The sequence below is a fragment of the Lycorma delicatula genome, chromosome 5 (assembly GCF_047948215.1).
Source record: "Lycorma delicatula isolate Av1 chromosome 5, ASM4794821v1, whole genome shotgun sequence".
NCBI lineage: Eukaryota > Metazoa > Arthropoda > Insecta > Hemiptera > Fulgoridae > Lycorma > Lycorma delicatula.
Genome location: NC_134459.1, coordinates 33633797 through 33759355, shown reverse-complemented (window position 1 = coordinate 33759355; position 125559 = coordinate 33633797). Strand labels below are relative to the sequence as shown.

At 31.0% G+C, this 125559-nt stretch overlaps 1 protein-coding gene across 3 annotated transcripts; it reads left to right on the top strand.

The window, feature by feature from the left end:
* Window positions 1–18525: 18525 nt before the first annotated feature.
* LOC142325852 (dipeptidyl peptidase 9) lies at window positions 18526–111357 on the top strand. Of its 3 annotated transcripts, none has more exons than XM_075367875.1 (17): window positions 18526–18633; window positions 32449–32679; window positions 36998–37204; window positions 39497–39632; window positions 45198–45338; window positions 52006–52111; window positions 58637–58816; window positions 65717–65897; window positions 69376–69517; window positions 78947–79170; window positions 88048–88183; window positions 95767–95939; window positions 100426–100545; window positions 103355–103507; window positions 106591–106733; window positions 107856–107967; window positions 111101–111357. In XM_075367875.1, exons 2-17 carry the CDS (start codon window positions 32455–32457, stop codon window positions 111191–111193), a joined length of 2472 nt encoding a protein of 823 aa, XP_075223990.1. In that variant the 5' UTR covers window positions 18526–18633; window positions 32449–32454; the 3' UTR covers window positions 111194–111357. The 3 variants fall into 3 exon arrangements, with proteins under 3 accessions (XP_075223990.1, XP_075223988.1, XP_075223989.1); XM_075367873.1 differs by having other exon boundaries at window positions 88048–88195; XM_075367874.1 differs by having other exon boundaries at window positions 18562–18741; window positions 88048–88195.
* Window positions 111358–125559: the final 14202 nt, after the last annotated feature.

Below are 125559 nucleotides of genomic sequence, written 5' to 3'. Positions count from 1 at the left end.
GATTATATACATAGAATAGATTCTGCAATCTATTTCTGAACATATGTATACATAGAAATGTAATTTAGATTTTTGAAAAGATATATTGTCACTAGATATTTAACAGGAATAAAATTCCCCCCATTACTGCTGTATCCTAATTTCAATCATTGACAATGTTTTTCTTTGTAAAATGTGGTTGATAGATTTTTATTTTCAGAGGAAGCTTTGATTCATTTGAATGTTATTAGTTATTATTATAGATGATTGTGATCACTTAAGATTTGTAAGTCGTCTGAATGATAAAAAAAAAGTCTTAAGGCATAAACCAAAAGTATGGTTGTACTTTATTTACATAAGTCATACTGTAGACCTTATATTCTTTGAAAAGATTACTAATACTTTTTCTGTAACTCTAATCAATTTCTTCAGCTATCTCACAGAAATAGATCAATAATGATGCAACAAAATGGTGCTACACCATTTTTTTATCTACAGGACATCACAAACATTCTTGCATGACATCTTTAAAGTCGAATCATTGTGAAGGATCTTTTGCACAGGCGATTTACTACATTAGTGATTCCCTGATATAGGAATCGGTAAAACAAAAGGTGTTGCAGGCTCAAACAAATAAAACCTGAGGTAACTGTCTAGAAACAAATCCTACCATGTAATCGACTCATTAAATTATTTTGAAATAGAATCAATTTAGATACAATTCTGAGGAGATTATTTTCACATGTTCTTTTGTCAGATCAAAACCAATATTATTAGTAATGTGTAAATGGCCACCAAATAAAATCAAGCATACAGTGAACTTTCTGAATGCACTAGTATACCAGAAATAAAGAAATTTAAAACTTATTGTGAAGGTTTTAGTAATCCTGATTTACAAGTATTTTATATAAAAATGTAACATATCTTACGTGATTTGATGAATGTGTATCGTGTATCTCAACATGTAGTTTGGCTGAATTAAAATCCTGAGTGAACTGGCAGCCTAGCAATTAAAAGAAAGGATACTGCACCAGAATAACAATATTTTTAATAAAATTGAGTAAGTTAAGTAAATATTTTACTCAGATATATTAAAAATTCTGTTCATTTAATATTATTCAATGATGTACTTTCTACATGACTTAAAAATTTCATTAAATATTTTACTTAAATATTTAACTGAAAATTTCATCATATTCACCCAAAAGTTGCTGAAATGTTTCATGCTTTTATTTTTCCCTCATAACTTTTTAATATTTGAGAGTATTTGCTTGAAAATTTCTTCATTGATCACCTACTACTTTGACCTGTTGGTCAAGCATGATTTGCCAGTATCAGCAGCTGTATGGTAATGTAAAATATAAGATAATATCCATGTTGAAGGATAACTACATAAATACAACAGTATGTGAGAGGTAAACAGATATAAATAATTTTTAACCCTTTGACATATTTAGATGTACTGAATCTAATTAAATCTTAATCACACACTGTAAATTTATCTTAGTTTTCAGTAATATTTTATATCACATGTTCACACCATCTTTCAGGGAACATTTATTGATATTAGCAAACCATTTGTAAGTGGTATTGTTATAAAATATGAGGGTACAGTGAAAAGTTCCAGGCCTGGATAAGAAAACAACATTTTTCTGGGTACATTTTGATGTTTTTTTCAACATCTCATCATTAAGATCTATGCAATTAGCCCATTGTTTCACAAGAGCACATATATAAAGTAGATCGATCTACCCAACTCCTTAAAGTAGCCATCTACATCCCAACCCTGTAGGAGAAGACACCCGCCTAGTGACATTCCAGTCGACACATCTGCCTCCCTGTTCATAACCGTGATGGGCTTTAACGGAAAAAGTAACCATCTACAGTGGCAATAACTTCATTATTGGTTGAAAATCCCTTTCCTCCAAACCATTTTTTTTTAGGTTAGGAAACAAGAGATAGTCACTGGGAGCCAGATCAGGTAAATATGGAGGGGTGTTGGAACCATTCAAACTGCAATTCGTTGAATTTTGCCACTGCAATGACTGAAATGTGAGCTGGAGCATTGCCTTAATGGAAAACCTTTTCTTTTTTTGCCAAATGTGGCTGTTTTTCCTTACTTTGCTGAGATGCTGTAATAGGGTCATATAAATTTGCTGTTAGTTTTTTCACCCTTTTTAAGATAATCAATGAAAATTATACACATGCGTGCCAAAATAAAGTTGCCATAACTTTTTTGCAAGAAAAGTCGTTTTTGTCTTTTTTTGAAGCATGTTCACCTTCTTCAACCTTGTTTTTTGATTGCTGTTTTATATTGGTAGTGAAGTGATGAACCTAAGTCTCATCAGCCATTGTAATGTACGATAATCACAGCCTCTGTGCAGTACTTAAGTTATGTTAATTATACTACATTATTAATTGCCGGTGATTCAAAAATTGAATAAATGTGCCTCTTGTTCATTTTAGATATCATATAATCTTTATTAATTTTTAATAATATTTATATTATTTCAGTTTAGTTTGAGTTTATATTAAAATTAATATTATGTGTTCAACTATTTAATCTAGCTAGTCATGTTTATGTGTACTGATTATTATTAACAAAGATAAAAAAAAGTGAACAATATATTTAAATTAATTAGAATAACATATAACATCATCAGGTCTAATAAGCCAATACAATATACGATTATTATTTAACGAATAAGAGGAACATGACAGTTGTTTATTTACATTGAATAAAGGAAAGAAGAAGAGAAATAAATCTTAACATAAGCTGCCCATAAAAGAAAACAACAATTTTTTTTTAATAATGCATAAGAACATTAATAACAGTTAAATTATAACGCAATAAATTATATAAATGTTATAATAGTTGACAGTATGAATAGTGAATGATATAAATAATATAAACCAATACAACAAACATAGTTTAATTATGCATAACGGTTTTAATAAAATAATTGAATATTTGATACATTTATTTTTGATATAATATTAACACTGGCAAGGTGTATCCAGTGACCAGAGCAATCATGATGCCATTGGCAAATTATGTGTAAATAGTAATCTCAATAATAAATGTGGTATCTCATCGCATCGTAATTCAAAATCAGCAATCAATAATATCTGGTGTCTCATTGCACCTTAATACAAAATCAAAAATGAATAACATCTTTATGTGTTTGTTTATTCTGTATATATGTATTGTTTGCATATATGTGCCTGTGTGTTGTATGTATGTACATGTGAATGCAGTATAGTATAGTAATAAGTTGGTAAAGAATTGGTAAGTGTAGGAGCCATATGAATGTGATATCATAAATACATTGATATAAATATGCAGTATTAGGTTATAGTAATAATATACAACACTTATGAATATACTAAAAATCACATTTGAGAAGCACATTAATAAATTGCAATAATAAAATACAATATCAAACCAATGAAACTATTATTTAAAAAATATTATCATTTAGTTATGTTATGAATTTTTTTTTTTAATTTTAATAAATAATATTCAGTACTTCAGATAATGGCAGCAAACATAATTTATGGATAGGTCTTCTTTTTTTTTTATTGTGTTTGTTTGTTCTCCTCCTCCCCTGGGCCGGCTCAACAATCAAGTATTATTCAGCCCAGAGGAGTATCCTTGCGACTGTAGTGAGCCTTCCCATCTACCGGCAGTACATCCAGCATCGCAGCTCAGCTCACCTGCATGGACAGTCTTCTTCTTAATGACCATTAATTTTTTTATATGTAATTGGCAACCGTTGCTAGGTTGTCAGAAACCCGTTAAATTTGGGTACCATTTCTTTATTTCCATATGGAAATAAAATACACTAAGATTAGAAGAAGGAAAACACAATTTATTGTGTTGTAAATAATATTGATAATCCTTAGACCATCGTGTCCGTATTGAATGAATCAATCTTTGAAATAGTTTTTGCCAACATACAAAGCAAACAATTTCAACCTTCTGGTATTGGGTTCAAAGACATGAGTAGTAATAGAAATAAAAACTCAAATAAATTAGAAAACTGATCATCAATCAATTCTACAGAATTAATTTCAGCCAAGTATACACTTCCATCAGTGAATCTTGATTCAACAACAATGCAGAATCTATGATTTGAACATCAAATGAATCTAGCAAATATGTAGGTAAACTAGATCTGTAGATCAATCTTGATGTCAGATCTTTAATTATACATTTCATTAATGCATTCAATAACCTTCCAGTGACAGAATCAAATACTGTCCTTAGTTCATAATCAACATCACTTGTTCTGACATTTTCTGTTATTTCATCAAGTGTATGGATTAATGCTTGACTTCTAACTTTAACTGGAGCTGGTTTTAATAGAAAGTAATAAATTAACTGCCTTGAATAATATTCATAGATTTTATATTATTTTTTTATTACCTAAATTCATTGTATATATATGTCGTGAATGATTTGTTAATATTTTTATCAATTACTTCATTTACTAATTTTTTGTTGTTTTATTATATAACTGATTATATGTAACTGACGTTCAAATGTATTAATACCATTAGTAATCATAGAAGTAGCTATATTTAAATATCATTACTGTTATTATTATGAATAGCATAACTGCAATAAAAGTAATATTTTCTTAGTACAAGAAAACATAGTTTCTGTTATTGATATACTTTCTATTACATTTAAATGTTGTTATTGTATATGTGAATTCTAATTTCTCTCTTTTTACATTAGAGGCTAATTAAGTAAATTATCTGTTTTGGAATGACACTGCATATGCTTACTAAGTTGATCTTTACAAAGAAATGCTGCAGGACATAACTAACACTAATTGAAAAATAGTTCAACTAAATTTATGCTATTAATTCCAATTTCAGAAATAATTTTTGTGTAAACATAGTTCATGATTTAATAATTTATAAGAATGTTTCTACTTGTGTAAAGAAATTGCATTTTTATTTTTGAAACATAGTAGCGTATTTGGCATATATGCTGCTGTCAACCAGATTGTTTGTGGATGTTTATGGATACACATTGCTAACTTCATCCACAAATACAAGTGGACTATTCATCAGTCATGGTAATCATAGTTTCATTAATCCTTTCTTCTCTATAAGTCATTTTTCTATCTTATCTTATTATTATTATTGTTATTATTCACTAGGTAATCTGATCTTATAGAGTCATTTTTAATGCCTTACTAGAATATCGAAATCAGTATCCTTTATCGAATGATTTACTAATTGATTCATCAATTATTTCATCGATTTATTCAACATGTTTATCCTCGTACATCAGGTCGTGATCATCATCATTCATGATGATTAACATTACCCAAAGTTTCAGAATTATTTTCAGTTGTTACTAAATGATTCAGATGGCATTGTTGCGTGTGTTTACTCTAAAATATATAATAAGATTTGTTTTTTACATTTTTCTTCATCATTCATTACATTAACTTGACTGAATGAAAGCAAAGTTAAATTAACTTCTGATTCCTTTACAAGCACTTGATATTCATTGAAACTATTCTTTTCATTAAATTATTTAAATTGTATTCATCGGTTATTTTCTTTTTAGAATTGTTTAAAGAATGTTCACATTTTTATTATTAGTGTAATTTTTTATTTTATATGAATTTTCATTATTACTGTAAACAGAATTTCTAATTATTATTAAATCTTCAATTTTTATTTCTCACATTGATTTTTCAATATTTTTAATTTTTCATGTACATTAAATAATGTATTAGTAATATTTTTATCTGGAGAGTACACTGGACTTTGCCTGTGTGAAATGTTTCATCTTTTCAAGAAGCTTTCCAATTTAATAATTTTGAACAATCGAAATATGTACCTTGACCATATATTTAGCCTACTATGGGTAAATTGTTGATATCAAATTTGGAGACCGCTTGCAGTATTTGAGCTTAAATTTAAAAGTTGTCAGACTTCATAATTAACTTGATAACAATTATATAGACTTTCATTAATAAGTATTCGCATGCAATAATTGGTATTATTGAAGTCACACAGATTACAATCAGAATTAATCGAAGATTTAGTTAATAAACATATTAAGATTATCCTTAATATACCACATTCAATGTAATTATTAAACATATTACTATTATTTTTTCTGATTCATTTAAGTTTGTTTATCTCATTAGGTTTCTCTATAGATGTTTTTCTTTATCCAATGACTGTGAATTTTTAGAAACATGTGGTTGAGGTAGTGGATTAGAAGTAACAGGATTGTTTAATAATTGATGGTTTGTGTTATAAGACTAATACCACAAATAAATGAAAGAATTGTAAGTTAATATTATGTAAAACTAGAGATTAAGTTTCAAATTTAATAGATTTTTGAAATACAGCAGAATATTCAGTTATTTTTACTTTCTTGTACAAAGTAAAGGAAGTATTGTGATCACAAAAAATTTCTGTTTTCAGATTTCAATGGAAATATACATTTTGACCATGCCTGAATCCATTTTGACTATTTTCGGCATCTGTACATCTCACATAACTAAACAAAAATGATTAGCCACAGAATGTTGAATTTTTGGATTTAGGACTGTTTGACCTTCCCTTTTGATTGCAGTCGACTAAACCAAAAGTGTCCAAAAAAGCCCAAAATCCAAAAAAATTTGATTTTGGACTTTTTCTTAAATGCAGTAATAAGCCTTCATTGAGAGCTTTTCAACGATATATCGTAAATGGTACTTATTTTCAACAGTTCCAGAGTTATAGCCAAATTAAATTTTAATTAATGAAATATTTGGATGTAACAAGGCACATTGGTTCGAATCTGACTTCATATGCATTTATTAAAAAAAAATTTTTTTTATTTATGTATACTGATTTATTATAATAATTATTAATTTCTGATTATTAAAAAAAAATTTACAATTAAATAATAATTCAATAATAACAATAAATAAAAAAAAATATGAAAAAAGTCAGAAGTTATTAGTGAAATTAAATTTTATTTACTTTTCATTTTAATTGAAAAGATTTTATAGAGGTCCACCAGACACCACAAAAAATGTGATACAATGTGGTGTCCACCACAATGAAATAGTGTAACAGTCCACTTTTAAAAAAATTGGAGAATCGTATCTCATTTTCAAATGAAATAAGTTTAAATAAAGTGAAGAAAAAAATGTGTATATGTAATTTAATTAGCGTACAAGGAAGTCATATGGTGTCCACATCAGATTTTTTTCTTCAGTAAATTGAACAGCAGTTTTATAAACATTATTCATAGGGTCATCATGATTTTTATTCAATACATTAAATGAAGATGCAGGTGATGTTAAATCTACCACACAATTCTCTAGACTTATCAACTTGTCATAGAACCTAATGCTAACAATTCTTTTTTTTATGAATATATTTAAAAATCCTTTATATCATTATAATTACAGCCACTAACATTATTATCTACATAATCATTGTTATGTGATTTATACGTTGTATTTTGTGTACCCTTTTTGATAAACTGACATTTATTGCTGATAATTACAATTAATTTCATATCTTTACCGTCAATGTGTTTAACAAAGATGGCATACCGATTTAAAATACGAAAAAAAAAGGTCGATAGATGGGTGGAATATATTGAAGAGTTACATGGAGGAGATGAATTAAAAACTGGTCTTATAGAGGAAGAAGAGGAAGTCAAAAGGATGAAAAGGGAGAAACAATACTGAGATCTGAATTTAAGAGAGCATTAAAAGATTTGAATGGCAGAAAGACACCTGGAATAGACAGAATACCTGCAAAATTACTGTGCAGTGCAGGTAAGGAAGCGATTGATAGATTATACAAACTGGTGTGTAATATTTACGAAAAAGGGGAATTTCCATCAGACTTCAAAAAGCGTGTTATAGTCATGATATCAAAGAAAGCAGGAGCAGATAAATGTGAAGAATGCAGAACAATTAGCTTAACTAGTCATGCATAAAAAATCTTAACTAGAATTCTTTACAGAAGAATTGAGAGGAGAGTGAAAGAAGTGTTAGAAAACCAATTTGGTTTCAGGAAAAGTATAGGGACAAGTGAAGCAATTTTAGTGCTCAGATTAATAGTAGAAGGAAGATTAAAGAAAAACAAACCAACATACTTGGCATTTATAGGCCTAGAAAAGGCATTCGATAACGTAGACCGGAATAAAATTTTTAGCATTTAAATAAAGTTAGGGTTCAAATACAGAGATAGAAGAAAGATTGCTAACATTTACAGAAACCAAACGGCAACAGTAATAATTGAAGAACATAAGAAAGAAGCCGTAATAAAAAAGGGAGTTCGACAAGGATATTCCCTATCCCGGTTACTTTTTAATCTTTACATAGAACTAGCAGTAAATGATGTTAAAGAACAGTTTAGATCTGGAGTAATAGTACAAGATGAAAAGATAAAGATCCTACAATTTTCTGATGTAGTAATTCTAGCTGAGATTAAAAAAGATTTAGAAGAAACAATGAACGGCATGCATGAAGTCCTATACAAGAACTACATGAAAATAAACAAGAAAAAAATGAAAGTAATGAAATATAGTAGAAATAATGTAGATGAACCACAGAATATAAAAATAGGAAGAGAAAAGATTACGGAGATAGAAGAATTTTGTTATTTGGGAAATAGAATTACTAAAGATGGACGAAGCAAGAGTGATTAAAATGCCGCACAACACAGGTGAAGTGAGCTTTCAGTCAAAAATATAATTTGCTTATATTTAAAATTAATTTAAACATCAGGAAAACATTTTGGAAAGTATATGTTTGTAGCTTTATATGGAAGTGATACTTGGACGATTGGAGTACCTGAGAAGAAAAGATTAGAAGCTTTTGAAATGTGGTGCTACAGGAGAATGTTAAAAATGAGATGAGTGGATAAAGTGACAAATGAAGAGGTATTGCAGCAAATTGATGAAGAGAGAATATTTGGAAAAATATAGTTAAAAGAAGATACAAACTTATAGGCTACATTAAGGCATCATGGAATAGTTGCTTTAATATTGAAGGGACATGTAGATGGGAAAAATTGTGCAGGTAGGCAACATTTGGAATATATAAAACAAATTGTTAGGGATGTAAGATGTAGGGGGTATACCGAAATGAAATGACTGTCACTATATAGGGAATCTTAGAGAGCTGCATCAAACAATCAAGTAACTGAAGACAAAAATAAATCTTTATAATTGTTATAGTGACACAAAACACTTGTGTCATGACAATTATTCCTTATCTATAGTATACAAAAGCCTAAATTAATAATATGCATCAATAACAATCCAGATACAATAGATTGCATAAAATAACCAATAAATCACCTAAATCAAAACAGTAGTAATTAAATATAAAATTAATTGAAATGATATTACTTTCATGATGTGAAGATATCCATTGTTGCGAACCCAAGTCCTATTGTATATATAATATTCATAGCTTAAATAATTCCTTTTTTGAATTAGTCACGTTTTAAATATTGAAGAATTATAACTTTACGAATATATAGTTTGAAGAATAACACAACCTTCATATCCGGCCTGGAGGACCAAACTGTAATGTGTGATAATCACAGTTTCGGTGAAGTCTTTTTTTTTTTGTTTAACCTCCGCCTCCGCGAACACCATTAGGTATTGTTTCCCCAAGCATAAGATGAATGATTTGTAGTGTGTGTGAAATTGCTATACCTGGCTGGGATTCAAACCCAGGACATCTGGATGAAAGGCCAAGACGCATGCTATCACTTGAACACCATGCATGCTGGCTCGGTGCAGTACTTAAGTTATGTTAACTATGCTACATTATTAATTGCCAGTGATTCAAACGTTCAATAAAAGTACACTTCTTGTTCTCTCTAAATATCATATAATCTTCATTAATTTTAATTATATTTATTTATATTATTTCAGTTTAGTTTGAAGTTAGATTTATATTAATTATTATATGTTTAACAATTTGATCTGGCTAGTCATGTTTCTGTGTATCTGATTACTAACAAAGATAAAAGAAACAAATTAATTAGAATAACATGTTCCATCAACATAATAATAATTCCAACGTAATAATAATTCTTTATTTAGTGAATAAGAGGAATGTGACAGTTGTTTATTTACAGTGAATAAAGAAAAGAAAGAAAATGAATCTTAACAGCCATCACAAAACAATGTAAGAAAAATTCCTCCAGTTTGCACTGAAATGTTTTATTTTCGGCACAGTTTTTTGGTTAGACATGAGCAAACATGGCACCCATCTAGTCTACAGCTTGTTCATGCCCAAATGTTTCTGCAAAATATTGTGTGCACATTCTCTTGACATGTCAACAGATTCTGCTAACTCTTTCACTTGTAAATATATCAAAATAATTATCATTTTTGGCATAGCCACTTCAGAAGGGTGCAGTGCACGTTTAACCCATTTTAAACTCTGTAACCCAGTGTTTAACTGTTGTATTTGATGAAGAAGAATCAATCTCCCAGTGTTGTATCAAGCTCTTCTTTTATTTACTTTGCACTTAAGCCTTACAAAAGAATGTATTTAATCACTTAATGGATTTCCAGATTTTTTCCATTTTCCAATAAAAAACATTCTAATTCTGTATTTTGATGGACTGTAAATACTATACTATGTGATGGTGCGACTTGATATTTATGTAGTGAACTAAAGAAGAATGGAATCATGCAATGCCATCAAGAAATTAAGCGCACAAATGCAATTTCTGTGTGAGGCCTGGAACTTTTCACCCTGAGGGAGTGTATCCTCGTACACTCATACAGTATATATGCTTGTGTATTTATATCTTTCTTTTGATATTGAAGGATACACTTTAGAATTAGTGTAGTAAAAATATGTATTTAATAGTAAATGCAAGAATTTTTTATTCAACAGTTTTGCAGTTACATCAAGCTTCTTAAGAAACTGCTGCTGGAATGTTAAATTTATTCCACACTTAGGAATGATGCTGGTTTTGATTAAATTTTAAAAGGATCATTTTTATATTATTTGTATGAAAAATATGTGTGGTTAAAAATTGTGTTCGTTCATTTAAATTTTATTTATTTTGAGGTGCTCAAGAGTCTAGTGTCTAGTTTACATGTAATCTCTTCATATTAGTATTGATGTCATTGAAACATGCAAAACAACATGAAACTGTTACACTAAATAACATTGTACATAAACACACTTGAGCCAACTCAAAAAATATAAACACATTTTAAATTATGCGTACTACTGATTATAATATTACAAACTACAAAGATCTTGCTGAACCTAATTCAAATGATAGTACCACATCTCAATTGGCACAATATCAACAATCTCTCCCAGCTGTGTGCATCTGAAGAAGTTTTTTTTTACAAAATTAATTACTAATAAATTACAAAAAAATAATCATATTGTTTGAAATTTAGGTGTTATTAAAAGAAAAATTTGAAATTGTTTTTAAATATTTCATTTTAAAGTTACAATTATTTTAAAACCATTTTTTTTTTTCTTTAAAAGTTACTCCCCAGTCTCTTTTTGAGAAAAAGTATTTTCACTATGTGAACAAGTATTATACTTACTATCATTAATTTTACTTAAATGAACTGTTGTAAGAAAAAGATGAAACAACCATTAACAAGTAAGATTTGTTAATAATGTAGAGTTAATAATGTTATTTGTTAAAAATATAAGGAAAATAAAAGTATTAATGTAATGTACGTGTATTGATTATCAAAATAAAAATGTAAAAGTTTATTTTCATTTTTCTACTTTTTTTATAGTTCTTTTTACCATACCCTGGCAGCTCATCACTGATGGGTGAGTCAGATGTATAATTCAAATAACAGCTAATTCCATAGATTTTTTATTCAATCATTTGTCTTATTTGATAATTTTTTCCAATCCTTTCTGTTTTGTACTAATCTTTTAAACTCATTGTAATTACTACATCCTACATTTTTAGTAATTTGTTTTATATACTTTATTTTTTATCTCTTACACACACCTCTAATACCAAATTAACTAAAATTGGATATCGTAATGTGTATGATCAACCAACTTATTTTATCTCTATAAGATTCTGCCAAAAATTTCTCTCCTTATCTATTTATCTTAAGCTTTTTTTACAGTTTTTTCAACCCATGCAATTTTCAATTTACTCCTACTATACCACGTTTCAAAGGCCTGTATTCTTTTTTTATAGTCTGTGTTTCACCGTCATCATAAAGCACTTTATTATACATAAAATGTTTTAAGAATAGCTCATTTTAGTTCTAAATCTACATTTGAAATTACTAGAACTCTCTTTTGGGTAAAAGCTTTCTTTGCTAGTGCCAGTTTCCTTTTGATATGTACCCCACCTCATCTACCCTTTGTAATTTTAGTGTCTTAATAAAAAAATTATGTAAATTGTGGTATATTATGTTTGCCAGTCTTTTTTTTACTCAAAAAATCTCATCTGATAACTTTCACCTCAGTAAACTTCCCCATATATATCTGCTACTTCATGCTCTTGTTTCTCTTACCATCAGTGTAATATATCTAATAGTAATATCCACACATTCAGTAGTAATATCTTTTGGCTACATTTTCCCAAAGATAAAGATTTCTTTAATTTTTCTATTTACAACATTTACTTGAACGGAAGTCACAATTTTATTTATTTCACAAATAGACTGATGCACATGTGTACATCAATTGGCAATTGTTAATTTTCTGTTCAAAATTCCCCACTTGCCTAAATTGTTGCCATATTTTAAATGTATAAATTCATTTTCAACTGAATCTTTTGCAATTTTTAGGCCGTTTGATGATTTGTTCAAATTTTAATTTCATATTATTCTCATTTAGTGTGCCTTGTACCATTTCTTTGTTGGGATTTTTTCTTTGGTATCTTTAACTTCAAATTATGTTTCATCACAACCGAATTGTGGTCAGAATCAATATTCTTGGATGTGTTTAATTATCTATAATTGGTTTCAAAAACTCTACTGATATTATCTTGATACTTTTATATATTTTCTAGTTTTGCTCATGTGTATCTTTTTTTATTGTTTTTATAACTGATGTTTGTTATTTCTACTTTTTTTTTTTACGGCCCGGAAGGACCAATTAGTCATTTATGTTTAGTCTTTCTTATCTTCCAATAATCTTTTATTTTCCTGTTAAAATCCCTTTTCCGTTCCTCAGTCCAAACCGTCCCCGTTCTCTTTTTAGGCTTTTCTGCAATTTTAACACCGGGCAAGTTGTTATAATTTCCAGATCCTGTTCTGAGATCTGGCAGTGCAATGCCTGCTTCTTTGATGTCTTGAAGCACCTCAGTGAGACACACTGGTTGTGTTTTTAGCTTTAGCAATCTTTCCAAGAGTTGTTTACTTTTCCTTGATTCCTCCAAATGCAAGAGGTAGCCAAAGAATTTTATTCTCTTCTTTCTTATTTCTTCTGTAATTGGTGTAACGACCTCATAGATTTTATGGTTTGGGAGTAATCCCCACTTTCCTTCCACCAAGTTTATCCCGCCAATGCAGGTCCTTACGATCCTTCTTTCTATTTTGGCTAATTTTCCAGTTCTCGATGATATCTTGATTTGACCCAGTGTTTCACTCCCATACATTACTACCGGTTTGATCACCGTATTATAGTGTCTACTTTATATTTAACTGCTGCTATATATTAAAAGCTCAATTCTTTCATTTCTCATTATCTAGTTGACTAAAATTGTACCCTTCTATCTTGCTACTATGTCATTCCAATCTTCATTTATTATCAAATTTTCATTTTTTTATATACTGATTTCCTACACGCTTTCTATCTTCATTTTCTGCTGAAGAAGTTTACATATAAACTTATCCTATTATTGAAGACTTTGGCTTAAAAACTATTCTGAGTAAAATAATTATGTCACTGTGCTGTTTAGTATAACATACTCTATTCTACATTCTTGTTCATCATTATTCCTACTCTGGTAATTCCATTTTTAGACAGTAATTTTGGGTCAAAAACTTTTTTTTAACTCTCCATCTTACCTCACTTTTTTCTATCATATGTACTCTTTTTTTTTTAATTATCAACTTTTTAAAAAAAATCCCTTATTACTTTTGTTAATTCTCTGAAAATTTAATGCTCAGATTCAAAAAATCTGATAAGAAAACATTTTTCTTATATTACCTTATGATCTGAGCAGTCGTCACCCAGAAAGTTAGGGAAATATTACCAAAAAGAATGTAGTCATTTTGATTTTTTCATTTAGAAAAATAGGAATTTATTGAAAAATACAGCTGGAAATTTGCAATAAACATTGTTTTCCATTACTTAAAATTTTAATTATGTTAGCTTGAAGTTTATTATTGAGATCATATCAACAATCAATTAGTTGGAGCCCTTAACAGGGCCCATGGCCCAAGGCAGTCCTTAAAAGGCAGGTAAGGTATGGCTATTTTACAAAGTATGTAAAAAAGCAAAGATTTGAAAAGATTTATGTTGGCATATTTAAAAGTGACCAGTAGTACTAATCTGAAGCACCATATTCTTATCAATTTTGAGGCAGTTTTAGGTGTACTATCTCCCTGTAGATTCCTCATCACACCATAAATACTGCCAATATGTGTTATGGTGGTTTTTAGGTGTGTTATGCCTTCCTTTGACAATACCCCACCACACCTCATATCCTAGTCCCTAGCTACTTATTTAAATTGACCCTTATTCATATCCAAAGACAATATTAATTGTCTTTTTCCTGACTGCAATCTAAGTAGGAATATGTCCTTTTACACACAGCTAGGCTTTTAGTTCAAATGGTAGATTCTAAATTTAAACTACCTAATGGTCAACCCTTTTCAGGGTTGGTTTATTTTTAGAAAATTGCCAAGCCATTTTATATAGATAATAAGATATCTTTAATAAATTATATGGAGTTTATTTACATGTAGGTGATCACAAATACTAGTATATTTCAAACTCAAATAATTTTGAAGGGATAAGGACATCTAAAGCCTTTCATGCTTATTTCTGTTAAGACACTGTTTTTAGTATATGCATGTGAAAATCCGTAGCAGTAGTGTCTTGGGTTTGGTGAATACAGTGAATCAAAGTTCATTTTTACTCGACAAGGAAGGTGCACAGCTTTGTTTAAGACAAAAAAAGATAACTAAATTTTGATATAAAATTTTAAAAAAATATCACATATGACACTGATGAAATTATGACCAAATATGTATGCAAGATCACATCTACATTAATACATGAAGAAATTTATCTGCTCATTGGCAGATAAAAGTGTTCTTAAAAACAATATTACAATATTGATTTAAATGGGCCCACATTTGTTTCCATATATTAACCCGGGATCACTCTGTTAGATGAAATCTAACATTTTGGATAGTTTCTGTAATAAAACATTTATTACATTAAGTATGACTCTGAAACTTTGTCATTGCCTCAGCAGGACATTTTTACGCAAGTGTTGATGTTGAACATTGAGATGTGGGACTTTTGGGTGGGGTCCCAAAGGTCAGGAATGTGGTGTGCATGGTCTGTTAGTTGGAATTTAACACGCAAGTGATCGCACCAGTCTAGTTAGAAAATATCTAATGCGCTAGTGATTACGTACAAGTTTTCTGGTAATTTTATCATTTGTGTCACAGTTTTATTTAGTATTTGTTATATATTTATTTTATTTTATTCAGTATTTTGGCATCTGATGGTACGGTTTTCACATAAGAATAATGGAACAGGAAAATGGCTTTTGTATTCTGGCATAGTTGGAAGAGGACAAGTCCACACAAGGTGAGACTGATGACAAAGCAGAAGTTGCTGTTGAGTTCAAGCAGAAGTTTTTCTGACATGGATGCTGAGCTCGAACATCAGGAAGAAAACATAGATTCAAAATAGTCAGATGAAGAAAATAATCTGCAGCTTGCCAAAGTCTTGTCACATCAACAAGCAGCAGGTGCACTTTCAAATCAAGAGTGAATAGTGGCACCAGTGGTTCGATCTACTATGGTAAGGATGGCATAAGTATTTGGTATGTGCACAGTCCAGCATCGTCATGACCTACCTGAACCGCTAGAGAAAATATAGTTACTAGATTGCCAAGCATAAAAAATGTGGCTAAAGAAAAAGATACAATTATGGATTGTTGGAGTTTTTATTTTGCAAATGATTCTTTCGGTTCCACCTGGCAGCTGATGAGCTGTGTGTTTGCGGGGAGGTCCAGTCAAACGAACACATGATGTTAAACTGCCCAGCTCTTGGGGGGGCCAGAACTCAGACCACCCTGGAAGTATGAGGTCAAGGGGAAAATTGGCCAGTCAATGTGGCGAGAGCCGCATTGTCAGATCGTGTGGGAGTTCCTTGATGCGGTTGCTTCATTCAACTGATATCAGTAGTTTACTTAAGGAAAAAGATTCCTACCGCGCTTCTGTAGGAAGCTAACCAAGAGATATGGCTGGCTACCAGCCAGATTAAGGCTACAAGCGTTTTAATGATGGACAGGTATTTACTGGCATTCAGTGGGCTAGGCGTGGCAATGAATTGCTGTCTTTGATGAGATAAATTTAATTATTGATAGTGATATATGTTGATGGGGTACGCCTACCCATTTTAGTGATATGTGACAAGTGGGCGGTGGGACACACAAGCGAGTGGTGTATGGTACCACACTTTTAGGTTAACAGCTAAATAAATAATATATGGTCGCTTAACTGTTTCAAGGCTCACAATAGTTGTTTGTGGCACAGACATTCGATCTTATGCTTTAGGGTGACCGAATGGGGTGGTGGTAGGAGAAATGCCAAGCAAATCAACTTCCAGATGATATTGTTCGCTGTACGAACCATCACCAAACAGCAAAAACGCTCTCCTACTTTGAACGATGATGTCATTGATGTAACTTCGGGAGACCTGAAACCAAAAGTTATAACATTTTATAACTCCACAAAGGGGAGTGTGGACATCATGGATTGCTTGAAAAGTGAGTTTGATGTTTCTAAAATCTAAAATCAACAATCGATAGCATCTAACTTTGTTCTTCTCCCTGTTGAACATTGGTGCTATAAACTCTTCAGATAGTGTTTGGATCAAACACACAACAAAGCCATGTCAAGAAGTTACCTCACCCAGCTGGAAAAATTCCTGATGTAGCCACACCTCGTGAGAAAGGCAGCCATCCTTAACGTTTATGCGAGCTTCAAGCAAAAAATACAAAAGTAGCCCAACTTACCCCACCAAACCCTCAGCCACTACATGAGGGGCCACGCTGTGTCTACTGCCCCGTGCGCAAAAATTAGCAGTATCAATGTGGCAGCTGCTCCTCCTCTATATGTGAAGCGCACACAGCAAAGACAGTTTTGACTAGTTCCCAATGTAATGACCACATAAAAAAGGAACAGTCAAAATAAATTCATACGTTGCAATATTGATTCAGCCAGTGAACTGGATAATTAAATATTTTATTATAGTTTCAGTTTTTAGATGCCATAAAATGTTAGTAATCATTTTGTTTTCAAGATTATAAAAACATAATTACATTATATTAAAGTTTAAAATTTAGAAAATTGTTTAGTATACTGTTTCATTTATATTTATAAATAGTACTGTTAAGATATAGCCAATTTATAATTTTTTAAAACGATAAAAAATCTGTTGCCATTAAAAATTGTTTTGGGAAAAAATCTAGTTTTATTCAGGTATACACCAATGTTAGATTAAATCTAACGCGCGAGCAACCACGTGATTTTCAGACACGAGAGTGATTCAGAGTTAAAGTATAACCTGTTATTTTATAAATTTCCATATGCTTATATGTAAATTTTTTCCATATTTCTGTCCTGGCTTAAGAGTCAAATATCTTACTTGAAATGTTCTATCCTTAAAACTTTGGCCAACATTTCAAGATTCTTAACTTCTACACTGTGGTTTTTTTTTAATAAAGTATACTATAGCGGTTGGTCATAATAGTAAATATAATTAACGTTTTTGGCACAGAGAGCGAGTTATGTGACAGCTACAGTCTGCAGTAATGTTTAACATTTATCATTATAACATTTACGGAGTTCATTAACGCTTACACTAAAAACAAATACACAATGTAATAACTGAATTTGATTTACTAGTTTATCGAGATTTGTTATCTTAGAATTACATCGGTCTAACCACAATAACTAAGGATAATGAATCAGGTTAGTAAAAACGAAGCAAACCTGCAGAGCGATACCTTGCTCGTATGCTACGATAAGGTCTACCACAACAAACTAATCTTTTAGTCAAAAAACCTGTCTCATTTCAATATTTTGTATGTAATATATTATTCTTATTTTTTTTACCAAACAGCGAAAATAATACTATTTGTAGAAAACATCCAATTGGAAGATGTAAAATAACTAAGCGTGAGAGCTTTTCATTTGTATAATATAAATACTTTTTGTTAAAAATTATTTTTAACGTTTGAAGTGTTTCTTAAATGCATTAATGGCAAAATAACTATGTAATTTAGAACAATATTATCAATGTTGGTAACCTGCCTATCAGTTGTGCAGCAGTATGTCAGAGGGCATTGAACGTTGGACGCTTGTAGGTGGATTCCGGTAGAGTAGTGTACCGTCGTGTGTTGGTCGCCCTAAATAGGCTGGTTTTGTTGATAAACATTGTTATTGAAGTAAGATGATCATTAAAAGTGCATGTTCTTTACAAATTACAATATCACGTGAAATATAAAAATTTATGATTTTAAATTCGCTTTTTACAGATTAACATTTTTGTACAGGTACTATGTGTAGCTTGAAGAGGAAGTATAACCTGGTTACTTTGTTATATATTTTGCATTAGATGTTCTGTTTATGTATATATATATATATATATATGGAAGAAATGTATTTTTTAAATTAGTATTAATATTCTGATATTCTTTACGTTGTTCTAATTATTTTATGTTGATTACAGTGTTTACTAAATAATGACTTGGTTTGTGCCATAATTTATATAGGTACTATTTGAATAATATTTTCCTGAGTTAGTGTTCATTTTATCCTCGGATAGTAGCAGAAATAAACATTTCGTTTTACCACAGAAAGTTAGATTTAAAATTTTTTTAATTGAGTTTTAAAGTATTTACTTTGTTTTTAAGCTGTTAAATAGTAGCAGTTTTCTACAACAACTTTGAACAGTGTTTACATTTAATAGTATATGAACATCCGGTCAGTAATGTAGTTGTGATGAACTAGCTCCGTTGTTTACATTTTACCATTTCATAGTTAAAAAAAAAAGTATAAAATTAGCCTTTAAAGTGATACTAATGATACTTCCAGAAATTGATTAATTTATCTGAAAAGTTTAAATTGTTACAATTTTTTTTCCTTTCATTCATCCGAAAATATTACATCATTTCCTGAAACATTGCACAAACATAGTTTACGTTAAAAATCTATTTTCGTTAATTGTTGTACCTTGATGTCTTTACTTAAATTTATCTGTACTGTCACAGAAAAAATTGCTTCTATCAGTTGAATGTGCAAAGGAATCCCAAATAAAATTAAATAAAAATATATTCCATTTTCATGGTAGTGAAAATTTAATTATCAGCAGTCTATAGTCTAATTATATACACATCTGTCATCCATTGAATTAAGTATTCATAAAACAGCAGTCACTGAATCGAGGAACTTTTCAATCCTGCCAACTGCCATTAACAATAATTGTATTTTATTGGTAATAGTTATGTTATTGAGTGACAACACTGTGAGTGGAGTTGTCTGTTTCAAGAGGGTTGTATGTAATAATGGCTCATTACGGAGTTGCATACTTGTGTTTATATTAGCAATTAGTTTCTATTTTAAAAAAAACACTAAGTCTCCTGATTTTGTATTCTTCTTATTAAAGCCTAAACTCGGTACCAGTTAATTATCATCTCGCAAAATTGAAGGCTTCCTGTTGCTTTGAGACTAGTAGGAGGTGTGGTAATAAAACTGGTTTAGTACCTTAGTAGTGAATTCTTTGATGTCAGTAAACGTTGGTATTGCAGTACAATAAGTGCATGAATGTTGGTTTTCATTATGTAGAGAAATAAATATTGTTTATATAAACTAAAATATTTTTCCCCAGCCAGTCAGAAATCAACTTTGGAAGAGTCTTTGTTTAATGTGCTAATTAATCTTATTTTATGGTTCAGTTTGAGAAAACTTTATTTTTTAGTGAAAATAAATTGCGGACTTACAATTTTTAAACTACATGAAGAAGGTATTTGGATTATTGAGAAAATATGTTAGAGAACCACATTAAGACATTCAAATAAGCTGAATGTAAATGCTGATAGTTTCTTATGTCTATTGCAGAGTGTATTATATATGTAAAAAAACATAATTAATTACACACTAACAAAATAGTTGGCAAAATAATTAATTAAAAATTACTTTAATATAATCTTTTCATAAAGATTGTGGTCAAATTATTAATTAGATAAAAATTACAGTCTATGTGGAAATTATATAGACTGTGTCTGTATGTCCAGTCTATATGGAATCTTGATCTAGATCAAAATTCCATGTAGACTGGTCATAAATTCACCCAAGGATGCATACAAGGAACACATATTGGCTCTATAACAACTACAGAATCATTTTTTTTGTAAGTGCCAGGTATGGATACATAAAACACAACATTCAGATTTTACATATAGTATATAAAACACCAAAATCTGGACACACTTGAATAATACAAAATTTTCAAACCTACTGCATTTGATAAATCATTACAAATAAACACATCAGGCAAATATATAACTTTATACTGAAGGGATTTCCTTACCATTTAGGTTTCGTTTTTAAGAACAGTGCTACTAGTGAAATGTCACTGAAAAGGAGGTGATTAATTCTGAAAAATTCTTTGTAAGAACTATTTCTGGCTAATTTTATAGCTACTTGTTAAAACTTTTTGATTGAAAACAAAGGCAGGGGTAGATAATAAATGTAATAATATATCAGTTATATACTATTAAAAAAATGATTGTATTTTAATAATTACTTCATACTCAGATATTTGATTAGTTTATATGCATTCTAAAAGTAGTTTTTGTGTGTTAATAGTGGCAGAAAGTAAGTATTTTGAAACTACTCCCTCAGAACAGATCAACCCAAATCAATTAGTTAATTGTAGTATCCAAATCTAGACTATGTTAACTAAAATAAATATACATTTTTAAAAAAATTAAAGATAATAGTAAGTATTCAATTCTTTTTTAAATTTTGACTTTTTGAAGTTGATTAAGAATTTAAAAACAATTTACATACTCATAATTGGAGGAAGTTAGGAAATATCCAGCTCCTAAATATCTAACTGAAATATTTAATTATATCTTTACATTAAAATATTAAAACTTTGTACAAAAATTGTATTGAAAGGAATCCTGTTCTATACGTCTTCATTCCTCAGTTTATCTGCCACCTTACTTTTTCCATATCTACATTTCAGAAGCCTCAATCCAGCCCTCTCCCTCTTCTGCATTGTCTGTGCTTCATTTCCATACAAGACACTCCATATATAATGTTTGTCTAACCTCTAAGTCTAAATCCAGGATTTTACTCATAATACTATTTCCTCTTCTAACTGAAGATTTCCTTTGCCATTTTCACCTAAATTTTTTTTCCATTATTCTCTATTAATCCTCTTGTTACCATAGTCCTCAAATATCTATAGTACATTTTCTGTATAAATCCAACCAATTTGATTCAGGCTTCAAAAAGTCATTTAAACAAAAATACAAATGTGTGTATGTGTGTGTGATCAAACTAAGAATAGCATTCATAATCATGAACTAATGAAAGCGTTTTCATAATAATACTTTGAATATCATAATGACTGAAGGGATATATAATTGTAACTAGTCACTATAGGATTACTTGAACAGTTTAAAAAGCGTATATATAATTAATTCAAATCTGTGCATTTTGTCTGTAATAAGGTTTGGATATTGATTTAAAAAAATAACTTAAATATTAGATTGAGAGTTTTCTTTTCTTTTTGAAGTCTTTGTAAAGGAAGGTTATTTTAATTTTTAAAGTCAAATATCCCCTGCATTTTTGGCAGACTTGGCATGCTGTTTTACAGCTGTATACAATGTGGGGTCAGAAAGTTCCTGGGAGAAGTTTATTTTTAAAAAATGCTGCATGAAAAAACTTTAGAATATATCTGCTTTAAATTAGTTTTCTTCAGCAGCCACACACTTTTTCCATCTATAAATTTGTTGGAATCATTTCCTGGAATCTATTTTGAGGTATCATCTTTAGTTGCTTCTCCACATTGACCTTCCATGTCAGAAGCATCCTTGGGGTCTTTTCTGTTTCTCCCCCACAATGGCCTTTATAAGAATAACTATTTAAACTGATTAAGAAAATAATAATTGTTACTTTTTAGTAACTTACCTACATATTGACATTAAAAAGTAGATGTAATAACGTTTTAACAAAGCTTATTAAATATAATAATATAAGAAATAATATTATAAATATAATCTAACCAAACGTAACCTACACTTGCTAATCTTGACTAGCAAGCATATGTTTAGTTTGGTTAGATTATATTTATAATTTCTCTGGAAGGTAACATTTTTACCATCTGTAAAAATTTAAATAGTTATTCTTAAAAAAAAAAAAACTATTGTGGGGAGAAACAGAAAAGACCCTACACTTGTATCTTTTACCTTCATATCATTTTAAAGTATATAAACTCGTCAGCTGGTGTCAAATCTGAAGAGTGTGGTGAATGCTCCAGAGGTGTTAACATTGTTTCATGATGGGTACTCAATTAGCATAGATTGATGTGCTGGTCCACTATCATGCAAAAGAATTCACTGCAGTGTTTCACATTTTTCAGGATCTTTTATTCTTACTGAATCCCATAAACAGTAAAAGGATATTGACATTCATTGTCTGCTCATATGTGAATTCATACTGAACAATACTCTGCAAATAAAAAAAAACCCTCAACAAAAACACAACTTTTCCATTACTTCTATCCAAATGAAATTTCTATAACCATAGAGATGATGATTTCCATTCTGATGACTGGCGTTTTGTCTCTGGATCATACATAAAACATAATTTTGTTTATGAATTTACTAAGAATTAATTGAATTAATATTATTTTGCGTAGAATTTCTAAGAATTTTGCTAACAAACTTTTGATTTTGATCAGCAATAATAATGAGATCTGCAAGCTTCTTTCTGATCTGTAAGCAACATCTTTGGAACAATGTCTTGATAAATACAATGCATGTTTAGATCATTATGAAGAATACTTAACAACTATTAACTTACCATCTACTTCCTTAACAATTTTTTTTCTACCATTTCGCATTACAGTTTTAACACACTTGATATTTCTTTTATTTGTCGAGGTATACAGGTGCTCAACATAGATGTCATCTTCAACACTAACGTAACCATTATTAAAATTCTTATGTCATAAACTGCTGTTTTTTCATTGTCAATTTTTCATATACTTTTTCAAGCAGCAGTCTTTGATGGGATTTTTTTAAGTTAAACACAAAATTTGATACTTATGCACGTTTGATAGCTAATATTATTTACATTATACAAAACAAAGTTTTTATATTGTAATATGCCATACAGGAAAAATGTGATGCTGCTATATCATAACATCATGACTGCTGCTATATAAAATCCAAAAATTTCCTTATTACAATTGCTATTTTAAGTCATTTTCAGGAGTTGTTTAAACCTATTTTGTATTGACTGTAAAAAACATTTTGAAAGACTTTTCTGTTTACTTTCTATAGTATGCCTGGTATGGAAGTTGTCATTCTTTAGTTGCTATGTTATTGTAAGTACTGATTTGTGACCAAGTTAGCTAGTCTATTACAATTATGGCACTTGAGTGTTGTATACATCTGTCTGTTAACATCTACAACTAGTCTTTTGATTAAAGTTTGAATCTGGATCCTGCAGTATCACAAAGTAGCTGATAGTTTTTATAATCATTTGTCAGCTATCATTATAACCACCGAGTTGGTCTAGTGGTGAACTCGTCATCCCAAATCAGCTGATTTTTGAAGTCTAGAGTTCTAAGGTTCAAATCCTAGTGAAGGTAGTTAGTTAATTTTATAAGAATCTGAATACTCAGTTTTGTGATATTTCACTTTCTATATATGAAAAATTGTCCATATCTCTAAGAAACGTTTTTTGCAATATTTTTTTATTCATTCTTATGGTAGTTTTTTTTTGGAATATATCTTCATCTCCTCACATCTAAATGCTTCTGCAACTCTTTTTATTCCTCTCCAAATCACTCCATTATTATTTTTTTTATCTTCTGTTGCATTCCCCCTTGTTCTTATTCATTACGTTTTAAACATGCTAGAAACATGTTCTATCTCTTTTTTTTCTCAACTGCAAATATTTGAAATCTTCATATTAAAAATTTCATTGCATTTCTTGATGCAACAGAATTTTTTTCTTGTAATTTGTATCTCTTTGTCTTATTAAATATTTTTAGATATTTCTTTGTTTTTCTTATCAGTTTAATTTTACCAAGACTGTAATAAACAGAAAACATTTCATTCTGTCTGATTTGCCAAGCTATTTAGTGCTTTTTGATTTTTTTTATTTGCTCTTGATTTGTTTATAAGAGATAAAATTAAATTATTACTAATGTTGTTAAACTCTGATAAACATTTATATCAACAGATAAATAATTACCAATAAAAATAAGGCTTAATAAAAAAAATTGTTACAAGCTAATAATAATTTTCATTAATAGTTTTATTATTTAATTTTAAAGTTGTGTAGTTTTGTTTTATTGTATTTTTATTAATGTTAAATATTCTTTAATGTACGACAATTTTTGTTAATATTTATAATTTTTGAATTGTTTCTGCTGTTACTTATTAATTAGCTTAAAAAAGTAAATAAATAAAAAGTGTTTATTGTTTTTATTTTATCAGTGAATTTTTTAAGTGTTTTTATACTAATGAATGAATCATTATGCATAGAGTAAATAGGTAATGCTTCTCTGAATATGTGGACAATATTTTGTTTCTGGAAGGTTTGTTGTGTTAATATTTAAACATATTTTTTTTATAAATTATATAAGGAAATATTTGCATTCATATACAGTTAATTAGTTTAATTTATAAATTAATAGCTGTGATGCATTCCCTTGTAGCAATCTATTCTGAATACATCTGGTTGGGCATGTACAGTCAGTTGAAATTTGTTTGTTATAAATCTTGGTTCATCTGTTTAGTTTAAATCTTCAACTAAAGATTAAGCCATGAAATTTAAAATTAATAAAATGAAAAAAGAAGTGAATATTAACGCAAAAAAATATTAATTAGTGTCAGTTAATAGTAATGAAAATGTATTTAGATAATAAAAAATCAGTACGGAATAAAACAAAGTTTGTTGAAAAGTGTATTGAAATATGTATGTGTATGTTTAAAATGTTTTTGGCTGGACTGGTTCTCTTTGACATTTCTTTTTGAGTATTGCTGTCATCAGTAAATCTTTCTTTATAGTAGTTACCAACTGCAGTAAACACTTAATGAAAATTTAAGTAATTTACTATGATTTTATATGTTTCAGTTTGATACACATGGTCTTGTAGTAAATGAAAAGTTGGTATTTTGTTCCGCTTGGACCATGTGAATTAGTTAGATGCAGATGTTTGCTATGAATGTTTTTTAGTTCCCTAGTTGACTAAATCATAAAACTATTACATTTATTATTCTGTTGAATTAATCACATAATACATCTAATGAGAGCTACTAATAACATCTAATCTGATTTATTAAACATAAAAAAAGTTAAAAGAGAAAAAAATCTTGTGCAATTCTGTGCAAGAAGACCGGATTTTTGTATATATTTTTTTCTACATTCCAACTTGTAGATTTTTTTACGTTAAATTGAGCTTAACTCAAGAACAACTCAAGCAATCTTCAAAAAATGTTCACATGCATAACCAGATACACTGCTACATCCATATATTTAAATTTCAATGAAATTGATGTAGTTATGGAAATTTTCAAGCCACAGAATTTTATTCACAGACCTATAAATAAATAAGTAAATAATATATGGAAATCACAATTTAACTGAATGGCATTTTCAAACAAAATACCTCAAAATATGAAGAAAATTCGTTTTCATCTTCCACACCCACCATGCGATCAAAAGTAATTCTGTACTTTTCTTCAAAAAGTCAGTAAAAAAGGAAAGGAAAAAGAGATCTTTGGGAGTTTTAGGTTAGTTTAAAAAGTTATTTTACATGGTATTATTCTATTACAATTATCATCATTAATTTATATATTTTGCTTACTATCATCTATACTTAATATTATTTTAGGCTGGAATATTATTTATTTTCTTTATTCATTCTTAAATTGTTTTATTTTCCATAAATATTAACTTTTTGACCCCCTTTCAATTAACATTATTTTTATCCTTAAACTCAACATAATTTATGTCTTCCTTCACTGTTCGAACTTAAATCACTAGAATTAATAGTTTCATTATTCTATTTGAATCATTGTTACCAAGAAAATTTATAATTGCTTCAGGATTCATACAGAAGTAAATAGAATAAATGCCTATAATATGTAACCTGTAACTTGATGCCCAGCTGACATTTGCTGAAGAGAAGTGGCTATATTTACCTTAGTTATAGTAGTGGGCTGTAAAATTTTTATGGACCGTTATATTATAGATCACTGTGGACTATGACTATATAAAGAACCTTTGTTTTAAATAGTACATGTTGCTTTACATTGATACATATATAGTAGCATGCAAATTCATCTGGACACAGAGAATTTTTTGTTTACTTCTATGTTGTGGCTACACTGCTTGACCACATCCATTCCTTAACTAATCTGTGTAATGTGAGGTTATTATTCTTTGATTATTTATCAATTTGCATGTTATAAACAGCATTTTGTAAAAATTTATTTCATTTTTTTATTGTAAAATCATATTTTTTATTTTTTGTTCTCTGCATCTTGAATATATAATATTGGACATAACTCCATGAAAGTATTCAAAAATGTTTTCTCTTTCTGAACATACCAGTATGACACAACAAATAGCATCAGAGTGTTGTAGTATTGGATTAGGGACAATGAATGCTATTTTAAACAATATAAAGAATCTGGTTTCTTTTCACCTCAAAGGAAAGGCAAATTTGTCCATAAAAGAAAAATATTCCCACACACGATCAGTTATTAGTGAGAAAAAATAAACTTGATCCAAAACTATCTGCTGTGGTCTTAAATCGAGAATTAGTAGCAAGTAAAACAGATTTACACATGACAACTGTTCTTCCAACCAACTTCTTGCAGCTGGTTGGAAAGCTTGGCCGGCTAAAAAGCAGTTTTTAACACAGAAGTGTGTTTCTTGTGGACAAAACGTATACTAAATGGACCAGAAAAACTGGAAAAATGTTATTTTTCAGATGTGTCAAATTTTTATGATCAGGGGCAGTAAAGGGTTCCATATGTTAGAAAAACATCAAATGAAAATACATCACTGGCTCATATCCAACAATCAGTCAATTATCTTTCAAAAAAACTTTTTGAAGTTATTTCACACTGAAGGCCCTTTGTTCATTACTTCCAGTAAATGGTATGTTGAAAAGTGATGGATATATCACGATTCTAAAGGAAGTTGTCACAACTTCAAAACAAATTCCCTCAAAGCAATGGAGTGTTCCAGCAAGATTTGGCGCCATGCTATATTGCCAAAAAAATGAAAAATATTTTTAAAAAATGAACATTAAGTGCTCCCGTGGCCAGGCAATCTACTCCCCAGATTTAAACTGAATTAAAAATCTTTGTACAGTAGTCAAAAAATACTCAAAAATTAATTGTACTGTAAAAGTTCATTAAAGCAATAATACTAGTATGGTTTCATAATGAAGAAATAAAACAAAAATATATAGTACTATGGTCACCAATCGTCCTCCTTTAGAGAGGACAGCCCTTCTTTTGTAAGTTCTGTCCTCCCTCAAAATGTTTCCTCCTGCATGCCCTTTTTGATATTTGAAGACTAAGCTATAAATCTCTATATTTTATCAATGCTGAACCAATCCATTGCGTGTGATGTAATGTATTTGTTTTGTTAGATCACTTTTATTTAAAGAATATATTGTGTATATATATTTTATATATAATTATATATTCTTAGAAGATGATACATTGAAAAAAAAATATTTATTTTCAGTGAAAAAGTACTCATTTAAATAATAATTAATTGGCATGTAAGCATAATTACTCGTACAGCATAAAATGCTACAAATGTTTTTATTATGCATTTATCATGTTATAGTGTATTCTGTATTAATGTTTCAAAGAATAAAATGTCTCTTTTGTTTATGATATTTTTTCTTCAATTTATTTGTGTCCTTTTCATTGTAAAAATGTTGGTCACCTTAATAGTACACTTATTGAAATAGATGCTGAATCATGTATTTGTAGTGATTAAGAATAAAGGAGGACATATTAATTACTAGATATTCACAAATTGTGCAGATATGATCTTTTTTCTAAATAAAGTTACTTTTTATTAAATAACATCTGTGTTCGGATTAATTTGCATGCTGCTGTATGTAAAAAAAAAAACAAATTTTTAGGGATGTAGGATGTAGGGGGTATACCAAAATGAAATGACTTGCACTAGATAGGGAATCTTGGAGAGCTGCATCAAACCAGTCAAATGACTGAAGACAAAAAAAATACATTAAACGTAGCTATTTATGTATCAGGTATAAGTGATCTGAGAGAAAAAGCCAACTGTCATTTTGTTTCAAAAATTTAATGTTAAGTACACTATAATGAAGATAGTAAGAATTCAGTTTTATTTAAATTAGTATTATTTTAAAATTAATTAATAGAATAACAGAAGACAGCTTGTTTATTGAAACCCACCGGGTTGGTCTAGTGGTGAACGCGTCTTCCCAAATCAACTGATTTGGAAGCCGAGAGTTCCAGCGTTCAAGTCCTAGTAAAGCCAGTTATTTTTACACGGATTTGAATAATAGATCGTGGATACCGGTGTTCTTTGGTGGTTGGGTTTCAATTAACCACACATCTCAGGAATGGTCGAACTGAGAATGTACAAGACTACACTTCATTTACACTCATACATATCATCCTCATTCATCCTCTGAAGAATTATCTAAACGGTAGTTACCGGAGGCTAAACAGGAAAAAGAAAGGAAAAGGAAAAGCTTGTTTATTGAAAACAGCAATAGATCCATGATGGCTATTTTCACAGTATAAGCTCTGAAAACCATTTACCATTTTTTCCCGATTTAGAACTGTATATTTAAAAAAAACAAATTGAACTGAATTTTATAAATAAAATGTTTTTAATAACATACTTCAAAATATTTTCAACCATCCTTTACAATCTTTGATTATTGTCTTGAGTTTCTGAAGATAAGTCTTAAGATGATGAGATGAGGGTAACTAAAATTGTTTCGAAGCAAGTTATTTACAAAGTTTTGTTCTCATTATTGTTTCAGAAGTTGATTAATTTTCATTGCTAAAATCTAGTACTGAAGGTTATTTTTGTTTAGTAGATGAACACCATTCATAAAACAGATAAATGTTTGGAAATGTTCAAAAAGATAGTTTGGTAAGTGTTGTTCTAAATCATTCGGTCTCAAAGTGGGCAGTAAGGCAGTAACACCTCCTTGTGGGTGCTGAGGCCTTCAGGGAGGGGGTGGTAGAAGGTCCACAGAAAATTGGTAGCATTCAGGCGATTTAGAAAGGTGTAGCTGATTAAAAGAAAGGCAAGAATTATGTTTTCCTGACATTTTTTAAGAGCATATCTTAAAAACAGCAGTTGCAATTATTATTTTTAACAGATGGTAAGTTTAAAAATTTTTGGGCGCTAGAAAAGTTTTGATTCTCAATATGGTTGTGGGCAAAAAAGTTTGAGAATCAATGCTCTAAATGATTCATATTTACTGTTTCCAGAAAATTATCCAACTGACCACTTTTTTTTTAGTCTTGAAAAGTTCTGATTTTGTAAGGATCCCAAAATATCATATTTTCATAATTCTAAAGAACTTGTGTATGGAATTAGGTAATGATGGAAATTTTTTAGTTTGTGAAAAATGCTAATCCTGACTGGACTCAAACAATCTGAAACCTTCCAGATGGAGGGCTGAAATGCTGTCATCTCCATTGTAGAGTTTGTAGTTGTAGTAATTAATTTGGTAGTACATAAATTTATAGTAATCATATAATTTATAGTATTCATTATATTTGTATGTGTTTTTAAGATAGGGCCATTTCATTATTTCTAAATATTTAACATTTTTATGTTTATGATAGTATGTTTCTTAACTAAGAATTTTACTATATTTAATAATTTTGCAATTACTATTATTTAATACATGCGTGTTCCCACAAAATATTTTAAATTGTATATTTTTTGAGTATATATATATATATATATAGTTATGGGTGATTTTTACAGAGATCATAATTGCTTATACAGTTTATTTTATTTATAATATGGAATGTAGGTGTAAATGCTAGAAATAAATTATTTATATTTAGAGTTTATTTTTAATTATTTTTTCAGTGATTGTATATATGAGTTTAATATATATGTATGTATATTATGTTAATGTAAATTTATTTATCTTTATGTACATTTGTTAAGTTACAGTAATTTATCATTATTTTCATTTGCATATTTTTTTATGTTATTGATGAAATCAGTATTATAATCATTTTGTTTTGTGTTAAACTTATAAAATTTAGTTATCTATTTAATCTGTGTTCACTTGCTTGTATTAATGTGACATCTCTTTCTGTCTGTTAGATAACAGTTAACATTTTTTAAGTAGTTCATGAGGGGAAGGTTAAAAATTAGATGATTTTTAAAATATACAATACATATTAATGAATTTAATTTGTTAGTAATTATTTAAAACTTAATTTTTGGAATAACAAACAAAAAAAAAGTTATAAATTGAACGCTTTTATAACTAAGAAGTTTTCAGCAGTGGCATTTACACTGCTATTCTTACCATAGTACAAGGGCTATTCAGAAAGTAAGGAACGTTTCCACCTGACGCCGCCAGGCACACGCCAATCGCACTGCCCGTATTTTATATACAAATTTGAAATGTGTGCTGCAATCGAAAATCCCGCCAGTTGTGAGGTGCGGTCTGTGATTCGTTTTTGTTGGAAAAAAACTTAAAACCAATAGAAATTCATCAGGAACTGTGTGAATTGTACGGGAACAATGTAATGAATGAAAGTTCTGTCAGGAAGTGGTGCATTCAGTGTAAAAATGGCCGAACAAACGTTCATGATAAAGAGAAGAGTGGACGTCCGAGCATTATGACTGACGATCTGGTCTCCAAAGTTGACGAAAAGATTCATGAAAACCGCCGTTTCACAATAGCTGAGCTTTCCCACAAGTTTCACGGACTTTATTGTTTGAAATTGTTTCACAGAAGCTAGGCTACTACAAAGATGGGTGCGTCACTGAGTGGTTGAGATCACAGGTGGCAGAATTCTATGATACAGGAATTTCAAAGCTTGTCCACCGCTATGATAAGTGCCTGAATTTGTATGGTGATTATGTTGAAAAGTAGTATTTTAGTCCCTCTTTCACATGTATATTATAAAAAGTTTTTCTTGTAATTGGTTTTTTAAAATTACAAAACGTTCCTTACTTTCTGAATAGCCCTCGTATTAACCTATGCTGTTACTTTTTTTTTAAACAGACAATGTTTAAAATGCGATGCGGTAGAAAAGTGTACATTATTAGGAGTGTGTTAAAATATTGTTCTTTGTGCATGTGTGTGTAGAATATCAAAGTTGTTCAGTGTTGGTGGATTTGTGATTTGTATCTATGAGATGGTTACAAAGTATTGATTATTTTTCTATGAGGAGGGCTTTCAAAGTCATAGTATTTTGTTTAAAGCTGTTAGTGGTTATAACATTTTGATACATCACTTGCACTACATTGCATTTATTCAAATTCGTATTATTCAATCATTTCCTGGTGCTTTTTGAATGCAGTACCATCTCTCTGCTGATATGTGTGTGTGTGTGTGCCTGTTTGTGCACATGTACACATGCATGAACTTGAATGTATATTTTTAGTCTATGAGATGTAAAATTAGTATTTATCTAAAAATGTAATATAACAATTGTCTTATTTTTTATTCTAATTCTTTGAATACAGAATTATTAAACCATGATTTTATAACACCTGTGTCACTTGTTGCTTTGATCATTGGAGTTCAGTAAATACCACTATGTAGATTAGTCACCCCAGCTGTTAAGGCAAGACCTTGTATTGAGTTTTAACTTGTCTTAGAATCTGTTTAAGTTATTAATTGTAAATAACAGTGTGATAAGTTTTATTTAATATATCTAATAAGTATTTAAATCCTCAAAACATTTAAAAACATTTTTAAAATTATTTCTTTGTTGCAGTCTGTGATGGAGGACAGAGGGCCAAAAAATAGAAAAAAAACTTGGACTGAATTGAAAGCAATTGTTTGTGAACTTAGACAACAATTGTCATCCTTATCAACTGTTGTACCAACTTTCATACAGTTTCGTACACTCGGTGATGGTCGCACACGTATATTTTTCCTTAGTACACCATTAAGTAGTTGTGAAACAACACTTCTTTATGCTGATGTATCTGGTGAAGATGCAAAGGTCCATATAATTTGTTATTTCATTAATTTTACTGTTTTTATGGTGTGGTATTCCAATCCCACTTATTGGAAACACTAAATGTTAAAAAATTTCAGACATGTAAGACGTTTCAGAGAATTGGAATCCATCAGCCCTCTAACTAATATTAAAATATGCAGTACTTGTCAGTTAGCGTCCCACCTTATTTATTTTTTAATATGGGCACTGATAAAAAAAAAAATGAAACTAAAACGTTTGAAAACTTATTATTTCTCCCAAGTGCTGTAAATAATTTGTATATTTAATGTTAATTAGATGAGGTTGACTAGTTAATTAAGCATTAGGTTATGTTGATACCTAACTAATGACTCAATAAATTGAAGTTTGTATGTTGTCAACATAACTAACCAAACATTACCTATTGCCTGCTAATCTCTTCTAATTAACATTAAATAATTATAAAAATTGAAGTTTTTTTAGGTTATTTAAGTTTGTAATGGCAGTTTTGACAAAAAAAGGGGGAAAAGGGTAAAAAATGGTGGCTTCCAGCTAACTGAGGAATAAATTAGAAAGATGCTGATCGACAAGTGCCAAATATGCATGCTTTGTTAATTCAAATTATGAATTTAATGTGTTTTGCTATTAAATGCTTTATCAGACAGACATTCCTGTAACAGGTGGTAATAATGTATATAAAATTTTATTATGGTGTAAATAGCTTATACTGTACTTTATCATCTACAAAATTTAACTAAAATGGTACATTACTTATTTCATTCTTCCTTAATATTTGGTAATCTCAATATAGAAGAATTTTTAAAATTAACCTCATATACTTTAATTTAAGATGAAAATTTAGAAATTTCACCTGACTGACCTACCTTTTGCTCTAAATGAAAATTTTTCAGAGACGTGAGTGTATTTATGCGTTTGAGTATGTGATGCAGCTTATTTGAGATTTACAACTTGGCTGCTGTAATCTTAAACTTCCACAAAAAACTTCTCTTCAAAAAATTTAGACTTTGAAACCAGTTCCAAACAGTACTGTTTCTATACAGTTATATGAAAATACTAAGCTCTCCCAGCAACAGATTCTTATAGTTTCTGAAGATGCTTAATTAAAAGCAAAAAACTAGTTCAAACTCAGCTAAAGTTTTTTTCTTCAAAGTGCCCCGAGGAGATTTTTTATTAGTTTTATAATTATAAATACTTTCCATTGTGGATAACAAAATTCAAACAGTTATTTCACTATTATATCTTTCAATACCTTTTCATCTTTTCCAGGGGAATATTTGTAAATTCTTATTTACAGAGGTAGTAACATAATTTATAATTTGAAAGTGAATCCTTCATCTTTTAAATCACCAGAACTTTTGTTTATGTATATAATCAAAATTATATATATAAATTATATATTTCTTTTTTTCAGTACTTTATACCATGGTTTTCTTCAGTATATTTGATGATTATTTCCTCATCGGGTTGCTCTGTTTTTCCTACCACGTTTAGTCTGATATTTCTCTTGTGCTGTAATCTTTCCATCCAACCTTTTTTGATGACTGTCAGGTCTTTTGCATGATTCTTTCTTTTTATCTTTATGGTTCACACTTCGTTTGATGTATTTATAATAAATTTATATGCATTGCTTCTCTTTTGCTCTTCTTTCAAATTGTGACCTATGTCTTTCTAAAAAAATATGGATTGAGTTCCCAGATATCAGTCATTTGACTTGTTTGATGAATCTGTATGCCTTTTCATTCTTTGTTGATTTCTTTCATTATCTATTGTTACACCTTCAATTGTTTATTTTCATATTCTAATCTTTGTTGTACAGGTTTTATTCTCACATTTTTTTCTACACCCAAATTAATCAAATCATGATACTGGGCTCACAAACCTAACTTTTTTTTGTAATATTGAACTCCAATTTTTACTTTATCTTGTTTGTGTAAAACCTTTCAGTTCTGTACATTAACTATTTATAAAAAGTTGCCAAAGGGTCCTGTAAAAATGAGGATACATATGATTTGATTTTTATGTGAAGGAAGGGTTTGTTCCACCTTTTTCTAACTCTAGGCAAGCTGCAGATTCAAATGAATAGTGGACAGATGCAGACCTGATTTACAGGGTTTGGAATGAAATCATTTTCAGATAAGGAATCTGCTATATTACACAGGGTGATGATGCTGAACATTTGTTTATTTTACATTTGATTGAGCTTGAAAATTTACTGTACTTAAAACATATATATATATGTATATAACACATATATATATATATATATATATATATATATATATATATAACTGCTCAGTCATGAGTTGTGCTGTAATAAGTGAACACGTGTTTGTGTCTCTCGTCACAGAAATGAAACCGCATCTTGTGTTGTTTGAAAATGGTGTCCCTTGTCCGCCATTTTGACTCTTGGAAATAGAAAAGAGGCACGGAACGATATCTGGTGAATAAGGTGGCTGTGATAGTACTGAAATTTGTTTTGAGCTTAAAAATTGCTGTACTGACAGAGCAATATGGGATGGCGCATTATCGTAATGCAGAATCCAATTATCAGCAATGTTGGCACGGACACGAAGAACTCGTTTACGAAGTCTTTCTAAAATTTCTTTGTAGAATTATTGGTTAACTGTTTGTCCAGGAGGCACCCACTCTTTATGAACAATTCCCTTGGAATCGAAGAAGCACACAAGCAAGCATTTCACTTTTTACTTTGACATGCAAGCTTTTTTTGGTCTGGGTGATCCCTTTGAGTACCATTGCGAACTTTGGCGTTTTGTCTCTGGATTGTATTGAAAAAACCAACCTTCATCACCAGTGATAATACGGCTCAACAAATCTGGATTGATTTCCGTTTGCTCTAACAGATCGGCTGCCACATTTTTCCGTGTTTCTCGCTGTTGTGTGAGATTTTTGGGGATAATTTTTGCACAAATCTTTCTCATACCAAGATCTTCAGTTATTATTAGACGAACTGTTTCTCGATTGAAGTGTAGTTCTTCTACAATCATTTTCACGGATAATCTTCAATCAGATCGTACGATTTCACGCACTTTAGTCAAGTTGACATCTGTCCATGAAGTTGATGGTCGTCCACTGCAGTCTTCATCTTCAGCATTCGTTCTGCCTTCACTAAAAATTTTATGTCACCGAAAAACTTGAGCTTTTGACATAACCTCCTCTCCAAAAGCCTTCTGAAGCTTACCATAAGTTGTTGTCATGTTTTCACCCAATTTAACGCAAAAAGAAATGGCATACTGTTGCGCAATATTTTGTGGTTTCATTTCTGTGAGGAGAGACACAAACACATGCTCTCTTATTACAGCACAACTCATGACTGAGCAGTTGCATCAATGTGCCGCTTGGACTTGAAGTAGCTTATAGACCAAGGTCAAAGATTGTGCCTACGCAAGCTGCAGGGTTGCCACATCTTGCAAAGAAAAATCAGTCTCATTACTTTATTGTTGCACCTCATATATATGTAAAAGTTATATATATATATATATATATATATATATACTTTACTTTTACAGTAATTAAATATTACTTTTGTTTAATTTATATGCCTTTTTATAGAGATGAAAGATTGAAGCTAACTGAAATTAATTTTTTTTTTATTTTTATAGTTCTTAAGAAACTTTATTAAAGGTGTTTCTATACTTTATACTGTTAAGATGTTAATCTTATTAGATTACTTAATGGATTGCTTTTGTGTGGTTTTTATTTTTTAAAGCATCTTAAAAATTTCGAATATTTAAAAAAAAAATTAAGTGTCTAAAATTTGAAATTTTTTTTTAATATTTATTATTAAATAAATAATAATAATTGAAATGAAATGATATATAGCCTGATGTTATTCTAATAATAAAAGAATTTTAATGTAAAATAAATAAAAAATAGTTGAAAACTTCAGGTGAAACAAAAGAATGTACAGTATAATATTGGATTCCAAAGATCTTAGCTTTTGTACTGCAGCATTCTTGTATGTTTTTTGTGAGTCCTTTTTTTATTTTATTTTTATCAAAAGCATGTTTTCCTCCTTGCTTTCATAAAATTCCCTTTTATTTAGATTTCTACTTATTTTAAACAAAGCTAAATTTAAAAGATATAAAATAACCTTTTTAAAAATAAGCTCATTTAAAAAAATACATAAGTAAAAAGTAATGGTTTTTAAAAATGTATGTTCTTTTCAAATTAATGTAGTTAGTGACAGATTAAGAGTTCATAAGTTAATTGTACTTGTTTTCATTTGGTTTTAAATTACATTTTTTAATATAATTATTAAAACCAGATAATGAATTGTACATTATTTTATTTTGTTTTTCAGACAGATAGGATACAGTGGCATCCAGTTATTGAAGCTAATTTTCACTTCAATCTTGGTAGCAGATACTCTCGTGAAGAACAGCTTATATTGGAGCGTAAAAGACTTGCAACGTGGGGTATCACCTCTTATGAGCTACATGGTCCATCTGGTAAACTAGTTTTTCCTGCTGCTAGCACATTATTTCAGTGTGTTGATACAAGTCACATGGTAAGTATTTATTTATAGTTTGGTATAAGTAATGTATTACTTGATATAAGTTAATGAGATTTGATAATTCCTAAAAAAAAATTACAGTTTTTTTGAAGTATAGTAATGTATATTATACATATATTTGATGTAATTCAAATTTATAATGTACCTTCCTTCATTCATTGGCAAACCACAGATACCGTTACATTGAACTTTTTTTATGTTTAGAGTGTTAGTTAGTGTTAAGTAATTTAATTAACTTAATGATCAACCAATTACGAGATCAAGTGAAATTTATTTATTTATTTTAACTGTAGTTACATGCAGTATGACAGAATTGACCAATAGATCTGTGAAGTAGATTTATGTATCATATAAGGCATAAATAAAGTACGATACATAATATAGCATGCATCAGAGATGAGCCCACATTTTAAATGAAAAAACATGAGGATGTGCCCAGAGAGGTTTGTAATGATTGATGACAGTATGCAAAGCCAGGTTCATGTATTCCATCCTTTTATTATTACTGAAATCTTCTTAACTTCTTGAAATTTTATGTTCTATACTGTATGAAATAGTGACATCATTTGGATTATTGAAATATGTATGTATATTGGGTTCTGTGGCAGTTTCAAGTCGGCTAAACCAGGGAGATTGGTCTTTACAACACGGATTATAAAATCATTTGCTGCACTTTAGTGTGCTTCATTAAGGGTCAAATTTGATAAAAATATAGATTTTAGATAACTCATATATGTTTTACCCATTTATTGAGCAAATTTTAAATGTATGATATCTTTGTGAGTAGTAAAAAAAATTAAATAAAGTTACTTTTTTTAAAGGGTAATATATTTTTCCTTTGTTGTTTTTATTCATTCATTGGAATTAGAAATAAGAAGAACATTATTTCATAAAGTTTTTTTTTATATTTAAAAGTATTGAGTAAGATGCTGTTTAATACAATTAAACAAAGGAGTTGATTAAAAAAGTCATTAAAAAAATCATTAATTTATGATTGCATGAAGAATAAGGGGCAGTTTTTATGGTTCATTAGTATCATTAATGTTATTAAATTTTTACATATTTTTTGGTGAGAGTTTGGTCCCATTTTTGGATGATCATAATCAAAATTTGAGTAATAGTTCTATTGTATCTTTTATTTTATTTTGATAATGTTTTTAAAATATTAATACCCAATAAAATTTAGCTTGAGAAAAATAGAGTTCAGTTATATATAGTAAAAAAAAATACATATGTAGATACGTAAACAGTTCAGTCAATTTTGTTTCAAAATTTGGGTTTTTGTGCACATTTTAAAAATTTTTGTATTTTTTAACTTAAAGCACAACATTGTTAAGCACAGTGTTTAAATGTTTCCTTTTGATAATCCATAAAAATAAAAGTTGTGTTCAAATTATCAAACTAATCAGTATATTAATGTCAGCACATTACTCACACTACTGCTGTGAATGTGGATGTAGTATTTCATTTCAGGATTTATTGATTACAACATATGCGATTTATTTTATTAACTTGATGTATGTTTGAGTCAATCATAATGGTTGTACATAACCTGACACAAGATAAAATCATTTCCACAAATGTCATAGCTATTTTCATGCATAAAAAGAAAACTATGTCAGGCTTGTGTATGAGAAGTTAGTAGTGAAGCAGGTTTATATTTTTTCTGCACTGTGTCATATCATAACAACACTACCAAATTACAGGCGATATTCAGTCCATTTAAGTGACATCTTCACTCTGTTTACCACAGCAAAAGCTTATGTAGTAAAGAACATAATTATTCTTAGCCCAGTGTTGTCTTTGTACCTTAGGTTTATTGCATGCATCATAGACAGAACAGTTAATGTAAAGCAGCAAATTAGTGTATCCTGTTTTTGGTGTTCCTGTTCTCTATATAGAGAACTTCAATTTAGGAGAGGAAACTAAGATGGTGATTATATATTTTAAAACTGCATATTTGTAACAAGTATGAACTTCATTTATAATCGAATTTTACAAATAATTTTGACTAAGTTAATTATTAAAATTTTCAGATATTCTATTTAAAACATGGCCTGTTTAACAGATTTGACATTGGTGAATAAGAGAAAATGTACTAGATTCAAATAAGGTTTTAATGGCTAGTTAATTTATCTCATTAGATATCATTTTTCTTTCTCACTTATCGTACAAGACGAATTAACAGGATGGAAGAAACATTGTAGCATTTGTTTATTTCAAGTGTATTTTGTATTTCAAGTGTTCTAGCTATTAGCTTACTGATGACTGAATTTGTTATTCTAGAATGGCCCCTTGTTTCCTGCTGAATTAAGAACGAATTCCAATGGACCAAAATTGCTAGCTGAAATATGCCCATCCAATCCTGACCTGGTGGCATATGTATGTAATGCTGATATTTGGGTTACACATACATTAACTGGTAAGTAGTAGGCAGTTTTTTTCTGCTGTCATAATATCTTAGCTTATTTATAAATATATATTATGGAATTTTTTCTAATTTTAATCCCTAGCTAATTTAAGCAAATTGCAATGATGACATTTTTATTTGCCAAGTATTATGAAGTAGAGCCTAAACATTCAAAAAGTCTTTTAAATATAATATTGATAATGTGTTTAATTAATTATTTTAATGAACGTTTTGGTGATTGTGTAGCAATAGAAGATTCTAGTCAGAGTAAAAAAGTTTTACTTTTACTTTATCATGCTTATACCAAATAATAGTGTATGTATGTGTACATATTGTATTTTGTTATCATAAGTTCAATTTAACCATTTTGTTGCAAACTGTCAACATGTTGATTGAGACTCGGCATGCAGTTCACTATATCACGATACATCATTTCTGATCTTCATCTTACCATTACAAATAACCAACCTACATAGAATGTGCTTTAATTTTTTTACCTCATAATTTCCACATAGAACAAGCTTTAATATATGTTGCAAAAAACAAATAAATAAAAATTTAATTGGTTAATTGACAGTAAAAGTAATGGACAGCATAATTTACATTAGTATTAACTTTATAAAAGAACTGCATCTCTTTAGTTCTTCATACCTCTGGTATTTATCAACTTGTAAGTATGAACATAATTTTTAGGAAACAAAAAAAATATTATTCATAATTACAGGTTGATAAATACCAGAGGTATAAAGTAGTAAATTTTATTGGATAAATTCTCTGCTTATAGAACTTCTTACCATCAATATTTGTTTTCATCTATCCCCTCATTGATTTGTATGATATATTGTACTTCCTTTCTCTTCATGAATTTAGAAAATTTGGATGCAGAGTAACTTCCAAGAAATAAATCAATACTCACCAAACTCTTTCATCAGACACAATATGTCATAAATGTTTGTAAACTAAGCTGTTTGGAGGGTATTGAGTTTTTTGTTTGACAAACAGGATACAGCTTCAAATAAAGACACAATGATTATGTAAAAGTATTCCAAAAAACATTGTTAACATTTCGCTATCATTTCATTGAAACAAATTATATTATTATTATATTTTTTATTTTATTTTAATTTTATGAACATTATTCAGTGGAATGTTAGGGTTGTACGGTCCCGCATTGAAGATATTGGAATACTGGCGCAGGTGCAAGATGAACGTAGAAAATATAAGAATGCTAGTGATGAAGAAAGTAAAAGGAACTATCGGCAATTAAGAAATGCTATAAACAGGAAGTGCAAACTGGCGAAAGAAGAGTGGATTTAAGAAAAGTGTTCAGAAGTGGAAAGAGAAATGAACATTGGTGAAATAGACGGAGCATACAGGAAAGTTAAGGAAAATTTTGGGGTACATAAATTAAAATCTAATAATGTGTTAAACAAAGATGGTACACCAATATATAATACGAAAGGTAAAGTCGATAGATGGGTGGAATATATTGAAGAGTTATACGGAGGAAATGAATTAGAAAATGGTGTTATAGAGGAAGAAGAGGAAGTTGAGGAGGAAGAAATGGGAGAAACAATACTGAGATCTGAATTTAAGAGAGCATTAAAAGATTTAAATGGCAGAAAGGCTCCTGGAATAGACGGAATACCTGTAGAATTACTGCGCACTGCAGGTGAGGAAGCGATTGATAGATTATACAAACTGGTGTGTAATATTTATGAAAAAGGGTAATTTCCATCAGACTTCAAAATAAGTGTTATAGTCATGATATCAAAGAAAGCAGGAGCAGATAAATGTGAAGAATGCAGAACAATTAGCTTAACTAGTCATGCATAAAAAATCTTAACTTGATTTCTATACAGAAGAATTGAGAGGAGAGTGAAATAAGTGTTAGAAAACCAATTTGGTTTCAGGAAAAGTATAGGGACAAGTGAAGCAATTTTAGTGCTCAGATTAATGTAGAAGGAAGATTAAAGAAAAACAAACCAACATACTTGGCGTTTATAGACCTAGTAAAGGCATTCAATAACGTAGACTGGAATAAAATGTTCAGCATTTAAAAAAAATTAGGGTTCAAATACAGAGATAGAAGAACAATTGCTAACATGTACAGGAACCAAACAGCAACAGTAACAATTGAAGAACATAAGAAAGAAGCCGTAATAAGAAAGGGAGTCTGACAAAGATGTTCCCTATCTCCGTTACTTTTTAATCTTTACATGGAACTAGCAGTTAATGATGTTAAAGAACAATTTAGATTCGGAGTAACAGTACAAGGTGAAAAGATAAAGATGCTACGATTTGCTGATGATATAGTAATTCTAGCTGAGAGTAAAAAGGATTTAGAAGAAACAATGAACGGCATAGATGAAGTCCTACGCAAGAACTATCGCATGAAAATAAACAAGAACAAAACAAAAGTAATGAAATGTAGTAGAAATAACAAATATGGACCACTGAATGTGAAAATAGGAGGAGAAAAGATTATGGAGGTAGAAGAATTTTGTTATTTGGGAAGTAGAATTACTAAAGATGGACGAAGCAGGAGCGATATAAAATGCCGAATAGCACAAGCTAAACAAGCCTTCAGTAAGAAATATAATTTGTTTACATCAAAAATTAATTTAAATGTCAGGAAAAGATTTTTGAAAGTGTATGTTTGGAGTGTCGCTTTATATGGAAGTGAAACTTGGACAATCGGAGTATCTGAGAAGAAAAGATTAGAAGCTTTTGAAATGTGGTGCTATAGGAGAATGTTAAAAATCAGATGGGTAGATAAAGTGACAAATGAAGAGGTATTGCGGCAAATAGATGAAGAATGAAGCATTTGGAAAAATATAGTTAAAAGAAGAGACAGACTTATAGGTCACATACTAAGGCATCCTGGAATAGTCGCTTTAATATTGGAAGGACTGGTAGAAGGAAAAAATTGTGTAGGCAGGCCACATTTGGAATATGTAAAACAAATTATTAGGGATGTAGGATGTACAGGATATACTGAAATGAAACGACTAGCACTAGATAGGGAATCTTGGAGAGCTGCATCAAACCAGTCAAATGACTGAAGACAAAAAAAAAAAAAAAATTTATCATCTCTGTGGTATTAGTTTTGAGGTTTATTTTGCCTTCTTGGCTTGTTTTAGTACATTTTTATTATATGATTAGTATTACGTTTACATCTTGTGTAGTTTATTATTTCGGAGTTATTTTACCCTTTTAATAATAGCTACCAGGCGATGATAACGCCCAGGCGTTTTTTGCCCACAAACAACAAAAAAAAAACTAATGCACCTATGTTATTAAGAATGAATCTAAATATTTATGCTTTTACATAAAAATAACTTTTAGGAAAGTATGTAAATAAATAACCCTAAGTGTACGAGTGTGTTAAAAAAGTAACGAGAATTTTGAAATTTCGCATGTTATATTAGTCTGATTCTCAGGATTTTTTTATTTTGTATTTGTAAACATGCCTGAAAAGTATCTGTTCATTTTTAGCCGTATTGGTTATTTAGTCTGTTGTCAACTGTCAAAAGGATAACACGTGTTTTGGTACGACCGATGATTTATTATTTTTATAAATAATGGATCAGAGAATTTGTATTAAATTCTGCTTTAAGAATGAATTAAATTGTAATGATTTAAAAATGTAAATTATCGCTTTTGATGAGTTTGCTATGAGTAAAGTAAGAATTTATGAGTGGTGTAAGTGTTTCCAAAAAGGTCATGAAGACGTTGAAGATGAGCGCCCCGGACACCCCAGCACATCAACAACCGATGAAAACGTGGAAAAAGTGAAAGAAATGATAATGAATGATTGTCGAATCACAATTAGAGAAGTCGTTCTGATTGTTAGGATATCAATTGGCCATGCCATGAAATTTTTTCAGATGTTTTGGGTATGAAACGTGTGACAGCAAAATTTGTTCCAAAATCAATCAATCATTTGTTCTCGTCTCATCAAGCTCTTTAAAATGATATATCAAATGATCATTGGTCCCATTTGAAATTTTTGGTTTGCCCCTCACCAATTGCTGCCTGGAAATCAAAAAGTGTGAAATATACATTCATTGAAGTAGCACCTTGCAACAAGGAGGAATGCCCCAAACTGCATACAGTTATTTCAATTATAAAAAAAAATTATGGGTTTGTAAGTTACTTTTCAGCCATCTAGTATATATATATATATATATATACACGAGGTGCTACCCGAAAGTTCTGGGAATTTTACCATAAAAATAAAATAGCATACTATAACTTATAATTTCCACTGTCTCCTTCAAAGTAATCCCCTTGGGCTTCGATACAGTGATCCCAGCATTTTTCCCATGATTCCATGCATCCCTGGAAGTCTGCAGGTGTAAGTGTTCGAAGCACGTTCTGCATTTCTTCCTGAATCTCCTCAATTGTGTTAAGACGACGGCCTTTCAATTGAAATTTTATTTTCGGAAAGAGAAAAAAGTCCCATGGGGCAAGGTCAGGCGAATAGGGTGGGTGGGGAATCACTACCGTCTTTTTGGAAGCCAAGAAATTCCAAACGGCTAGCGATATGTATGCGGGCGCGTTGTTGTGGTGCAGAACCCAGCTGTTGTTACCCCACAGATCTGAAAGTTTGCGCCTAATGTTTTCACATAACCGCTTCAAAACTTCACAATAGAACATCCCATTGACAGTTTGACTAAGAGGAACAAATTCCTTATGGATAATACCTTTGATGTCGAAAAAAACAATCATCATGGACTTCATGTTGCTGTGAACTTGGCATGCTTTTTTTGGCTGCGATGAACTTGGCAACTTCTACTGCGACGACTGCTGCTTCGTTTCAGGGTCATATCCGTACACCCACGTCGCATCACCGGTTATGATGTTGGAGATGAAGTTATGATCATCTCTTGCTGAATTTTTCAATTCACAACAGACAGCTACCCGATTTTGTATCTGGTTGCTGTTCAACAGTCTCTGTATGAATTTTGCAGCGACGTGTCTCATGTTCAAATTGTCCGACAAGATGTGTAGCATGGACCCATATGACATTTGTACGATTGCACAAATATCATGGATTTTTTGCTTATGATTGCAACAATAGCCTCTTGCACTTTCGCAATGTTTTCCGGTGTTGCGCTTGTTGATGGTCTTCCTGAACACTCATCGTCATCGACTATCGTTCGTCCATCTTTGGATCATTTGTACCACAAAAAAGTTTTACTTTTACTCATAGCACTATCACCAAATGCTTCCACAAGCATGCGATGGGTTTCTGCAGCAGTTTTTTTAAGCGTGAAGCAAAATTTTATGCAGGTTCTTTGTTCTTTAAAATCTGCCATTTAGAACTTCGTCGAAGCAGTAAAACACAACGTTACATGACCGCACGAAAGTCAACAATGCAGCCTCTCATGATTCACTAAGAGTACTGTTAGCCATATCTAGCGGCAGCAGGTCGTACCAGCAATGGTACATGCGCGAAATTAAAATTCCCCGAACTTTTGGGTAGCACCTTGTGAATATATATATATATTTTTTTTTGTAATAATGTGTTTTTAGAAATAGTAATTTTATTTTTTGTTGCTGATAATCCAGGAAGCACTGAAAGGTTAACGTATGCCCACAAAGGAGGAAGGAATTTAGCTGATGATCCATTAACAGCGGGTGTTCCATCATATGTAATCCAAGAAGAATTTAATCGTTATCAGGGTTATTGGTGGCAGCCTTGTTGTCTAGGTAAATGTATTATAAATTTTCTTTTAATAAGTTGTTTTATTTTTATTTTAATCTGACTACTCTAGTAATAATTCACCATGATTCAGATTATTGCTATACATTTCAATCTTTATTTTTTTTCTAGATTAATCTGATTATTGTTTTATTCTATAAATTAAAAAAACAGTCTGTTAAACGTGTTGTACAAGGAGCAGCAGAGATGCAATATACACTGAATTGTAACAGGAGAATAAATTATTGCACAAAGCCACACATACTGCCATCTTGTAGTTTTATTTTCCTACTACTAACATTCTTAATCATTGATCCATACTCTCTCATTTTCTTATCAGTTGCCATTGATATGGAGTCGAGTATGCCTGGTATATCACCATCCGTAAAGCAATATACATTGATTTCTATCAGCTGATAAAGTGAACACTAGTGACATTTATCACCATCTAAAAACTAGTTTTAGTGATGAAACTGTTAATCAAAGTCTGTGAACCAAATATTGAAGATGAACCTCGCAGTGATTAACAAGTTTCTTTAATGATGAAAAGCACCTAAAGAAGATGGATGAAGTGATTCAAAATGATTATAGGATCCCCACTCAGATAAGCATATCAAAGGAACAAGAATACATTATTGCACAACTAAGCTACTATAAAATCTGTTTGGCATGAGTACCACAGAAATTCACAGAATAGAACAAACAACAAAAGGAATATTTTGAACAGCTTCTGAAATATTATCATGATGAGAGAGATATTCTTTTCTATATTGTGATAGAAGGTCACATTATTATGACCCAGAAGAAAAACTGCAGAGCATGGAATACCAGCTTTATGATTTCCTGCAATCAAAAAAATTAGAAACATCTTTAACAAAACACTTTTCTTGATAGTTTTCTTTGATTCCAAATAGATGTACTTGGCTGATTATCTGATATCCAGAACAGATGCAAACTCTGTGCGATACATAGATACATTTAAACACTTAGGAGACATTTATGTCATGTTTGATATCCACTCAACTGATAATTCTGCAACACGATAATGCTTGGCCACACACATAGCATGCAAAATGGCAAGGCTCTTGTGAATTTGGAATTTGTACCTAAACTACAGCCGCCATATTCACCAAAAGAAGGATATTAAGGGTTAGATACGTTACATTTGTAACGTATTTAATGCTTGATTCTATCGTGTGGTTAAGGAACTTTTCTTACCTTTTATTCTTTAATCTTTGTAAAGATATCAGCCCTCTGTGGAGCTAGGCTGTTGTGGTTGATAGCTTGATAAGGAGAGAAAAGAAAGAAAACATGCAAACACTGCTGGAATGATAGAAGAAGCGTGTTGGAAGATAAGATCTTCTTGACTAAAGTCAGAAGTTAAAAGTAAGATTGTTGTCATAACAACTCAGTTTATTACAGTATTCTTCCCTCTGGTTCCAATTGGAAGAAAACTGGAATAGAAAAAATAAATGATGGAGGAAACCTGGAAGTAGTAGAAAGCATTTGCTAATTATAAAGTGAAATAATGACACATATAATAAATTGTTCAAGAATACCTCCTCTGAAGGACAATTTTTGCTTTAAATTGCATATGCTACGCAGTTCCATAGGTAATGTTTTTAATAAAATGTATTAACAGTTGGGAACTTTTATTTACAGCTGTAAATTTTCTAAACAGCTTTTATACACTATTTTGTATATGAAAAAAATTCAAGATAGAACAAGCTTTATAACAAGATAATGTATAGAATTTTCATGAACTTCCACTGGTGAGTTACGAGCTTCTAAAACCAGGCTTCATTATTTTATAGTATGTACTATACAACTGAAATACGAGGGTTATTTTTTTCAAGGTCCGATTGGTCACGAAATTAAAACCACAATGAAAATAAAATAACATACATTTTAGCGAAACAAGCGAAACATAGTTTCGCTATTTCTCTACATAGTCGCCACTTTGATTTAGACATTTGTCGTAGCGTGGTACCAACTTTCCAATACCCTCATCATAGAACGGAGCCGCCTGTGTTTACAGCCATGTTTCTACGCTGGTCTGCAGCTCGATGTCTGTGCCAAAATGTTGTCCTCCTAGCCAGCGTTTCATGTGAACAAAGAGGTGAAAATCGGATGGAGCCAAGTCCGGGCTGTATGGTGGGTGATCAAACACTTCCTAACGAAAATGGTGCAGGAGCTTCTTTGTTACAGCTGCAGTGTACGGCCGAGCATTGTCATGGAGGAAGACAATGCCTGATGATAACATTCCTCTCCGCTTATTCTGAATTGCCCTTCGTAGACATGGAAGAGTCATGCAGTAAGTGGCTGCAGTGATGGTCGTTCCACATTCCATGAATACCACCAAGAGAACTCCATTCCGGTCCCAGAACACAGTAGCCAAACACTTTCTGTTAGAGAAGGTTCGCTTGAACTTTTTTGGTTTACTGGAGGAGTGAGAATGCATCTGCTGTTTGGATTGTTCTTTTGTTTCTTCAGTTTTGAAATGGACCCATGTCTCGTCCCCTGTGACAATTTTGTTCAAAAAATCTTCTCCTTCATTGTGGCCGCGCTGGAGAAACGTTAGGGAGGCGTCCATTCTCATTGTTTTGTGATGGTCGGACAGCATCTTGGGAACCCATCTTGCATACATCTTGCGGTACTGAAGTCTCTGACTCACAATGGTGTAGAGAGCTGACCTTGAAATTTCAGGAAACGAATCACTCAATACAGAAATTGTGAACCGACAATTTTCTCGAATTGCCTCATCAACTCGCTCAACGAGATCATCGGTTGACACTCGCTTCCTTCCCTGACCATCATGAACATCTGTACGTGCTGCTTTAAAGTTCCTACACCATTGTCACACTTTGTCACACTTTGCTGTCACTCACTGAAGTTACACCGTACACATTACTTACTCATCTATGAATTTCAGCTGCATTACACCCCTCAGCCTGAAGAAGTGAATTACCGCACGCACTTCACACTTGGCTGGAGATGCTATTGTTGTAGACATGTTTACATGCTAGCTGCCTGTTCAGAACTAAACGAAGTGACGCAGTGAGATTGAAGGCCAACTAGAGACGCTGTGCAACACATATGCGCTAAGATTCATCCCATTTTTGCATGGGCTTTTATTTCGTGACCGATCAGACGTTGAAAAAAAATAACCCTTGTATTTAAGATTCAGGTTTAAGATTCAGATTTTTTTGTTTTAATATTATGTTATTATTTCTCAAAATATTCTCTGAAATTATAAAATACAGAATTTATATATATATATATATATATATATATATATATATATATATATATATGTACGTGTAAAGACTGTGTATTAGATTTTTTTATTAAAAAAATAAAGAAATTTTTATTTTATTCATGTATTGAGCACTTTGTCTAGATTATTAATAATTTAGATAAAATTTTATTTAATATAATTTTTATTATTTATTAATTTAGATTTTTTTGTCTTCAGTCATTTGACTGGTTTGATGCAGCTCTCCAAGATTTCTTGTCTAGTGCTAGTCATTTCATTTCGGTATACCCCCTATATCCTACATCCCTAACAATTTGTTTTACATATTCCAAACGTTGCCTGCCTACACAATTTTTTCCTTCTACCTGTGCCTCCAATATTAAAGCAACTATTACAGGATGCCTCAATATATGGCCTATAAGTCTGTCTCTTCTTTTAGCTATATTTATCCAAATGCTTCTTTCTTCATCTATTTGCCGCAATACCTCTTGATTTGTCACTTTATCCACCAATCTGATTTTTAACATTCTCCTATAGCACCACATTTTAAAAGCTTCTAATCTTTTCTTCTCAGATACTTCGATTGTCCAAGTTTACCTTCCATATAAAGCGACACTCCAAACATATACTTTCAAAAATCTTTTCCTGACATTTAAATTAATTTTTGATGTAAACAAATTATATTTCTTACTGAAGGCTTGTTTAGCTTGTGCTATTCGGCATTTTATATCGCTCCTGCTTCGTCCATCTTTAGTAATTCTACTTCCCAAATAATAAAATTCTTCTACTTCCATATTTTTTCTCCTCCTATTTTCACATTCAGTGGTCCATCTTTGTTATTTCTACTACATTTCATTACTTTTGTTTTGTTCTTGTTTATTTTCATGCGATAGTTCTTGCGTAGGATTTCATCTATGCCGTTCATTGTTTCTTCTAAATCCTTTTTACTCTCGGCTAGAATTACTATATCATCAGCAAATCAGAGCATCTTTATCTTTTCACTTTGTACTGTTACTCCGAATCTAAATTGTTCTTTAACATCATTAACTGTTAGTTCCATGTAAAGATTAAAAAGTAACGGGGATAGGGAACATCATTTCTGGACTCCCTTTCTTATTACGGCTTCTTTCTTATGTTCTTCAATTATTACTGTTGCTGTTTGGTTCCTGTACATGTTAGCAATTGTTCTTCTATCTCTGTATTTGAACCCTAATTTTTTTTAAATGCTGAACATTTTATTCCAGTCTACGTTATTGAATGCCTTTACTAGGTCTATAAATGCCAAGTATGTTGGTTTGTTTTTCTTTAATCTTCCTTCTACTATTAATCTGAAAATTTTCCTTAGCATTCCTGTATGCTCCGTCTATTTTACCAATGTTCATTTCTCTTTCCACTTCTGAACACTTTTCTTTAATCCACTCTTCTTTCGCCAGTTTGCACTTCCTGTTTATAGCATTTCTTAATTGTCGTTTGTTCCTTTTATTTTCTTCATCACTAGCATTCTTATATTTTCTACGTTCATCCATCAGCTGCAATATATCATCTGAAACCGAAGGTTTTCTACCAGTTCTCTTTATTCCGCCTAAGTTTGCTTCTGGTGATTTAAGAATTTCCTTTTTAACATTCTCCCCTTCTTCTTCTACATTTTCTACCTTATCTTTTTTACTCACACCTCTTGCGATGTCCTCCTCAAAAATCTTCTTTACCTCCTCTTCCTCAAGCTTCTCTAAATTCCACCGATTCATCTGACACCTTTTCTTCAGGCTTTTAAACCCCAATCTACATTTCATTATCACTAAATTATGGTCGCTATCAATGTCTGCTCCAGGGTAAGTTTTGCAGTCAACGAGTTGATTTCTAAATCTTTGCTTAACCATGATATAATCTGTCTGATACCTTGCAGTATTGCCTGGCTTTTTCCAAGTGTATATTCTTCTATTATGGTTTTTAAACTGGGTGTTGGGAATTACTAAATTATACTTCGTGCAAAACTCTATAACTTGGTCTCATCTTTCATTCCTTTTGCCCAGCTCGTAATTCACCCCTATATTTCCTTCCTTGCCCTTTTCAATGCTTACACTCCAATCTCCAACTATTATTATTAAATTTTCATCTCCTTTTATGTGTTTAATTGCTTTGTCAATTTCTTTGTATACACACTCTACCTCATCATCATCATCATGGGCGCTTGTAGACATATAGACGTTAACAATCGTTGTCGGTTTAGGTTTTGATTTTATCCTTATTACAATGATTCTATCGCTATGCATTTTGAAATACTCTACTCACTTCCCTATCTTCTTGTTCATTACGAAACCTACTCCTGCCTGCCCATTATTTGAAGCTGAGTTAATTATTCTAAAATCACCTAGCTAAAAGTCATTTTCCTCTTCCCACCAAACCTCACTAATTCCTACTACATCAACATTTATCCTATACTTTTCCCTCTTTAAATTTTCTAACCTACCAACCTTTTTTAAACTTCTAACATTCCATGCTCCGACTCGTAGAATGTTATTTTTTAATTTTCTGGTGACCCCTTCCTTAGTAGTCCCCACCCGGAGATCCGAACAGGGGACTAGTTTACCTCCGGAATATTTTACCAAGGAAGGCGTCTCCATCATTGCTATATGAAAATGCAGAGAGCTGCATCTTCTGGGGAAAAAAAGCAGCTGTAGTTTTCCATTGCTTTCAGTTGCGCAGTACTCAGAGGACTGAGTGATGATATGGTCATTTAAGTCGTCCTGACCTGTGCCGTTAAAAACTATTAGTCTGGCTCTCAACAGATACCTCTCCAATATGGTTGCACCTTCAGTCCAGCTACTCTGTATCACTGAGCACTCAAGCCCCCTCACCAACGGCAAGGTCTCATGATTCATAGAGGGAGTAATTTAGATTATAATATTAAATTATTTTACTAAATTAATTCTTTTAAGATTCATATTATTCTTCTTTACCGTTAAATAATATTTAAATTCTATTAAATAAACCAGTTAGTACAGAATATTGAGATAAGAATGAAAATATTTCTTAAGTAATGAAAATTGTGTACACGATTTTCATTTGGTATTTTTATATTACTTTTATTATGCAATAACAGAATTATTTCAATCATCGCTGAAGATGTAAGACCCCACAAAATTACTTTCATGAAAAATTAAGGTAAGATATGTCTTATCTCAATATTCTGTGTATATACCTAGTATATATACTAGTATATATATATATATATATATATATATATATATATATATATATATATATAAATAATTTATTGCTAGTATTCCCTGTATAGTAGAAAGGGATTGGTTTAATTATTTCTAGTTTACATGAGTTTTAAATGATTCAGGTTTTTTGGTTAAACAAGATATATTTATAGTATATGTAATATGCTTTTGTTTCTCTTTTATTATTTACAGATGGTATTTATAGAATATTATATGAAGAAACAGATGAAAGTGAAGTTAAATTGTATAGTTTTCCATCAACAAATGCTCATGTAAATGGTGAATTAGAACAATACAGGTGTGTTAATTTTGTTATTTTGATATTTCAATTTATATATATATTTTCACGTGTTTGTGGCTCAATCAGCATATTGAGAGATTGACAATTGAAAATATTTATATAATTACAATTTATTAGTTAAAGAACTTAAGTAAAACAAGATAAATCAATAATAATGACAATACTAATAATAATAATGTGACAATAATAAACAACAACTCACAATAATAATTAGAATAATGACAATAGTAAATAAATGAACAATGATCATAGTAATCACAACAACAACAACAACAATAATAATAATAAACAGTGATTACATACGAAACAGAATTTAAAGTAATCACTAGAATTCAGTTCCATTGACAAAAGACATAGCATGACTGCTAGTCTTAACACTTTTAACCACTATTCTTGCATTAACAACAATAGTACAATAGAAAAAGACAAGTATAAAGTTCTTTCATTCAAATACCTGTGCTGTTGATAAATTAAACTACCCTGACAGTTTATGAATGAAATTTAGTTCATTAACTCTTTCATTTACAGTCCTACAGTAACTCACCAAGCCATTTCTTGTTTTCATGTTCTGGAAATACTTGTGACATTACCTTAATAGCGCTGAGAACTTAATTCACTAGAAATTTGCTTCTTCACTGACCTCCTCACAGAATAGTCTTGCAGACTGAAAATGTAATGTCTCGCCTAGACTGATTTTGTAAAACTCACATCTCGCAGACTGACATCATAACAACTCACTTCACAGAACTGACTTATAACCAGTCTTCCCCGGAGTATTTATACTCCTATTCTTTTTATCTGCTGGACTGGACCCAACTCAAAGTGAGACTGATCATCCGCCCTCACATTTTCCCATGAAATTCCAGACCTTGGTCTGGTAACTCTTCTAACGGAACGAACATCTGTTTAGGTGTGTCAGTGGGCAGTATTACAAAAGATGATTGATAATCATAGGTCTTATTCATAAATAGGTCTTTTACCCCTTTCTGGATTCCTCCCGTTATTATATTTTCTACTACTTTCTTTATTGGTAGGAATCCATTACTCAGGTCCATTATACCAGTCTTGTTACAATACGGTTGATAGGAACAATAAGGTTGATAGGAATCAACCTTATCATATCTTTTTCCTAGATAACACCACTCAGTTTGAGAATCTTTTATTTTCACAGATATTTTATTATATAGATGTCATTATTTAATTACTTTTATCTTATTTGGCATGGTTGAAAGCTCCTTTCTGTATCTATAAAACATAAAACTTATTTGTTTCCCTCTTGTTACATCTATGTGCTAATCATTCACATCTATGTGCTTCATAGTATATTTTTTTGGGTACTCCATATTACTTTTTATCATTTAGCCCTATAAATTTTTTGGTTTTAACTTTTTGTGTTTATTTCTTCTTAAAATCGTGTGAGATCATTTTGCACACTGTTGTTTGAAAACTCCCTGAGGAAAGAATTTAGTGATGTGAGATCTAGGGACTTGGAGAATTGTAATCCTTTGAGAATTAGATGGTCGTCAAAATGTTTGTGGTTTTAGCTGCTGTGGGTATTATGACATTGCTTTGTCTGTAATGTCTTCAGGCTCTAAGAAATAAATAAACTTAGTTTGGATTCTTGTAGACTTGTTTATTTATAGTATTTTTAAAAACTCAGTTCAATGAAATAGTCCATTAATGCCAATTTTTCATGATATAAAGGTGATTCTTAGTATGCATGGATTTACGTTGTATGTATGGATTTACTTGCTTTAAATGTTAAAAATTCAGTTTGGTTAAAGATTAGAGCTATCAAAAGATGTTATGTAAAATGTAGACAGAACTGAGGTGTGAACCCACCACCGGGTTGGTCTAGTGGTGAACGCGTCTTCCCAAATCAGCTGATTTGGAAGTCGAGAGTTCCAGCGTTCAAGTCCTAGTACAGTTATTTTAACACAGATTTGAATACTAGATCCTGGATACCGGTGTTCTTTGGTGGTTGGGTTTCAATTAACCACACATCTCAGGAATGATTGAACTGAGACTGTACAAGACTACACTTCATTTACACGCATACATCTCATCCTCTGAAGTATTATCTGAAAGTTAGTTACCGGAGGCTAAACAGAAAAAAAAGGAAAAAAAAGAACTGAGGTGTGAACTAGATTAAGTTATAAGATAACAATTTGTTATTTTCAGTACTGAACAAAGTTGGGATGCTCATTGCACTGCCCAACTATGTGTTAACAAAATTTATGTAATTTATTATGAATCGATTGACAATTACTAATAAGCAGAAGTAATGAACCAAGATGTTAACATTTTGTAAGTAATATACTTTAATTTAATAATTACAGTAATCATCTGTATGAACTTTTAATATGGTATCTACTTAGTTTTAATGCATTTTGGAACTCTGTTCCTTTCCCAAAAATTACTCACTGGAGGTCATCACATCAAGATAAAATGAAAAACAAAAAACAAACATACACATACATACACAAAATCATAACACAATCAACAAAACCATACATAAACAAAACATGTGCATACCATCGTCCACATAGAGCAACTGAGAAACTCGTGCAGTGCAGCCACTGCTATTGCCTGCTGCCATCCTCTAATTTTATTGCCATATCATAAATCAAATTAGGCTGGAAATTTAAACGATCGCATTCAATACATGAATTGAACTATTTTTTGTGCTTTATAAATCTCATATTCCTAGAGCACATATATGCAGTAGTAGAAAATTGGTTTCGAAATCAGAGTACATATTAGACTATGATGTTTAATGTGGGACACATAGTTAGATTTATTAGAAATACAATTATGGTTAAGTAATTGTTCTTTGAAACATTTAATAAAATGTCTTCTTGTCTGGCCTGTATAAAAATATTTGCAGTCATTGCGTTTAATCTTATAAATTCCTGATTTTAACTGTATAAGTTTTTTGTCTAGGTTTCAGCATTTTCTTTAAATTGTTAATGGTACAGAAAGAGATACTTATATTTAATTTCTTAAATACATTAGTTTGGATGCCAGTAGAACATCACCATTTTCTGTTAATTTGAATGTTTCTTTAATTTTCACTTTTGGTGGTTTTATCCAGTTTTTCTTATGCTTCCTGAAAATCCTGTCTATAAAGAAGTATTATAACCATTCACTATAGCTAAAAGCTTAATTGTATCCAGCTCATTCTAATAATTGATCTCATTGAGTGGAACTGTTGCAAGTCTTTGAATAAAGCTTTTGTACACTTTCTTTTTGAGAGAATGGGTGGAGGGAATCTGTGGATCATAGCATCAGTTTGGGCTTTCTGTAGATTTTGTATTGTAACTCGTTCAGTCTAATCACTGTGAAGTCTAGAAAATTTAATGTCCTGTCTGATTCCATTTCAAGAGTGAATTGAATTTGATTATTAATGTTCATATAAGTTTTTAAATTTTCTATTTGCCAAATTGTTCCATTAAATATGATAAAGTATTGTCTAGGTAACAAGAGTAACTTATGTTCTTGTGTGATTTATTTTCTTCAGTTAACAGGTGTTTATTTTCAAATTCATTTAAATAAATATCCATCAGTAATCCTGTCTTACAATCCCATTGTCAGTCCTTTCTCCTTGATGGAAAAATTGTTATCAAATGTAAAATAGTTCAAACTGAGTAAAATATCTAGTACAGTATCAATTCATTAATGGCATGGGGCCCCAATATTTTAGCTTAGACAAGTCGATTCTGCAGGTTAGCTATGGTTTCTTTGGCAGGAACATAAGAAGGGTTACCTACATTGAAAGACATGATCTTGTAGGCATGCTGCACTTTAATGTTTTTACTATATTAATGAAATCATCACTACAATTTATTCTTTAAACTATGTTTGTGTTCGAGAACAATGCTACTCTTATGGTGGTTGTCAGGGTTTTAGCTTTTTTGTATCTCAGAGTCATCATGAGATTTACAAGGGGTCTAATAATTATTTCTTTTTTATGGTTCTCTGGAAGACCCATAAACTGAAGCACATGAACATTAATAGGCTTTAATCTGTCTTGTGCTATCACAAAATAGATGAGTGCAAGTGTTGATGATCTTATCCAGGGCTTCACACATATTAGTGGGATCTGTATGTAACATTTTTATGTTACTATCAATGATAAAATTGTCAACCTTCAATTTATATTCATTCATAATCATTATAACTAGGGTATTACCTTTATTGGCTTTGGTTATGATGACATTGTTACCATTGATCTTATATTTGAATTGTTTTAAGATCTTTATTTCTTTCATCCCATTTGAAATAAGTGGGATGATTGAACTAGTAAAAATAATCATTTTTACTAGTTTTATTGAGATAATATTAACTCTGTTTGTCATCAATAGTCTAAAAATGGTGTCCTTCCATCAGTGACTTTAATTTCAGAAGTATGAAAAAAATTACAAGGAACCAGGTCTGGCTGAGGAAGGACAGTTATTTGATTTTTGGCACAAAGATGAGTGTACAATCACATTGTTGTGTTGAAGGAACCATGAATTGTTTCACTACAACTCTGATCACTTTTTCAGATTTTTTTCACGTAACCATTGTAAAAATGCCTTGATAGTACGCACAGTTCACTGTTTCACCTTGAAGCAAGAATTCAAAATGCACAATTCCATTAAAATCAAAAAAACAGAGAGTATCACTTTGACATTGGATTGTGACTGACATGCTTTCTTGGGGCGTGGAGATCCTTTGCCAGTCTCCACTTTGATGATTTAACCTTTGTCTCATTGTCATAGCCATAAACCCAGCTTTCGTTTCCCTTATGATCCTTTGCATGAATATTTCTTTGTCATCAGCTTGTTTAAGAAGTTGCTGACAAACATCCACTTGATGTTCTTTCTGTTCAGTCAGCAAATGAGGAACAAACTTTGCTGCAACTCGATGCATGTTCAATATTTCAATCAAAAAGTCACGGCATGATCCAGTTGAGATGCTAACTTCTTCTGCAAGTTCTCTGACAGTCAATCGGTGACTCGTATGTACCAGATTGTTGATTTTCTGAACACGTGTAACATTAATTGAAGTCAAAGGCCTTCCAGGTCAAGAGTCATCTTCAATTGACTGACAACCACTTTTAAATCGTGGAAACCATTCGTAATATTGCATATGACCCAGAGCATCATCTCTGTAAGCTTGTTACAAAAGTTGAAATGTTACTGTGAAAATTTTCCCCAGTTTCATGCAAAATTTTATGTTGTATCTTGCTCCCAAAATCGCACATTACAAGAATCGCTACTAACACTTAAACATATTGCACTCAAATAACAGCATGAAAACTAAATGATTTAAGAATACGTGATTACAGAGAAAATTATGCAGAACACAATGCTGCCAACTGTACATCTTCATTGGCACATTATTAAAACTGTTTGGTTATTTTCTGAACAGACCTCATATATCATTTTGTTATGTGAATTTAGGTCGTGACATTATAACTGTTTTTGCATTAACTACTTCTTTAAAATTACTTATTCCTTTTTCATTAGGAAATTTAAGTTAAACCTTTACCTTAATTAAAAAAATTTAGGTTAAAAAAAGTTTTAAATTAAATTCTAAAGTGATTTAAACCTTTATTATGAAGTTTCAATTCGTTAATGCCCAATTTTATAGATGTTAAATTAAAAACTCTTTCATAAAGGTTATGTTGAAAATTAACCTTATCAACCAACTGTTGTTTATTTTTAAGATTACGAATTTTATTATCTTGTGTATTGTGGATATGTTGTAGGACTCCAGCAATGTTTGCATTGACATGCTGTACTATGTTGTATATCATGGATGGATGTATTCCATTAAGTAATAACATATGGGCCTTGTAAAATGCTTCATTAATTTAGGGGTTTTTTTTAATAGAATCTTATTTCCTCTTATCCAAATTATTTATGCTTGTTCTTGAGTAATTTTTGTACCTTCAATGTATTGATGACTTTAATTTAACGTACTTTGGTATTGTTTTATTTAACAAGCAATTCTTGTTAAACTTAATATATAAGTTTACCATAAACAATCTTAATATTTTGGTATTTAAATACAATCTGTATTTGGCCAGCTCTACACAGAGATGCCAGAAGATGGTGGCAGGCAGTAGCAGTGGCTGCACTGCATGAGTTCGTCAGTCACTCTATCTGGTGAACTGTGTGCAGACGTTGCATTTGTGTGTTGCTTTGTTGTTTTAGTTGATTGCATTATGACTGTGTATGTTAGTTCTTCATTTTTCATTTTATCTTGATGTGATGATCTCCAGTGAGTGATTTTCTGAAGATGGAACAGAGTTCTGAAATGCATTAAAAGTAAGTGGACATCGTATTAAAAGTTCACATAGACGGATATAATTATAATTATTAAATTAATTATCAATTATGACTTGGATACATTCAGGTCAATTTACACTGATTTTTTTTTATTATTAGGTATAATTGTAGGTTATGGTTTATATCTTATCTATATTAAATGTATACTTCTACTAATTACACATAATTTATTGTTGTGATTCAGGTTTCCATGTGCAGGATCGCCTAATGCTCGATCAAATCTTAAACTTTTACAATTTCAGTTGAATGAAAATTTTCAAATTACTAATGTACAAACACTTGTTTTACACCCAAGGCCACTTTTTTCTATTTTCTGTGAATTAGAGTATCTTGTTAGAGTCGGCTGGATGCCTGATGGAGAAAAGTAAGTTAATATTTTTATATTTAATGTATAAATTTATCCGAATTCTTATACTTAAATTTTTTGCATTATTAATAAGTTTTATCACATTACAGTTTTTTTTTGCACTGGCAACCAGTACAAAAAAAAACACCAAGTACAATGTACTTAGAATTAACACCAGTGCATGTTTGAAAAATTGTTTTTAAAACTTAAGTTTTTAAAAAATAATTTGTGAGTGAGCCATATTTTTAGAATCATGGCCCTATAAAAGATTTACTTCTTTCTGACAGTTTATAAATAATTATCAAATCACTTTCATAAATGGAGAATTAAATGTACAGGTTAAGTGTAGAAATTGGATAAAACAAAAGATTTGCACTAAAGTAGCATCAAGACAACCATTTAATAAAGCAGTTTAAAACAGTTGTTTGACTGGGTTTAGCAAGGGTTAACCAACTTTCTTGCAGCTGATAGTTTTATTAAACAGTTGTGTTTTGTTTTATAGTTTTATAAAGACAACATCTGCTGATTGTTGGGAAACAGCATTAAACAAACTATCTTGTATATATACTCATGACATGATAAGACCATAAAATTACTAACATTGAATGCTGTTCATAGGGTGGTGCTGTTGTAAATTTAAGGTGAAGATCATGGAATTGTATTACTGTTGTTTAAAAAATTTACTTTTTGTCATTTAAAGATGGGTTTTTGGTAACTAATAATATAAGTTACATGATTGGTTACCTTATTAAAGGCAGTTACATCTTACTGTGATGCAATTGTAACTCTCCATTTTGAAAAAAGGGTTTCCCTGCCTCATTTATTTTTGCTGTGGCTGTTACTCCACACCAAATAAACACATGTGTATTGTCAAACATTTGGTATTTAACCCTGTTATTGATAGTATCATCTAGAATTTGTAAATTCTTTAAGGTTATGCAGTGTCTCTTTAAAAAAATCACGTAACTCAGTTCTCATCTTACTTTTTTTTTTTGTCTTCAGTCATTTGACTGGTTTGATGCAGCTCTCCAAGATTCCCTATCTAGTGCTAGTCGTTTCATTTCAGTATACCCTCTACATCCTACATCCCTAACAATTTGTTTTAGATATTCCAAACGTGGCCTGCCTACACAATTTTTTCCTTCTACCTGTCTTTCCAATATTAAAGCGACTATTCCAGGATGCCTTAGTATGTGGCCTATAAGTCTGTCTCTTCTTTTAACTATATTTTTCCAAATGCTTCTTCCTTCATCTATTTGCCGCAATACCTCTTCATTTGTCACTTTATCCACCCATCTGATTTTTAACATTTTCCTATAGCACCACATTTTAAAAGCTTGTAATCTTTTCTTCTCAGATACTTCGATTGTCCAAGTTTAACTTCCATATAAAGCGACACTCCAAACATATACTTTCAAAAATCTTTTCCTGACATTTAAATTAATTTTTGATGTAAACAAATTATATTTCTTACTGAAGGCTCGTTTGGCTTGTGCTATTCAGCATTTTATATCGCTCCTGCTTCGTCCATCTTTAATAATTCTACTTCCCAAATAATAAAATTCTTCTACTTCCATATTTTTTCTCCTCCTATTTTCACATTCAGTGGTCCATCTTTGTTATTCTACTACATTTCATTACTTTTGTTTTGTTCTTGTTTATTTTCATGCGATAGTTCTTGCGTAGGATTTCATCTATGCCGTTCATTGTTTCTTTTAAATCCTTTTTACTCTCGGCTAGAATTACTATATCATCAGCAAATCGGAGCATCTTTATCTTTTCACCTTGTACTGTTACTCCGAATCTAACTTGTTCTTTAACATCATTAACTGTTAGTTCCATGTAAAGATAAAAAGGAACAGGGATAGGGAACATCATTTCTGGCCTCCCTTTCTTATTACGGCTTCTTTCTTATGTTCTTCAATTATTACTGTTGCTGTTTGGTTCCTGTAAATGTTAGCAATTGTTCTTCTATCTCTGTATTTGAACCCTAATTTTTTTTAAATGCTTAAGATTTTATTCCAGTCTACATTATCGAATGCCTTTTCTAGGTCTATAAATGCCAAGTATGTTGGTTTGTTTTCCTTTAATCTTCCTTCTACTATTAATCTGAAAATTTTCCTTAGCATTCCTGTATGCTCCGTCTATTTTACCAATGTTCATTTCTCTTTCCACTTCTGAACACTTTTCTTTAATCCACTCTTCTTTCGCCAGTTTGCACTTCCTGTTTATAGCATTTCTTAATTGTCGTTTGTTCCTTTTACTTTCTTCATCACTAGCATTCTTATATTTTCTACGTTCATCCATCAGCTGCAATATATCATCTGAAACCGAAGGTTTTCTACCAGTTCTCTTTATTCCGCCTAAGTTTGCTTCTGCTGATTTAAGAATTTCCTTTTTAACATTCTCCCATTCTTCTTCTACATTTTCTACCTTATCTTTTTTACTCACACCTCTTGCGATGTCCTCCTCAAAAATCTTCTTTACCTCCTCTTCCTCAAGCTTCTCTAAATTCCACCGATTCATCTGACACCTTTTCTTCAGGCTTTTAAACCCCAATCTACATTTCATTATCACTAAATTATGGTCGCTATCAATGTCTGCTCCAGGGTAAGTTTTGCAGTCAACGAGTTGATTTCTAAATCTTTGCTTAACCATGATATAATCTATCTGATACCTTGCAGTATCGCCTAGTGTATATTCTTCTATTATGATTTTTAAATTGGGTGTTGGCAATTACTAAATTATACTTTTTGCAAAACTCTATAAGTCGGTCCCCTCTTTCATTCCTTTTGCCCAGCCCGTATTCACCCACTATATTTCCTTCCTTGCCTTTTCCAATGCTAGCATTCCAATCTCCAACTATTATTAAATTTTCATCTCCTTTTACGTGTTTAATTGCTTCATCAATTTCTTCGTATACACACTCTACCTCATCATCATCATGGGCGCTTGTAGGCATATAGACGTTAACAATCGTTGTCGGTTTAGGTTTTGATTTTATCCTTATTACAATGATTCTATCGCTATGCGTCTTGAAATACTCTACTCTCTTCCCTATCTTCTTGTTCATTATGAAACCTACTCCTGCCTGCCCATTATTTGAAGCTGAGTTAATTATTCTAAAATCACCTGACCAAAAGTCGCCTTCCTCTGCCCACCGAACCTCACTAATTCCTACTACATCCACATTTATCCTATCCATTTCCCTTTCTAAATTTTCTAGCCTACCAACCTTTTTTAAACTTCTAACATTCCACGCTCCGACTCGTAGAATGTTATTTTTTAATTTTCTGGTGACCCCTTCCTTAGTAGTCCCCACCCGGTGATCTGAACGGGAGACTAGTTTACCTCCAGAATATTTTACCAAGGAAGGCGCCTCCATCATTGCTATATGAAAATGCAGAGAGCCACATTTTCTTGGAAAAAAGCAGCTGTAGTTTTCCATTGCTTTCAGCTGCGCAGTACTCAGAGGACTGAGTGATGTTGATATGGCTGTTTAAGCCATTCTGACTCACGCCCCTAACAACTACTGAAAGAGCTGCAGCCCTTTTCAGGAATCATTCCTTAGTCTGGCTCTCAACAGATACCTCTCCGATATGGTTGCACCTTCGGTCCAGCTACTCTGTATCCCTGAGCGCTCAAGCCCCATCACCAATGGCAAGGTCTCATGATTCATAGAGGAGATTCATCTTACATATATGTATAAAAATTAGAATAAAATTTTAAAATTCAGTAGGGCCTGCACTGTACTTAAAAACAGAATTCCTTACGCTCTGGTGGTGGTTCTTAAATATTCTCACAGATTACAATTAATTCAAACCAGTTAGTGTTATTCACTAACACTGATTTTATTATAAATAAATTGTCACTTATATTATTTAGATTATTGTAACAAAAAGATTTTCTTGCATGGGGAAAAAGTAGAGATAATTTGTGTTGCACACATGTTGGCTAATTTTTCTGGTTATCATTGACTGAGTGATTTTTATTTATAATATTGTTACACTTGTCTAAAAAAATTAATAAATAAAATATTAAATTGTTTGTAGAATTTACTACATTTGTAACTTGCTAAAATGAACTCTAAAGAAAATTAATAAACATCAAATGCACACCAGGGAAGATAATGTAATCACAAAATGCCAGTTTATCAATTTGTCATTTTCAAAGATATAGGAAGAGGTTTTTTTTTTAAAAGAAAACCAAATTCAAATGTGTTTTGTTATATGGAAATAAGTCCTTAATATTCACTGATAAAAGCTAGAGAATATTAAGAATAAAAAAGCAATATTGAGTCAAGTTTTGCAATTAACTTTATAACTGCAAGCAGTGTAACTTTGTAGCCACTAACATTGCAACTGAAAAATTTGGCAACTGCAGGATGAACTTAAATTTGTATTTCTTCTAATTTCTTGTTGTTATTCTTCTTATACATTTTTTAAAAGTATTTTGAACATTTTATTGAGTAATTACAATTGTAAATTATATCTTAAAATAATAAAATGTAGTACAACTGTTTTTCTGCATAATTTGAGTATATGAAATATACCCTGTAAGTGTAATAGCCATTAACACTATGAGTAATGTAATTAGTAAAATTGCGGTCATACGAATGGATTGTGATGTAAAGCTGATTCATTTGTGTTTTTCAGTTAATAACAAATATGACTTATGATAACTGCTTTTTAAACGAACTTCATCTACATTAAACTTTAAAGAAATTAAAAATAAAAACATAATAAACTTGAGCTTGCATAAAAATTTAAAAATATTTTGCATGAATGTAAACATTAATTCAACTAGTGACGGAAAATAAATAGTATGCAGTTAAAAAGAATTTAATAATTTTGAGAAAAAAATCACTGATTCTTTTATTTAGTTTATAAAAAATAATGTATCAGCTGCACCGTCTTGTAAATATATAATAACAATTAAATCCAACACTAGTATCTGCTCATTGTTCTAAGTGAGATAACATTTATCCATCATCTCGGCCGATTGCATATGGTTGATATTTTCAGTTTTACATTCGGAGTTGTTATTACTTAAGGTTTCATTCTCAACATAGCCTGTAGAAGATTCAGTCACAGTTATTAGCAGATTACAAAGAATTTTGAAATCACTACTGAGCCTGTTTGTATAATAAATATGGATGTATAAGATTTTTCGTCTGCTATACCAGAAGCAAATCTTAACTGATTTTGATGAAAGTTGGTGGGGGTGATGTAAACCTATTAGAAATAGAGACGTATTGATTTTCAAGCGAATTGGTTTTACAGGAACCGGAGTTAGAGGTAAAAACGTTTTTGGGCTTGTTTTCAAGGTTAACTGAAACTGGAAATCCATCCTTCGACCCAATTACTGCGAGAGAGTTTTTTTAAAAATTTTGTTAATATTTGATGCCTATTATTTATCCTCTGCTGATGCCAAGAATCAATATTACTGCTTCATTCACTACAGAGTAATTATCCATTTTATGAGACATTTTGAAAAGTAATGGTCTGCAGGCCAATTCTGTTTCTTTGTGTTAAATGATCAATTTTTTTAAGACTTTTCTCCAGGATCTGTTGAATATCAGTCTTTTTACTTTATCTCAGGAAGTCCAACCATGTAAATGACATCATTAATGTTGATAAATTTTAAAAACTCTATAAAGCCTTTTCTCTTTTTTATTTGCTTTCTTAGTCTTCTAGCCCAGGAGTATTTGTAAGAAATTCTTTAATAATTTTTTCTAGTACTCTGATTTGTAGGTTGTAAATAAACTATACTCTTATGGAAAACAAAACTGACATGGGAAAAATAATTTTTTGTTAGACCTAATAACATTGTAGCTAATTATATTTATGATAGACTTATAACATTTTGGTTTGAAAAATCTGTTATTAATTATAAACTTAATGTTAATTTCTACAAATTTTACTCTTCATTGTGTAAATTAACTGTACAATTTTGTTTAATGCTATGCATAGGATCGCAAATAATACTTAAGCATCCAGTATTTTAAAATAGTTATGGTAAATTGCAATATGATAAACTGTATTGAATTTTTTATCATTAGCTAAATATATCGTAAACGAGAATATTTTAGTAGCTTATTTTGTCAAAAAACAAATAAACTTTACATTACCTGTAATTTTTTTTAATATGAAAAAAATTGTTTCCCAATCATAAAAAAATTTGATTCAGACATCCGATGATTGGGATCTGTATAAATGGGATTTTACTCCATCCAAAATAGAGTTTTAAATAATATCTAGAAAATAAAAATAAATAATATCTAGAATATTTAAAGAAGTAATATTTCTTTAAATATTCTTATAATTTGATATGTTTTTGTGATTAGAAATTTTTCACAATATATATAAGTAGTAGTATTGGAAAGTCTTGGACTGATTTAATAGTTTATTGTATATTACTTCACCCAATAAATAAAATGTGTGGTTATTTTTATCAGAAAAGACTACTTGAAATGTGTGGATTAACTTTTATAAATGTGCATAAGTAATTATGTAAGCAAATATTATTTTATTTGTGGTTTTATTTTTTTTATGGAATTTTTTGTGCATGTGGTGAGGTCAAATGTGTTTCACAATATGAGAATGATTTGACAGTTTGTTTTTTTCTTCTAACCACTGGCCTATTGGCTGCTGTTTTGTTGCTTAGGTGTATTTTAATTTTTATTTGTTTTTGTTATTCTGAACCATAAGTTAGATAACAATGTTGTGAATTATTACTATTTGTGCTCTTTAATAAATATGATAAGCATGAAATTTAAAAGTTTTGTTCTGTTAAAGTAGTATTATTATTGTTGATTTTTATTAAATAAAAACAGAAACATTAACAATTTAAAAAAAAAATTACTTTTTTAAAATAAATCGGCAAAATAATTCAGATATTTGTGTTTTGTTTATTTAGTATTTGGCTACAGATGGTTGACAGAAAGCAACAAAGATTAGAAGTCATTATACTATCAATTAAAAATTTTGTAGAACCTCCACGTAATGTTTGGAGTCCATCACCTCACAGTAACTCTGTTAGCGTCTCTACACCCCCAATCAAAAACGTATTTACACAAGAATCTGATGTTTGGATTAATGTAAGTAATTATTTTTTTTTTTAGTATTGTAGAAATATTGATTTGTACTGTTGATTAATTTTTTTCATATTTATAATTAGTTTTTAGGAGATCAGGTCTTGTTTAAACATAAATCTCTCAATTGTTCACTACCTTTATCATCATTATGCTTTGGTCTTTTATCTTCTAATCAACTATTCTTGTCCTTCTGGTTTTTTATTTGTATTCTGATGAGTGCTTTCTTCACCATTCTCTTTCCATACTAAATCATTTAATTTTTAATTTCTCTGTTCTGCCTTACAAAATATCTTTTATGACCTCTTACTAATTTCATTCTTCATTTTGTCCGTCATTATCATTCCATTTTAACTTATTGTAAATTTAATTTCATTATACTCTACTTATATTTCTTCCCTTCTGCCCCCAAGTTTACATTCCATATAACAGTATTAGAATATTAATGTTTGATATACATATAAACATATACTTAAACTACATCTATTCTCTTGTTTTAGAGAACTTATGATATTTTTCAAGAACATCTTTGTTTATTAAGTTTTGAAACATGACTTTTAGACTTTGTTTTTAGATGACAATTGTGATACTCTTATAAAACAGATGACTTATGACTTTAAAATTAAAAATTGACGATCAATTGTTATGTATTTAATCTTATTATATGAATTTTACATTTTTATATATTTTAATTATAAAATTCCTCCTGAAGATGGCAGAATAGCTGAAAGACCTTTTAAGAAGTCAAATGGAATTTTCGTAAGCTGTTCTTAAAATTATGTATAATCCATGCTTATATCTTATTTTCTTTATCCTTTGTCCCTGTTTTTTCATTATTTATATAAACTATCCAGTTACAAAAAAATTTCTCTTCTTAAAATCTTACCGTATTAAAATTATACCAGTTGTGGTTTTTTCTTTCTCTAATTGTGATCACAGCCTCAGGTTTCTTTTTGTTAAATGTAACATCATACTATTTCACCATTTATCACATGCATAGTAGTGCTTCTGAAATGTTTCCTTTTTACCTCATAACATCAGGTCAACAGGTTAGATCATATCTTTTTTATTCTGCTCCCTTCCAAGTTTCTTTATTATTTCATCTACCACTGCTGTTAAAAGGGTTGGTGAAAATATTCTTTCTTACGTCATCCCAGTTTTTACTCCTTCCATAACTCCTAACCTTTCTGTTCTTTCTCTTTATTATTTTGTCTACCATTACTTTAAAAAGTACTGTCTCTGGTTATCATATGTTCACCCTGATTTTTTTTCTTCCATACTTTGATTTAGAACATGATCTTGTGCCTTAATTCAAGTTGCATATTGACATTTCAAGTAACTATCATCTAAGAAAACATTTGCGTATGATATAGTCTCAAGTTTCCTATGTTTTTGTTCATGACTCTCAGCAATAATAATAATAATAATTTAAAAATAAATTTTTTTTAACAAATAGAGCAAATTTTATAATAAAATGTTTTTTTTTTAAAAACAATAAGTTTAAAGGATCACTGAAAATGTTTTGAATTAAGTTGTTAAACATGTTTATTGCAAAATTTAGTTCAGTTTATTGTTTCAATAATTTATTTTTAAGCATATAAAAATTTGGTTTTCTGACATTGAATGTATGACAGTGTTTAAAGTATCACATGTTTATTTTTAATTCTTTCCAAATAAAAGTGAAGACTCCAGATGAATAATACAGTAAGAAATTATGTTTTAATAGTGCTGTATTTTATAACAGTGAGCAGTTAATGAGGTTAGTAAAAGCAGTGAATCGTTTTTTGAGAAAATTGACAATAAAAAATTATGATTTTGCAGTGGTGTATTATTTATTTAACAATGGAATAATATACACTTCATAAAAGTAGTGAGTATTTATGTATGACTCAATATTTGCAGTATAGATATACAATTTGCATGGAGGTGGGATCTTGTTCTTTACATACCTTGTTGATTTTTGTCAGGTGGATGTGCACAAAATCATGTTTTTTTTGTTGGAAATTTGATAAAAGTGAGCATTCTTCTTCATTAAGCTGTAGAAGGGTTAAATTTACTATGTAATTGTCTTTGTTAACATTAATTGTTTATCTCTTAAAACTAAATATATCAGAGATGTTTTAACTATATAATGAAGGTGAGATTGATTTCTCCTTCTCATAAAGTCAAAAACCTCCAGTTTTGCATGTTATATAATGTTGTTCACTTAGCATGGTAGTAGATAAACAGTGGATAATTGTTACATCATTGTAGCTAGTGTAGTGAATTTATTCCATGCTGATACAACATTGAATAACGTATTTGACTATCTATATAACTGTTAGCAGTTGTTAATAAAATGTACTTTATAATTAGGATATATAACAATTTAATATATTACTTAGATTATTATTCGACTGCAAGTACTTTGTCTTACTACTGTATTTAGAAGAAAACCATCGTAACTGTGAACTGTTGGTTTTGATAATCATTTCAGGCTTTTATGAAAGAGGAATAATACCTTTGTAAATATTCATTAATTTTTTCTCCATCTGCAGAATCTAATTGATTGACATCAACATTTATTAGAGTATTATTATTAGCAGTATCTGTTACTTATTTCCCTCTTAGTAATTTTTTTCTTTTTACTTTTTTTATAGGGTTCACATAATTGTTTTTAATATAAAGAAATCATATGTTTTTGAACTTACTTGGGAAATGTTTTTAGTACATGTGTTATGTTTTGCCTATTGCACTTTGCAATATGACATTTCACTAGTATGAGGTATTTTCAGTTCGATCCAGTTCAGGATAATAATGTGATTATTTAAAAAATTGAGTAGCCATTATATTGAAAATTTCACTTATTTTATTTGTTTTATCATTGGTTTGGTTTGTTGTTTTAATATGTCTTAAAGTTTCAATTTTAACATGGTAATAACAATTTCTGTTTTTTTAACCAGTTGAAGATTTTTGCATTTGTTAAATTTGAATGTACTAGTTTGTTATGAGATAAATTATTATTATACATGGCATTGACAAGAAAGATAAATTAAGGTAGTAATTTAAAAATGTATAATTATAATGAAAATACAAAATACAATGTTTAGTACCAGAATATTTTTGTGCTTTTAAATATTATTTTATTTATACCTTCATTCATTACATTATCTTAAAAAAAATCAAAACAATTTTATTAATATTTTGTATATTCTAATAAACACCTCAACAGAATTTTATTCAGATAGAATTAATAGTAAGAAGCGACTTCAAGCTCTTGTTGAAAATTTAATGAAGCAAAGAGAATTTTTGTTACTTAATAATATTACTTGCTACCTTACTATCTGAATACTACTATACTTAGCATTTTCCTTACACTTTTTATTTTATTTTTCTATTCAACCAAAAAATAATCTAAAATGTTTTTACATTAAATTAAATTTTGAAGTATATCTTTCAAATATCTGTGAATTTATTAAAAATGTATATATCTTTTTTTACGTAGGTACATGATTTGCTTTACATTTTTCCAACAACTGAAAATGATAAGATCACATTAATATGGGCAAGTGAAGAAACTGGATACCGTCATTTGTACTTAATAACTGTTTCATATGCGCCACATTCTGTTGATGATTCCCTTGATTGTAGGTATTATCAGTTTTAATTTATATTTAAAACAAAAGATATTTTAAATTGGTTTTAACTTGTAATAATTTTTTATGGATGTCAAGTTGCTCTGTAATTAATTCACTGTGATTATTGTCCATCAGAGATAGTTAATATAAATAATGTAACATATTTTCCTGAGATGGGATTCAGCATTGCATTATAAAATTTGATGATTGTCCAATTAATGACAAACTAGATTATTTCTAAATTTTATATTTTTCTTTATTCTGGTAAGATATATAAGTGTTGTGTACTAGGTAGAGTGGTGAAACTATTGACAATGTATCGCTATTGAAAAAATAATTTTTAAAAATAATATATTCTGTAATGTATGAACAACCCCATACCTGCTTGGTATTATGCCAAAACATGATTGTGAGGTTTTTGTCCTCGTTTATCTGTTGGAGAATGTTTGCTGAATGACGAAAATGAACCTTTTCAACAAAAAATATGATTGAACAATAATGGCCAAGTGCTATAACACAATTTATTAGAATTTTTATGTAGGTGATTTTTAAATCAATAGAATGTTTTTCTTTTGATTTGATAAAATCTTTTAGAGCATTTAGCTCCCAGAAGTCTTGTCAAAGAACAAATTCTATTAATATGAAAATAATTTATTTTTAATTTTTAAAACATAGGTTTGGATTGTCCCTAGAAAGAAGAAAGAATGCAGTGATATAATTTATAATTTTTTTAAATGATAGTAAGATGAATTACTGCTTTAAAATTTTACTAGAGATAATTAAACAAAAAAAATATCGTTGTAAGAAATTACAATAGCATTTATTTATTAAAAGTAAAGCACGGACTATCATGATATATTACAATGCTTCATTGCAGGCAGTATTTAGATTTAGAATTTAATGTCTTTGCCTTTGTTACTTTTCATCGGCATGTATCAAGTTCTTTCATAAATATTAAATTAATTTTAAAAACTTATAATTTTTTGAAACCTTTCTGTTAAAAATTTATGTAGTGTGTGTCCCAATTCCTCATCTTTGTGGCAAAATCTAATGTCAGTACATCCCAACTTCTGTAGGGGAAGCATCCACCTTGTGACGATTCTGGTCGCCCTCCCTTGTTCCTAGCCCTGATGGGCTTTAACAGAGGTCAGGTCGTCTTTTGACTTTCTAACTGATTATATATCACATTCATCAGTCAGGCCTCAGTTGGGGTGCCGCCAATATAAATGCCGTGGTAGACATTTACGTAGTGAATTTTGACTCAGTCTTTGCTTTTGCTGTAGATTTCTTTTGGACATCTCTCCTATATCATTGCCCTCTGAACTAGCTAACCAAGTTTGCGGAAGCACAAACCCTACACCTAGTTCAGTATTTTAAACAAGCTGTGAGTGACTGCAAATCTCTTTTAAATATGGAATCTATTTCAGTAATAATAATGCTCACCACAAAAAATTTTAATCACAACAACAAAATTTAGACTTAGTTCCCTTAGTGATCTCAACATGATCAATTTCAAGCCTTAAACTTAAATTGCAACCGCGGACTCTGATCTGGTCTACCAGGGAGTAGAGGGCAGACCTCTTTCTCTCACTCAGCTCCATTACAGAGTCCTGCATGATATTTACTTCGTCACATAATAAACTACCATCATCAAGATGGTGCTACACCTCTCTCTCGGCTGCATGGATAACCATGCCCTCGACAGTGCAGTCACCATCCTGCCAATAGCGATACTGCTACTCATTTGTAAACCGCCCTTGTCAAAATGGTGCTACACCTCTCTGCTACATGAATTAACATGCCTTCTGTAGTGCAGTTGCTGTCCCACTGGCAACAATTCTGCTACTTTACTTCCAAACATACTTCAAACTAACCAAGGCTCAATGCCAATGCGCCTACCTTCAGCCAGGCGGATCCTAGCCACCTGGAGTACTACTCTACTTAAACCCTGTTAGCAGATCTGCACAGTGCGAGGAAACTGAGGAAGCCAGCCACTATGGTCCATTCTCTGCAAGTCTTCCAATTGAGCCGTAGATCTAGAAAGGAATTTATTCTCTCAGGCTCCCTAACAACTTTGAAACATTCAGCCTTGTACCAGGGACAGACATAAAGAACATGGTCCACAGTATCATTGAGCCTTTAGTCTAGACAGAGGCCCAAATCAGCCAAACCAAACGTTACCAAACTTTTCCTAAAGGCACCATGTCCCGAGCGAAATATGTGTTATATACCAATTCGGGGAAACTCACCTAATCACTTGCAGATCTCTAACATCTGAGATTATACCATCCGTATATCAACCAGTAGAAGATTTATTCCACCTAACTTGCCAAGATTCTAAACCTGGTCTTAAATCTCTCACATATGCCCAGGAGTAAGAAGGCCCTTTTTACTCCTTGGTCAGGACCTACTATATTCCATAGCTAGGATATCAGTTGGTTTTGTGCCAGTACACAAATTACAGAGACTACCTCTCATAAGACAGTTCTGTAGCTCCCGATAACAGCTAACAGAAGAATATGCTGGGTTCGTAATAAAATGTCCCTATAACACTGAAATTGCATTTGAAGAAGAGCGCAGCATATAACTTTATGGCCTCACAGATACTTTTGTAAAGAATCTGCATGGTACAAATTCAATCCCCAATCGGGGTGGACAACTCTATGAACACCAAAGAAAGGATCAGTAGCCTTCCTTGCAACAAACTGAAGATGCCCCTGGAATTGAAGTTTCTCATCACAGATTACATCCAAATTCTTCTGAACGGTAACATACCTAATGGGAATACCGCCCATCATGATTTGCGGGTGATGAGTAATGGCTAAACTGCCTTTCAGAAACATCATAGTGGTTTTCTCTGCACTGAACGTCATCATATGTTGAAGACTCCATAACCTTACATGCCTGGGTTTTTCTGAATTCTATCTCATTCTGACTCGCAGAATGAGATAGACCAGTAGCAACCCATCGTCAGCATAAGCAAGGATGCAGCAGCCACTGGGCAACCTTAACCACACCAAAGAATCAAATTCAACTAACCAGACGAGGGGACCTAGAACACTGTCCTGTTGCTGAAATAGCTTGAGAGAGTCTATCTCATTTTGCATCCATGCTGCTGTAACTGAAACAATGCAGAGGATCACCACAAGTTATTGAAGGTCCTGAATATGTCCAAAAAGAAGCCAAGTACATATTTGCATTCACTGGCTAAAACTATATCTAGCATCCTTTGTGCCCTGACCAGGGCGAAAACCATACTGGTCGTCCATTAGTAAACAATTAGATGTAATCTACTATTAATGTGGAAGTAGGGGACCTTCATGAAAACTTTACCTACAACAGGCAAGAGTGTCAGAGGCCGGTAAGAACTTACAGTGGGATCCTTGTCACCACCTTTGAAGAGCAGTTTCAACTCAACACATTTCCAGCAAGTTGGGAAATATCCAGCAAAAAGCATTATATTAAAAATACTATTAAGGGGACCAAGAATCACAGACAATGTGCGAACCATGTGCATTCCACCGTGATAGAATCATATCTGGGGGCTTTGTTCCTAGCCAGGCTACAGACTTGATGGACCTCCGCCTTAGTAACCTCAGACGACTGAACCTCAGAACAAAAACCTATGACTTCCCTTCAAACACATCAATGACATGAGGTTTCACCAACCTCAATATCATCAGGAAGCAGGTTCACCAACCTCGTTCATCAGAAGATAGAAGACGTGATCTTTATCGATTACAATTCCATCTGGGTTGAGAGAGCTGACAGAAGAATTTCTTTTTTCTTCTTATGCCCAATGACACCTCATGGTTCCTTATTTCCCTGCTCTTGTACAAAAGAGTGCCAGGAATCATGCTTAGAAGACCTAACCTTATGAAAATACTCTGTCATTTTTCAACAATGGTCCGCAAGCAGGGATGCATGCCAATCAGGATCATCCTCGTGTTGTGCAGTTCTCCTGAGCCAGCCCACTGTCCGCTTCATCAAAGTCAAGTCCCAAGTCCACCAATCAGCAACTCTCTCTCGACCCATACCTCGAGGAATGGAGTGGTCAGCGGCTTCAATTACTGTAGAAGAAAAACCATCTGCTAGGTCATCTAATGGGAGCTCGTCCAAACTTTTAACAAAAACCTGAGCCTGGCTGCAAGAATATTAGAAAACTTGGGCCAATCCACCCACCTGTGCAAGAAGTGCCCCTGCTGAGCAGGGACATACCCCTATGGACATCGTCAAGCCCACCTACCAAGTCAAAAACTATTAGCCAATGATCACTCATGCATTCATCAACTACAGACCAGTTCTAAATTCTACCAAGGATATCCTTGCCAATGGTAACATCGATGTTGGTACCACAGAAGGTTCCTCCATCCCTCAAACACCGACGAAAGTAGCCAACTCACCAGCTACGTTGAAAACGATGTTTTCAATGTTTGCCACCATCATTCGTGATCTCACTGTGCCAAAGAGGTGATTTGGCATTCACATCAGCACCAATCGGAATTAGACAACCAGCTACCAACCTAATAATTCTATCCTATGTCTCCAAATGTTGTTCAGTGGGATTCGTGTACTGAAAGTACAAACAAACAACAACTAGGTCCAAACCATTTACGGCAAGCTTGACAATGATATGGCACATGTCAAAGGCCTGCCGTATGAAAATACTCTTAAGACTTCCTTCACAGAATGGCAGATTTACTGTCCCCAACAAAAAACGCTTTACATCTTTGGAAACCTGACAGATCACCCTTGACCACATATGGTTGCTGTAGAAGAACGACATCGAGGCTCTGCTTTTGAACGACCTCACCTAACTCAACTTGGACAACATAGGCACCCTGGACATTTAGTTGACTAAACCTAACCATCGAGAGAGTTAAAGTATAGCTTAATCGTTCTCAAGTAGCAACCGCACTCCTTACTATTAATGGAATACCAATGATTCTTGCGCAACCTTTTACAGTTAATGCAAGTTGGAGCCTCTTTTTTCTGCAGACAGTCGTGCTGTGTGGCAAGGAGGCTTGCCACACAAACTGATGCATACTTACAAAATTTTGCCCAGTGGCCGAAATGGCAACTTAAAACATTGCTGTATGTCAAGGTATTCCTTGACGTGACAGGATGCAAAATCAACAAAAAGCCTACCCTCAGACAAATTTCTGGTAGAGACCAGTACCTACTTCAAAGACACCATAATACCATTGGGCATCACGCTTTCTGGTATTGAAGACTATCCTACACTCCGTATTAAACGCTGCCTCATCTAAGTCAGTGTTCTGCTCTCTAATGAGAGACAGAACATCCACATCAAAGAGGTTCCGGTCTATGTCATACACGATGACATGGGGCCTACGCTTGCGTTTTTAACCTCTAGGTTCTTAGCTGCAGGAGACTCCATGATTACTCGGACAGTCTCCTTATTCCATGCAATAACTACCAGCCCTTTGCTGGTCTCCATGATGTCTGTTATTTTTAGGTTCCTCTGGTTGTCACGAAGGGCAACCTGGAAATCCTGTTTCAATTCCTTACTGGTCGTGGTAAAACCCTCCGCCCTGTTCACAAAGAGAATCTTGCGCTTTTTAGCTGTCTTGTTGGCTTCCCGCTTACTTTGTAAAACATCAGCGTAGCATCTAAGCTGTGCTAAGGCTGGAGCAGGTTTTTGAATTACCTTGACCTCCTTGGACTTGGAGGCCATGGTTTCGTATCCTTCTGCCAAAGCAGAAAGGATCTCCTGAACTTTAAACAATCGAGGAAGAACTTCCTTGCAGCAGCACCTAAGCTACGGGCAGCTCTGAGAAGCTAACGATATAATCCAGATCATCTTTCACCTTTTGGACCAACAGGGCAGAACTGCCAGGTCTGCCCTTTGCTGTTTGAAAAGCTCTATAACTGGAGTATTTACCCTGGTCGATGTCCCTACATCCATCCCAAAAACTTAATCTTCTGATGTTGAGAAGGTCGAAGTTAAAGGTTCCGGTCTCCTGTTCTGGCTGGATTTGTTAACTACTTGAAATTTGAACATGGTCAAAGTTTCCCTACTATTCTAACTAATTCTCGCTGTCTTCCTACTACTTTGAATTGTTAGGCAAGCCCACAAGTGTGATTACAACCTGCAGTGAGCCACGGGTAGCTGGAGACCTGTGTTCTGTCACTTACTCCATCTCTTTGCTGCTGTTGGATCAAGTATGTGAAGTTCAGAAACTAGCACATAATCATGGATTAGAGCCCTCATTCTTATAGACCTCATATAAAAGGGGAAAATTGTCCACTCATAAGCAGCTAGTCAATGTGGCATCAGCCGTATTGTCAAACCATGTGGGAGTTCCTTGATGCCATTGCTTTGTTTAACCGGCATTGGTAGTTTAAGGAATATAAGACTCCTGTCGCTTCCTGTAGAAAGCTACCCTCGAGAAATGGCTGACCTTCGGTCAAATATAGTTCCAAGTGCTATAATATGGTGGACAGGTACTTGCTGCCATTCAGCAACCTAGGCGTGGCAGCAAATTACTGTCCTTGGTGGAATAAATTTTAATTTATTGAGAAGTCATATATTTTAGTATGTAGATGGGGTGCATGTACCCATTTTAATAAAATGTGACAAGTGAGCAGTGGGACATGCAAGTGATTGATGTAGGGCACCACGGTTATTCCGCTCATGCAGTTAGGTAAGCTCTAGGATCTAATTAAGATATTGGTTACTAAATCATTTTGAGGCGCAGTAGTCGTTTGTGGCACAGACATTTGGTCTTATGCTTTAGGGTGACCGAATGGGGTGGTGGTGGGAGAAATACCAGACAAACCAAAATGTTAAAAAAAAGACCTCTTATAAGACACCTCCTGTGACGAGCAAAGGGGTCACCCCTTTGCTCATCACAGGGTCTGACAACCAAAAGTCATTGTCTCTCTTTTGCCGCGATGAGGCGGATGCTCAAACAAATTGTGCACCTTACAACTCTTTAACACTGTGAAAATGGATATGATAGTCTAAATATTGATGCTAAGCATTGCAGTAGCACTTTATCAGCAGAACACTGGTGGAAGGTACACACTCTACCACCAGCTCGAAATAACACTGACAAAAACTCTAAACAATGACAACTATGTTCGCATCAAGAGACCGGAGTTGTCTAATGTTAGTACAGATTTGATGTCTCTAAATTATTGTGTGTGTAACTTACTGTAATGAATATAAAATGTTCATCAGAGCCATTTAACTCTAAATTTGTATGAAATTATCCATGAGCCATTTAATCCAAAATGTATGAAAAAACCTGGTGATTTTATTTGAAAATTAGTGGTTTACAGGTAATGAATGGTTGGGCCAAAAAGATAGTTTTTTTTTAATGAAAATTGTTCGTATCTGTGATTTTTGGTTATTAATGAAGAGGTTAAATTTAAATGTACACATTTATTTATATTACTAGCAGGAGTGCTCCCAGTTTCTCCCAGCTGGTAAAATAGCAAAGGTAGAAAATATTGTTCTCAGAAAGTATTTATAAGACTAAATCTATGAAAAATGAAATATTTTAACTTCAGATATATGCAGAAGAGATCATTTGAAAATTGTTAAGTGGCAGAATGCCCTTCAGTTAATATTTCAAGTAAAAAGAAATTAAGATATTGTGACACCAATCAGATTGCTATATTTGAAGGGCACTGGGGAGAGGCCAAGGAGATCACAAAAACATAATCAACACTTGTATTATTTTGTCCCGTGTATAAAAGTTTTAAAAATATAACATTAAAATACTTAAATTTGTTTAATTTGAAGGCAGTAAATAATTAATTTAACTTTAATTAATTGATGGCTTGCTTTGATAAGCGGTTCCTGATCTTGATGAAATAATTTTCAATAAAGCCTTGAAAAATTATATGACGAAAATAAATTTACAGATTACAAAATTTATTTTATATTTTTTTAGAGGAAAATACCTGTGGACTGTGCAACATAGCCCAAGTGAAATTTGTTATTGATCCACAAGAAACATGTTACTGAAAAAGAAGGGATTAAATAATATCCCTAACTTTCAATTATAAATTAATGAGTTCTAAAGGCTCATGAGAACAAAGGTAACTGAACCTCTTGCACATTATTAATTTTTTGTAGACAGGAGAACACTTTTTTAAAAAAGATTATTAACATATTGCAATATCTAAATGTTTTGTTTTTAAAACTTTTTTTAGATGTCTGCCCAAAAAGAAGTGTAATGTATTTAGGGTGTATGTATGTATCTTCCACTGTAGCAACTCAACGGCCGAACTGATTAGATTTATGATCCCATGTTGGAATCCTTATGTCACTGGGAGTGTCATATGCTATGTAAATATGTGTTTGTTTAAGAAATCATATGACTTTTTGACAGCCAGTATTATGTTCAATCATGTAAGCGTGTTCTTTCTTCTTGCTCTTATTTGTTGGTGTTTCTTCTTCTTATTGATCGTTTAAAAACATTTAAAATAAATTCAAATGATTTTTTTTCTGACAGTTTTAATTTGTTTAAATATATTTTTCATGTTGTAGAAATTGCAGGCATTTAAGATTGTCTAATTATTAAGTTATCACCTGGTCTTAACATTGATAAGAAAATGTCCAATGAAAATGTTTAAATGCAGTTGGGGAGGCCCTGAATAGTAATTATCCTGTGTTAAAGACCATGAGTGTCATAGGCTATATACATATGTATATATGTTTAAATAAATTTAAAACATTTGATTAAAAAGTTATATTACATACAAAATTGTCACTTGAAATTTAATTATCCTGTATTAAAGACCAATGTTTGTCAGTGATGGTTTTTTTTTGTAGTCATTTTTTTAATTTTTAATATGTGTCTCTTGTTAACTAAGGATTTAAAAACAGATTGAATACTCCAGTACTTCAAATTTTTATTTATTTAATTAGAATAGAGGGTAGAAGCCTATGGAAGTTAAAAATGTGTAAACCTTTCGGATGGTATCATGTATATTAATTGTTTTCTTATAGCAGAACATTTTGAAAAAAAGAGTGTTGGAATATTGCAATATATAACATTATTTTTATTAAATATGTTACAATTGTTAGCAGGATGTGATCTCCATTGGATAACACAGTTTAGTCATGAGTATTTTGAGTGTAACTTCAGAGATGTGCTCAAAACAAACAGAAATATGTTATTGGCCATTGAAAAGTAACATAATAATCCTTGCTGGGTATCATATACTGTGCTGTTAAAACATATTTTGAGTGAAGAAAATTATACTGTAGTATGTGATGGCCACTGAAATTGAATCAAGCTTTAATGTGAATTATGAATGATTGGGTCATGGATTTCATTGTACGTTACTGTTTGTCTAACAAACTATAAATTATTTGCAACTAATAGTATTGTGCTCATTTTCTGGTTGTAAAATATTGCAGTAAATTAAAAATTTTTTTTTATAATTATTCGTTTTCAGTGTTTATGACACCAAGATTTAAATCACAAGTAGCTTTAACCAGTGGAGAATGGGAAGTTCTTGGTAAAAGTTTGTGGGTGGATGAGACAAGACAGTTGGTCTATTTTCTCGGATTAAGGGAATCTCCTCTTGAAAAACATCTATATGTTGTGTCATTACAACGGCCTGGTGAGGTTAGATTATTAACACGGCCTGGGTATTCATATGCAGTGGATTTGAATAAGGTGTGTATGTCCTAGTTAAATAATGTTTATATCTCATAATAATATAAAATAAAACTGTTTTGTTTATTACTATGTTAATCCTCAAATATTTTATTATTTCTGTGAACTAGGATAAGGCAATTTTCCCCCAGTGTATTCTGATCACATTCTTGACCGCATTGGAAGGGTGATATATAAGTAAAAAGATCTAATATTTTTAGAATATACTGTCAGATTGTACAATATTATTTGCTTCTATTTCTATGCATTTAATATCCAATAAAATTCCTGAAAAATTGTGCATTACTGTAAGTTTAATTAGATATTAATTATAAATGTCAAGAACATATTTGAGTTGGAAAGATGATAAATAGGTGGATGATAACTCATTTTTTTCTTGGAGTTACTATGTAAAAACTTTAGTAACTTTTTCTGATGTTAAATTTTAGTCGATTAAACATCAGCCTTTTATTTACTATTTAAAATCTATATTTTTTTTTTTTGTTTATGAAGTACAAAATTTTTTTTTTATAGTTTAAAACTGTCCACATTTTTTTTCGCATAAGAGGTTTTAGATTGAAACTATAGTGCATTCACATAGTTTTATTAAACTAATAAATTTTATGCTAACATACACCAAGGATATGTTGTTTAGTTATTATATTGAGTAACAATTTTCTTCAAATGATTTGCAAATAGAATATTTCTTAGATGAGTTAACCTTTACCTTTTTATTATGGCACAGTGAAAATGTTGTCCCTGCTGTTCAAGGCACATGGCCTTGATCGGTTTTGCAGAGTAGCTTTACAAATTACAGTTTCTTTTGTTTATGGAACATCCTGACCCTGTGATGGAAGACATCATCCATTTGCCACCCCACCCTCTCCATACCTAGCCCTTATGAACTTTACTAGAGGTCATCTTCAATACCTCGATTATGACATCTTCCAGTCTTAAAATCAGCCAGGATGCCACAAGCAACATTCACATAGGTGTAGTACTAACTAAGAACTCTATTGAACAAAACACATCTCAAGTCTTAATAGGAATAGGTTAATTGAGTTAAACACACAACAGACAATAAATAAAACAAGACATTAAACAAATAACAATAAAATAAATCAAAACAGAAAGATAACTAACACAAAAATAACAATAATTAACAACCACAAACCAAACATAAAAACAAAACAGGAAAAACCAAGGTGAACCCCTAAATCCCTTGCAATTCTCTCTTTTGCCAAGTAAATGATAAAATTTTCTACTATCATCCATTCGGCTTGACTTATCCAGTTAACATGGAGATCAAGTGCTGACTCGGTAATTTCCAGCCGACAAATGATCTCTGCACATCAATTTGTACTTTCAACACTAATAGAAGACATTGTGTGCATCATCCAATTGTCTGCACTGCAGACACACGCTCTAGTCTGCTAGGCTGAACTTTTGAAGTCTGTTCTAAAAAGCTCCATGGCCAGAAAGAAACTGCATCACATATTTATTAGGGTGTACCCAAGAAGCATCCTGGAAATTTACAACATTTGGAATAAGATCATGCATGTAGCGCCCACCCTCTGTCTCATCCCATCTGGCCTGACCCACATAGGGGAAGACATCCTCCACCACCCCTTTCATTCCTAGCCCTTATGGGCTTTATTGAAGGTCATCTTCAAAGGCTCTGCTTTTGACATATTCCAGTTTATCTCGGCCAGGATGTCACAGATGCGAATGCCACGAGTGACATTCCCATCGGTGTACTACTATTTAATGAACTAAAAACAAAACACATCTCACCAAGTCTTATGTAAGACTGAAAGGACTTAATGAAACAAAGGAACTGCTCTACAAAAAGGTTGAAGGTAAAAGTGAGTTCAGCACACATGAAACATAAAAATCTTTCACGGAACAATAACAACACAGTAACAAGAAACAAAACATCAACAAAAACAGAATATAAGAGAAATCCAAGCAGGGCTCTAGATCCCCTCAGCAATCCTCTCCTTTGCCAAGTACACTATAAAACTTTCCACTATTACCCATTTTGCCTGGCTCCTCCAGTTAACACGGAGATCTAACGCCGACCCAATGAGATCAAGCCAGACGGTCTCTTGTGTGCATTAGTTTGTACTTCAAGCACTCATAAAAAACATGGTTGGTGTCAACCAATTGATCACACTGAGAACACATCCCAGAATCTACCAGGCTGAATTTCTGCAGTCTGTTCCTAAAAGCACCATGGCCGGAAAGACATTGTCACATATTTATTAGGGTGTACCGAAGAGGCGTCCTGCAACCAACAACATTTGGAAAGAGATCATTACAAATGATTGTAAGTTCAATTTCTTGAACTTTACCCAAAGACAACTCACCAGACTTCCTAGCAACATACCACTGCTACTTCTCAGATGCAGTCAGGTCTATTGGTTTCACACCTGCAATCACCAAGACTGCCTCTCGTGAAATAGTACGGTAACTACCTGTTACTATTAACAGTAGTAGGTGTTGGGCCCTTAATAATATGTCCCGATAACTTTTATATTTTAGCCTATCCGTCCAAAGAAGTGTCGCATATAGCATAATATCCTCACCTTTACACAGGATGCTTATGGTCTTAAATTAAGAAGCCATTGCAGGCCTTCTCCACGACATATTGAAGGTGCTTCCTAAATTGCAGTTTCTCATCAAGAAATACCCCCAAGGTACTTTTGAACCTGAACATACTTTACACAGTGGCCTGCCATCGAAACATGGATTTACAGACTCGCTGCCCATCGTCAGCATAATCCACAATGCAACACCTGCTGGGCAACTTCAGCCGACAGGAGAGAATCAAACTCCAATACCCACAATGAAGGATCGTACACGCTGCCTGGGGACATTGCTTGGACAGCGTCTTGCCAACCTCATGGCTGCCCTCGCAGCCATGACTGCGCAGAGCAGCACATCCCAATAACTGAACTAACTTTGCATAACTTGCAGTACATTACAGTATATTATCCTTTTTTTTTTTTTTGAGTTAGTAAATAGCAGATGGCCACCATAAATTATTAAATTCTCCAGAAATGTCCAGGAAAATCCCCAGGACATATTCCATTTCATTGGTCATTACCACTCTCATCACATGAAGTATGGTGTCCTCAGTACCCTTTCTTTGATGAAACCCATACTGACTCCATCACCAATCTTTGCAAGGTTAACCTCTCATTTATATGCAGATACAAAACCTTTTCAAAGACTTTATTAAAAACTGGAAGCAACATCAAGGGCATAAACGAAGTTCATAAGGCGTTACCATGTTGTTCTATCTCCTGAATTTTTTCTGTAGTCAACTCTCCTGACGTCTTTCCAACATAATGCTGCTGCCTCAGATGCAGTCAGATATATTGGTTTTACGCATGTGATCACAAAGATTGCTTCCTGTGAAATCATATGGTAACCACTCGTTACCGTTAATAATGTAAGGTATTAATAATATCTCCTGATAGCTTTTAAATTTTAGCCTACCTGCCCACATAGGCACTGCACATAGAATAATAGCCTCGCAGACACCCTTAGACAGGATGCTGATGTCTGTAGGCTCTTTAACTGATTACATCTCACAGTAACCAGCCAGGCATCGGTCGGGATGCCACCGATGTAAATGCCTTGGCAGACATTTGCATCAGTAAAATATAAATCAAATTTTGCCATCACATAGGCCTCAAACAGACATCTTCACATCCAGCCTAAGTAACATGATTCCCTTAAACTAACTAATCAAGACCGCAGAAGTGTGGACCTCGCGCCTAGTCTAAATTTGACAGCCTCGTAGACTGTGAATGCCTCAGAAACGAGCAAGTTGTAATTTAAATCAATGCTACACTGATACCAATCAAAATTATGTTTTATGCAACATATAAATTGAGACCTACACCCAAATAAGTCGACCAAATTAGGTCACCTAACAAGGGGAACACAATCCCATTCCAGTCCACACAGGAGCCGGGGACAAACCCTGCACTCCCACCCGGTCCCATCATTGAGTTTCATGCGGCATTAAGTCAGAATCAGGGACTGTCACCAGCGAAATGAAGCCATGCCCCCGGTTGCAATATGGGCTACAACACCCTGGTAGTGTGGCCAAATTGAATCACAAACAACACCAATATAACCAAGATACGATGCCAGTGTGCCTACCTCCAACAATCCAGTGCCTAGGCTGGGACCTTAGCTACCTGAGATCCTACCATGATCAATTTTACCTTGATTAAACTCCTGCAGACCCGCATACCACAAGGCCGCGAAGAAAACCAGCCACTATAGATCATTATAGATCCTTGCAGATCATGCAGTTAATACGGAGATCCAGAAATGAATGCATTCTCTAGTTCCCTAACAGCTTGTGAACTTCGACCTCATATTGGGGACAGACATAGAGAACGTGATCCACTGTATCATTAGTCCCACAATCCGAGCATTGATGTCTTGAATCCACCAAACCCAAACAAAACCTAGCCAAACTCGCCTGAAAGGCACCATGCATGGAGAGAAACTGTGTGATATACTGATTGGGAGAAACCCGTCTAATTGCACCTAAATCAGACACTGTAGGAAATATACCATGTGTGTAGCAACCTGTGGGGGAACCGTCCCACCTGACCCGCCAAGACACAAGACCCCCATCTTCAATCTCCTGCTTTCGTTCTGACATCAATAGGTTATTAACCTTGGAAATGTAGCGTTCCTTACGCTCATTAACCAAGATACCTATTGGTTTGGCTCCAGCTATAACACAGACTGCCTCCCACAAGACTGTTCTATAACCATCTATAACAGCCAGCAAGAGGAGTTGTTGGGCTTGCAGCAAAATGTTCGCGGTAAGATCTAAAAGCTAAGTGGTGAGCCCAGACAGGTACAGCATATAACATAATGGCCTCACTGATACCTTACTAAAGGATACACATGGTACAGTAATTCAACCCCCAATCAGGATGAATGACTATGGATTTCATAAAAAGCATCAGCAGCCTTTTTTGTTATGTACTGTAGATATTCCTTGAACCAAAAATTCTCATCAAGGGTAATACCCAGGTACTTTTGAGCCATAACCCATCAAATGGCAAGTCCAGTCATCCAAACCCGGATTCGTCTGGAAGCAACCAATCGGCCCTTAAGCAACATCATTGTGGTGCTGTCTGAGCTGAAAATCATCCTATGTTGGAGACTCCACAGCTGGAGTGTCTCACAAGCATGAACAGCTCAGAACTCTACTTCATTACACGAATCCCCTTCAATCAGCAGCAGCGTGTCATCAGCATAAACGATGACACGACAACCACATGGAATCGAACTCTATAATCCAAAGACACTGCCCTGAGGGCATCCTTTAGTTAGGGTCTTACAAACCTCCAAGCCACCATCATGCAGGAAAACAGTCCGATGTGTACATTTACACTTCTGCATCTGAAACAGGGCAGAGGGCCACCATAAATTATTAAATGCCCTTGATATGTCCAGAGAAATTCCTAATATATATTTGCATGAACTAGAGGAAGCTATATCCATCACCTTTAGTATGGCATCCTCAGTGTTTCTACCCGGTCGAAAACCATACCGGTTGTCCATTAGCAAATGATCAGCGACTAATCTAACATTAATACACAAATATAGGACCTTCTCAAAAACGTTACCAATCACAGGCAAGAGTGTTCGTGGACAGTAAGAAGAACTAACAATAGGATCTTTGGTGCCACCTTTGAACAATAATACCAAGTCTCCACACTTCCAACATGCTGGAAAGGGGTCAGTGAAGAGCAACCTATTATAAATTCTAGTTAGAAGACTAAGAACTATTGTAAGTGCTTGAATGAGGAACTCCACTGTGATACAATTATATTTGGGGGCCTTGTGCCATGCCATATTTATCACCTGACGCATCTCTGCCTCAGTGATCTCAGAAGATTCTAAGTCAGTCTCGAAAACCACGACTTCCTGTCTGACACGCCAGTGGTATGAAATCTCACCCACCATATTGTCAACTGGGAGTAAATCATTCAGCAAAATATTAAGGGCATGGTCCTTATCAATTACCACACCCTTGCGGGTCGACAAAGCTGACAAGAGGACATCTTTCCTGTGCTTATGCCCAAGGGCTCTGTATACAATGTCCCAAGGATCTCTATTCCCTTGCTCCTTAATGAAGGAACATCCCAACTCGTAGGGGAAGACACCCGCCTAGTGACGTTCCAGTCACCCCCACCCCACCGTTCTTGCCCTGTTGGGCTTTAACAGGAGTCGTCTATCGCCCTCAGACTTTTTACATCATAGTAATAAGCCTGGCCTCGTTGGGATGCTACCGATGCAAATGCCTCGGTAGACCTTTGCATCGATGATTTAATAACTCAGCTGCCTTCACTGCAGGGGCCTCGTCCAGACATCTTAAATGTCCTACACATCTCCCATCTCCCTCTGAACAAGCTAATCGAGCTCGCAGAAGCGTGAACCCTGCACCTAGTTCTACTTGTTATGAGCCAATTTCATGATTGTCTTGTAATTCGAGGCAAATAAAACACAACATACCACCAAACATGTTGATCGCAACAACAAAATTTAGTCCTAGTTCCCTTAGTGAAAACTCAGCATACGCTTATTAAACCCTGACTTAGTTTAATTATGGACTCTAATCTGGTATACCAGGGAGAAGCAGATTGATCACCTACTACCACTCAGCTCCATCACAGAGTCCTACGTGACATTCACCATAATAAACCATTGTCGAGATGCCGCTACACCTCATGGCTACATGGTGTCCCATGCCCTTTGGCAGTGCAGCCACATCCCACCGACAGTGTCATTTGCTCGTTCTAAAATCCCTTCGTCAAAACGCCGCTACACCTCACAGCTGCATGGCATCCCATGCCCATCGGCAGTGCAGTCCCCTGAATGAAGGAACATCTCGATTCCCCTCCGAGGAGAGAAGATCTCGCCAGCATAGCACCCCCTCCGTTCCTTGCCAGTAGTGTCCTTAACAGAGGGAATGAAGGAACACCAGCAATTAAGCTTGGAGAACCTAATGCTATGAAAGTACCTCGCCCTCCTTCTGCGGTAATCGAAATCACCCTCTCATTGCGCAGCCCTTTTGAGTCAATTCAAAGACTCCTTCATTACTGTCATATTCCAAGATGTTTATGGCCAGTGCCTCTAGGAATGGCGGCTTTAGCCGCCGCCACTACCGCAGAAGTTAAATTTTCTGCCAGGACACTAATGGCAGACCATCAAGGTCTTGAGAAAAAATCTCCAGTCTGGACTCCAACAAAGAGGAGAATTTTGGCCAGTCCGCCTTCCTATGCAGGAAGCATCCCTGGTAAACTGGAAAATGTTCCTCATGGCCAATGGCCATTGCCCAGCTCATTCACTATTTCAAAAAATCCATACCAATGTTAATGTCAATATTTGTACCTGAAAAGGCCCTTCATCCATCAACCATACCGACGTAAGTGGCCACAACTGGTTTGCAACATTAAAGACCTCAAAATTATACTGTGCGATGAAACTTTTAGATAAGTTACCACCATGATCAGTGATACCACTGTGCCAGAAAAGCAACTTCATATTAACATCGACACCAATAAGGATTGGACCATTACCCACAATATGAAGGATCCTATCCCATCTCACTAAATGTTCCTCAGTGGGATCCCTGTATTGGAAATATGAACTAACAACTGTAAGGTTCTGCCTGCAGATGGCAAATCTGACCATAACTTGATACACATCAGAAACCTGCCATATAAAGACACTATCAAGTGATTTCCTGTACAGAATAGCAGACATACAGGTATGCCCTACACAAAACTTTTTCCAGCTATGAAAGGCTGGCAGATCACCCCTAATTGCTTGTGGGTGCGGCAGAAGGACAACATTGAGGCTCCGTCGCTCTACAACCTCACCTAACTCAACCTGGACTACATATGCACCCTGGGCATTAAATTGATTGAACCTAACCATCTAAGGAATTAAAGTATAGCTCAATGGCCCTTATGTAACAGCCACACTCCTTACTAACAACTGGGTGCTCATGATTCTTATGTAGTCTTTTACAGTTAGCACAGGAATAATGAGGAATTTGTGAGAGTACTAAATAAAAGTAGATAAGGCTGCAAATATTTAATTCAGATTTTATTGTGATTAAGTGACTAAATTAAAACAATGAATATTCATTGAGCCTTAACTCAGAAAGTTAATATTTGATAATAACGATTGAATTCTAAGAAACTAGAACCTAGGAATCATTCAGAGATGTTGTTGAAGGTTTTCTTAGAAACAAGAAAGCTGAAAATAATGTTCTTTTAATGGAAAAACCCATAGCAATCTACAAAAATTTAGGTTGCTAAATGTCATTAAAAATCAATTTTTATATCTTCATTTTGATTTCTTCTCTGAGATATATTACAGTTAGTGCAGTGTTTCTGGATGACTACTGCTGGTTTTCTTTTACAAGGCTTTCATAGCTCGAAAAAGTTGATACAAATTCAGTTTTTGTGTTTTTTTTATCATTTATAAAGTTATAATTATTACAGAGAAATACTTAAAAAGTAAATGTGTAGATTATATAATGTCTCAACTCATATTGAATTAATTCATAAATTAAAAATTTTTATTTTACTTTTGTGAAGGGTTATGACTAAAAATCTGAGGGTAATAGAAAAAAACTGATATGCTTTTAAGATTTAGTACAAAAAATTGAAATTTTCACTATGAAAAATACTTAATATTTACCTATTTTTGTTATTATTAATTTAAAAAATAATTAAGAATTTGGATAAATTTGAATTAATTTTTTTCTCTCTTTCTGCTTAAGCTTTTATATAAAAGATTCTGATTGAATTTAAAATTAAATTGTTTTTTGTTTTTTCTTAGGAATCCACAATATGTGTAGCAACGTATAGTAATATTCAGAAGCTGCCAGCTTGCCAGGTGTTTAGGATAACACACACAGATTGGACTGTTGAAGGTGTTAACCTTACACCCATTGGATATTTATTAGAACCAACAGGTTATTCAATAAGTAATTAATTTATTGTAATTTTATTAATTATATTGTAACATTAGTGTTTATATTAAGAAGTAGGTTTTTTTAATGTTAGCTGAATTCTTGACTTTTTTTGTATTTTTAAAAGAATTGTTATAATTATGGAAAAAAATTTGAAACATTTGTATGAGGATTCTTTTAAGTGAAGATGTTTTTATTCTTACTTCCTTGTACTAAGTAGAGGAAGTATTGTGATTGCGAAAAATTTTGATTTTCAGATGTCAATGAAAGTATTCATTTTGACCATCCCTGATTACATTTTTGATTAGTTTCAGTGTGATGTCTGAATGTACATATGTATCTTGCATAACTCAAAAACTATTAGCCGTAGGATGTTGAAATTTTTTATTTAGGACTGCTGTAACATCTAGTTGTGCACCTCCCCTTTTGATTGCAATCGACTGGACCAAAAGTATCCAAAAAAGCCCAAAATCAAAAAATTTGAATTTTGGACTTTTTCTTAACTGCAGTAAAAAGCCTCCAGTGAGATCTTTCAACAGTATATCACAAGTGGTACTTATTTTCATTGGTTCCACAGTTAGCCAAGTGAAATTTTAATTAATGAAATATTTGGATCTTACAAGGAGAAAGCATATCGGTTCGAATCAGACTTCATATACATATATCTTTTTTTAATTTAAATATATTGATTTATTAACCTTTGATTATAAAAAAATGTTATAATAAATAATTCAATAATAACAATTTAAATATATATATATATATATATCAGAAGCTATTAATATAATAAAATTATATGTACTTTTCATTTTAAAAAAATTGTATATTTAATTTAACAGGCATACAAGGAAATCAGTTGGTGTTCACATCAGTATTTTCTTTTGTTAATGTTTAATTTACCACAGAAAGTCTAAAGGCTTATGTGTGGGAATATGCTATGTGAAAAATCCCAACCCCCAATTAGGATTTGATTTTGGAAGTTTGCTGATGAAAAACAATCATTCTGTTACAGAGATCACCTAGTTGGCAGCTTCTGTAATAAAAGCAGCCTTTATTTCATTAAATTCTGTTTAAGAAATATTCTCTTTTCTTTGAGAGTTAGAAACATAAGTTGATTTTTTTTTTTAATTTTTGCTTTTGTTTGATATTCTGTAGGTACTGAATATTCTTATAGAATAATAATAATTATAGTAGTAGTTTGTTGTATATTATATAGAAAGTGTAAACTCTCTGTAATGAATTTGTTAAGACTATGATAATTTTTCATCACTGACATTTCATTAAAGGGAGAGCAATAATTTTTTACATTTTTAAAATTAAATATGTTAGTTTTTCTTAAGTTATATACTTTATTATTTACTTATTAAAAACTATTCTAAGATATAAAAAATACAAAAAATAAATTGCTGCAGGCTAATTACAATTTTAAAAAAATTATAAAATAGTATATCAGGAAATATAATAAATAATAATAATAATATATAAAATTATATAGTAAATATTATTTAATAATGTATACATATATATATAACCTTGTGAAAATTCAGAAAATTCTATTCAAAAAACATACTGAGCACTGTGCCAAATAATCTAAAATAACGTAAAACAACCATCAAACCTGCCATTCTGGAACTTTCAAAGATAAACTTATTTATTTTTTAGAAGATATTGTTAAAATAGAAGATATAGTTAAGATATGTATGTAAAATTTTATTAAATATCTCAATTCATTCTTAAGACTTAAATTTTTATAAAGAAATCAGAAAATGGTGAACAGAAGGAAAATAAGAATGAGGTGACATTTATCTAAATAAAGCTCTTTTTTTTATTTTGATACTCTGAATCAACACCTAAGTTTGGCCAATCCTCCCACAACACCTACAATTGCCAGGAGGGAGGAAGATGATCAGAGGGAAAATGAATCAAGAAAGGGAATTTATTCATTTGACTTTTATATACTTTGAATCAGAAATAATTTTGACGAACACACACCTTCTGGGACATCTTGTTTGAGAAAAAATAAAACAAAAAAAATGTGGTCTTTTTATTATTATATTTTTTGCTATTGGCTCTATATAGCGCCAAATTTTAACAGTTTTAGTCAAGCATTATTGAGATATGAGTTGAAAACTGTTAAAAAATAATGTTGAATATCATTCTGCCCTTAATTTCAATTGACTTAAAGTATGGAATTTTAAATAACTTACATCAACTAAACTTTGAATAACTACTTACGTCATACTAAAATTCAAATTTTTGTAACCCCATGTGCAAAAAGTCAAAGGTGAAAACTATCCTTCCCTTTTTCATTTTTTGTTTTTTACAAAATTTAATGACATCAATCCTCATATAGCCATTTTTTTTAGCTAATTTTAAAGAATTTATTTTGAGCCAATATGGAGAAATTAATTAAAATACAGACCAACACAGTTATATGTTCAACATCTCAAAATTTCTGTGATTTTTTTAATGTTTTTTAAGACTACGGAGTTGTGAAACATCAACATTCACAAAAAACTCAACATCAACATTTTGAATCAGTTTATATACCTTCTGTTTGTAGCTAAAGCTACAAAGTTGGGAAGGTAATTAGGGAAACTTATTATGTTCTAAAACATATATTATCATTACTAGAAAAAAGTCTAAAATAATATTTTCTTGTAAAAAATACCATGCAGCAAGATTATTATACATAACACTTCTATATTTAAAAATTAACTTAAAACATTAATTCTACAATAGAAATTTATAATATTAAGACAACTATCTGTATTAATCAATAACTACGTATTTCAGATCTTAAGTTCAGTACCAAACTTGGACTTAACAGATAAATCCCTCACCATTCATAATCTATGACAGCTTTATGAATTTAGTTAAATAAAGATATAAGTAACCTCTGTACAAATTCAGTTAAAAAAATTTCTTTAATTTTTAACAAATCTTCTAAAAACAGTTCTGTTTTTTCAGGATCAATCATTTGTCAGCAAATTTTTCTTATTCACTTAAACATATGAAATTTCTAGTTTTATCTGATGACTGTTATGAAATAAGATCATTTTGATATTTGTATTCATAGAATAAAATAACAGTGCAACAGATTCCTGAATTTAGATTTGGTCTGAGTCCCATGGCATATGTATGTGTCTAATTAAATTCCCATAAATTTTCCCTGTAATAGAGAAATTTTCATAATGAAGATTTTCTGTTACAAAAAAAAAAAGGCTGCTTCTTTCATAATTTTTATATCAATCAACAGGCATTCTATTGGACAAGAGAAAAAGCAAAAATTTCCCTATAACCAAAAAATATATCCATAACTACTTTTGAATTAGTGGCCATGAAGTTTTTGGAGGTTTAACTACCAAAGAAGTATTTGAACTTGGTAGAAATGAGTTATACTAAACTGCAAACACCTTTCATTTAATTTTATAAATAACTTTGTTCACCTGTTACATAACAAGAGCCGGCTGACAATTCAATAGCACAGTACACTTCCCTTTACTTCATATAGACCATAAATTTTGGCCTAACCTCAGGTATTTTAATAACCCACATATATCATACTGCTGGAGTTATTAAGAAATTGTTGGAATTTTATAACTTATCTAATAAAATAATGTACTAGTGAATTCATTTTTCATTAACAGGCCAGTACCAGAATGCAGTCAGACTTTCAGTGTTACTGTCAACATTATTATTGAACCTACAATTCAGATATATAGTAGATATATTATAAAAATTGGGTGTGAAAAAAATTTCTGCAAGATGGGTGCTGCATTGCTCTCAGTGGAGAATAAACGCAATCATGTGGTCAACTCTGAGGCTGTTTTAGCACTTTTCCGTCACAATCCTGATGAGTTTCTGCATCGATATATAATTGTGGCAAAATATGGATACACTCCAGAGACAGAGGAACAAGTTTTTGAAGGCGAAGATTGTGAAATTGACCGGCAAGGTGATGGCCACGGTTTTTTGGGATGCACACGGTATCATCTACACTGATTACTTGGAAGATGGACAAACAATAACGGGAGAGTATTATGCGTCGTTATTGCACCAATTGAGCAAAGAAATCAAGAAAAAAAATCTTCATTTGAAAAAGAAAAAGATCCTCTTCCATCAAGATAATGCACTGGTGCACAGCTGTGCAGTTTCGATGGCCAAAATTATGGAATTAAAGTTCAAATTATTACAGCATCCACCATATTCACCGGATTTGGCCCCCAGTGATTTTTTTTTTATTTCCAAAGTTAAAAAAATGGCTTGGTGGGCAACAGTTCACGTCAAATGAGGATGTGATCACTCAAACAGATGCTTATTTTGAGGACCTTCCAAAATCCTACTTTTTGGACGGCTTAAAAAAGTTAGAGAAATGCTTGGAAAAATGTGTAGAATTAAAAGGAGATTATATTTAAAAATAAAAGAAAATCTACACAAAATAATTTGTTTTTTATCTTTTTCTAAGGATTTATTGAACAACCCTTGTATTATTAGTCGTTAAATATTTCATAATATGGTCATTTGGTTTGTAAGCTTTTTTATATTTACTTTTATCATAAACATCAGTCATTTTTTGTGTTATTTTATTTGTATATCTGTATTCTAAGAAAAAAATAATAATCTCGGTGTTATTTTCTTGCTGCAATTGTGTAGAATTATCATGGTACTTAATTTTCTGCTTTCTGTACAACTTTCCTACAACCCCAATATCAAAACCATTAAATACTGCTATTTGTTTAACTATATGTATTTCCTTCTTAAGTTTGTTATCACTATTCCTTATTTAATTTAAAGGTCTAAAAATCAGGTTTTTATATGTCCCAATTTTTTGTGACCATGGGTGATCAGAATTTGCATATATTGTAATGTCATTCATTGTGGGTTTTCTATAAACTGATGTTTGTATAACATTGCTTTCATTTATTTCAATCTCAATATCTATGAAATGTACTTTTTTTCCATTTCACACTAAAAATTTTTAATTATCCTTATAATTATTAAGTTTATTCAGAATGATCAAATGTTCATTATTTATAACTGTATCATATAATCAGAATATCATCAAAATATCTATCTATTCATAACAAAACTTTGTGCACACTCAATACACCATGAACTATAATAATATTTTTGAAATACTGTACAAAAATTTCAGACATAATCGCAGAAATAGGTGAACCTATAGGTAAACCCTTTGTCTGTGAGTAACACATGTTCTCATATCGGAAATAACTTTGGAGACAAATATTGCTCACAATTGTAATCAGAGCATTTATAAACTCCGGGTTTCCTTCAAATTGTTTCTTTTTATTTCTACTGTCTTATCAACATTATACTAGGGTACATGTTGGTGATATCATAATTTAGCATTTTAGTGCTAGAATTAGCTTTAATACAATTTAACTTATTTACCACTTCGTAACCATTCCTAACACCATACGTATTCTCAAGATTCATTTTTATTCTAAGAATTTTGGCTTCTACTTTAGCTGTAAAGTATGCAGGTGCTGTCCTGAAATTTATTAACTGTTTAATAGGTATATTTATTTTATGTAACTTCAGTAATCCAGTAAGTTTTAAGGATGATGGTACACATGGGTATAACCTTGAGTGATATCTTAAATTACTATCATAATTAAATATTGATTTATATTTAAAAATTAAATTCTTTACAATTTTTAAATATTTGTTTGTGTAGTCCTTTAAAGTCATTTTCTTCACTGTAATTATCCGTAAGTTCTTTGTACTTATTTTTATATATAACTTTTGGTTATTAGTTTTATCTGATTTCAATAATATTACGAGGGTTATTTTTTTTCAAGGCCCGATTGATCACGAAATTAAAACCACAGTGAAAATAAAAAAAAATTTTATTTGTAACAAATACTTACATAGTTACGCTATTTCTCTACATAGTCGCCACTCCGATTTAGACGTTTGTCATAGCGTGGTACCAACTTTCCAATACCCTCGTCATAGAATGGAGCCGGCTGTGTTTTCAGCCATGTTTCTACGCACACAGTTTGCGGTACTGAAGTCTCTCATTCACAATGGTGTAGAGAGCTGACCTTAAAATTTCAGGAAACGAATCACTCAATACAGAAATTGTGGACCGACGATTTTCTCAAATTGCCTCATCCACTCGCTCAACGAGATCATCGGTTGACACTTGCTTCCTTCTCTGACCCCCTGCATCATGAACATCTGCACATCCTGCTTTAAAGTTCCTGCACCATTGTCGCACTTTGCTGTCACTCATTGAAGTTTCACCGTACGCATTACTTATTCGTCTATGAATTTCAGCTGCATTACACCTGTCAGCTTCAAGAAATCGAATTACCGCACGCACTTCACACTCGACAGGAGATGCTATTGTTATAGACACGCTAGCTGCGTGTTCAGAACTAATCGAAGTGACGCGGCGTGATTGAAGACCATACTAGAGACGCTGCGCAACACATATGCGTAAAGGTTCATCCGATTTTTATGCGGGTTTTTATTTAGTGACCGATCGGACCTTGAAAAAAAAATAACCCTCGTATATCATTATCATTAAGCCTATTTTTTAATTTGATTACCTCAGATTTTGTTATCATTTGTTTATAAACTATTTTATGCTTCTTTATATTATTTTTTATATTATTGCCAATCAGTTGCTTATTTGATTCTTATTTAAAAAATCCCATCTTTCAATATTGTATTCTGTAGCAATTGTGATATCTTTAATTATATTATACATGGTAAAATTATTTAAATTAAATTTTAGAGCGTTTGAAAATAAAAATTTTTCTTTGCTATCCAAGAAATATTTGTAAAGTTCTTAAAATTATCATCTAATCTAAACGTTTATCTTGTTTTTGAGATTTATTTAAATAACTGTTTTGAAAATAAGGTTTATTGTAATTCCCGTGATGTAAACTTTTTATTGCATTTTGACATTTATTGTTGTAATAATTCCTTAATTGATTTATTTTTTTGCGAAAAGTTTTATTTAATTTCTCTTTTTAAAAATCAATTAAAAAGTATTTTATTGTAATAAAGTGACATTTATTCAAATCAGTTAATTAACAGCTTCTATATGGCAGAAATTATGTAAGTGGAATTCAAAAATTATACTTGAAAACAGTAAGATTATTATGCATGAGAGTTAATTTAAGTATTTCCTTATAAGGGAAATATACAATAGGTAATTAATTTTTTACATGAGGTAACATTCCTATTTAGTATCTGTTAGTGAAATATCCTCAGAATCTTTAGGAACACTATGTAGAAACCAATTTTGAACATTTTTCTCTAAACTTGTTATTTAAAATTGATTTCCAAAATTGTTTCCCTGTTTGTATATCATAATTTATTTGATTGATTTTAAGTAAAAATAATAAAGCCCATAATATTTAAAAACCAAATGATGTATTTGAAATAAAGTCTGTGTCAAGGGCAAAGCCAAGAAAGTTTTGCATTCCTTTGCCTATTTATTTTTTGGTTTGAAGGATATGGTATCAATCTTGTAAGTTATATTATAAAGCTAATATTTTCAGATTGATTTATCATTTAAATTTGTCTCCGTTTTCTTTGTTATTTAGTTCCTGAAGAAGATTTACACTGTCCTGAGTTGTACACTCATCAAATTTCTTCTGGTGATGTTTTATTTTCAATGGTTTTCAGACCACATAACTTTGAGGAAGGCAAAAAATATCCAACAGTATTAAATATTTATGGTGGTCCCGAAGTTCAGCTTGTCTCAAATACTTTCAAGGTATGTACAGATTCTCTTATTATTTCTTATATATGTAATATTTTTGAACATTTTATTATCAGTAACACTTCATTTTATGTAATAACATTATGTAGATCTTATATCTAATCAGTAAAAATAAAAAAAAGATAATCTTATTTTAAGGTACATTCTTATTTTTACACGACTGTCCAAAAAGGAATATAATGTATTTAGGGTGTATGTATGTTTGTTCCACCATAGCAACTCAATGGCTGAACCAATTTAGTTGTATGATCCCGCATTGGAATTCTTGCATTACTAGGAGTGTCATAGGTTATATATGAGGTGCTACCCAAAAGTTCGGGGAATTTGAATTTCGTGTGCAAACCATTGCTGGTACGACCTGCTGCCGCTAGATGTGGCTAACATCAGTCTTTGTGAATCAGTGTTCCAACAACTGTGATGGTGAGAGGCTGCATTATTGAGTTTTGTGCGGTTGTGTAACGTTGTGTTTTACTGCTTCGGCGAAGTTCTAAATGGCAGATTTTAAAGAGCAAAGAACCTGGATCAAATTTTGCTTCATGCTTAAAAAAACTGGTGCAGAAACCCATCGCATGCTTGTGGAAGCATTTGGTGACAATGCTATGAATAAAATTTTTTTGTGGTACAAACAATTCAAAGATGGACGAACGACAATCGATGACGATGAACGTTCAGGAAGACTATCAACAAGCGCAACACCGGAAAACATCACGAAAGTGTGAGAGGCTATTGTTGCAGATCGTAGACAAGCAATCCATGATGTTTGTGCAATCATACAAATGCCATATGGGTCCGTGCAACGCATCTTGTCAATTTGAACATGAGACGCATTGCTGTAAAATTTGTACCGAGACTGTTTAACAGCGACCAGAAACAGAATCGCGTAGCTGTCTGTAGTGAATTGAAAATTCAGCAAGAGATGACCCTAACTTCATCACCAACATCATAACCGGGGATGAGACATGGGTGTATGGGTATGACCCTGAAACTAAGCAGCATTCGATGCATTGGAAGTCGCCAAGTTCACCGCGGCCAAAAAAAGCACGCCAAGTTTGCAGCAACCTGAAGTCTATGATGATTGTTTTTTTTGACATCAAAGGCATTATCCATAAGGAATTTGTTCCTCTTGGTCAAACTGTCAATGGGATGTTCTATTGTGAAGTTTTGAAGCGGTTACGTGAAAGCATTAGGCGCAAACGTTCAGATCTGTGGTGTAACAACAGCTGGGTTCTGCACCATGACAACGCGCCTGCGCACACATCGCTAGCCGTTCAGAATTTCTTGGCTTCCAAAAAGACGGTAGTGATTCCCCACCCACCCTATTCGCCTGACCTTGCCCCGTGCGACTTTTTTCTCTTTCCAAAAATAAAATTTCAATTGAAAGGCCGTCGTTTTAACACAATTGAGGAGATTCAAAAAGAAATGCCGAACGTGCTTCGAACACTTATTACACCTGCAGACTTCCAGGGATGCATGGAATCATGGGAAAAACGCTGGGATCACTGTATCAATGCCCAAGGGGATTACTTTGAAGGAGAAAGTGGAAATTATAGGTTATGGTAAGCTATTTTATTTTTATGGTAAAGTTCCCCGAACTTTTAGGTAGCACTCTATACATGTTTAAATAAATTTAAAAAATTTGAAAAATTTTATACAAAATTCTCATCTGCATGCTTTTTATTTACTATATTAAAAGAAAAATGTTTGTCATCTGCATGCCTAACACGCTTAAAATGTGCTCACTTGAAAATCAAATGTGAATTTCATAAAATGTGCCCAGAAGTTTCTGATTTTGACCACTAGGTGGCACATTCTATTTACATTGATTCAAATAAAATAAAAAAGGAGCTTGAAGGGCTTTTGCATAACAATCTCTTGCACGCTAATGTGCAAGTTGATGAAACAATCTTGCAATCACTCACCATGCAGCAAAATTAATACATCAAACGAATTGAACAATGTCATTTCCAAGATAGGCAACAGGAATTTTGTAGTACGTAGGCATTTTAACCAAGGTAAATTAATTTGGCACAGAATCGTGTGGTAGCCAGTGTACAGCAGATGCTGCAACCGTCATTGCATATTCGGCATTGAAGTCTCTACCCAAATGGTTGACATCAGAATTGAACACAGTTTTGCTAGCTTGGTAGCAGTTACTTCTTGCAATAATTGGTGTACTTGATAGATAGGTCATACTACCTAAATACTGAAGAATTGTTGCCACATGTAAGTTTCAGTGAACATGCATTTGATATGCAAGTTCAACTGTATGTAGTTAATCTACTTATCACAATCCCACTGCATCTGAAGAATTAGTAGAAGGCTAACAATTTAGATAACAGTAACATTGTAGAATCGGGCATTGAGCATTCCTTCCTGAGCCATGAGCGCAGGATTGTGACCTGTCAAAACCAGTACTCACTCACTATATGTAAGGATAATGCTCATTTCTATATCTTTGACTCCCCATTCTTGGGGGCCAAAAGAATTTGTAGCAGGTGAAAAAGAAACATCAATGTTCTGATCCGTTTCGCAACAGACTTGTCACTGCAAACACCTGTTGATCATCTTACAAGTACGAAACGCATTAGATCTGCAATTTTCCATCAAAGCAGTATCTGCTTTGTTTGTGACAGCAAATAGCCCTGTTTCTAGTACCCATGAAATGAAAGCGCAAGTTGTTGCAAATGATGAGGATTATGAGAATGAGTGTGGCAATTTATTTAATAATATGTATGACGGTGAAATCATTGCCATTAGTATAATGCCAATTGTTACCGATATACCACATATGAATTCTGTTTTACCTGATGTTACCAATGACCGTCCAATACCTATTTATCAGTTGAAGCATAAAACAGCTCCACCCATCAATGTTATAAGAGAACAAAGGACAGAGGAATTGGCATGGGTCAAACTCTTTTCAGATGGTAGGAATTGGTCAGAGAATACGGGGATCAGTGCCTATAACTTAACTCCACTTGACTACTTCCAATCAAGGGTAAGTAACAAAAGGAGATTTCAAACCAACAAGTATCTGTTTTACATCCCTCAACGGTAGAGTTACATAAAGCTCAGCAAAATGTTACTGTTTGTGGTAGCTTATGCCAAAATGGAGTTGAGCCTAATGACTCATATGTTTAGCCTAATGAGCCTAATGTTTTATATTCAAAACATTCACCTTGTGATACGTAATGTTGGAGGAACTCAGTCATATTGGCATAAAGCCTTCATAGATCTAATGGCAGTGGTATGAAATTTAGGGGCTGTGTACTTCTACATACACTATTTTGTAATGATCTGCACTGGCTGGACATCCTATTTTTTAGTCTTTTTTTTTTTTTTTTGGCAGTCATGTTTTTTTAATTTTTAACAGATCTAAAACTTGTGTACTGTAGTATACACTATCAGAAGTCCATTCACCATTAGCTTCTTTACATAAAAAAATATTAATTTTTTTTTTAAAGTTTCATTAGTCAATATGGAAAATTTTAAGTAGCTATGTTACATTATCAAAGGTTACATTTAATTTATTGTGATATTTATTTTATTTAATCTATTATCCTTTCACTGATAATTAAACAAAATATCTCCACATAATCTGCCTGTAAATATATTAAATTATATTTTCTTTTTATGTATAAACATAATATTTTTCTAATCGATAACTACTATTGTTTGCTTTTAAAATTGCCTTATTCCATTTAATGTTATTTATGGTGCTATGGTGTTTTTTATGAGGTGCTCCACAACATTAGATGTCTTCATATGTTTAAATAACCTGTTCAGTTTGCTATGTTAAAATTTTCTAAGTACTAGATTACATTGTTTATCTGTCATATTATTGATGCGTCTCAAATTCTTTATAGTATAGCTATTATTTTCAAGTGTCATTATAAAGTTATTATAAATTCTTACTGAATTTTCTTTTACTTTATTATTTTAGTTATATATTAAATAGCTGTTATTTTTTCTTTGCAATGTTTTCCCATTGTATCTGTAAATTCATTTAACAGTTTCGCTTGGCTATTTGTTCTATCTGAAAATTTTAGATTTTTGCCTTATTTTCAAGATATGTATGCTGCCTGAAATTTGTTGTGATGTGTTCCTGCTTTCTTTAACCTTGTTTTTGGGCTGATTTAAATTAAAGGATACATTTGCTAATAGTAGAGATGATATACACGCATAGTTGATCTGTTTGAGGTTATTGAATTTTTTTGGTTCTAGGAGTTTTAACTATGATATTAACAATTAAAAAAGTTTTTTGTAAAATTTCTTTTTTAAGAATCTTAAAAAAATTTAAAGCTGTGTTGAGGTCTCCGTATACTTTTTGATTTCTTTTATCTGTTATTTGATGGTGTTGTAACCCTTCTGTTCTTTAGCCTTTTATGTGTTTTTTGTATGTAAATATGCTTGATTTACATTATCTGTTAAAAGATATTACAAGTAGATGATTGTTTTAGTCATAAAAAATATGTTTTAGGGCACGAGACACTTACGAATGCATATGTTAGCTGCTCAAGGATATTGTGTTGTTGTAATTGATTCAAGAGGTTCTCACCATCGTGGATTACACTTTGAAAGCCATATTAAAGGACGAATGGTAAGAAAATATATTGTTATTATTATTTATAAGTAATTCCAAAGTAATTTAGTATTTATTTTCATACAGCCTGTACATACATGAACTTGAAATTAAAAACCAAAAAAGTAAGGTTTAATATTAAGAAACCAATGAGACTTTCATATGAAGCTGATCGCTGCTGCAATTTGTGGTACATTTCACACTTAAAAATAAATTCATTTAAACAAATGCTTTAATGGGTGCTGATGGTCTGTGGGGTGAATTTTTTTGTGTAAAATTTTTATGTAACTTTTATAGCAGTTTTTAAAAAAATTGATTTTTTGGCAGGGATAAAGTCTCATTCAGTGATGCACTAGGAGAAGTAAATAAGGCTTGATGTTCCCATATTCTACTAAGGACAGTACTCAGTAAATATTGATTCAGCTTCATCATTCGCCTTCCAAATTATTGATATAGATTCAGAAGTTTGAAAACTTTCTATGACTTCTGAAAAAACTGGAAAATGTTAAAATATTTCTCAACTATATATGACCAAGCAGTAGATGTATCTAATGTTTTTTTTTTTGCATTTAAACAGAATAATACATTTAAAGAATGCTGCCACACCTGAACATTGTCATTGAAGATTATTGATGTATAGATGACATGTTATTATACTGAACAGTGATTCAGTCATCTGTTCACATGTTTGTAACCATGTGACATCAATTAGTCAGCCCAATTTGTGAGAGTTCTTGCTGTAATTTTTTTTTTTATGTTATGAACTGGAAAGTTTGCTTTAATTACAGTACAGCCCCGCTATAACGCAGCTTGATATACTGCAGATACATCTATAATGCGGATTATAATCTGTCTCCTAAAAGATATGTTATTGATGTTATTACGTATTGTGATTCATTCCAAGCTGCTTTTACTGTGTTTATCAGTATCGTTAAGTTTTATTACGTTGGTTAATTTATTAGATTTTGTAGTGTTTGTTTTTATTCATATTGACCTAACATGTTGTCTAAATGAAAAATGTATTCTGTAATGTAAAAATTAGAAATTCTTAAAAAGGTTAATAAGGAAGGTCGTTCGAAAGCTAGTTTATTCCTGAAATTCGGTGTGCCTGAAGGTACTATACTATACGTGGTTGGGTGAAAGAAGATAAATTGCGTTCTTTTATTTATTCAGTAGATTAAACAGTCAGACTAGATCGCAAAAAGGTTAGACTGTGTGATGTTAATGTTGTAGAAAAGTGTTTGTACCTTTGGTTTTTGCAAAAATGGAGTGAAGGAGTACCACTATCAGGGCCAATACTTCAAGCTCAGGCACTAAATTTTCATGAAAAAATTAACAAAGGAGAAAAAATTCAGTGCTTCTAATGGTTGGTTTTCATGATGGAAAATCCAGCGTGGCATAGGCCAAGTAAATATCGAAGGAGAATCTCGTTCAGCAGATGTAACAGCAACCAAACATTTTTCACAAACAATATTACAATCAGTTATAGAAGAGAATAACTTCAGTGACAAGCAGTTGTATAATTGTGATGAAATGCCTTGTATTGTAAACTATTGCCAACAAAAAACATTAGATGTGAAGCAGGCACCAAGTAAGTCTGGTATGAAAGTGAACAAAAATAGGGTAACTTTTCTTTTTTGTGCCAATAACTCAGGAAATCATAAATTGAAGCCGTTGCTCATTGGCAAGTATTCCAGCCCATGTTGCTTCAAACATGTTAATATGAATTCATTACCGGTTATTTTTAAAAATGGTAAAAATGCTATGTGCCTTGTGTTAAAAATTATTTACGAGTTTGGAAATTGGAAGAAAAGCTTTATTAACAACTGCCCTGCTCATCCATCTACTGACTTGAAATCTAAAGATGGGAAAATAATCACAATATTTTTACCTAAGAACACCACATCTTTGATCCAACCATTAGACCAAGGAGTTATTCAGGCATTTAAAGCTTATTACCGACAAGAGCTACTGGCTGCTATCGTTAACTCAATTACAAAGTAACAGAATTTCTTAAAACTGTGTCATTAAAAAGTTTTGTATACAGCACTGGAACAGCATGGAGTAACATAAATTCTATTACAATTAAAAATTGTTGGTTGGTATTGTCACAGAGTAATACAGAAGACATTGAAACAGGAATTGTTCATATTTTTACTGATGAATATACACTGGAATTGTCAAATTCAACCGGGCAAGAATTATCTCTAAGTGATCTCAATGAATGGGTTCAAGAAGACTCAAACACCTGTTGCCCATTACATGACTGACGAAGAAATTGTAAACTCCATTCTACAACCCAACAATAATTTGTCAGAGGAAGAAGAGGAAGATGTTGCAGAGGTTGCTGTTATGGAGAGGTCTACACCCTCAATAAAAGACGTTCAGGAAAATATAAAGTGTAATAATGTGGATGGAGCAACAAAGTGATAATGATGATCGTTGTTTATTGCATTTGCAAAGTGTAGTCATATATTATAAAGAAGAAACATACAACCGTGAAACAAAAAACAATAATTCTTATTTTAAAAAATAATTTACATTCAAACAAAAAATATTGTATCTTCCTCATTTAACTTGTTTCTACCGTATTGGCTTTTTCTATTAAACTACTATTGCTTGATTTTTTGCATAGTTTTTTAATCGATTCCCTTTGTGAATTAAAATTTACTTCTTGAAATAACGTGGTTAGCCTATAATGCGGGTGTCACGTAAGTCCCCCGATAACGACGTTATAGTGAGGTTACACTGTATTATGATTATATACAATATTTTGTTTTATTTTTGTGAGATGTTTACTAATTTTAATATTTTGATTTCTTTACAGGGTACAGTAGAATTAGCTGATCAGGTAGAAGTTTTGCATTGGTTAGCAGATACATTAGGTTATATTGATTTACAGAGGGTAGCCATTTTGGGGTGGTCGTACGGTGGTTACCTCAGTCTCATGGGACTTGCGCAATATCCACACATATTTAAGGTTTTTTTTTTTTTTTATAATACTAATTTAATGATTTAAGTGCTGATTGCATAATATTATGTCAACTGGTGTAATATTACTGTCGCTGTTTAGATGTTTATAACCACTCCCTGTGTTAATATTAGATGCTACTTTACTTGGAAATGATTGATTACAATCTTAGGATCAATTTCTTATCAAAATTTTGGTAGATACTTTATATGTTTTAATAACCTGTACTAAAATTAAATAGATTTGAAGTATTGCATGTGCCTCCATTTTCTTATTTATATTTGTTCTTGTTCAATGCATTTTCGGTTTTGTAACTTATTTTGTTATTTTTGTATATATATTTTAGTTCAGTTTAGTTGTAAATAGTTTGTTCAGTTATTTTATCTATTCATTCACACTGGAAGATCTAAATATTGAAAAAAAATTGTAATTATTTTGACAATATTGATATTAAAGAAACATTTGATGTAGTAGTTTTGTTATTGATATTTTGATTCAAATTTAGACCCAGATTATAAGAATTAGAGTAAATCTATTAAATCTAGTGTTTAATTATTATAGGAGTGTTTATTTATCATACTTAAATTAAAAGTGTTTTTCATAAAATTTTGAACTGTATTCAAATAGTATGTATCATTTATTGTAAAAGGCTTACTGTCAATTTCACACAACTTATTTTTTTATTGTAAAGCCTATTACTCTGTCAATCGTGGAAGAGTGGTAGCATCTCAGCCTTTCATCTGGAGATCCTGAATTCAAGTCATAGTCAGGCATGGCATTTTTCACATGCTTCAACATCCTTTTCCATATCCTAAGCATGAGCTTTCAAGCTTATGTGATGATATCATCAAACCAAAAGGAAAAAGTACTCTACTCCCAATTTTTATTTTAAGTACCACCGTAAAATAACCGTATGTAATTTACTTAATATAGTGTAAAAATTATCATTTTTCTTAAAAATGTTCATCAAAGTGAGTGGGTATACATAGAATAGATTTCTGAATATAAATTGATGCACTGATTTGATTAACTTCAAAATTCTTTTTATTTTATATCGGTTGTTATCTTCCTTTTTTTGCCGCATTCAATCTATTGAATTATGTGTGCTGTGTTTATTTTAATTTTGTCTTTCCTGTATTTTTACCTTCTGTATTCTATTGATTGTAGAATTAATTAATTCCAGATTCCTTGAGATATGACCAATCTCACATTTTTTTAAAACAATCCCAATTTCACTTTTTTTTTAAAAACAGCCATACTTTTTGTCTCTGCTTTATTTTAAAACCTCATTATCAGATTCTCTTGTAAGTTGCCTCTTCCAGATTGTTCTCAGGCTTCATATAAATATAACATTTTATGGGGTAACTTTTCCCTCTTAAATTTGTTTATCCGTATTGCCATATTACTTCCTTTTCTTGTTTAGTAAAATATTCAATCACAAATTTTCTCTCACTGTATCATACCTTACTCTGTCTCCTTACCCTCCCTAAATTAATTTGTTGCACACTTACCTCAGTTTTATTTTTCAATTTTCTGATCTGTTGTATATGTAGTATTGGTATAAAACATGTTCATTTCTTGCACTATTGCAGTAATTCTGTATTTGAGATTAAATCATTTATACTTTAAAGCTGTTTGGTTACTCCTACATTTACCTTCTTTCGGAAAAAGTGAAAGACCTTAATATTACTCAGATTTATATGTACAAGAGTTATAATATCGTGAATTGTTACTAATTCCTTAAAAACCAAATGAGATAGTAAAGCAAGTCTGAGCTCTGGGAGGTGAAGGGGAGTGTTTTCAGGAACCAAAATGGTCTCATAGATGGTTTTGGATGACAAAACCATCTATGAGATCATTCATGATTTTAAATTAAACAGTAATAAATTCACAAGCTTACTTTGAAACACTTAAAGTTTTCACATGAATGACATAGCCTATTTATTGTTCAGTGTCATTGTTCTTTTTTAAAACAATCTTATCACTAAGTGACTGACAAAGCTAATGATGGAATCTTATAATGATGACAGGTCAGTAGTAAAACTAATGACCTAATAGCTGACCCCAAACTAATACTTTTTTGCCTATTTTTATTATCTCCACTAAATGTAATAAAAATTATTAATAATAAATAATAATAGTAAAGTAATAAACATTATCAGCTTGCAGTATGGTGTGCAAGCGTACTGCAGGTTAATATTTTGCAATAACTCAAATTTTTGTCTACAGATTTTTACAAATGAGATGTCATTTTGTTCAAAATAAAATGCTGAATAAATTTTATAATAAGTAAAAATTTGATCAAACAAATAATTACACTGATATTGAATTTTAAAAATTAAGATGGCCGCCATTTTGAAATTTGTGAAGGTGATGTTTTCAAAATTTTTATTTTGTAGAATACGACACTTGTCTTAGATCTGCCAAATGTAATTAAAGTAGGTTTACCTGTTCCTGAGAAATTTTCTTTGTTGAAAATCATGAAATGGTATCCAGAAGGAAAACAAAGCAAAATAAGGCTTATGTCAATATGAATTTTATTGCTCATTTTGGTATCATGAATCAGTATCTGAAGTTCAGGGAATACATCCCAGAACAATCTGTATATGCATATTTCATAAGGTATTACACTTATATTTCCTATGTATTCTTTGAATATATTTTCTATCATAGGAGTTTATTGTTTGCATTAGTGTGAAAAAAACTTTAATATAAAAATTAACAATGCAGAATTTATGCTAAATAAACAGAAGAAAATACTAGCGAACAAAATTTCAATGCCTTACTTTTTTTAACACTGGCACCGAGATATTGTTTTAAATTTTTGTAAATGTAATCAAATTTACAAATATTATGGAATTCTTTCATAAATTTTTTTATGAGTGAATTAGAATCAGAAAGGGTAAAACAATCATGTCTTAATGCACTAATTAAAAACAGAGTGTTGCTAAATGCCTTATACCTGACCTGCTGCATTTGAAGGAATATATGTGTATACAGTGGAAAGAAAATGTGTTACTGATTATCTTATCTACATTCATATCATTTGTTTTTCTTAATATTATATTGACATAATTTTTCATTTTTAACAGTTGGCAATTGCTGGTGCCCCAGTTACATCATGGGGATCTTATGATACAGGTTACACAGAACGTTATATGAACCTGCCACAGGAAAACAGGCTTGGTTATAAACAAGGTTCAGTCTTCAATTACATTAAACAGTTTCCAGAAGAGTAAGTTTACAAGATATTGTTGATAAATATTTTATTTAAATGTATTAGAATCAGAAAGTTGAATAAATCAAAATTTTACTGTTTTAATGCCTGGTATCATTTTATACTTTTTTTTATAGTGCTTTCTTACTATAACTTCATCAGCAACAATGCTGTTATCTGTGGTGAAATGTAGTATCTCAACATCTCGATTCTCTTCAGGGATAACATTTTTCATTTGTTCTAAAATTTCCATTTCATATTCCCACACTGAAGCTTAATACTTTGTGGTGAATTACTCTTTCATAAAAATGTATGATTTTTATTACATAAAATCTTTAAAAATTAAATAATAATTGTTGTTACTATAATAATTAATACATCTCTCACAAAAAAAAATTGGGTAACTATAATTGGCATCAGCCTGATGTTTTCAGTATGAACAAATAAATAAATTATTTATTTATTTTAAGTGTAGGTGAAATAAAACAGTACAGTATTGAAATGGTTTTTAATTTTAGTTTGAACAATATTAAATTAATTTTGTAATTTTTTAGGCAATTAGTGTGTTAACAATAAATAACTACAATTATAAATAAAACAAGAGATAAAGGATAAAATAATATAATTAATATGTATATAATTAATATATATATATATATATATATATATATATTAGATAAATATAGTTATTTAATTATGTAGGTATTATTATTCTAGCAGCAGTCTGATGAAAAACTTGAGTGGGAAGCTTTATAGTTTTATTTATAATTTTGTCTTATAATAGCATTTTTATGATAATAGAAATCATGTGTTGTTTACATTGTTGCTAATGACAAATTGTGTATTACAAAAATGCTTTGAGAAGAAATATAGAAGAAGTTGACAAAACAACCTTAGTGTGATCATCACATCAAAGTTGGTAAATAAATCAACAATGATTAAATCATTGATACCTTACATATGTAATTACATTATGTTTTTTATACTTATGTATACATTATGTAATTCTAAAATTAGTAGAAAAAGATTTACTTGATTAATATTAGTAATTTGATTTTATAAAAGTGTACATATATTATTTATTAGCGACTGGTTTATACTGTTGAGTACTACATTTATTTGTAATGTATTTTATTTCAGGGAGAATCGTTTATTAATTATTCATGGATTAATAGATGAGAATGTGCATTTTGATCACACTAGTAGTCTCATTGATGCATTGGTTAGAGCCGGCAAACCCTATCAGCTGCAGGTGAGCTGTTACATATACAGAGTGTATCATGAAGTTCTGCTGGGTCAGCAATAATCTATTCTACTCATGAAAATAATGAAAGAAGTTCATATAAACTATGTTCCCTGGTGCCTTGGTGAAATGTGTTCATTCTGAAATTTTAGGATGTTAATAAAGGGACAGAATTAGTGATTTCTTATGGTTTTTAACCTGAATAAAATAGTTCCCAGAACTGTTCCTCCAGTAGTTTTTAAGGAATCTGGGGTGAAAACCAATAAATTGGGATAAAAACCCCTGTTTTTTATGTTTGATGTACAATAACTGTGTTAAATGGGTAATAAACACAAAACTTTAAAAAATAGAGAATTAATTCTGAACAATATGGTGTAATATAAGTTGAATAAAGCAAAGAAAAGTTAGGAAAATTTGAATTTTATTTAGAAACAGCACATTTGTCAGAAAGTATGTATGTAAACAGAAATACATTCTCCTGAGAAATTAATTATTCACATTATGGGTGCGGCTGAGCAACTTAAGAAAGCCCTGAAGAACTAAAAAGAACAACAAAAGCAGTACAGAAGCATGCCCAGAAATGTACTGAAAATGGCAGACTTATATTTGAACATTTGTTTTAAACTGACACATAATGCACTTTGGTCTACTGCAGTGATTCCCAAACTGTGCGCCACATCGCCCCAGGGTAGCTGCAGCCTCTTCACAGGGGCGCTGTGAAATATTGTAAAAGCTTCATAATTAATTGCACCAAGATATTTATAATTATTAATTTAATGTTAATAAAGTTAAAAAAATAATAAAGATACATGCATGAGTTTTATTTATTTTTTTCTCTTACTTATGAGTAGTCATACTTTTACTTAGGGTAGGGCGCCATGGAAAACGTTTTATTGAAAAATGGCACCACGACTCGGAAACGTTTGGGAACAACTGGTCTAGTGTACTGTTTCTAAATAATATTTGAATTTTTCTAACTTTTCTTGTTTTATTCAACTTATGTTACACTATTTTGATTATAGATTAATTCTCTACAAGTTCTTTGTGTTTATTACTAACCATTTAACAAAGTTATTGTAAACATAAAAAACAGGGCTTTTTACCCCAATTTATTGGTTTTCATCCCAGATTCTTCAAAAACTACTGCAAGCACAGTTCTGGGACCTATTTTATTCAATTTTTCAGGTCAAATACCATAAGAAATCACTAACTGTGCCTCTTTATTAACATCCTAAAAATTTCAGTACGAACTCATTTCACTGAGCTAGCTGAAATCTGAGCAAAATCATTCACTAGCTGTAACTCACAAATAAAGCAGTTTTGGATATATGTTTATGTAAACTTTTTCCATTATTTTCACCAGTAGAATAGGTTATGAAATTCCCAGGAGAACTTTATGATACATTCTTTATATGCAATTTATATTAATTATATTATATGTTTTTTTTTTTTTTTTAATTCAAATAATTCATTAACATATTTTCTATGCTAATAAAATTTAATATTAATTCCACAAATTATATTAAAACATATTTATTTATGATTTGTTTGCTGTCCAGAACTGGAAGCAAAAGTTACATATTTTTCCATACTGAATTTCTAATTTCAAAAAACAAATTAACGAATATATATAATTATAGAATTTAATAACATCTGAAAATGGAGGATCCATGAAAATCAATTCTGGGATTTAATGTGGTAAGTAAATATGATGCTGTGTTTTGGTGGTTTATACATTTAATAAATGAATGAAGTGATATATAATAATAATAATTTCATTTATTATTTAAGTTTATTGAGAAAATTAATAATAAGAATGGTCAAATGACCTTCATTCAAATATCTGTCGAAAAAGAAATCTGTCGTCATAATAGATTGTTAATTATAATATAATTTTTTTTTAACATCATTTTAAAAAGGAAAGAGATTTCTCTACATTCACTTACATGGCACCCTATTTTTCAAGCCTGACTGAGCAACTTTATCCCTTAAGTTAATTAAAATTCTAAAGCATTTTTCATTTTAAGTAAAAAAAAAGCAATGTAAATAAATAAGCATAACATTTTTATACATATGTCGCATTTGGGCACCATGATTCACTGGCAGTTATCAACACAGTGGTCCAGTTCATCCCTAATACATAAAAAACGTATCCTGCTCAGCACTAGCAATAGCATTTGTGATATGTTGTTTTAAATTGTCTACATCAACAGTAATTGGAGTGACAAAAACTTCACCTTTTATAAAATCCAACAAAGAATAATTAAAAGTTGTTAAATCTTGGTGCTCAAGTATTAGCGCCATGCTTTTGTCAGCTGCATGATCAATCCAACCTTTGGAAGGTATTTGGAAAGAAATTATCCAAATAATTTTGAACCTCTGTGCCAGTGAGGTGGAGCTCCATCTTGTATGAGAAACAAATTTTCAGTGTCTTCTTTGAGTTGAATCATTAGTTATTTACTTAATGTGTTGAGATGAATTCCTCCAGTTATTGTGTGCGTAGCCAACTGGGCTGGTCTAGTGGATAACTCATCATCGCTAATCAATTGATTTCAAAGTCAAGAGTTCTAAGGTTCAGTCCTACTAAAGGCAGTTACTTTCATGCGGATTTGAATACTAGATCATGGATACCAGTGTTCTTTAGTGGTTGGGTCAATTAACCACAAATCACAGGAACGGTCAACCTGAGACTGTATAAGACTACACTTATTTACATTCATACATATCATCCTCACTTATCCTGTGAAGTAACGGTGGTTCCGGAGGCTAAACAGAAAAAGAAAGTTATTGTGTGATTGTAAAAAAGTTGATTAAAAATTATAAGTAATAACTTAAAGTATGTAGGTTAAATTATATAAGGTAAGGACCGATTACACATTTAATTTGTGATATATGAAATAAAAAAGATAAAAAATGTATATATATTTTTTTTAATTCTATGTAAAAAAATTTAAGTTTTTTATCTTAAATATGTAGATAAATTTGTTTTGTCTAGGATAGTTGAATTTGAGTGATTTTGCCCAGTCATTCCTCTTTTATGTTTATATATTTATATTAAAGCTGTTTTGTTCTAAATTTCATGTTTATCAAAACCCTTGAATAATGGTATTTTTTTTATTATTATTTTTTTGTGTTTTTCCAGGTGTACCCAAATGAAAGGCACAGTCTAAGAAATCTCGATGCAAGTAAACATTTTGAAACAACATTGTTATCATTCCTACAGAACAATTTGTAACAGTGTTGTATTTTAGTGCGATGTGGTTTTGTATTTTTTTTCTTTATTTGTAAAGTAATGAATTAATTGCTGTGTCATCCATCACCAGCAAGACCTAATTAATATACATGTAAAATTAATTGTAATTATTATAATTATTTTAATGTTAATTTAGTTGTGGCTATATCTCACCTTGTATATATTTATATATATATATATATATATATATATATATAAGTTTTAATATATATATTAATTGTGTGAAAATACTATGCTATATTAATTATTATTATTATTGCCTGCCATTTTATTTTAAAAGCGGTCATCATTACTATTATTGTTATGTTAATGTAAGTGCTATGTAACTAATTTACATAATATTTTATTATTGTGTATTATAATACAGCAGTAGGCTAATTATAGTGAAATAGATCATTTTTTATTGTAATGTGGTGCATGCTGCTGCTTATTTTTAATTGTATATAGCGTTAATTGATGATGGTAATTATACTTATATATATATAGTATATATATATAAGTATTAATTGTGAATAAGTATCTTATACACCTTTTTTTTGTATTATACTTTAATACAGAATGCAGTTAAGATGAAACTGTAGTCAAAGTCCATTATAACAAGATTGATTATAGTTCAACAAATTTTATAGATATTGTACGTAATTTCTTTGTTTTTATTCATCCCAAAACTATTATGTGATATTCCTCTGCTTGTAGTGTAAAAGGAAACAAATATATTTACAAGTAAATGTTTATATTTTGATGAATAAAAGTCATATCATATACATTCTACGAAAATATTTTTAAAAATTAACTTTTCCACATACTATTTTTCTTTTCCTGTTCAGTTAATACTTTTCCAGAGATCAATGCTTCATCAAAACTTATATGTGGAAATGTATATTAAAGCATAGTTAAAAAACAAAATTTAGTATAAAAAGATATATTTACCAATTCTGTTATTAGTATAAAATGATTATATTGCTGCTGTTGCAATCTATGACAGATGCACCAAAAACTTCTGTTTTTGGTGCCATAATTTTTATATTGAAATCTTTATATTAAATATACTACTTCCTTAATCCAGTTATCATTTGAAAACTTAACTTGTTCATTAATTTTATATTTGTGTTTTTGTTTTTTATGTATATTTTCTCAAGGGTAAGAATTTTAAACTTTTTATTATTTATTTCTAATATTCGCTTGTCTTTTTACTTAGAAATATATTTTTATTACATTTTTTGTTATCAGTACAATTATATTTCTGTACATTATATTTGCATCCATTTAAATATTCTGTTTTTATAAATTCCTTGTGCACTATAAATATAAGATTTGTTATTCATTATTTTATGTAATGTTTTATTACTAGTTTTAAATGGAATTTTGTAAATATTTTTAGAAATATCTATGCATTTTATTATTATAAGGTTATGTGGTATAGAAATTATTGTTTTCTTTTTTAATGATTTAAATTGATATTTTTAATTAATTTATTAATGTCCTTTATATTGAACCATTTTTAGTTGATATATATTATTAAATTCTTTATTTAATTTGATGTATTTTTTTATATATAGCTTATAGCTCTATTAATCATACTACAATATACTGCTAATTTTTGATAGTATGACTGGAATAGTTTTATTATTTATTGTTATTATTCTACATTAAATATCTGCATAAAAAGTAGATAAAAATAAATTAATACTGTGTATATGTTGAAAACCAATATTACTTGTAACAATCACATTTGTACACACTTGTACATTTAACACACTTGTACAATATTAACATACTGTAGTATGAGTAATAGAATTGTAAACTGTGTATAAGGTATGTTAAATTAAATAAAAAATTTTATAAAATATATAGCTACTGAAAATGGTTTCAGAATTAAACACACTAAAAAATTATTGCAAATTTAAATATAATAAACTGAATTGTACATCAAAAGAGATAAAAAATAATTTTTATATCCCATTAAATTATAATACTGTCACGTAAAAAAAATAAATAAAAAAACATTTAACCAATCACTAAATTGAGTTTAATATTATCAATAAAAAAAAACATATATTAATAATTAATATCAGATCTAACCATAGGAAAATAAGAGTTTATGAAAGCAAATGCAGATAGCAAAATTGTAAAAGGGTTTATGTAGAAGCTGCAAAGAGAAATCTAGTAGCACTGATCGCATTAAAGCTAATAAATACATGTTTTTTATATATAGAAAAGATGAAATATTAAAAATACATAGCAAATCTCAGTCCCTTTTTTTAAAAAAATCAAATAAAAACAGCAACACAGATATAATTAATGATCTATTAATGTTTTAAAATCATAATTAGTTTTAGGAAATAATAGATTTAAATTCAACTTAATCAAATTTGAATCTAAATTTATTGAAATTTAGATTTGAAAATATATATGTATATGTTTTACCAAAGACAACAGTATAATCATGGCTGGCCACAGACTATAATAGCAGCTTAATAATTTATTTTGTAACAGTGACTGAGTTGTTAAACATACCTTTCTACATCTATTTTTTACTATCTTTTTAATAAAAAAAAAATGTTGATGTAGCTTTAAATATTAATATTAAGAAAAAACCATTAAAAAAATAAGACAGATTTTTTATACATGTAGTTTAGAAATAGGAAAACATGATTAATGTTATCCATTTCATAAAAATCCAGATGAATTTTGCTTCATCTTTCATGTAAATTTTATGTAATGAAAACAAAAACCTAAGTAAATATTCTGCTACAGTAAAACAGCTAAACCTGTTTATACCAGATGAAGGTACCCAATTTCTGTTGTCATTTCTCAAAATAATCTTATGTAATACAGATAACAGAATTGGACTGTGTATGGTAAAATTGTTGTTATTGTAGAATTGCCTCTCAATATTATAGTGCATATATAAGAAAAATGTATCTTTGCAATTAAATTTTTAAATGGCATTGATTTTTAGCTATGGTCTTCGGCATGAATAAATACAAACAGGATACAGCACCAGCCTTTGTTTAATTTTTGTAATTTATTGTTTGTGAAATATGATATCGACTATTGGTGTTTTATCCTGCTTTGTAACCTCCAATTTCCACTTAGCTTTCTATCAGTTCTCTGTATCTTATGGCTCCATAGGTGTTGTGGTACATTTATGTTGCAAGAAGATCCATGTTACCATCCAACACATGACCCTATGGACTTTGACTAAAAATCATATTTTCTATAATGGACTTTGACTATACTTGAAGCTGGTTCTTCAGGAAAGTAAATTTTATAAGTAGATTTCAGTGATACATGAAGGAAGAAAAAACAGTAGAAACATTTTCTAGACACCAGTGAAAATATTTCCTGGTTGTTCATTGATTTATTTCTGTTTAGGTTCTATTAAAAATTTTTTGTTGGCATTACTTGGTTGTAACATTAGTAAAATTCAAAAGACCCTTGTAATAGCTTACATATGAATTTTCAAAGATTGAATAAAAGTGTACATTTCTATGAATCTTTTACATTTTATTAAGAATATGTAAACCTGCCCGTTTGTTAATAGATTTATTACCGGTAAATTGAAAAATATTGTATTTTTATTACGTACATATTTTTTAAATCTGTTTTTAAATAAATTAAAGCATTTATTTTTTTCTTTCTTTTCATTAAGATTTCTAGTTTTTATTATTTATTTTGACACCATAAGCACCTTTTATGAAATGAATAATTGAGAGTTGAATTTAATGTAGTCTAATAAATTGTTGTTAAATCCTTTACTCGTGGCCCATGGTATAGTTTGCATAAATCATATTACCACTTTCTTTTAAGTTATCTGGTAGTTGATAGTTAAGACAATGTTCTTGAAATCTTTTATATGTATTAGCTTGTGTGTGATAGCATGAACAATAAAGGATCACTAAAATATATCAGTAGATCCTTAATTATTCTTAAAGGTTGGTATTTTTGTTACATTTTAATTTGTACTCATTATTTTATTACAGTTTTATTAGCAATTTGTTTTACAAAAAAATGTTGCTGTTTTTCCAAAAATGGAAAAGATGTATTGGATAGAAAAAAATCTGTTCATTATTAATGTATTTTGTAATGTATTCCATTAAGTACAAAATAGCATAATAGTAGCTCTTTCAATGCAGAAAAAATTTATGTATTAAAAATTTCCTGTATTTTTTTTTAATCAATTATTTACAACAGCTGCTATTACTTGATAGTTGCATAACTTTTGTTTTATAATCTGTAAGCTTAATTCACAAGTGGTCCAATATAAAATTGTCACAGTTTAAAAGTAGATTAGGTGGACTCAAATTATTTTGAGGACCAACAAGAGAGGTAGTAAGTAAATAATGTTTACAATCTCTTCAGGTTAAATGAAGAAGTGGCAGTATCAGTTACCATTAAAAAAACCACTTTTGCAACAAGTATTAGTGTACCTTCTGGAGGATTCTAAGTGAATCCTAAACAGTTGGCAATTCAAAATTCCTAACCCGAAATATTAATAGAAAAAAAAATTAAACTTAATCAATGGTTAATAAATTTGATCAAGATGTAATTTGACAAACGATAAATGAGATGCATGTTACAGAAAAGGTAAGACCAACTTTATTAAATATTTATAGGAAGTTATTTGCAGACATAATTTTCAAAGGAAGCAAGTCATTTTTTCATAGTCTTGTAAAGAGCTTGGTCTTTAAATGGAGGAAGACTACAAAAGAGTTGTTATTTATTTAAAAGACACAATATTCAAATTTTTAGAATTAATTATTTACAACGTATAACACTGTACTGATATGATGGTCAGAATATAGTTTATGTTGACGAAACTTACATGCATACTATACTACGTAAAGGTTGGCAAGATGAGAATAATGAGGAATATCGTGATGTGAGAGTACTGGGATACAAGTTTTTAAAAAAACCAACTGATTGTTGTTAATCACTAAGCTGGTGGCAAAGCTGGATTTGTTTGAAACTCTTTACTTATTTCAAATTGGGCCGTACATCCAGGGATTACTTTGATGATTTGAATTTCTCAGATTTTAAAAGATAGGTCAAAGAAAATCTCATTGCGAACTTACCAAATAATTCAGTAGTCGTTCTTGACAATGCTCCTTATCACAATGTAGTAGAAAACCCTCTCTCAATTTTAATATGAGAAAAGTTGAAATGCAAAATGGTTGAGTAATCACAATGTTCCATTTTCATACTAGATGTTGAAACCAAGTTTATATGACTTAATTTAAAAGAAACAAAACTGAAAATGCTTACATACAAAACTTATAAAATTTTAGAAGTACGTGGACATTCAATACTTAAATTGCCTCTGTATCATCTGCAATTAAATCCCATAGAAGAAATCTGGTCAGAAGTTAAATGGTATACTGGCAATCATGTTGATAATACATTGGAATCTATTGAGAAGACAACAAGATAAATTTACAACTTTTTAGCTTTTAATTGCGAACTATGTTAAAAATATTGAAGATGAATATTTATTAGATAATGCAATAGAGCAATATTATTAACGTAGAAGATGATTCATCATGCAGTGACAGCAGTAAATTTTCCTATTACAAAAGATAAAAATTAATTCTATTTTAGTTTGTTATTAAAATATGCTTATTCAATATGAAGATATCGCAATACAAAATGTATTTTAAATTTACATTTAAAATAGTTAAAACTATACTATTAATTTGATCTTTTTTTGTTTATTGAATTGATTGATTTTTGGTTTGTAAATTAATTTAATTATTAAAAAAGTGATTTGTAAATATGTTCATTTTTATTTAAGTTTTAAACAGCTGTTACTAAAAGAAATGTCATAAATGGAAGATAAAAACAAAACAAAAAGTTTGTTGTTCAATAAATGATAACAACCCCACTAAGGTAATTTTAGCATCATAACAGTAACCAAATTTCCCTTCAGTGGTAGTATTGCTTGTTGAGAATGTAAAAAAAATTCCCTCTGCTTGACCTCCTACATAAGTAATATTATCATGCTATTTTGTATGTACTGTAGTGCCCTAATAATTTATGTCAAAAGTATTATAATTTTTATAATGTGGCGCCCAAATATATTTTTATATAATAGAACAAGAGAGATAGTGAGTGATTGTGAAGTTAAGATAATTAGCTGTATTGTCTTGCTGATATACATTTAAGTATAGATGCAATAGTACAGATGTGCAGTACTAAAACAGTCATCTAAGAAGCAGAAATTCTAGTCATCATATTTTTTTATTCCAGTTAAGACCAGAACTAGAAATTATTTTCTTAAGAGTACCAGCATGTAATACTTGCATTAGAAAAATCTGGTACCCTGGTGTATTAAGTTTATTGTGAATAGGAGTGAATGTTTTTTGTTTTTTTTTTTTGTCTAGATTTGCTTATATGTGTGAAAAATTATTATTCTCAAACTCTAGAATCTTGTGTAATAGCTAGCAATACTGTCACTGCACTTTTAAGTTTACTTTCCTGAAGAAGACAGCTTACTTGTCAGTTAAAAAATTAGAATATAAATTCAATAGACTCTTAATTAATTAAGTTTATTTGACCTTACAGTTATGGAAATATTAATAAATTGATATCTCATCTTAATAGTTAGTTATTGTATTTACAAGCAAGTACTGTTTAATTCGTAGATTAGGTGTTATTAACAGTTTAATTAATGTATTGATATCAGAAAAATATATTTATTAAAATGATTATCCATAATTTTTAATCAGATAGGTAATGTTATTATAAATTCCAACTTATCTTTTTCCTAGAACATAACATTAATTAGCCTATCTGTGTAATATTGCACAGCCTATATGTGAATTTAGTAAGTAAGAGTAAATAGATTATAATGAATACTATTTACTGCTAGACAATATATCTAGTATAAAAGATACATACTATCTTAATATATGTAAACTTAACAACGTATCATATAGATGACATGGTCCTTAGTCATTTGCTAAGTTAAAACAAAACAAAAATAAGATTCAATATAGTTTTTCTTTTCTTTACATGGGGCTAGACATCAATTACTATAAAGACCAATGCTGTTTAAAGCATTGTACTCATTCAACATGTAAGCTATCTTGTTATAAAACAACTCCTGTGATATAGTCGACTTTAAATATTATACTCATTATGTGATATCTATGAGTAATAAATAAAAGAACGTAGTGCATAATTATCTGTTGTTGGTTTTTTATTGTAAATAAGTTGATGGTATAAAAGAACTTTAAGGTCTTGAGTCATCCTGGACTTAATATCCTACAACACAATCACACCATGCAGTATTTCTTACTATTATAAAAAGAAATGTTGGCTGAATATCCAGCATTTTTTATGTATGAGCATATTTAATGTATGCTTACGAAGTATTGAACATTTGTGATATTCCCTGATACCTGATTTTTTTTTTAATAATTTATAAGCTTCTTCCAATCCCTATCAATTTCTTGGGATTGAAAGCTCTTGTTATTTTTCCACTAAAATTACATAACCAATATATAAAATCCTCTTGAAAAAGGCAGCCAGATATTCAGAAATAGTAATTTTGGTGTTTTATGGTAATAATCACAGACTGTCTTGTATCTGCCCAGCTTTTTTATGCTATAGTAAAGAGGCTTATTTTTATCTACAATCTGCTAAGCCTTCTTAAAAGAATGAATAAATATTTTTAATTGTAAAAACATAGTGTGACTTTACTACATTTTAGTGTGTTTTATACATTCAGCTCTTGTCACTGGTTATAGGATAATCCACAGTAGGATTCAGGATCAATTAAGGTTTCTGTACCAGCAAAAGCCATTGTACTATTTCCCAATTCATTATTACCTGGCTCCCACATCATGAACTTATTACAGGAAGCAAGATCATTAACAGCTTTATTTTTTCATCTTCGGAATTTTTTTAAGAGCTCTAATATAAAATTCTATGGTTTAAATTTAAGTCAAAAATAAACTTGAGAACATTTTCCATATGGCCTTTTTAATTATAATTCATGGCCTGTCGAATTTGACTTTAGGAGTCAAAGCCGTTTACTTTATTTTGGCCATACATGTACCACATAAGAGAACCATTCTTTCCATGACTAATTATTTATTAGCTCATTATAAATACAGGAATAATTTTAACAAAAATTTTATCATTAGAATTTAACATTTACACTCTTTTATTAATGCCAATTAACCAAATTAAAATATAGTTTTGTGCTATAAAATTGTAATTGATATAATTATTGTAATAATTTTGAGAAATATTTATCTCGATTAATTTTTTTGTCCTTATTTTTGTTACAAGAATTTAATAAAAAAATATATTAAGCAACTTTGCATTATTAAATATATAAAGAAATATCATCAGTATATCTTTAATGTATTGGCCTATTATTGGTTGTATTAAAATAACTAGTAATATAGAATACTTTATTAAAATTGTACCTTATTTAAAAATTGCCTTCAAAAATGGCTTGGTTAACTGAGAGTCTACTGCAATTTAACATGATTATAATTGTATACTGTAAATGTAATAAAAGTATTTATCATGTATAATTATAATACATTAACTATTATTATTTACATATATATATATATATTTAACAGATTGTAAATATTTTGTTAAGAACGACGGAGGCGTTAAAAATATACTAATCTTATATTTATTACTGTAGTTATATTTCAGTACAATGTAGTACTTAATTTTAAGTATAATTATTATAATTAATTTAAAATATATATTTTAAATATATATATATATATTTATATATATATATATATATTAAATATATATTAAATAAAGTAATGAGGGGTGATTAAGAAGTATTTCAATCACTTCAGCTAGTTATAAATTTTATTTTGTTTTTTAATTTAATACTTTAATAAGTGTTAATTATAATATTTTGTTTTTTTTAAATTAAATTTGTTATACCTAACATTGGAACAGAGCAATATTAACCTAAAGTGACACAACATAGCAATGAACTGCAAGCCTAATCTATTGTAAACCTTGTAATTATCATGTCTAATTTTTTTTAAGTGGTTTGTGGGTAGACAAACTTACCTATAGTCAAATTTACTTGTCAAATAAGCAATTTATATAGTATCACTTAAATTTCACTGATTAGTTCAGAGATGTTTTTAAGTAGCTGCTGATATAAACTCAAACATAAAAAATTGCTTCTTTATACAAACTTTTGAATTACTCTTGTATAATAATATGAATTATAAACAGCAATAAACAGTAGGTCATTATTTGCAGTGCAGATATTGTGCAAGGTTTTAACTCGCATATAATTGATATATTTTTTTTTTTTAATTCAAATAATTCATTAACATATTGATCACTGTGCTAATAAAATTTAATATTAAATGAAATTTAAATTCTAGTATGAACAGCAAAATTTGTGTGTATTTATCTATATTGAAATTCAAAATTGATAAAACTTTAGCAAATTAAAAATTCACAAATTATAAAAACGATTTATTTTAAAGTAATTGACTAGAATTAAATACCAACTGAAGATGCAGATCCCACAAAAATCAGTTCTTGGAATTAATCAGGAAAGTTTAACTTCTCTATTAACCATGCGTTGGTGGTTTAAAGTTCATTTAATATTAAATATGTATAGTGTTTTTCTCATTGAGTTTTATTTATATTACGACTTATGTCTTGTTATAAAATCTTCAGATTTTATCTTTATGTACTCAATTTATAAATTGTTGCTTAAACCGAAAATCTTTTAATTTTATGATTTTAATAGGGTTGTTAGAATATGTTATTGCAAGTAATATGTGTTATTCTTTAAACATCAGAAAATTGTAGCCATTTTCATAACTTATATTTTTGATAGGAATATTTAGTAATTATGTTAAATGTACATTTACTCATAAACATCACCATTTAAAGCAGGTCTGTGACACCAGCAATGTCTCAGTAATATTATTATATTCCTTGTCTTTATAATTATACAATGTCTACTCTTTTTCTCTCCTTTTATCACTTTTTTATGAAACCTTTCAATACATAACTTAACAATTTTCTTTTTATTTAATTTTTTTTTTAATTTTTACTTAATGTGTGCTATTGAAGATTTTTTGTATGTTTGAATTGTGAAATTTTTGTAATAAAAAGAAAAGGTATCATAAAACGAAAACATTTCTGCAATTATTTTGACGTAAAGTTTTTTTTTATCTTACTGTTTTAAATTATTATTAACCTGGGAAAAAAGTTTGTGAAATTTTTACCAGTAATTGAGAATGACAGCTATGTATAAATGAGTACCAATAAATTTTTATGTTCTTTAATTTATACTTTATCTGCATTCAAATTCAAATGTTATCCAAGCATTATGGTTTTGCAGTATAATGACTGCATTTTTTGAGACTAACAAATTCTGGTTTATAACTGACATTGAACAGATTTTACTAGAAGTTTAACAGGTGACAGTGCAATATTACTGTTGTACTTTAGTATTCTAAAACATATATTTAGAATGTTTTAGGTAAAAAGAAAAACCTGCATTTTATCACTGAATATCACGTAAAGATTTCTGAATCTTCTTCATTTGCCGCAGTAGAAGGACTTCATGCATTTTTGCAGGGAGAACCATTGCTGTAATACAATGCCTTGAAAGTTTCTGTAATACGTTAGTTACACTTGTCAGTAAGTTTCTTAATGTATATTTATTGTATATTAATTTAAAAATTAATAATTGTTAGTTACATAGGTTTTTGCACTTTGTATAACCTAATTACTTTTCTCTATAAGCCAAAGTTATATGCTGAAGTTCCAGTTATTTGCAATATCCATTATTGAAAAGTTGAGAGAATCAACGAATCAACAAGGGTCTAAATGATGAATTGTAAAATAAATTTTCAGATTTATGTTAGGAATTAGCCCAGGACTGTTATTGATAACAATCTAGTTTGCTGACCAACTTTACAATAAAAACTTCTTAGATGAGGAAAATTTCCTTTTTATTTTGCTATTATTTTTCATTATATTATTCGTTGTCATGATCTGTTTAATGCAGCTGATAATTTTTTTTAATTATATTTAGCCTACACTTTTTGGTGTGTGGAATTTAAGAGGAATAATCCAAGAAATAACCTGCCCTCTTTAAAACGAACGTAAGCTTCTACTGTTTCCCCATATGAGACATACCATACCAGCTTGTTTAAAATGAAGTTTTACAAGGAAATCCTAATATTGTAATATAATCGTATATGTAGTAATTAAATTAATATATAACAACATATACATAACTTGCATTAATACATAACTCAAAACAGAGAATAAACTCATTTGTGCTGTATTTAATTCTGAAAGTTATTTTGCATATGATGTATTTGATAGTGAAAAAATAGAAATGATATTTATTCAATAATACTAGGCACATACTAATTATAATATTTCAGAGAGAAGTAGCCTCATACCCCTGGTGCCTAGCAAATTCACAATTTGGCAATAATGTTCGGTCCAGTTATAAGTGTTAAATTAAGAAATCATTGTTACCGTTACATTGCTTCCCATAATGATCTCTTAATTCTTTATATCACTAAAGCAGTAATGTATTACCAGATTCAAAGGATAAGAGTTGTTAAAGACTATACTATCTTATGTTACTTCTCCACAAAATGAGTACCTGTATGTGAAGTACCAACTTTTTAATTTTTAATGACAATGCACAGAAAAACTTTTATTATAAATATCTTAAATTTTGTTATTTATACATTTTAAATATCAGATTTTTTTTTGGCTGCATATTTTTTCTGTATTATCAGATATAAAAATTGATATAAAACAATAATATTTGAAAATTTACAAAAAAATTTTAAATCGGTTATTCAGTACTGTACTAAATTTATACACATTCAAATAGAAATTTATGAAATGTTATGAAAAGGTTTTTTTTCAGTATACTGAATTGTAAGATTTGTTGTTTAAAGAAATAAAATTTTTTAGAAAGTAATTTTGGTATTTAAATTAATAGTTAATCACCTAACCTAAAAATATTTTTTATCACTGAAGTAGAAGATAAATCAGGGATTGGTATATAACAACCATGTGAAGTAAGGATGACTAACATATGAAGTAAGGTAAACATAACATTAAAATTTGTTCAGCAGATTTTAAGAAGTAAAACTTAAAAAATTTACTTGCCCCCTTCATTTTCTTCTTCTGTTTCTTTCTTGTTATTGTTGGTGAACTTGCAACATAAACTGCTGTACCAGTTTTGATCCATGTTGATAGCTCATTTTGGTGAAGATATGCACTTTTATGTTTTACATTGAAAAGTAAACTTCCATTACTAAATTCAAAATTATAACCTTTTTCCAAATATAATTCTACCAGTATTTGAATTATTATAATTTAAATTAATAACTGATTGAAAAGGTTAATCACTTTTTATATTACTTTTATTGTTACAGATATTTAATTTATTAAGGATTCTTTGCTTTTTATATTAAAAAGCACAAACATTTCATTTTAAAACCTCATTAATATGGTTTAAAACAGATTGAAACTCTCTGAATAAATTAGTTTGGATTAATACAAATTTGTTAAGAAGAAAATATTTCAATAAAATCATTTATTACAGTAAGATATTTATATGAAAACCATTCAATAAATAAAAAGACAGATGACTAGAAAAACTATTATTTATTTAATGACAATGAATTACTTTTCTATATAATTACCAGCTACACTTGTCTCCTGTTTCTGTGAGCTTTCTTATTCAGTAATAAAGAATTTTATTCACTTCAGTGTTTGAACCATTCTTTTACCATTGACTTGCTCATTACTGCCGAATTCTACTGCCAATTAGAGAGCCAAACAAAAAAAATCTAATGGTGCAATATCAGGACTGTATGGTGAATATAGCAACAACTTCCAACCCAACTTTTAAATCACTTCCCATCTTTTTTGAACAGTGTGGGAATGGGCATTATGTATAAGAATTGCTTTAATTTTTTTTGAGAAAGAACCAGAACATTTTCTTCTTGTTGCAGGTTTCATTTTATTTTATTTATCACAGTAAAATTCACTGTTTATTGTATACTATTCCAAATAAATTGTTCCTTTGTAGATCCAAAACACCTTCAGCATCACTTTACTGGTTTATTTGTAGATTTTGAATATTTTCCTGGATGAAAACACTCAAAAGTTTCCACTCCATACTCCAATTTTGGATTCCAGCTCAAAACAGTGAATCCACATTTAATTGCAAGTTATTATGTTATCTAAAAAATAGCATTATCCTCTATGAAATCATTGTTTAAGTTGTGCATACGAATATGAATTCGAGTGTCTGTGATTTTGAGTCGACTATCTGGGCTCATCAAATGAGGTACAAATGTTATAGAAATAGTTTGTTGAGAGTCCAGCGTCTCTTGTTATCTGTGAATGGTTCCTGTAGGATTCTCTTGAGAGACAGTTCTTGTTATTTCTGGTATTAAGATCAGTGATATCCTTGTAACTGAGCAGCAATTACATTATCATGCTAAGTGCCAAGAAGGTAGGCCTACTTATCTGTGGGTGCGTAAAAGAAGTAGATGACCAAGGTTTACATTTATGGCAGGTCATGTGGACTGAATCATCCGATGGCCATTACATTTATGGTATTTTTCCTGATATGAAAAGTATGCAGGTTGTTAGATGGATTTCCCCCAATATTACAGTTTCTTTCTGGACATGGTGCTTTTTGAGATAGGTTAGCCAGTTTTGGTTTGATTAATTCAGGTGTCCAGACTGCAGGGCCATTGATGATGTGCACCTTATATTTCTTCCCCTGGTACAAAGCTGTATGTACCAAAATAGTTAAAAGATTTTGCAAGGATCAATTCTCCTTTGATCTGCAAGTTAATTGGAAAAACAAAAGGGAATAGAACATAGTTGCCAGCTTTCTGAGATTCTTAGCCCTGCAGAAGATGGCTGATGGGGTCTGATGCTGTTATGGATGTATACCAGGTGATCATTTGAAATACATGCGGGCATGTATTTCATTCTCGGTGGGAACTATTTTAAAATTATTTTCGAAGGGTGGAACCCACCCTCTTCACTATACCTTCCCCAACTCAAAAATTTTAAATGGAAATGGTAGCATTTAATTACATTAATTGACAACCCAAAAAACAAAATAATGAATTTTTGTGACAGTAAAATTAAAATTCACCCATCCTTTCACTCACTAGATGCAAAAAACCGTTTGGGGTAGTACTTTTTTTAAATTTCAGCCCAACAAGAATATTCTCGGACTGTGGCTAGAAAGGCGATTATCGTGGTATTATCTGTTCCTCCAATGCAGTTGTTGGCAGAGGAGGCTGTGGAGAGAGCCGCAGGGTAAGCCA

Bases quoted from the DNA above. Each gene is read 5' to 3' on its own strand.
- LOC142325852 (XM_075367873.1), top strand. From the start codon at position 32,455: ATGGAGGACAGAGGGCCAAAAAATAGAAAAAAAACTTGGACTGAATTG. The intron at 65,898-69,375 runs GTAAGTAATTAT...TTTTTTACGTAG, and splicing joins AATCTGATGTTTGGATTAAT to GTACATGATTTGCTTTACAT. The intron at 106,734-107,855 runs GTAAGTTTACAA...ATTTTATTTCAG, and splicing joins ATTAAACAGTTTCCAGAAGA to GGAGAATCGTTTATTAATTA.